The sequence below is a fragment of the Phaethon aethereus genome (genome assembly GCF_964289735.1).
Source record: "Phaethon aethereus genome assembly, chromosome: 18".
In the NCBI taxonomy this organism is placed as follows: domain Eukaryota; kingdom Metazoa; phylum Chordata; class Aves; order Phaethontiformes; family Phaethontidae; genus Phaethon; species Phaethon aethereus.
In genome coordinates this window covers 281731-425909 of record NC_138594.1, presented here as the reverse complement: position 1 = coordinate 425909, position 144179 = coordinate 281731, and positions in this window count along the sequence as shown.

The window sequence follows — 144179 nt, the reverse complement described above, 5'->3', positions numbered from 1 at the left end:
AGAAAATACTGAAAAGCAGAAATTAGGCAAAACAATTGCAATGGCTACCGTGGCAGCTTTGAACCATCAGACTCAGGGCAATCAAAGATTCACCGGAGGAAGGGGTCAAGGAAGATCTAGTAGAGGTCGAGTGGGAAATTTCCGGCAATCTTTAGGAAAGGATCAGTGTGCTTATTGCAAGGAACAGGGACATCGGAAAGGAGAGTGTCCCAAATTGCCGGGAAATAGGCTATCCACTACGATAGCAGAAATGGAGTGATGAGGACCTGGGGAATCTATCCTGGCAAATCCACTGGTTAGACTGAAGCTAGGGGAACAGAAAAAGGACGTAGAATTTTTAGTAGATACAGGAGCCTCGTATTCTGTTGTGAATCAGCAACTAATACCCATAGATGAGGAATTTGTAAATGTAGTAAGTGCCACAGGTCAGAAGGAAAAGGCTTTTTTCCTACAACCACTTAAGTATAAATTAGGAAAGCATATTGGAACACACAGATTTTTGTATATGCCTGGGTCTTCTAAGCCGCTTATACGAAGGGATTTACTGGAACAATTAGAAGCTAAGATTATTTTTGAGAAAGGAAAAATCAATTTTAAAATTAAAGAAGATCAATTGATAGACATTTTGAGCCTAGCTTTGATTCAAATAGAAGAAATAAATCAGATACCCCAAGAAGTTTTGGACCAGGTTTTCCCAGGGGTATGGGCATCTGGCATTCCCGGAAGGGCTAAAAATACCTTTCTGGTAGAAGTTAAATTAAAGCCCGAGGCCAGACCAGTTTGAATCAAAGACAGAGAAGGAATAAAAGGGGATAGTTAATGATTTTTTGCAATTCAGGTTATTGGTAGAGTGTGAATCTGAGTATAATACTCCTATCTTGCCAGTGAAAAAGCCAGACGGGAAGAACTACCGTTTAGTGCAAGATTTAAGAGCCATAAATAATATAGTTGGGGATTTACATCCTGTTGTGGCAAATCCATATAAGTTACTAACAAAGATAAAGGAAAATCAAAACTGGTTTACCATTTTGGATTTAAAGGATGCTTTTTTTTCTGTTTGCTCCTTGCCAAAGAGAGCCAGAAAATTTTTGCCTTTGAGTGGGAAAATCCCGATATCGGGAGAAAAACCCAGCTTGGGTTAACTTGGACAGTGTTACCACAAAGGTTCAAAAATAGCCCAACAATTTTTGGGAACCAGTTAGCTCGGGAACTTGAAGGATGGCATCTATCATCTCCAAATGGGACATTATTACAATATGTAGATGATTTATTGGTTGCTACGACAACTAAAGAAGAATGTATTCAATGGATTGTTAGGTTGCTGAATTTCCTGGAACTGAGCAGTTACAGAGTATCTCAGCAGAAAGCCCAGCTGATCCAGACACAGGTAACCTACCTTAGATACAGGATTTCGAAAGGACAAGAGCTGGGGACAGAATGAAAGGAAGCCATCTGCCGAACACCAAAGCCAACTACGGCAAAAGAATTGTGGAACTTTCTTGGAATGACAGGTTGGTGCAGATTATGGATTTATAATTATGGGATATTGGTGAAACCCTTGTATGATTTGTTAAAAGGAAGCCCTTCACTGTTAGTTTGGACTGGGGAAGCAGAAAGAGCCTTTAAATTGTTAAAAACTGAATTAATGAAATTAAAATTAAAATTAAATCGGACTTCCCAATGTGTCCAAACCGTTTTGGCTCTTTTCACGTGAAAAACAAGGCATTGCTTTGGGCATATTGGCACAGCGATTGGGACCATACAAGTAGGCAGTTGCATGCTTCTCTAAACAGTTAGATGAAGTAAGCAAAGGTTGGCCCAGCTGTTTGAGAGCCATAGCAACAGTAGTGCTTAACATTGAAGAAGCCTGCAAATTTACCATGGGCCAGAAGATAACTGTGTTGGTGTCAAACATGGTTTTAACAGTGCTGGAACAGAAGGGAGCACATTGGTTATCACCCTCTTGGTTCCTGAAGTATCAGGCCCTCTTAGCTGAACAGGACGATGTCAATATAGTAACAACTAACATTGTGAATCCAGCATCTTTTCTCAGTGGCAAGGTTACCAAACCAGTAGTCCATGACTGTCTGGAGACAATGGAAGCAGCTTACGCCAGTCGACCTGACTTAAAGGAAGAACTGCTGGAGGACACCGAAGAAAATCTGTTTACTGATGGAAGCAGTTTTGTGAAGCAAGGACTTCATAAGGCTGGTTATGTGGTAACCACTACTTGTAAGATAACTGAAGGTAATCCTTTACCTGCAGGAACATTGGCCCAAAAGGTAGAAATTATTGCCTTAATCCGAGCACCAGAAATTTCAAAAGGGTAGAGGGTCAATATATGGACAGACTCCAAATATGCCATTGGAGTGGTACATGCTCACAGAGCTATTTGGAAAGAAAGAGGGCTGCTGACTGCTCAAGGAAAGCAAGTGAAATATGCTAAAGAAATCTTACAATTGCTGGATGCTCTGCAACTACCGAAGGAAGTTGCAATTATGCACTGCAAAGGACACCAAAAGGGTAACACTGATCCAGAGGTTGGGAACAAATTGGCTGATTAAGAAGCTAAGGTGACAGCAGAACAGACAGAAATTGTAAAACTTTTTCTTTGATCCCAGACAGTAAACTCAATATAATAGAGAATAAGAAATTAGAATATTCTAAAGAAGATAATGTTATGATAAATGATCTAAGAGGGAAGAAAAACCAACATACAGGAATGTATTCAATGCTAGATGGTAGAATAAAAGTACCTTATAACATATTATGGAAACTCCTACGGGAAGAACATAATAAAACACATTGGGGAGCAGATGCATTGTATAAATATTTAAATCAAAAAATAGTGAGTCAAAATTTATATACTACAGTGAAGCAAGTCACCCAAAGATGTGAAACACGTTTGAAAAACAATCCAAATACAGAATCACAGAATCACAGAATCACCAAGGTTGGAAAGGACCTTCAAGATCATCAAGTCCAACCATTAATCCAGTGCCACCATGTCCCCTAAACCATGTCCTGAAGCGCCACATCCACACGTTTTTTGAACACTTCCGGAGACCACGCATAAGATACAAATTGAGAGTATTGGAAAGGGAAACATGCCTGGACAACACTGGCAAATAGATTTTTCTGAACTCCCAAGAAAAGGGGGGTTTTAGTATTAACAGACACCTTTTCAGGCTGGCCAGAAGCTTTCCCTTGTAAGACTAATAAGGTTAAGGAAGTGACGCGAGTACTTTTAAACAAGATAATTCCTAGATTTGGAGTACCAGCAGTAATATCTTCCGATAGGGGTACTCACTTTTGTGCGCAAATAGTGCAACAAGTTAGTAAATTTTTAGAGATTGACTGGCAACTACATACTCCATACCAACCTCAGGCAAGTGGGCAAGTGGAGAAAATGAATCACTTAATTAAACAACATCTAGCTAAAATCAATCAAGAAGGATATCTACATTGGTACCAAGCGCTCCCACTAGCCCTATTACGAATCAGAGTAAAACCAAGAATGAAAGAGAATTTAAGTCCATTTGAAATTTTGTTTGAGAGGCTGTACCAATCCCAATACCAAGGGGAAGATCTCACCCAATTAGGCAAGAATAATCTACAAAAAGATATGATAATATTAGGAAAACAACTTAATGAGGTAAACAAGAGAATTTTAGAAACCAGATCTAGAGGTCTGGATTCTCCTATTCATCCTTTTAAGCCAGGACACTGGGTTTATATTAAGGCTTTTACAGGCGAACCCTTGGAAGAGATGTGGAATGGACCCTTCCAGGTGCTGCTAACAACCTTCACTGCTATCAAGATTAAGGAACAATCAGCATGGATTCACTATTCAAGGATTAAGAAGGCTTCCTGTGCTGGTTTCAGCCAGAGTAGAGTTAATTTTCTTCATAGAAGCTAGTGTGAGGCTATGTTTTGGATTTGGGATTAGAAAATGTTGATAACGTGCTGATATTTTGAGTTGTTGCCAAGTAGTCAAAGACAGTCCAGCTTCTCATGCTGGCCTGCTAGCAAGAAGGCTGGGGGTGCATGGGAAGTTGGGAGGGGACACAGCCAGGACAGCTGACCCAGGCTGGCCAAAGAGATATTCCATACCATGTAACGTCATGCTCAGTATATAAAGCTGGGACAAAGAAGAAGGAAGGGGTGGAGGCACGTTCGGAGTGATGGCGTCTGTCTTCCCAAGAAACCATTACGTGTGACAGAGCCCTGCTTCCCTGGAGATGGCTGAACACCTGCCTGCCCATGGTGAGTGGTGAATGAATTCCTTGTTTTGCTTTGCTTGCGTGCGTGGCTTTTGCCTTATTTATTTAACTGTCTTTGACTCAACCCATAAGTTTCCTCACTTTTACTCTTCCAATTCTCTCCCCCGTCCCACCATGGGGGAGTGAGCAAGCAGCTGCGTGGTGCTTAGTTGCCGGCTGGGGCTAAACCACAACACTTCCCCTCCATGGGTGATAGAACAACAGGACTCTTTGAAGTTAAAGATAAAATGACAAAATGTATCAATACATTGTGTTTATTGTAAATTTGGTAACCATGAGTCCAATTTGTGAAATTATTTACTGGGATCAGAATACACAGCTAGCATTGACCCAGAGTGTTACTCAAATTCTAAACAAGAGTGATTGTTGGATGTGTACTGAAATGCCTAGAGATTCTAGACAGACACTACCTCTAGTAGGAGTTCCAGTTCCTGTTAACATCTCTCTATTTAATACCCCCACTATGGGATAGGACATGATAAGAGTACTTGGTGGCCAAATCTTTCAAAAAAAAAAAAAATGGGAACAGGTTGAATTATCGGTCTCTGTTATAAATCTTGATTCCAATTCTTCTATCAGGATACGATTCCATCTCCTCACATGATAGCATAGAGGACAAGATGAGTGTTCTGGAGAAGAAAGATGGAATCAAGTAAGATTTTTGGGAAGGGAGAAGGGTGCAAAGTGCACTCTAGAACCAAAAGAGGGTCGCAGGGAGTGTGTAGGGGCAAATGTAAAAAGCGACGGGGTACACGATAGCCAGGAAAATTAAAAAACAGTGATACACAGCCTGAAAAAGGAAACATAAAAGGAAAATTTAAGTGACTGGGTACAGGAAAGACAGGAAAAAATTAAAAAATAAGTGACAGTGAACTTGAACTGAGAAATAGAACTGAAACTTAGAAGCAGCAGCACACAGGACAGAGAATCACAGAATCACTAAGGTTGGAAAGGACCTTCAAGATCATCAAGGCCAACCATTAACCCAACGTCACCATGTCCCCTAAACCATGTCCTGAAGCGCCACATCCACACGTTTTTTGAACACTTCCAGAGATGGTGACTCCACCACCTCCCTGGGCAGCCTGTTCCAATGCTTGACCACCTTTTCTTCGGTGAAGAAATTTTTCCTAATACCCAATCTAAACCTCCCCTGGTGCAACTTGAGGCCATTTCCTCTCATCCTATCACTAGTTAGTTGGGAGAAGAGACCAACACCCTCGTCGCCACAACACCCTTTCAGGTACTTGTAGAGAGCGATAAGGTCTCCCCTCAGCCTCCTCTTCTCCAGACTGAACAAGCCCAGTTCCCTCAGCCACTCCTCATAAGACTTGTGCTCCAGACCCCTCACCAGCTTTGTTGCCCTTTCTGGACATGCTCAAGCACCTCAACGTCCTTCTTGTAGTGCAGGGCCCAAAACTGAACACAGTATTCAAGGTGCGGCCTCACCAGTGCCGAGTACAGGGGCACAATCACTTCCCTACTCCTGCTGGCCACACTATTTCTGATACAGGCCAGGACACTGTTGGCCTTTTTGGCCAGCTGCGCACACTGCTGGCTCATGTTCAGCTCGCTGTCAACCAGCACCCCCAGGTCCCTTTCTGCCGGGCAGCTCTTCAGCCACTCCTCCCCAAGCCTGTAGCGTTGCATGGGGTTGTTGTGGCCGAAGTGCAGGACCCTGCACTTCACCTTGTTAAACCTCATACAGTTGACCTTGGCCCATCAATCCAGCCTGTCCAGATCCTTCTGCAGAGCCCTCCTACCCTCCAGCAGATCAGTACTCCCACCCAACTTGGTGTCGTCTGCAAACTTACTGAGGGAGTACTCGATGCCCTCATCCAGGTCATCTGTAAAGATATTGAACAAGACCAGCCCCAGAACTGAGCCCTGGGGAACACCGCTTGTGACCGGCCACCAGCTGGATTTAACGACATTCACCACAACTCTCTGGGCTCGGCCGTCCAGCCAGTTCTTTACCCAGCAAAGAGTAAACCTGTCTAATCCAGGAGCCACCAGTTTCTCCAGGAGAATGCTGTGGGAGACGCTGTCAAAGGCTTTACTAAAGTCCAGGTAGACAACATCCATTTTAAAAGATAAAGACAGTGAACAGGATAAAAGTAGCCATAGAAATAAAAACTAACAGAGTATAGGAAACAAAATAAATGGAGACCCAGAGAGAAAATTATTAAAGTGACTGGGTACAGGACAGAAAGTGAAGAATTAAAAAGTAGGAATAGGGAGTCAAATAGAGGGAGACGTATAAAGAAATATTGTAAAGTGACAGGCTACAAGAAACACATGAAAGAATTAAAAAATAGGCACAGGGACGAGAATAGAATTAATTTTCTTTCAGAAAATTTTAAAAGCAACAGGGTATATGGAAGAAAGGGAGGAATTAAAATTTAGGGAAATGGAGACAGATAAAGGGAATTGTTGAAAGAGAGATTGAATATCAATTAATTACAAGAAATATAGAGAATTAAAAAAAATGAAGAAAGGTAGCCGAATAGAGGGAGATGTAGAAGGAACTTTAAAAAGCAACTGAGTACAAGGAACATAAACAAGAATTAAAACAGAGGGTCAGGGGGATGGACAGAAGACAACATAGAAAGAAAATTTAAATTGTGATCAGGGAGAAGAAAAACAGGAATATTAAAAAAAAACAAAACAGGGACAGGGAGATGGATATAAGGAAACACAGGAAGAAAATCTTTTAAGTGACGAGGTACAGGACAGATAGAGGAATTAAAAAGCAGAGACAGGGTCCTGGAGAGAGGGAACAGTAGAACAAGAAATTAAAATGCAACAGGGTACAAGAAACACAGTAAAACATTAAAAAGTAGGGAGAGGGAGCCACGGAGAGGGAACCATAGAAAAAATTAATAGGGGAAATGGTACAGGGCAGAGTCAGCAGAAGAGCAACAAGTTTCGGGGAGCCAGGCAGGTAGGTGGGCCAGCAGAGAGGGAGACGGAGGCAGGGACAGGCAGGGAGGCAGGCAGAGGGCTGGGGCAGGGTGGCGGAGGTGGACCGGGACGCATGCGAGTGTCCTGGTTTCAGCAGGGATAGAGTTAATTTTCTTCACAGAAGCCAGTGTGAGACGAGCTGTTGAGAGCAACAACTCAAAACATCAGCATGTTAAGTACTCAAGGACAGTCCAGCTTCTCATGCTGGCCGGACAGCAAGGAGGCTGCAGGTGCACGGGAAGCTGGCAGGGGACACAGCCAGGACAGCACACCCAAACTGGCCAAAGGGATATTCCATTCCATATGACGTCATGCTCGGTATATAAACTGGGGGGAGGAAGGATGAAGTGGGACACGTTCGGAGTTATGGCATCTTGTCTTCCCAAGCGACCATCACGTGCGATGGAGCCCCGCTGCCTGGAGATGGCTGAACACCCGCCTGCCGATGGGGAGCGGTGAATGAATTCCTCGTTTTGCTTTGCTTACATGTGCAGCTTTGCTTTACCTGTTAAACTGTCTTTATCTCCACCCACGAGGTTCCTCACTTTTACCCTTCCGATTCCCTTCCCTGTCCCATGGCAGGGGAGTGAGTGAGTGGCTGCGTGGGGCTTAGTTGGTGACCATGACACTTTGCTGGTATACTTGTGTCAATATCCAGATTTCTGGACAAGGAATGAAGGGACTAAGGAGGGTGATACTCCCCCCCTGTTGCTTGTGGATGAAGTTAAACAATGGGAAAGCAGGAAATCCATAGGAGAAGAATAAGCATTTTGAATTATTATAAAAAAACCTGTTCAGATTGCAAGTAAGTCAAGTTGCTGGGTTTGTACTAATTTTCCAGAATATTCAAACAAAGGGGTCCCACTAATCAGAATCCCGGTACCTCATCATGGTATCTCATCATGGAGTATTTTGTAGAAAAATGTAACTCAGAGTGCCAACAACACTGAAAATCAAGAATGGGAAATTGAAATTACAATTTCTACTAAAAATTATGCAAGTTGCCTAGTGATACATCCCAGAGGTAACCATTCGGTGGGGATGTGCATGTAAGGCCTCGCCACCAAGTTGGTTCAGAACTTGTGTTCTAGGAGCCTAGTTCCAAGAACTATGTTCCAAATAGCACAAGAATTGAGAAACTAGTATCTCAAGTGTGGCTAAGAACCTACCACGTGAGAAATAAACAGAAATAATCCACTGATTGACAGACCCACAAGATACCACTCCTTTGGTAGATGGTTTACTCCCTGGTTAGGAGGTGGACAATTAGAAAAAGGTATAATAAATATTTCAGCCGCAACCGAGAAAATCAGAAGCGAGACCTATGATGCTATAAAGGCCCTATATGATGATAACTTCCCAGGGAGGGATACGCACAATTTTAAATACTAGTTGCTGTGTACACGTGGATCAAAGTGGCAGAATCTCTCCAGACCTAGAAGAAATATGGAAACAGACTAAAATGCTCCATGAGATACAAAGGGATGACTCGTCTCATGGATTTGAGGAAACATATAAATGGTTAATTTACTGGTTCCCTAATCTCAGTAGATGGCTGAGATAACTGGCTAAAGAAGTTATTGAGCATTATAATAATCACCTTCTTAACTTTTATATGTATCTGTGTAATAATACAGGGAGGTAGGGTTCTGAGAAGATGAGACTCATACAAGAGAAACTACAGTGAAGTTCCTCTTCCACAGTCTCAAAGAGAGGAAACGTAGACTGACTAAAGCTGCGTGCAGGTTTGTGCCTGGGTGATAATGACACTGCTTAATTGAGGCCTGGCTGCTTCGTGTAAACTCGCCCGCCTCGCTCATCACCAGCCTCCGGAGGAAAACCAAAAAGAGGACTTCAAGGTCAGGTAAAGAGAAACATCTTGCTACAAGGCAGGTTAACAAGGACAGAAGAACATTGCTGGTATGAAGTCAGCAGAACCCACAGCAACCAGGACGAAGGTAAAGGTGGCAGGGGGAGATCGCGACCACCAACTCCATTGAGGGACTATGCAAATTGCCCCCCCCACCTGCCAAGAGCATGTGTGCTGACTGACATTGCAAGTGAAGCTCATTTCAATACACCTGAGCAGTAGCAAGTGACAGGGTAATCACTAGCCAGTGAATGTAAATTTGGGCGGGTTTTCCACTATCTTTCCTAAACACCTAACAAGAGACACACACGGTTGTTCCTCTGTGCGGTGTGCCAGCTTTGGGGAATTGCTACCTAGCACCCACCTTTGCACAAACATGAAATAAATAAATATCTTGGCTCTGTGTGCAAGACTGGCCGATTGCACACCAAGTACCGGGCCCGACTGTGGGACAACACAGGGAGCTGGAAAAAGAGAGCTGGAGAGCAAAAAGAACAGCAATGATCATGGAAAGAAGGAGGTGGGTGGTGGGAGTCCAAAATAGGGTCATCAGGGCACCAGAGACAGTGAGATGGAGAAAGCACAAAAGCAACAGGCTCTGCAGGGGGGAGAGGGAGGAATGAATGAGCAGGGATGGACAGCCAGCCAGCCAGCAACGGAGAAAGGCAAAAGACCGCCCGGGCAACAGTGCAGAGAGGGAGGAATTAGAAGTGAGGGACAGGCGGCTAGGAGAGCAGAGGTGGAGAAAGAAATGGAATCACAGTGTGCTATGGGGCCAAGAAGGAAGAAACAGGGACAGGGAGTCAGGGAAAGAAAAAGTACTGACAAGCTACAAGACAGGAAGAAATGAAAAAACAGCGTTTTGGAGCCAGGCAGAGAGAGAGATGGTGAAAGAAAACGATAGCAACGGGCTACAGGGAGGAGAGGAAGGAATGAAAAGATAGGGATGAGGAGCCAGATGCAGAGAGAACCATGCCTTGGTACTCTGAATGAGAGGCCTGCCTGGAAACGGAAAGTGCAGAGACTAAATTTAATAAAATAACAGGGACTATAATATAGATTAAACTTGACCAAGTGTAGTACAAAATGTAACATACATTACCCTGATCCATCAACTACTGTGGCCTAGCATCTAATGGCAGGCTTAGTTTCTATTTTCCAAGGAGAGTATCACAAAACTATAATTTTCAGATTATACCAATATTTTATCAGACTATACAAAAAAAGTAACCAAAATTGCGTTACAGATCTACGTGGACACATAACAATAGCAGAAAATTGCTAGACTGCAAAATACTCAGCCTTAGAAGTCCACTGAAAGACTTTAGGTCTTGTAAATAATCAAAGAGCCTGATGCTAACATGTCACTGCCACATACAACCCACAGCATATTTCTTTCTTTCCAGATTTAAGTAATTTATTCATTTTGAGGGTTTAGTTGTTGGGGGTTTGTGAAGAAGGAAGTTCTTTAGCTCTGTTTATGTCTTAAATCTGGTATATTAACTACTATGGCATACTGTAACGATCACAGATTTGATGTGTTTTTCTGGAAACAAAGTTGAATGCAGAAACAACGCAAAGACCCAAGCACAGAAAATGAGGTAGGATCCTGGCGTACAAGCTGGTGTAGACAAAAATCTTACAGAAGATTAACTGAGAAGTCCTCATTCTGCAAATGCTTATAAACTTCTCAATCCATTACTTGAATCTACTAGCTTCGTATACAGTAAAGCCTGTGAGAGTAAACATCGCGGTCTGCTTGGTAGATTCATCTGTGAATCCATTCATTGCATACTTAATATTTTCCCTTTCTGTCAAAAGGAATTGGTTTACCAAATGAAGTTAACATCATTCATGATCACTTTTATGGGAAATTGGCATAAAAAAGATTTTTCCTTAGGTGAAAGAGGGAAAATGTTATGTGGCCAAAAGAACAAATTCAGGATTCAAATGCAAGTCCACTCACACCCTAAGAAGTTAAGACCTCCTTTCCTATAACAATTCCCCACACAGAGCTCTAGAGAATGAGAACCTTATTTTGCTAGTTCTTTGATTTCACCCACAGTCAGGAACAACAAAATCTCTCCTCAAGGTTAACCTACAGAGACAGATCATTCTACAGCTGACAAGACACTAGGTATTTGAGGAGGTAGGGGGTGATTAGGAGTTTGGGTTTGGTTTGAATTTTTTTTACCCCCCAATTTCAGTTACAAATTAAGGAAAAAAAAAAATATAGGAACACACTCACATAAAAATTTCCTTAGGTTTGGTTCCTTCCACAGTATTCATTACGCATTCAAAATCAAGGTGCATTGCTGTACAAAGCAATGTATCACTTCTCTACATTATTCACAGGCAACACAGAAGTTCAAATTCAATGCATGGGTTCTGCAAGTACACAAAAGGGAAAAACACACACCATCTAGTTTCCTGCCTACCAAGAAATTGGAAAGCAGATTAAAAAAGGCAAGACATTCAAAAAAATATCCACAGCATTAAGAACTCTATTATCTTGGTAAATATTGGTAACTATTGCTTGGATTTCTTTGTAAAAAGAAACAAACAAATTAAGACTATAATCAATGAGAATTAAGCCAGCAGGGTAAAAACCCAAACACACCCAACACATAATCAACATTAAATCCTCAAAAGTAGCTTCCAGTCTTTTTTTTAGAAGAAAAGCAAGAAAAATGCAGTTACTGGAGACTTCGCTATTTATGTCTTCCTGTGACTCTCCCCACCTACATTTGGGGAGAAGACTATAAAACAAGCTCACAGTGCATGAGGTCTTTTAAACTAAATGTGGATTAAATTTATGAAAAGTATTTTACTTTCAGAGCGTCACTTGTTCTTTTTGCATTATCACAGGACCCACAGAAGCAAGTCTAAAAAAACTTGTAGAAAATTAATTACATAAATTATGAGAAGAGCCAAGAATCTCTCAATTTTAAACCTGCCTCAGGCAATGATTCTGCCAGCAACTTTTCCAGACTCTGGGATTTCCCTGCTTTCCATATTTCTCATGGTGGGGGAAGCTACCATGCTTGTATAACCTTTGAAGCTATTAGCATTTCTGCAAAACATGAAACATTCTTACAGACTAAGTATGCAACAGGGAAAATTTTACAGACGTCCCTTTGTGATACACACAATGCCATACTTCTCTCAAAACTGGTAACCAAGGAGGGAAGGTTTTGTACACTTTTACATTTACCTGAATTCTACTGCATAAGTGTGAGGTCTTTTTTAAGTGCTGCAAATTCCTCTTCATTTTCTGGGGTTGCTTCATATGAATATACACCATGTTTTAATCAGGCATTGCTACCTAACAATTCCAGATGCTTGCTAGCTCATTGCTTGAGAAATATACATACCCTGAATACTGCAGATGTCAAGTTTGGTGTGAAGAAGCTTGATTGCTAAAATGTGTCCGTTGTGATAGGCCACAATTTAAGTGTAACAGAAGATGTCCAAATCTGTTGAGAAAGTACTACAGTTTTTTACATTGCAAATCATAAAAGTTTTGGTATTTCCTTGAATGCTCAGCAATTTACAACTAATGATTATGGATAGACAAAAAAAAAAAAAATCAAAAAACCCAACCACAAAAATTCTTTCCTTAGCTTCTTGATTATAACAGAAATCAAAAAAATACAATGCACCTTAGCAAAGCCTGAACTCACAAAGAAAGCAACGAACAAGTATTATCTGCATTATAAAAATCTCAATTTTTATGCCAGTCTCATGATTACAGTAGGCACTATTCGGGATATAAAAACATTTGGAGTTTGCCTACTCATCAGTCTTCCATAGCTTTTAGGGAAACTTTCAAAGAGAAGCAAAAGTCTAACTCATCACCAAATAACCACTACTGTAGCAAGCAATCCTTTCTAAGTCTCTCACACAGAATGCATGATTTTACACCCAATACACATCTTCATAAACTCTACACACAACCCTCTTCTGTGGGAAGGACTAGATGTTTTCCAAACAGAAGCAGGAAAACAGGAACACAGAATTGCTACAACTGCTGAACTAAGTGAGAAACACCCTTGATAACCATTTCCCCCAGGTGGTTTGTGACTGACTGCAGCACCACTTGCGCTCACATCATCTAACGCGGTTCTGTAGCAAGTGTTGGGATTGGGTGGGGAAAGGAGAAATGGTGGTGAAGGGGAGCTGATGTAAAGATTGAGACTTTTGTCTTAGTATTACAAAAAAAAAACAAAAACAAAAGCATCAGAGTCTTTTTAAGCCTCCAAATAAGAAGGTAAGAAAGAAAGATTCTGTGAGCCTGGTTTGGACCTAGGTTACTGTTATTTCACCTGCGACCTTCCAACTGCCCCTTAGGAGACAGCAGGACCCCATCACCCAGCTAGGTTACACAAGTGAAATCCATGTCAGAGGTCCAAAACTCCTGCAAGGATTTAGACAATAAGGCACCTGGAGCCAGAACATTTCACAGTTGGTGAGACAACCTCCAAGTAACTAACTAATCCTTAATGCTTTCACAATACTGAAATTATTCCTACCACTGTATCCACTATGACATTTCACCAACCAAAAAAAAAGTGCAGGAGAGCACTTTCCAGATGTAATTACCTTCTAATGTAGCTTTTTCCAAAGCAGAAGTCTTGACCCTGACTGCAAGAAGCTTACCTGCTAAGTTAAAACTTTCCAATGCACACATATAAACAAGTGATGACTTTTTTTTTTAATTGTGGACATCAAATTGCAAAACTGAAAAAATGTGCCCTCCTGCTGTAGATCTATTTCAAAGAAAGTGAACATTAGATCTTCCAAAAAACAGGTGTACGACGATTTGAACATGAGCCAATAACATATTTCCTGTAATCTAGTTCTCAGAAACACCTCAAGCATTTCAGTTGAAACACAAAACTTCCAGGAACTTGCAAATTTTAGCCCCAAAAAATGGGTGACATTTAACAAAGTTTCAAGACAATGAAACCCCCCCTTTTTTTTTTTTTTTTTACTTGGAAAGGTTGGGCAAACTTAAACTAAGAGCGATGCATAGGTTGCTATCACAATATTTGCATGCCTACAGCAGAAGAGCTCATCCTTTTAGAAGAAAACATTGTTCTACAGAGTACATCATATAGGGCATAAAATTTAAATAAGCTTTAAATAGGAATTGGTCCTTTAAAAGAAAGAATGAAATGCATGGAGAGAAAAATACAACTTCACCTTCCCAGTCAAAATCTCATCTTACTTTTCTCCTTAGTATTATCTTTCTGATAGCACATTACTCCAACCCTTCAATGAAGAGAAATTAGATGTCATTCCACAAAGAAAACTACCCCCAAAAAAATAAAACACAAACCCCAAACTGTAAAGAATTCACATCCAACAGAGGAACAGGTGAACTGCCCACAATTTTTAAACTAAACTTCGGATTTGCAGAGCTGCCCATCTCTTCAGGATTTCAACTGACTTCAGTGGAACCTGCAGATGCTTAGAGCCCTAAAACAAACAAGCTCTTTTCTCCATGTTATGTTGGACTCGGAGATGCAGTATGGACTCCATAGTACCTGACTTTGCCTCTAAACCGAGAGACCTTAAAAGCAATCACTCAGAGATTACTAAATTTAAAATAGTCATAATACCAACTGGCTGCACTGAACAGTTCACAAATGGTATTTCAGTTCATACATTCAGGAAGACGACATCTGTTTGTCTTCAGCAGAGACACAATCTGTGTTTGAGAAGTGCATACCATAGACTGCTAACATTGCCAGAAACAAATCTAGAACAACAAGAGGTCTATGTTTTTGAAGTTCTCCAGGAACTAAAGAGATCAGGCACTTTTCTTTAAAATAAACATTCATTTCTGGAAAAGAGAATTATTAGCAATTATATAAAACTTGCAGGCAGATATTAAATGTGCCCCAGAGCATAACATTTCTGAATTATGTCTTTCCAAAGTTATTCTATGAGCTGAACTTCCCTACTTTCTTCTCCATCCTGACTTGAATAGCAAAGATTCAGGGAACTGGGGAAGAGCATTTATTAAGAAAAATAAAATATATGCTTGAGTCAGAATATTCTTTAACCTTCTAGCAGATACCCTGCAAGAAAACTGGGCATGTGAAGATCAGCATGTGAAAGATAGCATCCATTAAGGTTTACGCTGCAATGGCTTTAGGTTTCACGAAGAACAAAAAATGAGCTCAGTCAAGACAAGTGCTTTAATACAATGGTGAAGAAATAGAGTATCCACACAAGGCCTAAGCAGCCCACCTTCCTGTGAACTCAGTTCATGCTGTTTTCCTATTACAAATGTAAGAAATTACTGTTTAATTTTAAAGCAGGTAAGTGAGGAAAAATTAGTACAAAAGTAGCTTGAGGAAAACCTACATTTTCTAGACTACGATAGTCAGGTAATGAGTCTGTTCATACTGGGAAATGTGTTTGAGGCATGGAATGGAGTAAATGGGAGTTAAGGAGTGTCTTTAAGGAATTCTAGCTCAGTAAATGCACACATGTTGGTGGAGCTAAGAAATTTGTATTGCCAGAAAGGTATAGGAAGGAAAAACCTGCATTTTTTTACAGCCTATATAACCAAGTATTTCTTTTACATTCAGTAGACGAACCCCAACATCTAATCTAAACAGCGTAAATGTCCCCCTAAAAGCTGGCAAGTGTCTCCAGTGATAACATGCTTACCTCCTTTAACAACAGGAACCCAAAATAGCAAGTCTCATATATAGGCAATGAGTAGTATAACCCTTTCTGTCTCCCTGCTCAATTGCCTGCTTTAGGAATACTCTTGGATAAACAAAGATAGATGCTGGGTACATCTGCATACCCATGAAAAGTCTTCAGAGGCCCCAAACATCAAATCTACACTTGAACTCATAGAAGTTGGTAGGTGATTAATTGTTAGGTGTAGGTGACTGATTTCAAAACCCAGTTCTGAGGAGACCATCTGAATGAGAATTCACCTTGTATTACATAGGTTACGAATCACAAGCCTTTTAAAAAAAACAGATAGGCCTTTCTGATAACGTTATCCACTGAGCACCTATCACATTTACATAATTGTAAATAATCTTCCTTTTTAAGACTGAGGAAAAGGACTCCTCTTTACCAAAAAGACTGAACAAATATTGAATTTATTATTTTTCCAGTGTTCTCATCACTTTTGTTTGAACGTATACATTATACACTGAAGCTACGGCAATTATAAAGAATCTTGCAGTAAGGCTGTGACTGCAATTCTCCTGAATGAACAATCACAGTATCTTCATAATGCCAACCCAGGAAATCCCAGAATACCATGCTTGGAACCACAGAAGACCATTAATAACTATGTTATCTTTGTAGGTAAAAGGAAACATTTTCTGTAGCTCATGTGAAAGAGATTGATCCCACTCAGTATTTTGAGGGAATCCAGGGAAGAGGAGGAGGAACTAAAAAATTGGAATCCAGAGCTGGACAGACAGATGGAGAAAGAAGAAACTGAAAATCAGGGAGTGGGAGCCACCCAGAGAGAAACAGCGAAAGGAAAAACTGCAACGGGATCCAAGACAGAGAAGGAGGCATTTCCAAAAGGAAGGGACAGGGAGCCATACAGAGGGAGACAGGGACGACAGCAACAGGCCGCAGGGGCAGCAAGGAGACAATTAAAAATTAGGGACAGGGAGCCAGACAGAGAGCGAATGACAGAGAATGAAAAAAAAAAACACCACTGTGACAGGCTACAGGGCAGAGAGGGAGCGATTCAAGACACGGGACAGAGAATGGAAAAATAGCGATGGGCCACAGGGTAGAGAGGGAGGAATTTAAAAGAGTAAGTAAAGACAGAGACAGGGATCCGGACAGAGAGACAGAGAGAAAGAATAAAACAGTGATGGGCTTCAAGACAGATAGAGAGGTATTAGAAGATCCTGGCAGGGAGCCGGACAGAGCGAGATGGTGAAAGAAATGAAATTGCAGCATGGCTCTGGGCTGAGAAGGACAAAATTGCAAAACAGGGACAGGGAGCAGGATAAAGAGAGACAGCAGAAGAAACAGACTTGTGACATGCTACAGGACCGAGAAGGAAGACTTGAACATCAGGGACACAGAGCTGGGCAGAGAGAGCCAGAGACTAGAGGACAGAGGGGAGGAATGCAAAAATGATGGCTGGGAGCTGGAGAGAGAGAGAGAGACTGAAAGAAAAGAGCAGCAACACGCTATATGGCAGATGGAGGAATGAAAAAGCAGGGACAGGGAACCAGACTGAGAGAGGCAGGGGAAGGAAAAATAGCCACAGGCTTCATGGTAGGGACGGAGAGGACCTAAAAGATGGGGACAGGGAGCTGGTCCGAGTGAGATGGAGAAAGAAGGTACGGGGGAGGAAGGGGGAAACCAAAAATCGCATCAGCGTGGGAAAGAAGGGGGGCCAGGGGAGGGACAGCGAGGGCCCGGGATGCAGAATAGGGGCAACAGGGCCCCAGGGGCCTGGCACTCACCGCAGCTTTCACTCCCTGCACTGCTGGGAGAGTTTGCCAGTTCAGATGCTTCTTCCTCCTCCTCCTCCTCCTCCTCCTCCTCTCCTCCCTTCGCCTTCTGTAACTCCTGTCGCTTGGCTGTCCTCCACCTAAGAGAATACCGGGGTGTCTTACAGCTCTTACAAGACGAGGCTCCCTACACACGTAGCCTCGCTTGTGTGCTACACGGCCGCCTTTGGTGATGCGTACAGACCCTGCATGCCGATGGTCTGGCCTGCTGCAGACTATGAAGAGGGATCCTACCTCACCCCTCCAGGCTGGCTCTCTCTTCCCTGCAGTGGGAGGCAGCTGCCAGCTGGATGGCCTTCGGTTTCTTCTTCTTCTTTACCGTTCTCTGGCCTCTCCAGCTCTGGCCGCGGCAGCTCCCGCCCAGGGCCGGCAAGCGCTCCGCCTGTCCCTTCCTGCAGCCGTGCCATGAGGAGAGCGAGGCCGGGCAGAGACAACCCACACAAGAGTGAGACAGGTCAACGGCATCCCCAGGGGAGGAACAGACACGCGCAGCCTCAGCGCAGCCCCTGGCAGAGGGAAAGAAGCAGCAGCGACCGTTGTTACCATGGTTCAACCCTGGCCGAAGCCTCTCCTTCCGTGGGGTCTGCTGGAGACACCGCTCTGCCCCCGCACCGCTGTGAACGACACCCACTTTCATGGAGAACCCAGCGCATGTGAGGCCCAGCTTGCCACCTCAGCGACAGGGCTCGGGGGGGACCTGGGGCTACGGGATGGGCTTCAGGGGAGGGGCTGGAGCTGGGGGCAGCTGCGCGGGGCGAGCGGGGCCAGGAGAAGCGTGCAGAGGGGCTCTGGCGAGTTGGGAGGTGCCCAGAGTCTGTGCCTGGAGGTGTCCACCTCCTTCCCCCCTCCCTCCTCACAGCTCCCTGGTAGCTCCCTGGGGCTGCCCCGACCCAACTCGCCTCCAGCGGGCCGGCAGCTGGCCGCAGCGGCTTGAAGCTCCTTGCCCCACCACCCGTGGGCAGCAAGCAGGAAGGAGACACCCCTGTACCCACCCAAGGGGCTTGCTCGCTGCACCGGTGGCCCCAGCACTCACTCGCCACTGGGAAGAGTCCCTGGAAACAGCAGCACTGACTGCTCCCACAAGGAAGGTGCTAGAAGGGAATTCTCCTGCTGGTCCACTCTTCCCCATACAGTCATTTTAGATCAACACCAAGGCTGGGGCTCTGCTCTTCCCTAGCCTTGCAAACAGACACTCTGCTTTCTCTCATTCTCGCACTCCCAAGATGAAATATTGAAACCTTGCACAGACTGATCCCCCAAGAAGGTCCTAGGAAGGAATTGTGTTGCTGGTCCTCATAGTCCCTTGCATTCATTGCAGATAGATAAACAACAAAACAGGGGCTGTGCTCTTTCCTACCCTTGCAGAGAGTCAATCTGCTTTACCCCACTCTTGCAATCACAATCCTCAAACCAAACTACTCAATGCTCCCAGAAGTAAGGGGCTAAGAAGGCATTGTGTTGTGCTCAACACTTTCCCTTGCAGTCATTGCAGATAAACAGCAAGACTGGGGCTCCGCTCTTTCCTAGCCTTGCAAAGATCCAATGCAGTTCCTCTCCCTCGTGAGCGCCAAACTCCTAAATTGAAACGTTGCACTCTCTCTCCTCCAAGGAAGGTGCTAGGCAGGAATTGTCTTGCTGGTCCTGACTTGCCCTGGCAGTCATTGCAGATAAACACCTAGACTGGGGCTCTGCTCTATCCTAGTACTGGAAACAGCAACTATATTCTTATTCTTACTCTCACACTCACAGTCCTCAACACTGAAAAATGCCACTGACTGCTCCCAAAAGGAAGGGGATAGGAAAGAGTTTTGTGGCTAGTCCTCACTTTCCCTCGCAGTTATTCCAGATAGATAGATAAACATCAACGCCGGGGCCCTGCTCATTCCCACCCTTGCAAAGAGCCAATCTGCTTTCTCCCACTCTCGCAATCACAATCCGCAAAACAGAAACTTCTAATGACTGCTCTCGGAAGGAAGGGGCAAAAAAGGAATTGTGTTGCTGGACGTCACTTTCCCTTGCAGTCATTGCAGATAAACAGCAAGACTGGGGCTCTGCTCTTTCCTAGCCTGGCAGACGGCCACTCTGCTGTCTCTCATTCTTGCACTCGCAAGATGCTGTATTGAAAACGTGCACTGACTGCTGCCACAAGGAAAGGACAAGGCAGGAAATGTATTGCTGGTCCTCACTTTCCCTTGCAGCCATTGCACATACACACCAACACAGGGGCTCCGCTCCTTCCTAGCTTTGAAACAACACTCCACTTTCATTCTTACAGACCCAAGCTGCTATATTGAAAACTTACACTGACTGCTCCCAGGGGGAAGGTGCTAGGAAGGACCTGTGTTACTGGTCCTCACATTCCCATGCAGTAATTTCATATAAACACCTACACTTGGACTCTGCTCTTTCCTAGATTTGCAAACAACTACTCTGCTGTCTCTCATTCTCGCAATCACAATCATCAAAAAAGTAACATATACTGACTGCCTCTGGAAGGAAGGGGCTAGGAAGGCTAGAGACAGCAGAGTGGCTGTTTGCAAGGACAGGAAAGAGCAGAGCCTCAATCTTGCAAGGGCAAGTGAGGACCAGCATCACAATTCCATCAAAGCACCTTCCTTGTAGGACTAGACAGCGCAAGGTTGACACCAATATGGGTGGGAGTGTTGATCTGCTGGAGGGTAGGAGGGCTCTGCAGAGGGATCTGGACAGGCTGGATCGATGGGCCAAGGTCAACTGTATGAGGTTTAACAAGGCCAAGTGCTGGGTCCTGCACTTCGGCCACAACAACCCCATGCAACGCTACAGGCTTGGGGAGGAGTGGCTGGAGAGCTGCCCAGCGGAAAGGGACTGGGGGTGCTGGTTGACAGCCGGCTGAACATGAGCCGGCAGTGTGCCCAGGTGGCCAAGAAGGCCAACAGCGTCCTGGCCTGTATCAGGAATAGTGTGGCCAGCAGGAGTAGGGAAGTGATTGTGCCCCTGTACTCGGCACTGGTGAGGCCGCACCTTGAATACTGTGTTCAGTTTTGGGCCCCTCACTACAAGAAGGATGTTGAGGTGCTGGAGCGTGTCCAGAGAAGGGCAACAAAGCTGGTGAGGGGCCTGGAGCACAAGTCTTATGAGGAGCAGCTGAGGGAACTGGGGTTGTTTAGTCTGGAGAAGAGGAGGCTAAGAGGAGACCTTATCGCTCTCTACAACTACCTGAAAGGGGGTTGTGGCGACGAGGGTGTTGGTCTCTTCTCCCAAGTAACTAGTGATAGGACAAGAGGAAATGGCCTCAAGTTGCGCCAGGGGAGGTTTAGATTGGATATTAGGAAAAATTTCTTCACTGAGAGGGTGGTCAGGCATTGGAACAGGCTGCCCAGGGAGGTGGTGGAGTCGCCATCTCTGGAAGTGTTCAAAAAACGTGTGGATGTGGTGCTTCAGGACATGGTTTAGGGGACATGGTGGTGCTGGATTAATGGTTGGACTTGATGATCTTAAAGGTCCTTTCCAACCTAGTGATTCTGTGATTCTGTGATTCTGTGAAGGTTTCGATATAGCATGTTTGGACTGTGAGAGAGAAAGAAAGATAGCTAGGGTCTGGCGGCCGGAAGATATCGCGCTGTACGGAAAGTTAGGGCCCCTCTCCTGAAAGCCAATAGCGTTTAATTTATGATGCAAGCAGACGGAAGTGAGGTTATAAACCTAAGCTATATAACGCCGTGTCACAAACTAATAAACGCCATTTGCTGTCTACCACATTGGTGTCAGCGAGCTGATGGCCAGAGCGGCCTGGGGTTGGTCGCCGTGCCGTTCCTGAACCAGGTCGCCACGCCTGCGAAGGCAACAAGTGGTGCCGAAACCCGGGAATCGTCGCCTGGACGGGTGAACGGCGGCCGGAGCGGCAGGACCAGCCCGGCAGGGAGGACGCTCCCGGACCAACAAGGAGGATGGAAGCCCTTGTGAAGGTCGTATCACAATTACATAAGCAGTGGGGTATTGATTGTAAACCCAAAGATTTTACTCTCGCAGTTGCGAGACTTTTGCAAATTGGGGTCATTGGCCAGCCGGTGGATATTCTCCACCCCGAAGTGTGGGATAAATGCACTAAAGCATTAGCCGAAGAGACGATGTCCTCGGGTCGTGGGAAAAACCTTAAGTCGTGGGGGAAAGTCGTACAAGCCCTGCAGAAGGCTATACAAGAACAGGACACCTGGAGGGCGGCAAAGAACTGTTTGTTGGTCACCCCGAAATTGGGAGTCGGGGCAGCCACACAGACTTTGCACCCCCCAGATGATGACGATTCTAGTGAGCCTAAAGATCTGCAAAAGGGCGACAGGTCCCCTCAATTCCCGAACCCCGATCCGCTTACGGACGGACAGAAACGAGCTAAATTCTTCCGGGGTAAGCTAGCCGAGGAGGCCAGGGGCGCCGCCGAGAAATCAGAGTCTGAGGAAGTCTGGGCTGCACCACCGCCCTATACGCCCCAAGATGGCGCCGAGCAAGAAGGCAAAGGGCGCGGCGAGGATGCCCTTAGTGGGAACAGGGAGGAAGCGTTAGCGTTAACAAGCGCACACAAACGTGAAGGGGACGAGAACGTGAAAAAGAAAGGTGATGAGAGTGACCGGGAAGGGGAGGAGAACGAGAAAAAGAGAGGTGATGAGGGTGACCGGGAAGGTGAGGAGAGCGCGAGCGAAGGGCGGAAAGCCAATCAGAGCGGCCATCCGAAAAAATGCGCTGATAAGACAAACACCCCGCCGAGCAGAGGGCGGGACGAATCGAGAGGGCCAGAACGGCCCGCCCACAAGGGAAGCGGGCGGGACGAGCCAAGAGGGCGGGAACGGCCCGCCCGCAAGGGAAGCGGGCGGGGCGAGCCAAGAGGGCGGGAACGGCCCGCCCGCAAGGGAAGCGGGCGGGACTAGCCAGGAGGGCGAGAACGGCCCGCCCGCAAGGGAAGCGGGCGGGGCGAGCCAAGAGGGCGGGAACGGCCCGCCCGCAAGGGAAGCGGGCGGGGCCGGAGCCCAACAAAGAGGTACTGCAAACCGGAAGTAACCAGTCAGTCGAGTTCCGACTCTGGATCAGACACTAGCTGGGACGAGTGGCTCACAACCGATTCAAACTCAGAGAAGGAGGAAACAGAGATAAATAAAATCAAGAGCCAAAATATTCCCATCCAAATTAAAGCGGAACCGCGAAGGGGAGAAATCCCTCTCACGGACTGGAGGAAAATAAAGATTGCGTGTGCCGACTGGGCCCCATCGGCCGCGCTAGCGTTCCCGGTCCGGGTGACAGATGGGGGACAGAGGGTCCACTCACCAATAAACCCTAAAGATATACAAGCGATTGTTAAGGCAATTGCGGATAAAGGGCTTAATTCTGCCATGGTCTCTACCCTCATAGATGGTGTCTTTGGGGGAGACAATATGCTCCCGTTCGATATAAAACAAACTTGTAGAATGATCTTCGACGGGGCAGGGATGATTGTTTTTAAACAAGAATGGGAGGACAACTGTGCGAAACAACTAGCCCGAATAACCGGGGCGGATCACCCGCTACATGGCTCCAGCCTGCAGCGGCTGATGGGCACAGATCCAACAATGATTACCCCCAGGCGCAGGCCCAGGGCCTGCGGGCTCATGAAGTAATGACAACTACTCGTGCAGCCAGAGAAGCTATTCGCACAGCCTCTAGAGTTATTGTCAAGCCATCGCCATGGTCCACAATAAAACAAAATGAAAATGAGAGCTTTACGCAATTCGTGGATCGCCTCCAGGCAGCGGTCGACTCCTCGACCCTGCCCGCGGATGCGAAGGGCCCGGTTGTTGCAGATTGCTTACGTCAGCAGTGCAATTCGACAACCAAGGAAATCCTACGGTCACTGCCAGTGGGGTCGAGCATTGCGGACATGATTAAGCATGTCACGAAGGAAGAGCATCTAGCCCCGATCCAGGTGGCTGTTCGTGCCGCAATAGCTAACGTGATGACATGTTTTAAATGTGGCCAAGCGGGCCACGTTGTAGCAAACTGCTCTCGGTCGGGGGTTGCACCAACAGCGCTTCCCCCGTGCCAGAACCGACCCAGTGGACCGTGTTGGGCCTGCGGAAAGAAAGGACATTTTGCTAAAGAATGTAGATCTAAAACTCAGGGAAACGGGAAGGGGAGAGGACGCCCGGGCCGCGCACAGCCCTCTCCCACTTGGGACACCAGGCGGCCCAATTACGCCAACCCCAAGTGGGGCGAAGCGCTCCCGAACCCGCTACCCCCTCGAGAAGCGACCAACTTTACGGTTCAACCGACGATCCAGTCAAACCTGTCCCTACCTCAGGGACAGCAAGGACCACCCTCTGCGGGCGAGACCCCAGGGTGGCCCTGGCAGTAAAGTGTGATAACCCGCCAGTGGTGTGGGGGACCTGTTCCCTCTATAATACCTTAAATGACACCACCATTAGTGTCCCCTTTTTAATCGATACTGGAGCAGATGTTACAGTTATCCCTGAGACGAACTGGCCCCCACATTGGAAATTGGAAGACGCCCCCATGGTAGGCGGAGTCGGGGGATTAACCTGAGCTCGAAAGAGTGTTCAATTAGTAGCAATTATGCTTCACACTGAAAAAGGGCCAGAGAAAACCATTGCCCTCTTCCCATATGTCATGTCAGGAGTCCCACCCCTGTTGGGAAGGGACGCCCTAACCCTATTAAAAGCCAGGGTGACAAATTTACTGTAAGGGCCACTGCCGCATACCCACTCCCACCAATTAGACTGACGTGGAAATCGTCCGACCCAGTGTGGGTCGAGCAGTGGCCCCTGTCAAAGCCTCGAATGGACGCTCTTCTTGAGCTAGTCAACCGCGAACTACAACGAGGTCATATAGAGCCTTCCACTAGCCCATGGAACACCCCAGTTTTTGTAATACCCAAACGAACGGGCGAGGGGTTTTGCCTCCTCCATGACCTGCGTGAAGTAAATGAAAGAATCCAACCAATGGGCCCCGTCCAAACACTGTTACCCATGAACTCTATGATACCGAAAGGACAACCTTGTGCCGTCCTTGATATTAAAGACTGTTTCTTTTCGATACCCCTACATGAAGAAGACAAAGAGCGGTTTGCTTTTTCTGTCGTGTTCCCAAACAGCCACCGCCCCAACCTACGCTTCCAGTGGAAAGTGCTGCCTCAGGGAATGATCAACTCGCCTACCATCTGCCAAATTACAGTGGATCGGGCGTTGACACCGATTCGGCGTAGTGACCCGACCGCGACTATCATCCAATATATGGACGATATCTTGATCGCCGCACCGTCAGGAAGTCAGGTGGACCAGCTAGTATCAAAAGTTTCGGAAACCTTAAAAACAAATGGGTTCGAGATCGCGAGTGCGAAAGTTAAAAGAGGACCATGTGTGAGATTTTTGGGAGTGGAGATCACAAGTTCCTACGTAACCCCACCCCAAATAAAGATCCGTTGGAACATCAAAACGCTCCATGATATGCAGCAGTTAGTGGGGTCCTTACAATGGCTCCGCAACATTGTCCTGATCCCTCCCAAGATCATGGCCCCCCGTATGACCTTCTGAACGGAAAGAACCCGTGGAAACAAAAAACTCTGACGATGGAAGCGATAGACTCTCTTGACTTTATCGAGCAACAGGTATCGTCAAGCGCGCTCACCAGGTGGGACCCAGATATACCACTCGATCTGTATGTACATTTCACGGAGGGAGAGGGAGTAGGGGCACTAGCCCAGGGACCTCCTGAAAAAGCTCAACCAATACAATGGATAGTCCTGGGAAAACCGTCACGTGCATTCTCTCCGGGAGTCGAGTGCCTCGGTAGCCTCATTATGAAAGGCAGAAAACTCGCCCTAAGACACCTAGGCATCGAACCCGCCAGGATATACCTACCCTTCCGCAAACAGCTCCCAACGCTATCAGTGGCGATGTCAGAGTATCTAGCTATAGCTCTCGTCGGATTTGGCGGAGAAGTCCGGTATGCTACAAAACCCCCCTGGGCTCAAATGCTGGCAATTGTCAACATCGACCTCCCAAGGAAGATCATGGATCGGCCCCAACAGGGACCAACGGTCTTCACAGACGCATCCTCAGCGACCTCAACCGCAGCGGCAGTATGGCAATCAGGAGGAGAATGGCACTGCATTAAAACGACCGATCGTGCGCTTTCAGTCCAGCAGCTAGAAGCGATGGCTGTAGTACTAGCGTGCGGACTGTTCCCAATGGAACACCTCAACATAGTGACCGATTCGATGTTCGTGGCTAAGCTTTGCCTAGCCATGTCAGGACCCAGCGTGTCAACATCCACAACAGCTATCATGCTGGAAGAAGCACTTTTTTCCAGAAAGGGCACCATATCGGTCATCCACGTCAACAGCCATGACCCAATCAAAGGGTTTTTCCAAACCGGCAACGACAAAGCAGACGCTGCTGCAAAAGGGGTGTGGACGCTAAGAGATGCCCGCCAGCTACACGAGTCTCTCCACATCGGAGCTAAAGCGCTAGCAAAGAAATGCGGGATCTCGGTCACTGATGCAAAACACATAGTAGCCACGTGTCCCCATTGCCAGAAAGCACCACTGTGGTCCAGTGGAGTCAACCCCAGAGGCCTTAAGGCCTCCGAAGTGTGGCAGACGGATTTTACGCTCTGTCAGTTGCTGAAACCTCGAGCGTGGCTAGCAGTAACCGTAGATACATATAGCGGAATGATCGTAGCCACACAACACCTCAAAACCGACTCCAAAGCGACCATCCAACATTGGTTGACAGTCATGGCGTGGCTTGGCATCCCTAATCAGATCAAAACAGACAACGGCCCGAACTTCGCCTCCAAATCAGTCCAGGCATTTGCTTTGAAATGGGGTATCACCTTAACACACGGTATTCCATATAACAGCACAGGTCAAGCTATAGTCGAACGAGCAAATCAAGCTCTGAAATCTAAATTAGAGGTGTTGGCAAAAACAGAAGGTTTTGCCAACGCCGTTCCCCCGGGAGACCAAGCACGCCTGCTAGCGACCGCTCTTTTAGCACTAAATCAATTCCCCAGGGGAGGAGAGGTGAATAGCTCCACCCAAAAACATTGGGCCACTCAAGCGCTAGAAGAAGGCCCGTTAGTTATAATCAAAAATGAGCTGAGAGAATGGGAACAAGGGTGGAGGCTAGTCCTTACAGGGCAAGGGTATGCCGCAGTTAAAAAAGATGGAAAAGTTAAGTAGTGTCCGCTTAAGTCTATTAAACCGGACCTTCAGAATAAAGCTAATGAAAACTGTGAGTTTTTGTCCACAGGATCGGATTATCGGACGTCCTTGTAACCCGTACACCCCGGTGGCGAGAGAGGACGACAAGCCGACAAGCATCCTGTCCGCACCTGGGAGCTCCACTCTGGTGGAATCCAAACAGCAGCGACCTAACCTCCAAAGGGGGAGGTTACGATGTCTTTGTGTGATCTTGATTTTAGGGCTCATCACTATAGGGCAAGCAGTATCAGAACACCATCCCCATCGGCCATTTAAATGGTCCCTCCTTCGATTCGATGATCAACAAGTTATCGCAACCCAAATTACATCAGATGCGCCAAGTTTTAATGCCTCTCTGTGTCAGCTTGTCCCGAGAGACCGATGCTGGAGGTACCTAGGATTTTATATGTGTCCCAGCTCGAACCCGGGGAAGAGTTATTGCAACTACCCTAACCAATATTACTGTAGCTACTGGGGATGTGAGACCATAGCCCCTGCTTGGATACCGGGTAGTGGTAGAGACAAATACCTAAAAGTCCAGTGGGGTCCATATAAGTGCATTCCACCACAAGCATGGCGAGGACGCGGAAATTGTCAGTATCTCTTCTTAAATGTTACTGAGCCCCAAGAAGACAGTTGGTTACTTGGGAAAATGTCGGGGATAAGGTACACAGAACCAGGGACAGACAAAGGTGGTTTAATCCTCATAAAAAAGGAGATTATCCCGAATGATCCACTGCCAGTAGGCCCCAACCAAGCAGTCGGGCCTAACCCGGTTCTTATCCCAAAAATCACACCATCACCACATAATATTGTAGCTAGTACCAAAGTTACCGCACCCAGAGCAACACACACCACCGAAACTCCCAATCAAAATTCTCTCTGGAAAATGATGCAAGCTAGCTATCAACTACTGAACAAAACTAACCCAAATCTTACGGAGCATTGTTGGCTGTGCTACGGAATAAGACCACCCTTTTATGAGGCTGTAGGAGTAAGTGACATACCCAGACGAGTAAATGGCTCAAATCCGGCCCAGTGTATATGGGACACAGAAAAGCAAGGAATTACATTAGCGCGGGTGGTGGGAAGTGGCGTGTGCGTAGGTAAAGTCCCAAAGCACAAAAAACAACTATGTGCTAGCAAGACACAAGATAAAACCCCTGCAAAATGGTTAATACCGGCCAGCAATACCAAGTGGGTTTGTTCCACTATGGGAGTTACACCTTGTCTATCGCTGGAAAAATTTGATAAATCCTCAGAATATTGTGTCCAGGTAACTATAGTCCCCAAAATCTTTTACCATACCGAAGACTTTGTCTACGACTCACAGATTACCCCGGAACATCACCTGTCAAAACGAGAACCCCTTACAGCACTAACAATAGCTACTCTAATGATTGTAGGAGGTGCGGGAATAGGTACAGGAGCAGCATCCTTGGTGCAACAGAACAAAGAACTTAGCGCCCTGAGGGTGGCAGTAGATGAGGACCTGGCTAGAATCGAACAATCAATAAGTGCATTAGAACAATCAATTAGATCACTATCTGAGGTAGTGTTGCAAAATCGAAGAGGGTTAGACTTGATGTTCTTGCAACAAGGGGGAGTGTGCGCTGCACTAAGGGAAGAATGTTGTGTATATGCGGACCACACCGGAATAGTGAGGGACACTATGACCAAATTACGAGAGGGATTAGAGAAACGAAAAAGGGAACGAGAGGCACAACAAGATTGGCTCACATCGTGGTTTAACCATTCACCATGGCTGACCACTCTGATATCTACCTTGACAGGGCCGATCGTAATTATCATGATAGCATTGGTCTTTGGACCCTGTATATTGAACAGACTCGCATCGTTTGTTAAGAGCCGACTAGAGAAGGTCAACATCATGTTGACAGAACGCCAACAGCTGCTTTAAGAATGTTCCTGTTCAAAATTTCCTTTAACTATCCCCAGTTATACCCTGTTGCTCCCAGGTGCCCCCAGTCACATCTCGACGTGCCTTGTGTTTTCTATTCAAGTTCGTAATATGTATATATTTTTTAACATTATTATAACGCACTGACTAAGAGTAGGATGCATTTAGTATGTTTCCTATCCAAGGTTACGAGATATATATTCTTTAAGATTGCTATATTTTAACCAATTTAATTTATTAATTAAATAGTAATTTAATTACTGTTAACATTAATATTAATTGATAATTTATTTATTATTATAAATTAATAAATTAATTTAATTAATTTAATTACGCATAGGGAGGGGGGAAATGTAGATAGCTAGGGTCTGGCGGCCGGAAGATATCGCGCTGTACGGAAAGTTAGGGCCCCTCTCCTGAAAGCCAATAGCGTTTAATTTATGATGCAAGCAGACGGAAGTGAGGTTATAAACCTAAGCTATATAACGCCGTGTCACAAACTAATAAATGCCATTTGCCGTCTACCACATTGGTGTCAGCGAGCTGATGGCCCGAGCGGCCTGGGGTTGGTCGCCGTGCCGTTCCTGAACCAGGTCGCCACGCCTGCGAAGGCAACAGAGTGGGGTTTGAAAGCCTAGGAAATATCACAGCCCGAATCTTGCTGCTTATCTGCTATGACCTCAAGGCAAAGTGAGAATCACCAAAACAATTCCTTCTTAGCCTGTTTCTTATAAGACTAGACAGAGCAAGGTTTCAATCTCGCAGTTGGGAGCGCGAGAATGAGAGAAAACAAGATGGATGTTTGCAAAGCGAGGAAAGAGCAGAGTGCCTGTCTTTCAGTTATTCTGCAATGACTGCAAGGGCAAGTGAGGACCAGCAAGACAATTCCCTGCTACACGTTCTTTCTTAAATTAGACACCAGAAGTTCTCAACCTCGCAGTTGGGAGTAAGAGAGTGAGAAAAAGAAGAGTGCCTGTTTGTAAGGCTAGGAAAGAGCAGAGCCCCAGTCTTGCTGTTTATCTGCAATGACTACAAGGGCAAGTGAAGACCAGGAAGACAATTCCTTCCTAGCACCTTCCTTGAAGGAGAGAGTGCAACATTTCAATCTCGCACCTGGGAGTAAGAAAGTGAGAAAAAGCTGAGCACCTGTTTGCAAGGCTAGGACAGAGCAGAGCCCCAGTCTTGCTGTTTCTCTGCAATGACTGCCAGGGCAAGTAGGACCAGCAAGACAATTCCTGCCTAGCACCTTCCCTGGAGGAGCGAGAGTGCAACGTTTCAATCTATGAGTTCGGCGTTCGAGAATGCGAGAAACTGCATTGGCTGTTTGCAAGGCTAGGAAAGAGCAGAGACCGAGTCTTGCTGTTTATCTGCAATGACTGCAAGAGCAAGTGAGGACCAGCAAGACAATTCCTGCCTAGCACCTTCCTTGGAGGAGAGGGATTGCAACGTTTCAATCTCGCAGTTGGGAGTATGAGAGTGAGAAAAAGTACCGTGCCTATTTGCAAGGCTTGGAAAGAGCAGAGACTGAGTCTTGCTGTTTATCTGCAATGATGCAAGGGCAAGTGAGGACCAGCAAGACAATTCCTTCCTAGCACCTTCCTTGGAGGAGAGAGAGTGCAACGTTTCAATCCAGGAGATTGAAATCCTCTTGCCTCATAGTGTCGCAGCCTTCTCTTACCTCCTCTTGCTTCCTCCTCCTCCACTTCCTCCTGCTCTTCCTCCTCCTCTTGCCTCCTCTTGCCTCTCGTTGCCTCCTCTGGCATCCTGGTCCACACACTCCTCTTGGCTCTTCTTGCCTCCGGTGGCATCCTCCTCCTCTTGCCTCCCCTCTCCTCCTCCTCGTCTGCCTTCTCTTGCCTCCCGTGACCTTCCTTAGCCAGCTGTTCCCTCCTGCTGCTGCTGCTCTTCCTGCTGCCTGCTGGAGGAGAGGGGAATATGAGGAGGAGGAGGAGGAGGCCAGAGGAAAAAACAGGGAGTAAGAGGAGACAACAGCAGGAAAGAGGAAGAGGGGAAGGAGGAGGAGGACCTAACAAGGGCCAGGAGGAGGCAGGCGAAGGAGGAGTAGGGGGAGAAGGCACAGGAGACAAGAGAAGGATGAGCAAGAGGAGGCAACAGGAAGCAGCAGAAGGCAAGAGTTGATGAGAGGAGGCCTGCGAGCTGCAGAAGAGGAGGCGACCGGAGGGAACGGGAGCCAACAGGAGGCAAGAGAGGGTTTAGGAAGTTAGGGAGGATGAACAGACAAAAGACAACAGCAGGTAGGAGGAGGAGAGCAGGAGGAGGAGAGGCCACAGAAGGAAAGCGGAGGCCAGAAGAGGAGTAACAGATGGAGAAGGAGGCGGAGAAGGAGGCAAGAGGAGGCAGGAGGCGGAGGTCAAAGAGGACGCAAGAGGAGGACAGAGCAGGACAGAACACGTAAAGAAAGACTAGTCACAAGGAGGCAACCGGAAGAGAAAGAGGATGAGGCCACAAGATGCCCGGGGAGAGAACAGGAGGCAAAAGCAGGAGGAGGAGAAGGCAACAGGGTAACAGGAGGAGGAGGAGATGCCAGACACATTAGGCAATAGGATTCAAGAAGAGGTGACAGAAGAGAAGGAGGAGAAGCATGAGTAGGAGTCGGTGGAGGAGCCATAGAGAACAAGGGGCCGAAGGAGGCAATGGAAGGAGTAGAAGGAATTAGCAGGAGGAAGCAATGGGAGGCCATAGGCTCCAGAAGGAAGAGGAGGGGGAGAGGCGGTTAGGGAGAAGAAGAGGTGTAAGTGGAGGAGGATGGAGAGGAGGAGAATCTGCAGGAGGAGGGAGCAGTCAAAAAGGAACAGGAAAAGGAGCAAGGGGACGAGGAGGAATGGAAAGAGAAGGAGGATGACAAAGAGCAGGAGGCTACGCCATACAAAGATGTGCAGGAACAAAAAGGGAGAAAAAGCAGAAAACGGGGAGGATGAGCAGGAGGCGGTGGAGTCAACGGGAGGAAGCAGGAGGCGACAGGATGAGGGAGGAGGCAAGTGGAGGCAAGAGCAGGCAAGAGCAGGCCAAAGGAAAAGAAAGAGGCATCCTCCTCCTTCCCGGGCCTCTTGGTGACTGCTCTTGCCTCCTCCTCCACTTGCTACAGTCCTCTTGCCTCCTCTTGCTGTCTTTTCCTCTTTCTCTTCATTCCTCCCGCTGGTGGCCCTTCCTTCCTCCTTCTCATTTGCGTCCTTTTGCCTGTTTTTACTCTTACTGACTCCTGCTCCTCTTCCTCTAGCACCTGCTTCCTCTTTTTCCTCTTGCCCCACCCTCCTCTCTCCTCCTGTGGAAGACCACCCTCTGGTTTTATCTGCATGACCACAGAGAGGACAGCAGGAAGTCGGATGGAAAAGCTACCTCGTCCTCAGAGGCACACGTACATGAGTTGTAAGGAAAAACAATCACAAAAGGCTCTTCCTCCAGCAGAACTGCTGCTCCAGTCTCCAGTGGGCAGTTCCCCAGACAGAATGGATGGGCTGATCTTACTCCTGATCTTAATGAATGGATTTCTGGTTCATACTTACAAGAAGTGAGTAGCGAATACTGTGACCAGGACTAGAGAGGCCCTGCCTCCAGCCAGGTGCTGCAGAGGGATAACAGAATTTATTGCACTGTGTGGATTTCTTGGACTGTGCACATCAGACCCACAGGAGTATAAGGCTCTAATGGACACCGGTGCAAAGTGTACCCTAATGCCATCAAGCTATAAAGGGGCAGAACCATCTGTATTTCTGGAGTGACAGGGGGATCCCGGCAGCTGACTGTATTGGATGCCAAAGTAAGCCTAACTGGGAATGAGTGGCAAAAGCAGCCCAGTGTGACTGGCCCAGAGGCTCCGTGCATCCTGAGCATATCCTGCCTCAGGAGAGGGTATTTCAAGGATCAAAAAGGTACCGGTGGGCTTTTGGTATAGCTGCCTTGGAGATGGAGGAAATTAAACAGCTGTCCACCTTGCCTGGTTTTTTGGAGGACCCTTCTGTTGTGGGCTTGCTGAGGGCCGAAGAACAACAGGTGCCGATCGGTACCACAACAGTACACCAGCGGCAATATCGCACCAACAGAGACTCCCTGTTCCCCATCCATAAGCTGATTCGTCTACGGGAGAGCCAAGGAGTGCTCAGCAATCTCGCTCACCCTTTAACAGCCCCATATGGCCAGTGCAAAAGTCTAATGGCAAGTGGAGACTAACAGTAGACTATTGTGGCCTGAACGAAGTCACGCCACCACTGAATGCTGCTGTGCCAGACGTCCTAGATCTTCAATATGAACTGGAGTTAAAGGCAGCCAAGTGGTATGCCACAACTGATATTGCTAATGCGTGTTTCGCAATCCCCTTGGTGGCAGTGTGCAGGCCACACTTTGCTTGCACTTGGAGGGGCGTCCGGTACACCTGGAACCGAACTGCCCCGGGGGTGGAAACACAGCCCTACCATTGGCCATGGGCTGATCCAGGCTGCACTGGAACAGGGTGGAGCTCCGGAACACCTGCAATACATTAATAAACTAATAATATCGATAATAATAAATAAAATAAATTATAATCGATAAAATAAATGAAAACAATAAACTATGTTATATATAATATAATTATATTATATATAATATAATTATTTTTATATATATAAATACATATAAATTAAATGGGAGATAGTTCTTACCATAGCCCTTGGGCCAGTCCGGGCAGGATAAGACGTTGAAAACATGCTCTACACCGCAGCCAGGGAGAATGGCCCTACCTGGAGCCTCTGGCAGAAAGAACCACGGGACACCCAAGGTTGACCCCTAGGGTTTTGGAGTCAGGGATACAGAGGATCCGAGGACCGCTATACTCCCACTGAAGAAGAGATATTGGCAGCATATGAAGGAGCTCAAGCTGCTTTCAGAAGTGGTTGGTCCTGAAGCACAGCTCCTCCTGGCATCCCGACTACCAGTGCTGGGCTGGATGTTCAAAGCAAGGGTCCCCTCTACACATCATGCAACTGATGCTACGTGGAGTAAGCACTCATCACACAGCGGGCTTGAATGCAAAAACCCCAGTCACCCAGGAAGTATGGAATTGATCATGGGCTGGCCAGAAGGCAAAGATGTCGGAATATCGCCAGAGGAGGAGGAGGTGACGCATGCTGAAGAGGCCCCACTGTTTAATAAAATGCCAGAAAAAGCACAGAAATATGCCCTGGTCACTGATGGGCCGTGTCATATTCTGGGAAAGCATCAGAGGTGGAAGGCTCTGCATGAGTCCTGCATGACGAGTTGCAGAAGCTGCTGAAGGAGAAGGTGAATTGAGTCAGTTTGCAGAGGTGAAAGCCATCCGGCTGGCTTTAGATATTGCTGAGCAAGAAAAACGGCCAGTACTTTATCTCCATACTGACTCATGGATGGTGGCAAATGCCCTGTGGGGGTGGTTACAGCAGTGGAAACAGAGCAAGGTTTGCTAAGCAGTGCTTACACTAGGCAAGGACTTTTCAGCTACTCATGCCCCGCCAGCGAGAAGCTGGGAGGGGACACAGCCACGACAGCCAGCCCAAACTGGCCAAAGGGATATTCCAGACGACATGACATCATGCTTAATATATAAGCTGGGAGTAGTTGGCCAGGGGCGCTGTGTTGGGATCACCCTGCACGGCTCGACCTTAAGGAGAAGGAGCTGTGGCATTGAGAAGCTGGTAAACAGCTGGATATCTGCACGGCTCGGCCTTGAGGAGAAGGAGCTGTGGTAAAAAACTAAGAAGCAGCAAAGGAGCACAGGAACACCTGCAGGCAGCGAATCCTGACTGTGTGAGAGGCACGTGGACAGCACGTGATATTTTGTATATAGCCAATTGTAATAATGTGTGTAACAAGCTGTAACCAATCATGAGTGTGTGTGTGCAGTGGCTAAGCAAAAATTACGATATATATATTGGAGTCAGACAAGACAATAAACGGCTTCGGAATATAACTCTCATAGAGTTGTGAAGTCCATCCTTCTCCCACAACTGGTGACCCCGACGTGATAAGATTTCTGGGATCTCATTGTTGAACACCGGTCGAGCGCAGAGGACGCCATGGGAGAAGCCCGATTGGAAGAATTGCAGTCAGCGGGACTGACGCAAGGAAAAAGGAATACGTTGCAACGGAAAAGCACCCAGCGAGGTGAGGTGAGCAACCGGGGTGGCATGGGGCAGAACACATCGCATGAAGAAGGGGCGATAGTCAGACTCCTGCTGCATATGCTCTCTAAGAGAGGACTGAAATATGATGAATATACACTTAGAAGGCTTCTAATTTGGAGCCGAAAAAAGGGTACCCCCCCGATACATCTGTGGCCTTTAAGGCAGAGACGTGGGAGGAGATAGGAAAAATGTTATGGGAACATATTGAGAAAACCGCCGCAGAGTTAGTGACGGCGTGGAAGTTGATATTAACCACATTAAAATCCTTAAAGACAGAGAGAAAAGCTGCAGCTGATATGGAGGAGGCTGTTAAATCACCTTCAACCAATCCCTTTTCAACCAAGTCAGAGGGTCCAGGACCTTCAGCAACTCCGACTGCACGTCCTGAGGTGCCAGATGCACTGGGTGAACTGCCCGCATTAGATAAGTCAGAGAAACAGATCTACGATGATATATGTGAGAGCAAGACGGGACAAAGCTACCCAGAACAATGTACTCAATGTTCCCCTGTGTGCCCGTGTGAAAGATTGATGGGGCAGGCTTCACCACCCCCAAAACCACCCAGACTTAACTGATCGAAAGCCGTAGTTTTGAAGCCCTCAGCCGAGCCCCTGCCACCTTTACGGCCCCCGTTGCCTGATAGCAGCGACAAAGAAGAAGAGCCTGTTGTAGAGACTATAGGGAGGCAAGAGCCTAGGATGAAAGGCGACCCTAGGGAGCGGTGGAAAGATGTTTTTTTAGGAGCAATGAAAGATGAGGAAACGGAGTTACCGATGGCATTTCCCGTTAGTGTACAGCCTCACGGGCCAAATCGCTGGGACCCATTTCATTGGGACTTGATTAAGAAAGTGCGGAAGGCAGTGCAAAATTATGGCTTGCAATCACCTTTCACGCAAGCTTTATTAGATAACATATTCATGGGAATGGTTCTTACACCATGGGATTGTCGGCATATGATAGATATGTTGTTGACACCAACCCAAAGGTTATTGTGGGCAGACAGATGGTATAAACTCTGTATGCAAGAAGCTCTGAGAAACCTGGAGTATCAAGACGGCGATCCGCTTCAGAACATTACCATGGAACAAATGACAGGTCAGGGACCATTTGTGCATGTTAGATTGCAAGCTCGGCTGCCTTTGGAAGCCTTGCAATTAGTTGGGCGACTAGCGTTGAATGCATTGCGAACAGTCCCTGAGGAAGGAAAGAGGCAACCATCTTATACTCAAATTAGACAAGGGAGAGATGAACCATATATGTCTTTTGTTGATCGTCTGAGAGACGCTTTGAACAAGGTGTATACCAATGAAGATGCAAAACTAGCAGTGTTGTTGAATTTAGCGGTAGAAAATGCCAATGTAGATTGTAAAAGAATTTTGTTAGCTATGCCAAAAGAAGCAACGTTAGTACAAATGGTAGAAGCCTGCAACAGAGTAGGCTCTGCCACACATCAGGCAGAAACACTCGCAAGTGCCTTTGCAGCAGCAATTAAGCCATTTATAAATGGAAAAGGGAAGAAAAAATGTTTTAATTGTGGAAAAACAGGCCATTTTAGAGCTCAGCGCAAGGCCACAAGGAAAGGACCTAGGCAGATTGAGACAGGTCATAAATCCTTCCAACAAGGACCCTTTCAGCAAGGAATAGGCCCAGCAGGAGCACCATGTGGTCGATGTCAAAAATTTTGTCATCAAACCTCAGAATGTTGTTCAAAGTATCTTCGGGATGCTATGAAATTGGGAAACGGGCGACCAAGCACGAAGGCACCCTGCACAACGACACAAATGGGGAAGCACCACCAGGCTGCTTGGCAAGCCTCAGCGCCCAAACCAGAGGGAGCACCAGAATGGACATGGAAACAACAGTAGAAGTTACCTTATGGGACATGTTGGTTTATGATGTCCTGACTAACGCGAATGGACCATTAGGATCAGAAGAAAACCGACTTTGAAAATGAAGTTTAGGCATCCTGACCCCACCATGCAACCGCAACAATGGACCATCAATATGTTAGTGGATACAGGAGCTGATGTGACCATAATCAGTCAGCGAGAGTGGCTGCCAGGCTGGCTGGCTCAGTCTCCAGCTCACGGACTTGTAGGGGTTGGTGGGTTTTCTGCAACACAACAGAGCGTAACAACTCTAACCTGTGAAAATCCAGATGGGCTGGTGTGTTCAGTACAACCCTATGTAGCCGTATTACCATTAAGTCTGCTTGGGCGGGATGTACTGAGTCAAATTAATATATCACTCTCTAGCGATCCGCAGGGTTTTCGGTAACGGCCATTGAAACGTGACCTGTGCTCAAACTGGAATGGAAAACCAATGATCCAGTGTGGGTAAATCAATGGCCGCTGACTGCAGAAAAGGTTGCCCACCTGGAAGATTCGGCAAGAGAACAGCTAGAAAAAGGCCATATTGTGCCAACCACTAGTCCTTGGAACACACCTGTTTTTGTGATTCCAAAGAAAAGTGGAAAATGGAGACTATTACATGACTTGCAAGAAGTCAATAAGGTATAGTGGACATGGGAGCCTTGCAACCAGGGCTACCATCTCCCTGTATGATACTGAAGTATTGGAAGCTTTTGATTATAGATCTCAAAGATCGCTTTTTTACAATTCCTCTGCATGAAGACGATGCCAAACGTTTTGCATTCTCAGTCCCAAGGACAAACAAGGCACAACCCATGCAAAGATATCATTGGACAGTATTGCCACAAGGCATGAAAAATTCACCCATAACGTGTCAAATTTATGTAAATTGGGCTTTACAGCCAATCAGAAAAAGGTGGCCTCAATATCTCATCTATCATTATATGGATGACATATTGTTGGCCGGTGATCAATTAAATCTGGAAGAAATGATCGGGGAGCTCATTGAGCTTTTAAGACAAAGTGGGCTGCAAGTGGCACCGGAAAAGATACAAACTGAAGCACCTTGGAGGTACTTGGGGTGGATGATCACTGAAACGTCAGTGACTCCCCAAAAAGTTGAATTAAGAATTCAGATTAAAACATTAAATGATGTACAAAAATTGGTAGGAGACGTTAATTGGATTTGACCTATTTGTGGGATCACAAACCAAGATATGGAGCCCTTGGTTCAGCTCTTGCAAAGGGATAGCAGGTTAAATTCTCCTTGACAATTGATCAAGGAAGCCTGGGAAGCAGTAGCAAACATTTCTGAAAAGGTAACTCAAGCATTTAGTTCTAGGATAGACCCCTCGATAGGGATCACTTTGGCAGTAATCAATCACGAGCGACATCCCTATGCACTTATAATACAGTAGATAACAAAGCCAGAATCAAAAGCGGACCCATTGAGAATTTTAGAGTGGGTCTTTTTGCCTCAGCAGCAGAGAAAAACCATCACCATGAAAGCAGAGTGTTTTGCAAATTTGATTATAAAAGGGCACAACAGAATTATTGATATATCGGCAAAGGACCCGAAAACGATTTTAATACCATTACAACAAGAATATTTGACTTGGGCTTTGCAGCACTCTGTTCCCTTCCAAACTGCATTAGCAGGATTTGAAGGTGACATTCAGATTAATTATCCATCACACAAAATGTTCACCTTTTTTAAAAACCATGAAGTAGAAGAAAAATCAAAGTGTAGTCAATATCCAGTTGAAGGTGCTACAGTATTTACGGATGGTGGTGGGAAAACAGGCAAGGCAGCAATAGTATGGCGAGAGCACGAGAATGGAAAGAACGGGTACTTGTCGTGCCAGGATCAATTCAAAAGGTAGAACTACAGGCAGTAATTGAAGCCTTTAAATTATGGTCTGAAGAACCTGTGAATATAATTACTGATTCTTTATATGTAGTTGGAGTGCTCCAAAGATTGGAAGGTTCCATCCTCAGACAAGTACAGCAGGAACAGCTATATTAACAATTTAGAACGCTTTGGGTTTTATTGCAGAAAAGACGACATCCTTATTACGTTATGCATATACGCAGCCATACCAACCTTCCAGGGGAATTGGTGGAAGGAAATGCAAGAGCTGATCGGCTGACTGCCGCAGTATGGGCTGGACCTGCTCCAGACCGTTTAGGTCAAGCACAAGCCTCTCATGCCTTTTTCCATCAATCTGCCAAAGTTTTAGCGAGACAATTTAATCTAAGTGCAGGTGACGCTAGAGCTATTATACAGACTTGTGCTGATTGTCAACAAATAGGCCCAGGAATCCCGATTACATTAAGTCCCCGAGGACTGCATTCGCTACAACTATGGCAGATGGATGTGACACATGTCGCTGACTTTGGAAGATTTAAATATGTTCATGTTTCAATTGATTGCTATTCTGCAGTAGTTTGGGCCACTGCACAAACAGGAGAAACTAGTAGGCATGTACAAAAGCATTTGCGAGCTGCATTCGCAGCACATGGTATACCCCTACAAATTAAAACTGATAATGGTCCTTGTTATGTAGCCCAGTCAACCCAACGATTTTTTGCTCAATGGGGAGTGACGCATGTTACTAGAATACCGCATCCCCCAACTGGACAAGCTATTGTTGAATGAATGCATCATTCCTTGAAGTGTTTATTGCAAAAACAAAAAGGGGGAGAGGCTACCACACCACCCCAAGAATGTTTGAATAAAGCCCTATATGTGTTAAATTATTTGTGTCTAGCAGGAGGAGAAACATGTAAAAGGAATGACAGGAAGTCTGTTTGAGTTAACACAAAATGTGAAAGTAAAAGTTAAAAATTTGGAAAAGAATATGTGGGAAGGACCTTTTCAACTGCTAACCTGGGGACGAGGTTATGCTTGTGTCATTACAGATTCTGGAACTCATTGGGTACCAGCAAACTGGGTAAAACCATGGGTGAAACAGTCACCATCGTCGTCGTCGGACACATCTTGACACTATCAGGTGTCATCGCAATCTGGATGCCACCTCAGCCAAAAGAAAATGTATGGGTAAATCACACTGAAATTAGCAGTATCATGAGAGGAACATGGAAAGCTTTTAGGGCAAAGCGCTCTATAACTACAAATCCTTTGGTAAGATATAATATTGGTTTTCATAGCTTTATACAAGCACTTTTTCCATCGCTAGAAGTAGTTTCCATCGCTAGGAGTAGTACAGCTAGAATTGTTTGCCTTGTAACATTCTGCTATTGGCTTAAGCACAGTTGATCTGTGACTGCCGGATTATGGTAAGATGCCGTGTGAACAAAGCCTATGAACTAATAGACGGGATGGCTGTGGCACGTGCAGCACGTCTGGCCAGCGGGTGCATATGCCATAGGCTCCCTGTGTTAAAAGGTGACAACTGAGGTGAGTTCCGACACTCACTGGCCACGTGTGTCGAAACTCGTTCCTCTGCAAATGTGTAAATACCTGGATTTCCCGAAGGGCAGTGGGCCGGTGTACGGCAAGGCCACCGTTGCCTCCGTGGGGACGCCCACGTAAAGCTGGCACCTACCAACTGCTGGGCTGAGTTCGCGGCACAGGACAATACAAGAATGTACAGATGGTCCATCTTCCTCACAATCCTCGAGTTACGAATGATCCATCAGGTTTTGTTTATAGATAAACAAAAAGGGGGAGATGTTGGGATCACCCTGCAAGGGCTCGACCTTAAGGAGAAGGAGCTGTGGTGTTGATCTGCATGGCTCGGCCTTAAGGAGAAGGAGCTGTGGCACTGAGAAGCTGGTAGACAGCTGGATATCTGCACAGCTCGGCCTTGAGGAGAAGGAGCTGTGGCATTGAGAAGCTGGTAAACAGCTGGACACCTGCAGGGCTCAGCCTTGAGGAGGAGCTGTGGTAAACAACTAAGAGGAAGTAAAGGAGCGCGTGGACACCTGCAGGCAGCGAATCCTGACTGTGGAGAAGTGCATGGACTGTGTGTGGTAACCAACCAGGACGTATTTTGTGGCGCGTGAAAGAGCTGTAACTGCATAAAAAGCGGACACTTGTAGCAATAAAGGTCTTTGGCCTGAAACCCCGCCAGAGTCTGTACCCTGTTACTCCACAATTCACAGTTCTGGCTGGAGTTTCAGACATACGCTAGTAACGTTTCTAGCATAACTTTCCTAAGAAAAATAAGGTCATGATAATCTTTTGTCCCATTACTTACTTATCTGTGTTCAGAAAAGCAACGGCTAGAAATGGCACAGTACTACAAGATTTGCTACACAACAGCTGACCCATTCAGGACGATGCTCTGTCCTTGAACGTGAGGAACATAAGCACATCAGTAAATTAATATCAAGAATGCCACAGAGCAGAGGTGCTCTCCTGCAGCCTCTGTCATAGAGTCGTAGTAGTACGAGACTCTAAAGAGGCTTAAACAGCTCATCAAACAGAGATGAGAGAACAAAACATTGGCTACACAGAAAACTGCAAATTACGGACAAATACGTTTGTTTACTTTTAACTAACGTGTTCCATCTCAGCCGCATCAATGTTTCAGTACAGGAGGAGGCTCTGTACCCGATTCTCATCGCAAAAGACGCAGTACAACATCTTTTCTGTCACTTTCATATATAGAGAGAGTGAAGTTATAAACACTTTACAAACCTTTTTAACTGAAAAGCTGTGGTATGGAAGGCATACCTGAAAAACAGGGAAAAATAAGATGGCCGTATGTGAAAGGAAAGGCTACTTTCCCTGAATGCTGAAAAGCAGCTAGCAACATGGGCAAAGCATTTCCAGTAATACAATTTGAGCGGAACTGAGATTTTGTAGATTAAATAGCTGAAAAAAAGTTAAGTTTTCCATTTATAACTAACCTGTAACCTTTTGAAATCCAAGGATCCACTTAACTTCTTTCTCAAAAAACCTCATCCAACTTAGATGAGACCTGGTTAGTTCAGTGCCACTGTGTAGCTTCAACAAGAACAACAGCAAAACCTCTTCAGTAGAACAGAATCAACTCTCAACTACTACAGAGAAGTATCTGAAAATCAGCTGGCTTGTCCTTCTCACCACCCCTGCCCAGAGGCTGCAGCTGCCTGTGATCCAAGGCCGAGCTCTGACACAGGACAGCTGCGCATCCTTGGCTCAGACATCCAGGGAAATTGCCAAGTGGTGAGGAAAAACCTTGCAAGGTGAGAAAGCTGAAATGCAGAGAGAGGCTGGGCTGTTGTAAGCGGGACAGTTAGGGTATCCAGAGAGGAAAATCAACATGAAAAGATGAAAAATGCTAATGGAAAACAACAAGGAGTTGGAAGACAGGAGCTCAGCAAGACTTCAGATCAGCCCAGTCCATGCAGCAGCGGACCCCCACCCTTGCCCTCCTGGCTGAAGGCTGCCCAGCCAGCAAAGTCCCTGAATTTATCTCCTTTGGGGTGCATGTTAGCACCTTGCACAATGTCTTGCTACTCTGTGCCATCTTTTGTTTTTACTGAAAGTGTAAAGCAGGGGGTTTTGTTAAGTGGCGTGGCTCCTGCTTGCAAAGCCTCTGCACATGAAAAAGGATGCAGTAAAGGGACCTGCTAAGGGAACATGACAGCAGGTACCTAAAGTGATTCCTTTCGGAGAAGGTGAAACAACCATTCAGCGTTTCCATATTCAGCTGACTCTCCCTGCTCTTGCAGAGTTTTCCCTTGGATTCTGTTCAGCCCAAGCTCATGGCAAGTTCACTCTTTCCAGTCTAATCACCATTTGCTTGGTGGAATTCTTACAGGCAATAGCAATGGACTGACTACACTGTTTCTGGATTTTCTATATGAAACTGGACTGTCATCTGATACTGTACACTACCAGAGACTAAAAACAGTTGCTGCAATCAACGTTGTTACCATCATCGAAACAGCAATTTAAATTGTTTGGGTTTTTATTTATTAAAATAATATGCAAACTATTTTTTCTGCTATAGTGAGAAAGGCAGAAGTTTCAAGTTCCGCCTCTTTTCCAAGCCACATTTCCATAGACATTGCTCTACGGTTGACTCACATGCTAAGCTTGGTGGGCGTATATTCCCACTGCAAGACACACACACCCCCCTGCAGACCCCTGGGCCAGGCTTCCATTTTCCACCCCAGACAGCGCAACGCGCGCGCTCCTTCCCGTTTTGAGTTCCCTGCTTTTCATTACCCTAACCCTTGACGTCCTCCTGATCATGTGCTGAAATCTGTGGTGAAATCATTTTGCTGAAAGGCCAACAGAAGATCTGCCCATGCCGCTCCTCAGCTTTCCACTCTGGCTTGCGCAACACGCCTCACTCCTTCCCATGCTGAGCTCCTTATTCGTCATAATCCAAACGTCAGTCCTAATCCCCAGGCACATTCAAAGCCTGGTAGATGTATGTGGGAGATACGACTGAGAGACAAACAGCAGGTCTGCCATTTCCCGTGCCAGCCCTCATCTTCCCACTGTGGCTCGTACGACACAGACCACTCCCCCATCTTCTGAGCCTCTTATGTCTTATAACCCTCCCCCTCCCCTGAGGCTTTCAGCAGTCCGGATGGATTATGGAATATTTCTCATACTATGTCGCTGTGCTATATCCTCAGACGAAAAAGAGAGGGTCCTGTGAAATTTACCCTGCTGTCCTTGGGGATGAAAACAAAAAACCACCAGGGAACAACATTGTGTGGAAAATATTCTGTAAGGCCTTCGACGTAGCACATACCAATAGGTGGTGCAGGCATAAAGAGAACAGAAGTGAAGAGGGACAAGAGAGAACATGCACACCAACCTACCGTGATCTCAGTCCCTCAGTCCCAGCACAGGGCTTTCGGGGCTTTAATTTTCCCATCGCTGTAAGCAGCTCCCATCAGAAAATAAAAGCAGAATCGTGTCAGACATCTAGGTTGGTCAGGAGGGGAAAAAGTCTAGAAAAGAAACCCTGTTGTTGTCCGACTCTTCACTGGGTAGAACCTGCAACACTGACAACGAGCTGCAGCCTCCCCCCCGCTCCCTTTCTGCTGGAGGAAAACTGTCTTCATTGACCTTAGAAGCAGGGGGGCAGGGGGGCAGTGAACATAACAGGAGATGGGTTTCGAAACTGTATGACTGAGACTCTTCCTATGTCAGCAACGCTAATGTATTTTATCTTTCTTTACTAACTAGGCATGGGCTAATAGTAATCCTTCCATTAGACTTCACATTTCAGACATACTGAAAGAAATTCTGCACTTTACCTGGAACATCTCTTTCCTTTTGGCCTTTAACAGGATTCTGAGCAGAAACGATTTGCAACCCACGTAGCCCTTCCAGCAAGTTACGCAGATGCACCATTTCACAGGGCATGCTGCTTTTGTCCTCCCTCATACCCCACACACTGAACGCAAGAAAGACTGTAGCCACACCTTCTTCTCTTTTTTGCCACCTTCTAAAAAGAGTTGAGAAGTTACTGGAAAGGTTTTCACTTATATTTAAAGTTTCCAGGAGAATATTCAAAATGTCTTCTGGATATGATTAGACACCCAACATACAAAACTCAACTAAACTGCCAGTTCCTGTGTTCAGCGACTTACAGTATTTGCAAGGCATGCTTGACCGTGTACAGACATATTTTTACCCTGAAAGTGAGAAAAAGGGAATGTTTCTCCGACGCCGGCTGTCCAAGTAGAATTTCTTCTAAGCTGTTCTTCTCCTCTTTTGAAATATATTCCTTTAGGTAAAGCTTACCTTTACAGGCAGGGATAAATGTCAAGCAAACTATGTTTTCTCACATTCTGGGCCTTTTTTTGTAGCTGCCATAGAAGCTACATCCATAGAAAGAAGGCAGAAGTCCTTCCTTTCCCGCTCTTAATAAGAGCACTGGAAAGAGAACAAAATGCGTCTGCTCATTATTACATGCAAGAGCAGTGACTTGGACAATTAGCAAGAAGCCTACCGGTATGCACACTTTGCATCAGCTGTTTTAGTTGTCACACGGGCAACACGGCTTGTGCGAGCCAATGACTGGAGAGAGAAAAAGCATCTTTGCAAACCTTGCTCTGGAGACCACTGATGGCTGAACGAGCGTCCACACTTCAAAGAGCATCACTAAATTTTGATATACCCTTTGCAAGTAATTAATAAAAAACACTTATAAGGCAATTGCAGGTTAGTAATGCTTTGGTGAATTTCACGGCCTAGCACATTCATTTTTATCCAGGACCACCTCTGGCTTTTCTAACATGTCATTATCTCTGACAATGTCAGTGGCTAACCACGTAGCAGAACTAAAGGAAACTGGCAAGGTCATTACAGTTGTGCCCTTTTCTTTATTTCATGTTACGAAAAAGCAGATGGAAGGTTTTAGCCTTTACTTCCTCATCCCTTCCCAGTGCTTCGTCTGATATACTGATTCTGAATACTGATTTCATTACTTCCTTGGAGACTGATATTTTCAAAGGACTGGGGTGATCAATAACTCAGGAAGAATTAAAACCAAGGTCAAGGTTAACAGTATGGCGATGTAAAGAGAAAGCCTGGCGGACTGTCAACAAAGGGGAGGAACACCTTTGGAAAATCTCTACATTCATTCTGGCTGGATATAGCAGGTCCTACTAAGGCAAATGTGGAGTCTGACTCCCGAGGATCTTCTCAGAGCACGTCAGATGACACAAAGGACAGACCACAAAGCCATTCTTAGCACAACCCTGCTCCGCAGCAGCACCTGAAGGGTACAGGAGCCAGGCAGGAAAGGCTTTCCCTACCATCACAGGCTGCCTTGCTGGCCTTTTCGGGCAGCTCCTCCCAGCACTCCTCCTCCTGGGCCGAGCACCCCGTATCACCCTGTCTGCCCTGAGCGCCTGTGCACTCCCATAGGCAGTGCTGCCTCCCAAAATAGGTCCACCCTTTTCCACTTGTGCACCCTCCACACTGATGTAGAAGGAGCAAATGCAGTACTTTGCAAACTCAGTCATTCATTGGCAATGGCTGTTTGTGGCAGGGATGCAGCTTCCACAGGTATTTTGCTCTGCGCGAGAGGAAACTGCCTCAATGCACGCTGGCAAAAGGCTGACAATCTCAGTAAAGCTGCGCTGATTTTTGATTTAAAGTTTTGTTTTCTGTCTTGTGACTGATTCGACAAAACAGACCCAAGACTTGGAAAGAGATGCAGCGAAGGCTCTTGGCTGTGGGCGTGTTTCGGCCAGAATCCCTTCCGAGCCCAAGAGCAGAGTTTTCAACTTACTGCATCAGGAAGAGCCTGGCGTGGTCAGTTTTGCTGCACTCTGACTCGGAGGGTGTCACAGTCACTCCTCACACCCCGCGTGGGAGTCCCTGGGTGCAGCTCACCGCCGCGGCGCTCCCGTGCCAGGACGGAGCCCAAGAGAAGTCCAGCGGTGCGGGACCAGCGATCCCCATGCCAGCGTCACCTGGCCTTGGCACGTGCCTGTGCCGGAAACATGGAAACGGCGTCAGAGAGGGCTGCTCCCAGGCGAGTCGCCCAGCTCAGGGCTGAGGAGAGCTGGCCATGACAGCTGGAACAGGGCCTGTGAGGGGAGGGGCCTCCGCTGCGCACGGCCCCATGGGAGGGAGAGGCTCTCTGCTGCATGCAGCCACGGGAGGGGGAGGGGCGCTCTGCTGCACATGGCCCTGCCGGGGCGGGGGGGGGCCTTTCTGTTACACACCACCTCACAAGACGGAGTGTCTCTCTGCTGCACAGGGCCCCATGAGGGGGGCAGGAAGGGGCACTGTCAGTCTCCCTCCCCTCGCGGCGCCCCGCCCTCCATAGGTGACATGCGGGGCTGGGGCGTGCCAGGGGGCGGTGCTTGGGGGAGGGGCAGCACCCCGGGGGCGTGGCTGCAGTGGGGAGGCTGGGCTGTGAGGTCACAGAGCCCCGCTGTGCCACGCGTGATGTGCTGTGCCGTGCGCGGGCACTGCTTCAGCAGTGCCAGCAGCGGTGACGACAGCAGCAGCACCAGCGGCAGCACCAGTGACCGCGGCATGGTGCAGGCGCGGGGGCCCATGGCCCCCACCTGCCTGCTTATTCTCCTCCTCCTGGTGGCCCTGCAAGCCCGGCATGCCCGGCCTGCTCCGTGGCGAGAAAGGGGATTAGGTAGGCAGGCAGGCAAGGGCCAGCACCAAGATGCTGGGGTGGCAGTGGGGCTGGGGTCATGGTGGGGCAGGGCCGGGAGAGCAGCAGGGCCAGGCTGGGCCGCGGGAGTAGTGGCCAGCTCCACGGGCAAGTGGCAGGTAGACGCCCTGCGGAGAGGCACAGGGAGCTGCAGCCACTGCAGGGGCCTTTTCCAGGTGAACAGTGGGGCCGGGAGCAGTGCTGCGGGGTGAGAAACCGTCCCTAGACTAGGCCTTGCTCCAGCCTGCCCTGGGGCAGCCTTCCCGCGGCCTGCGTATCGGGGCCAGAGCTGCACGGCAGGCCTAGGCAATAGCCGGTGGGAGCGCTTCTCCCGCAGGCTGGTCACAGCTGTGCCTGGGGCTGCGGCTCTGCTGCTCCCTGGCCGGGTCCCAGCTTTCAGCCTCCAGGACATCCATCCTTGAGAGATGTCCGCTCAGGAAAACCGGAGCACTCCTGTTCCAGCCACGCAGTGCTCTGCTCGGGCAAACCTGGGTCCCCAACACACAGCCCCAGCCCGCAGCCTGGGGGAAGAGACAGGGCAGCGCTGGTGCAGCCTCTCACTGGCCAGCAGAGTCTTCTCCCTGAGACGTGTGAATGATCTTTTTTTTCCTCCAGCACTTTCATGTGGGCTTCTTCTATGCACAGTAGCGTCGTCCCAACAAGAAATCCGAGAGGGGCCGTATGTTTGTCCATCTGGTCCTTGAGGGGTGTTGCACATGGCCTGGAAATAACATTTGGAGAGCTTCCAAGTGCCAGCCAACAGGTCACTGAAGCCCCTCTGCAGCTTTGGAAACTTCCACCCACATCTCGGTCACACGTCATTACTTGACTCCCTTGCAGTCGCTGAGGTCACTGAGAAAGTAGATCACAACCTCTAACGGAAACGTATTTGATTACAGCTGTGCCTGTAGGTGATGGCCACCTGACTCCTAGGACAGATCTTGTCCCGGATCCTCAGGGTGATCCCACAGGTATGTCACCTGAATGAATGAGCATTTAGGTTTTAATAGTCTGTTCATATGAAATTTAACTTAGTATTTTCTTGGTCAGTGCTCAGACATGCAGAAGAGCAGAGGGGGAATGGGTCGGGCTCAGTGATGGGCCCTAGGGCGCTCTGCCTCGTGCAGCTGTCTTGCCCAGCCCCTCCAACCCTGCGCTGCTTCCAGTGCGTGCTGCAAAGCCAGCAAGCTTGTTGGGGTTGAGTTTAGAGCTGGTGTCAGCTCCAGGGAGTCCTTTCTCCCAACAGCTCCGTGCATGGTTTGCTTGGGATCAGCATGGCCCAGCCACCCAGTAACTGCACGGTGCTCCTGAGTGGAAGGGAGAGACGAGTGCCATGGAGCAATCCCACATTTGAACTGCATTCACTGCTGTTCAGATCTGCACAAGTATATTGAAATATTTCCCGGGAGCTGCTCTGTTCTGTTTACAGGCATGGCTGGAGATGGTGGATCTGCAGCTTCCTGGCTGGGTTCCAGGGCTGTTGCACAGGGAGATCACACGGGTATGTCATGGCTTTTAACCTCCTTTGAGAGCTGCCCGCTCAAAGCCCAAATGTAAGCGAGGCATCTGTTGCAGGCGTGAGACTATAGAGTGCCTGGTGCGTGCCATGTCATTACGTGATCCCCTCGTACATTCTGCTATTCAGTTATGACGGTGTATATCACAATGTGTGGTGAAAACTTCTCATGGGTGTGCGGTTGCAGATGTGGCTCCGGCTCCAGGTCCTCGGCTGGATCCTGCGCTGGAGCTCCCCTGGCAGCCCAGGGGTGAGTAGTCAGTCTCGACTGACTTGACAGACTAAGCACTCCATTTCAGTATCTTGCTAGTGAGAAACTTAACTTAATACGTTCTGTTAAGGTCCTCAAAGAGCAAAGTATGAAGCCAAAATAGGGGAATCTTCCCAGCGGTCACCAGAAGTCCTGAAGGAAATCCTTAAAGAACTGGAGAAAACAGCACATGGTGGGTATATATCCCCCCTTAACCACTTAAGACTTGGGAAGCTGAGGTTTTAGACACATGTATGGAGAAGCCATAGCCAACACAAGCAGAAAGGAATCGATCAGAGCCTCGCTGCACTGGCACTCGATTTCACAACTTGCAGGCCATGACGAGCCACAGAGATGGTCCAGAGTCTCTGCTGCCAGCTGTGGTTCAAGCTGAGTCCCAGGGACAGCTAGCTGTTGCCCCAGTTTTACCGTTACTGGCCAGGGTGGTTCTGGGCAGGTGTTGATATCCAGCCGGCAGGGAGTGGTGTCACTCACGCCTTGCAAAGAGCTTGGGGTTCAGTCTACTCTGTGTGCGTGTCCGTTACCCTTACTGTGTGATGGACTTGGCATGATGGGACATGCTTCTCCAAAGGGCCCTTTTCCCCAGCTGAACTGGCTCCAGCATCTTCCTGTCCTCTCTGAAGGAAGTCATTTACCATCATGTTGCAGTTTGCCAAAAAGGCATGCACTAAGAGCGAGCGAGAAGATCACATGCCATCTCCTCGTCTCTCGGCAGGTCAAGTTTTGCTACCTGCTGGTACACTGGAAAGTGCCTAGCCCTTTAATTTTTCTCTGTGAATGACACATTGTTTGGACTAGTGATGAGGTGCACCCCCCAAATGCCCAGGCTTCGTTTCTAAGCATTATTAACGGATTTTGCCCCCTGAAGATACCGTGTTCCTTCTAATGCAAGTGACCCCATTTCTTTTGTAAAGAGATGGACCGTCAGACTGTGGAGAAGGAGGCGCTTCAGCAAGGAGGCAGTCACGCAGTGCCAGTCTCTGATGAAAACACAGGGGCAATTCAATCAACAGGTAATTGCTGTCCCTCGGTCATCCCGTGCCATAAATCCAAATCAGTGTGCCTGCAGGCTCTTCCCCTGGTGCCCGCTACTGCACACCGTGTCAGCAGGCAAACTGTTAGTACAGAGCAAGTGTTCTAAAAGAAGCTAGGAACGGCTCTCTGAGGAGGACTGTCATCTCTGGCATGTGGAGGTTGTTGCCATCAGCATGCCAGAGAGATGCTGGCAACTCTCTCGGGATGCAGAGAGATGCTCACCTCCCACTGCACCCGGTTCACAGGAATTTCAGAACTCTGCCATTTTGGGAACAAGGCCATCTGAACCATGCTCAGTAGATGATGGGAAATGTGACTCTTAATCGAATGTACCTCCCTCGGTACCTGCGTCCCAGAGCTTGCCGTGAGTCCCTAGAGGCCCAGGGACTCTGTAGGCACAACAGCGGGTGATCTCTCCTGCGAACTGAGGTCCAAGGAGAGTCACTGATGAATCAGCCATGAGCTTAGAGGGAACGTGCACTGTCCTTCTCTATCCTCTGTGCCTGAGCCATGCTAAAGCTTTCCCTTTTTTGATTCTTGGCAGTGCTGTCCAACCCCGGGGAAGCCCACCGTGCCAGGATATATGAATTCTTTCACGAGAATCCAGGTAATGAGCAGTCTTGCAGGGGGCCATAAGTGGGAGACAAGTCCTGAAATCTGGGGGCATGCGAGCACTGCCTGTACTAGAGAAGAGGCAAAGGGGGAGAGTGAGGTTCAGGTCTATCCTGAGACGGCCTGACTCCGTCCCCTCGGGGTTTGGGTGCTGGACTGGGGAGGGAGAGCTGGGGGTGGCGCTCCCTGATGCAGGGGTGGTTCTGTCCATGTCACTCCAAGGGGCGACTGGTCAAACAGCTGTGCTCCCCCACATGCTCTCCATCAGGCCTCGTGAGTTCTGTTCAGTGGGACAACTTGTCCCAAAGGGTCAGAGAGAGCCTTGGAGAGTGAAGGTGGGCAAGTACAAAAGAAATCATGTGCAAATGTGAAGGGTGGCCAAGAGGAGAGATCAAACCCATGACACTGGGTAAACTGGATTACGGTCATCCCAGGGTGTAAGCAGAGCTGAGAGGACAAAGAGAGGCTCCAGAGTGCATTGATTTGCAACAGCTTTGGGAGTTCCCTTTGTTTCTGCTGAAACCAAGGAAATGTGGCAGTGCCAGGATGGTCTCTGGTTCAGAGGGGCAAACAAAGTGAGAAAGAGAATTTCCTGGCAATGTCAGACCTCCTGTGAGATTACCAGTAGTGCACAGGGGACACTAACGTGCAGAACTGTTCCTCCAGGCATGGATGGCAAGAGAAGCTCAAATGCTGCAGATCCTAAAGATTTCCAGAAGTACTGCACAGAAGGCGCCATGGCGGTCTTGGGCTCCATGCTGCTTGGGATGGTATTTTGTTGTGCTATCCATCTGTGGAGGAAGAGAAAACAGTGAGTTGTTGGGAGGTGTTTTTGCACAACTTCTGTATTGGATCGCTGCTACTAGCCATGCAGCATTTTGAGGCAGGGTACTCTGGAGTGCCGAGTTAGCTACCGATGAGACTCGACTGAGATTTCTGCTGTAAGATGTTTTAACTGGCCTCTCAATTCATGGGCACTGTTTTCTGAAACCCTCCTTACTGTGGCAAGTGTCAGTTAAAAGTGACCCTGCCCCAACAAGAGCAGACCCAGCGACAGATGTAGGCAGAGCAAAGTCAGAAAGCAAAAACAACAAGGGATGACACGGCCATAGGAACTGAGAACTGCAAGAACGACATCTCCCTACCAGTGAGCCTTCTAGCGAGCCTTCCATCACAAATCACCCTGTTAGGTGATGCCGTAAATCCCAGATGTTCACCTCGGCCAAGGTGCCCCAGCACCTGAGACCGTGGTGAGGAACCTTCCTGGCTATCTGCCTTGCTTTGGAGAAAGAGAGTCAGTCTGTCCCATCTGCACCTGAACACTGCCAGCGTGTGCATTCTCAGCACAGCCAGGAATTCTGTCAGTGCAGGGGTACGTATTGAGAGCACCTCACCGAAGAGAGAGCCCAGGCTGTCACCTTGTCTGGTCAGGGATGGGCAGGGGAGCCGAGTGCTGGTCTCTGCCAGGCACACAGAGAAAGGAGAACCAGAGGCTCTCCTGGCCCTGCAGTGCCGCGCCTGGCTTTGGTCCCCCTCGTCTGTGGGGGTCAGGTCTCCTTTGCGGCACATGCAGAGCAGGCAGGTCGGGATGGTCAGGGCTAAGAGGAGGCGAGCCATGGGCAGGTGGGCAGAGCCCCAGCCGAGGAGTGTGGGGTGCCCTGTTTTCTGCACAAAGCTCTCCGTTCCTACAGGTCCCATGTGCAGCCAAGTGCCCGCACCCCATGGTGCACCCAGTGCTGCCCTGCACCCACCCAGCACCGCAGCTGTGGCGGGGCCTCAGCAGCCTCCTCTCTCCGCAGGCGCCTCTCTGCAGCTTCAGGAGCCCAGCCTGACACCAGCAGCTGCACCTCACACCCAGCACCCCTGCGAGCCGGACCTGATATCAGCAGCCACCGCTTGTGCCTGGAAAACTGTCCCACCTGCCACGGAGCCCCGGGGGGAGCAGCCCCTGCCAGCCCCAACAGCAGCCTGGCTCGCCCACCCCCACCCCAGCCCCCATGGCTTTCCAGCTCAGCCAGATGACTCTTGCAGGACTGGCCCAGTGCCCTCCAGCCCCCGGAGGAACTGAAATCACCCCCCACGCCCCAAGCTATAAGGTGTCTAATAAAAGACAGGCTTGGAGCCTAAAAATGAGGATTTGGGTGCTCAAAATGTGGCTTTGGACCCTGAAAATGAGGGGAACTTTTTGGTTCCCATATGGACCTCAGAAATGAAGCTTTGGTCCTTACTGTAGATGAAACCAGGATCTAAAACGATTACAAGGTTTTAGCATGTGTCACTAATCAACTCTAAGTTTTGCAAGTTTCTTAATATATGGAAGGTTATTGATTACATGGTTAGTATGACATTAGTATAGAATTCTTTAGCCTAATAACTGTGTGATTTTGTTTAACGGGCTACTCTCGTAGTCCTTAGGCTGTATTTCCTCAATGCTAACATTTCAGCTATGTGTAAACAGTTAATCACGAGGAAAGCAGGCCTCTTGAAAATTAAAACCAAGAAGAGTTAAGAGCAAGGACCGAGAGATTAAAGAGAACAGAGAAGATATCTTAACCTTGAGCGTAGAGACAGATTGGCAGGAGTGCTCTAACAAGGATGATAAGAAGGAACCGCTTGGCTGGACAACAGAAAGGACAAACATCCAAGGAGAAGAAATTATCCTCAAGAGACCCGTGACCATAAAAGGGAAAAAGGAGTAGGGGGCTGACTCCCGAAAAGACCACCGACAACCACCTGAGACCCCCGCGCATGCATAGTGGAGTTTTGGAACGCCAGCATTTTGTAAACGTAATAGATAAGCAAGGAGGCGGTGATTTCTTGGAAAATGTGTGACTATTCATGTCTTTAAGGTATATAAAGGATGAACTTTTGTTTCAGTGCACGCATGTTAGGAAGAGCTATCCCCCATGCATCCGGCCCTGTAATAAACATACCTGCTTTATAACTCATTTTGAGTTGTGAAGTTTGTTTCCGCACGTCATAGAATCATAGAATCATAAAATTGTTGGGATTGGAAGGGACCTTTAAAGGTCATCTAGTCCAATCACCCTGCAATGACCAGGGACTTCTTCAACTGGACCAGGTTCTTCAGAGCCCCGTCCAACCTGCCCTTGACTATTTCCATGGATGGGGCATCTACAACCTCTCTGGGAAACTTCTTCCTGTGTTTCACCACGTGCACGGTAAAAAATTTCTTCCATCCCTCTGATCATTTTTGTGGCCCTCCTCTGGACCCACTCCAGCATGTCCATGTCTTTCCTGTGCTGAGGGGCTCCAGAGCCGGCCACAGTACTCCAGGTAGGGTCTCACCAGAGCGGAGTTAGAGGGGCAGAATCACTTCCCTCGACCTGCTGGCCGCGCTGCTTTTGATGCAGCCCAGGATACAGTTGGCCTTCTGGCCTGTGAGCGCACATCGCCAGCTCATGTCCGGGTTTTCATCCAGCAGTACCCCCAAGTCCATCTCAGCATGGCTGCTCTCAATCCCTTCATCCCCCAGCCCGTACTGATACTGGTCTTTGAGCATTCCAGTGGAGGCTTAGACCTGTAAAAGAGGGATTTGGACCCTATAAATGAGAGTCTGGACCCTTAAAACAGGAGTTTGGAAGTTAAAAATGGGGCTTTGGGCCCTAAAGATAGGGCTGTGGAAATGAAATTGAGGCTTTTAACCCTCAATTAGGGGGTTTTAGGATTAATTAAATTAATTGATTAAATTAGGATTTGTGCCCTCAAATGATGCTTTGGTAGCAAAAACTAAGGCTTTTCACCCTACAAGTGGGTCTTTGGAGGCTCAAAATGAGGCTTTGGACATTAAAGAAATGAGGCTATGTACCCTAAATGAGGAGTTGGGCCCTTAAAATGAGGCTTTGGGCCCTCCAAATGAGTATTTGGAGCCTCAGAATGACGCTTTGGGCTCTCCAAATTGCAGACGGGATCCTAAAACTTAGACTTTAGTTCCTGAAAATGAGGCTTTGGTAGCTGAACGTGAGGCTTTGGAAGCTAAAAATAAGGGTTTGGGCCTGAAAATGAGCCAAAGGCCATATGGCTTTGGACTCTAAAACTCAGGCTTTGGAACGTCAAAATCAGACGTCAGGCCTTAAAAATGCTGCTCTGGGCCCTTAAAATGAGTCTTTGAAACTTCAAAGCGGAGCTTGGTACCTATAAAGTAGGCTTTGGACACTAAAAATGCATTTTTGGACTTTAAAAATGAGACCTTGCAAACTAAAATGGAGCCTTTGGACCATTAAAATGAAGCTGCTCTCTAGAAAGAGGCTTTCTGCAGCTTAAAATGGGGGTTTCAATCAAAAAATGAAACTGTGGGCCCTAAAAAAAGGCTATGGGTAATACCAGACAAGTTTGGACCCTAAAAATGAAGCTTTGGGCACTATAAATGAATCACTGAATACTAAAAGAGAGGTTGGACCATAAAAACGAGGGTTTGGAAACGCAGGATGTGGCTTGGACCCTAAAAATGACTAGCTGAATCCTAAAACTGAGCCTTTGGAGCCTGAAAATCACAGAATCACAGGATCATTAAGGTTGGAAAAGACCTTTAAGATCGTCAAGTCCAACCATCCACCCAACACCACCATGCCCACTAAACCATGTCGCAAAGTGCCACGTCCACGTGTTTTTTCAATATTTCCAGTGATAGCGACTCCACTACTTCCCTGGGCAGCCCGTTCCAATGTTTCACCACTCTCTCAGTGAAGAATTTTTTCCTAATATCCAGTCTATACCTCCCCTGGCGCAACTTGAGGCCATTTCCTCTCATTCTGTCGCTTGTTACTTGGGAGAAAAGACCAACACCCACCTCACCACAACCCCCTTTCTGGTAGTAGTGAAGAGCGACAAGGTCTCCCCTGAGCCTCCTCTTGTCCAGGCTAAAGAACCTGAGTTGCCTCAGCTGCTCTTCATAAGACTTGTGCTCTGGACCCTTCACCAGCTTCATTGCCCTTCCCTGGACACACTCCAGCAATTCAGTTTCTTTCTCGTAGTGAGGGGCCTGATGCTCTCTCACTCCAAACACATAGAGAGACCCTCACCACCTTGGTGTCATGTACATATCCACACTGAAAACTCACTGCTCTTCCAGGATACTACTGTATAACCACGTGGTTATAAAAGTCTCTCCACTGCTCTGTGCACAGGCAGAGCCTGAATCCCAGGTTACATTTGATGGCCCCGTGTTATGCAGAAGGTGTTTGCTTCTGCCCACCAGAGCTGTGAAGCTCTCAATAGACCAAGCTTTCTCATGCTTGCTGTCATTTTCATGCCTCCCTTTGTGAATGGGCAGGTGGAATGTCAGAAGATTTTTAGGACAGGAATTGGGGATGAAACTCAACTGTCTGCAATTTGGATCTGCAGTATTGTCATCTCTGGAGCTCTGCACAGCTCTCTGGTCTTTCCATCTGTAAGAAAAGGGACAGGAAAGGGCCACAAAATATTTGAGGCCATGCAGTGGTGGCTCCATCCTCATATACCAGCAGTTGGGTGAGGGACCTGTGAGAACACACACGCTACCAAATCCAAACACAAGGCTTGAACAACGCAGTTACTGCAAATATATATGACCTTGGACTGATAGGATGAGAGGAGACTGTTTGGTTAGCTCAGTGGCATATTTTCTAAGCTGTCAGTAAATAAATGTTTACCTGGAATTATGACCTTGAGTGGAGAGACAGACTGGCAGGAGTGCTCTAACAAGGATGATAAGAAGAAACCGCTTGGCTGAACAACAGAAAGGGCAAACATCCAAGGCTCAAGAGACCCGTGACCATAAAAGGGAAAAAGGAGTAGGGGACTAACTCCCCAAAAGACCACCGACGACCACCCCAGACCTCCGCGCATGTGTAGTGGAGTTTTGGAACGCCAGCATTTTGTAAACGTAATAGATAAGCAAGGAGGCGGTGATTTCTTGGAAAATGTGTGCATATTCACGTCTTTCAGTTATATAAAGGATGAACTTTTGTTTCAGCGCACGCATGTTAGGAGGAGATATCCCCCATGCGTCCAGCGCTGTAATAAACATACATGCTTTATAACTCTTTTGAGTTGTGAAGTTTGTTTCCGCACATCAAGAGGGACTCCATTTTAGGTGACGTTTTAGCTCTAGAAACTACTGAAATTGGTGTTTAGAAGCCAGGATGGAGTGTTTGTGCTGGAGCCACTGCAGAGCCCGAAGCATGACCCCAGCACAGAGGCAGCAGCGAGCGTCAGAAGTACTCACAGCATTGGATGTGTGCAGGTAACAGGACACCATCTCCCTCTTGACCCTAGTGTCCTCCGTCAGAGGCTGCTGCTTCTCTTGCTTAGGTTCATATTCTGCTGTTGAAGAAAAGGGTACAAGCTTTCACTGAGTTCATCTGTTCCTCCATATTATAGGGAGTTACAGTTAGAAAGGATGGGACAGGAAATGGGACAGAGAGGGAAAGACAGAAGATAGGGACATGAAGAGGGACCCTTTTCCCTAAGCCTAACCCTAGGCAAGTGGTTCCTTCTTATCATCCTTGTTAGAGCACTCCTGCCAATCTGTCTCTACGCTCAAGGTTAAGATATCTTCTCTGTTCTCTTTAATCTCTCAGTCCTTGCTCTTAACTCTTCTTGGTTTTAATTTTCATGAGGCCTGCTTTCCTCGTGATTAACTGTTTACACATAGCTGAAATGTTAGCATTGAGGCAAATAGAGCCTAAGGACTATGAGAGTAGGCCGTTTAACATAATCACACAGTTATTAGGCTAAAGAATTCTATACTAATGTCAAACTAACCATGTAATCAATAACCTTCCATGTATTAAGAAATTTCCAAAACTTGGAGTTGATTAGTGACACATGCTAAAACCTTGTAATTGTTTTAGATCCTTGTTTCATTCCCCCCTTTTCTATTATCCTTGCGAATTCTTTCGCAATCCCTCATAACATACCATTATAATTTGTCCACTGATTAAAATACCTCCCTCTTGCTACTTCATGTTTGATCTTATTCTTTTTCCACATAACATAATCATCCACACTCTTGAACATTGAATCATACAACAAGTACATAAAACAAATAAGTAATTTGGTTAATTTGTTAATTTGTTCCAAACTTCTTCAAATCCCCAAGAGGTGTCATCTAAAGATATTCTTATCATGACCTACTCCGTAGTGGGGGTTATTAAATAGAGAGATGTTAACCGGAACTGGAAATCCTATTAGAGATAATGTTTGGCTAGAATCTCCTAATATTATTATGTATTTCTGTACATTTTTTTCGCCTAACTGGGCGAGATCTTCCCCTTGGTATTGGGATTGGTACAGCCTCCCAAGCAAAATTCCAAATGGACTTAAATTCTCTTTAGTTCTTGGTTTTACCCTGATTTGTAATAGAGCTAGTGGGAGCGCTTGGTACAAATGTAGATTTGCTTCTTGACTGATTTTATCTAGCTGTTGTTTAAGTAAATGATTCTTTTTCTCAACTTGTCCACTTGCCTGTGGCCGATATGAGGTCTGTAGTTGCCAGTTTGTTCCTAAAATTTTAGTAACTTGTTGCACTATTTGCACACAAAAATGAGTACCCTTATCTGAGGACATCACAGTTGGTACCCCGAACCTAGGGATAATTTCATTTAAAAGTACTCGTGTCACTTCCCTAGCACTATTAGTTCTGCAAGGGAAAGCTTCTGGCCAGCACGAAAAGGTATCTATTAATACTAACAAATACCGAACCCTCCCTTTTCTTGGGATTTCAGAAAAGTTTATTTGCCAATTTTGACATGGAACTTTCCCTTTATCAATACTTCCATGTTTTACACGATTTTCTACCTTTGGATGATTCTTTAAGCATATTTCATGTTTATTAACCATGGTTTTTACAGTTTAAAACAAATTCCTGGCTACTATTTGCTTCCTAAGGGAATTATACAAGGCTTCAGTTCCCCAATGAGTCTCGTCGTGTTCTGCTTTTACCAGTTTCCATAATATTCTAGAGGGAACTATTATTCTGTTACCTTTTAATTTTGCCCAACCTGATGATTCAACTTCTGCTTCCAAATCTTTAATTAATCTAAGATCCTTCTCATCATAATCAACCAAGTCTGGTAGCAGCAAAGCTTTTTCAGGAATCAAACTTAATACCTCACCTTGCTCCGCAGCTCTTTTTGCCTCATGATCTGCCTATTCAAAGGCAAATAAATTGCAGCTTTCAGGGGCCAAGATGAGGCAAAAGAATGCCTCTTTCAGATCCAATACTGTGAACGATTCATGGGTTTCTTTTAAATTAGTCAATAAGGTGTATGGGTTTGCCACTACCAGGTGTAAATCTTCAGCTATCTTATTTATTGCCTGCGGGTCTTGTGCCAGTCTGTAGGCCTTGCCATGGGGTTTTTTTTTTTTTTTTAACAGGTGATGGAGTGCGCCCCAGGCCCAGCTGGCTGGACAGGCCGTGAAGCAGCCTGGGGCTGTGGGACAGGCCTCAGGTGAGGTGCCGGGGCGGGGGCAGCTGCAGGGGGCAAGCAGGGCTGGGGGAGTCAGGGTGCATGGTGCCCAGGGGGGTCTGCCTCCATCTCCTCCCCCTCCCCAGCTCTTGGGTCACCCCTGGGGCTGCCGCTGACGTGCGGAAAACAGACTCCACCATCTGTAAGATTGTAAAGTAGGTATGTTTATTCAGTGCTGGGCAGCACGGGGGGGTAGTCCCACCAAAAACCGTGCGCGCTCAACGCGCCACTTACTTCGAATATATACAGCAAAGTGTTGCATATACATAAAGTTTAGCAATATACCTATACATATGCATGATCTGTCCCCGCTTCGTATTAAAATGAGTTCTCCTCCCATTTGCGCTTGCGTGTTGCCTCCTGGTGGTGGTCGTCGGGGGTTGTGGGGATGAAGGCCGGTGGTTCCTCTTCATCACCGCTAGTAACCTTTTGCCTTTGCGCACGCTCCGTTGTTTTTTGGCTTCTATCCAAACTGCAGGGTCAATTTTAGTTAGTTTCTTGAGGTAAGTTCTTAATTCTTATCAGGAACCGTCCTTGTGAGGAGCCACAAATCTTCTTGCTCCTTTCAGTTTTTCAGGACCTGTCTTTGGGAGGAACTACAGTTCTCCTGCTTTAAGTACTTCACACAATAGCTAACAAGATTGCAAGCCTTATCTACTAATTAACTGCTAAGACTCCCTTAACCCCTTCTCTCAGTCCCCCCTTTTCTAAAAAGTTAGTAAATTCTTTTACTAGATTTATTTCTGATACTATTTCTAATACAGTGTTTCTTTATCTAACATTTTCAAAGTACTTGTTAGATTCCAATTTGCGTCGTAATTGGTTTTTTTTCCATTCACTATAAGAGTCTCCTGTGTTCTGAAAACACCAGAGACCACATCGAACTGTAATACAAAGAGTTATAACCAAAAAGATAATCGCAATTATCAGAACAAATAATTGTCTTAACCAAGTCAAGTTTGGGAGTCAAGAAGTCAACTTGTTCCAAAGATCAGAGAAACCCAGTGAAGTGTCATCTAGTGTTACTAGGTGTAATATTTTTGACTGTTTCCAAATTTGGTTGATGTCTGCGGCAATTCTTTTACTCTGATCAATATAAGAACAACAACTACTATTAATCACTGCACATGTTCCTCCCTGATTAGCAAATAAATTATCTAAGGCCAATATTCTGTGCCGCAAACCGTCGCAAACTCTATTTCTTTTTGCTGAGACAACAGGGCATCTCCTGTTGCATTTAAAGACAATTCCATTGTTGCTGATATGTTTAGGATAGCTTTTTCAAGTTCGCTTACTCCTAACCAAGGGAGAAACCATCGAGCGAAACTGTGAAAACTAGTAGGTCTATCTATCAATGGGTTATTCCGTTTTACTCGTACCCAGGGACTCCTCAGGACTCCTGAAGGTACCTCAGTTTGATTAACGATTCTATATTGTGTTGTGAGATACTCAAGAGTACAGGTCCCTTGCCAAGCTCTAGGTAATACCTTTCATGCACGTCCATCTCCACATAACCACCAAGTCCCTTGAGAGGTTGGACATATAGGTACTGGGCTTGCCGCGTTACTCCTTCTTTGGGCAGTTATATTAAGATAGATTCCATTCAGAGTCACCTGTAGGTCGTCATTAACCAGGTTACTTAAGGTTCCAATTGATATCCTGTTCTGTAAATCAATGATAGTACAGTTTATGGTGCTCAAATTAAAGCTTCTAAATTGAGGGGCGCTAATACATGCTTTGGAGCTCTTGTTCTTACATCCCTCAAAAATATTCCTCCCTCCAAGACCTGAAGTTTAGATTTAGGTCCTCTTTCTCTGGTTGTCACCTTAGTTTGACACTCTAGTTTGGAGTGTTTCCTGACTTCCACATGTCCATGTGAAGTCACCCTAGTGACTTCATTAATTATAGACCAATTAGAAGACATAACTCCAAAAGTGGCTATCTCCATCTGACCTCTGGGAAGAGCTATGCACACCCAACAGCTAGACAAGTTCATGTTATCTACTATTGATTTAGTCATTTGTACATACATATTTTGGTCCCATGTACACACAACTTTTGCCCATAGTCCCATTATACAAACGATCAAGGTTCGTCTTTTCGTTGGAGGTGTAATTTCAAAGGTCCAGTTAATGTTGACTTCCATGGTAGTCGAGGAGCTTTCTTGACTCTGGTATGATGAATCCAAGCGTTTTGTTCTTTAATTTTAATCGCTGTAAAAGAGGTAAGGAGCACTTGGAAAGGTCCTTTCCATTGTGGCTCCAGAGTCTTTTCTGCAAGAGATTTTACATATACGTAGTCTCCTGGTTGTATATTATGTACAGGTCCATCCAAACCTCTCCCCCTAGTCCCAATTACGTGTTTTCTAATATTATTGAGTTGTTTTCCTAGGGCAACCATGTAAGAGGTCATGATTTCGTTTCCAGCTTGTATGGATATTCCTCTCTGTATTCCATATGGTTGTCCATATAAGATTTCAGATGGGCTCAGTCCCTCCTTCGCCCTTGGCCTAGTTTGTATACACAAGAGGGCTAAAGGAAGAGACTGAGGCCAGGCTAGATTTGCTTCCTGTCCTAGTTTCACATTCTGTTGCTTGATTAGGTGGTTCATTTTTTCTACTTAGCCACTCGACTGGGGACGGTATGGGGTATGAAGTTGCCAATCTATGTCTAAATGGTGGCTAACTTGTTGTACTATTTTTGAAACAAAATGTGGTCCCCTATCAGAGGACATTATCATTGGGACCCCAAAACGTGGTATTATCTCTTGTATTAATGCTTTAACTACTTCTCAAGCCTTAGCAGTTCTAGTTGGAAATGCTTCTGGCCAACCTGAAAAGGTATCAGTTAATACCAATAAATATCGATACCCCCCTTTTCTTGGAAGTTCTGTAAAATCAATCTGCCATTGTTGCCCAGGCCCATTGCGTTTCCCAATTTGGCCCATTTCTAGCCTGGGAATATCCTTGGGATTAATCTGGAGGTAAAGATCACATTGCTAAGTAACCTGTCTCACCGTAGTATATAAATTTCTGGCCACAATTTCTCCAATTAAATGTTTATATAGAGCCTCTATTCCCCAATGCCTCTTCCTATGTTCCTCTCTTACCAAATGCCATATTAGGCAAGAAGGAATAACTAGTTTTCCTTGTGGGGTATAAGCCCACCCCTCTTCATTGTATAATCCTTCCAGATCTGTAATAAGTTTTTGATCTTCCTTGGTATATTTTGGCTTACCTTCTAAAGAGATTCGTCCATTGGGGACTAAAGCTCCTTCTGTTTTTACCTCTGCTTTGGCTACCTGTTTTGCCTCTCTATCTGCCAGCTCATTTCCTCTTTCCAATTCTGAGCTTACTGGTGTGCCTTAATATGCATAATCGCCATTTTCTCAGGCAGTTGGATTGCTTCCAACAGTCTCAAAATTTCTTCTGCATGCTTAATATTTTTCCCTTGAGAGCTCAATAACCCTCTTTCTTTCCAAATTGCTCCATGAGCATGTACAACTCCAAAAGCATATCTTGAATCTGTATAGATATTCACAACTTTGCCTCGGGCCAACTCCAAGGCACAGGTCAGAGCAATTATTTCTGCCTTTTGTGCAGAAGTATTTATGGGTAAAGGTCTTGACTCTATTATTTCTTGACTAGTGGTAATGACATATCCCGCTTGTCTTTTACCACTTAGGACATAGCTGCTTCCATCTGTGAACCAGTTTTCTCTGCTTTCCATAGGGCTGTCTTTCAGATCTGGGGCGGCTTGCATATGTTGCTTCAATAGTCTCCAAGCAGTCATGATGCACTGGTTCTCCCGTGTTTCCACTGAGGAAAGAGGCTGGGTTGACAATGTTAGTAACTACGATCTCCACATCATCCTGTTCTACCAGTATAGCTTGATATCTCAGGAATCTTTGTGGGGAAAGCCAATGCCCACCCTTCACTTCCAACACTGCGGATACAGTGTGAGACACTAAGACAGTCATTTTCTGGCCCAGAGTAAATTTTCAGGCTTCTTGTATATTCAATATTATAGCTGCAGCTGCTCGCAGGCATCCAGGCCAACCTTTCGCAGTTGCGTCTAACTGTTTGGAAAAGTATGCAACCGCTTGTCAATAGGGGCCCAGATCTTGTGCTAATACTCCCAGAGCGATTCCCTGTTTCTCGTAGGAAAAAAGAAAAAATGGTTTACTCATGTCTGGGAGCCCTAGGGCCAGAGCCGACATCAAAGCTTTCTTTAGTAGCTCAAAGGCTCGTGCGGTCTCCTTGTTCCATTCAAGGTGTTTCTGTTCAGTGGTTGTTAATGCATACAATGGTTTAACAAGCAGTCCATAGTTACATATCCACAGTTGGCACCACCCAGTCATTCCCAGGAAAGTTCGTAATTCTTTTACTGTCTGAGGTCTCGGGGTTTGGCATATTGCTTCTTTGCGGGCTTGTCCCAAAGTTCTCTGTCCCGCACTAATTTCGTAGCCCAAATAAATCACTTTCTGCTGTATTACTTGGGCCTTCTTCTTAGATACCCAATACCCTTTGTGAAATATGTTTATCTGATTCATGTGATGAAGTGTAATCTTCTGTACTTTCATGGATTTCTCCTGCACCATAAAAAGGGGTATTTTACAGGAGAAAGTTAAACTACTTTGCTGGTATATCAGCTCAAACCAGTTTGACCACTGACCGCATAGTATTGTGTAAAGAAAGTGCATGCATAAGGTTTGGGGTCATCCTGGGGGCACGCTGAGGAAGATTCGAGAAGACTCTAGCAGGAGAAGAGGGCATGCACTGAAGAAGACACGCCTGTTCATTAATATGTATTAGAAGACACACCTTCTCATTAATATGTATTAGAAGACACATGAATATGTATTAGCTGGATCACGCTGAGGAAGATTCTAGAAGGAGAAGAGGGCATGCGCCGAAGAAGACACGCCTATTCATGAATATGTATTAACGGACAGGATATAAACCAGGAACAGGAACTGTACCGCGTGCGTCTTGGTGGAGCAGAGACTCCCGGCGCACCCAGCGCTGTTTGCTTGCCTCTATTCGCTTAATAAATTGTAAATTTGAATTGGAATCCTGTTTGGGACTAAATCATTTATAACACCTTGAAGACCCCAAAAATTTAGTAGACTCACCATCCAGGTCATACAATCGTCCTCTGTTTTGGTGGCGATCAGGATATCATCCACATATTGTAACAGTTTCCCTTTTTCAGACAGGATTTCCCAAAATTCCAAGTCTTTTGCGAGCTGGTTGCCAAAGATGGTAGGACTGTTTTTAAATCCTTGTGGCAACACCGTCCAAGTGAGCTGAGTTTTGCGACCAGTGTTGGGGTTTTCCCATTCAAATGCAAATAATTTTTGGCTGGCTTCATGGAGAGGGAGGCAAAAGAAGGCATCCTTTAGATCTAACACAGTAAACCAAGTTAGCTCAGGTGTCAATACAGTCAACAGGGTATATGGATTCGCCACTACGGGGTAAAGGTCCTCAGTTATTTTATTTACAGCCCGTAGATCCTGGACCACGCGGTATGACCCATCAGGCTTACGGACAGGTAATATAGGTGTGTTAAAATCAGACTCACATTCTTTTAATAATCCTAGTTGTAAAAATTTTTCAATGACTGGTCGTATCCCTTCCCTATCTTCCTTCCTCAAGGGGTACTGTTTAACCCTTATGGGTTGCCGACCTTCTTTGAGTTTAACTTCAACAGGTGGGGCATTCTTCGCCCTTCCAGGTACATCAGTAGCCCATACCCCAGGATATACTTGATTTAGGATCTTTTCACTAATCTCTCCTTCTCCAGGAAGACTGGTTAGGAATAGGCTCAATACTTGAATATAATCGTGGTCTTTTATCTCCAGAATAATCTCTCTCTTTTTAAATGTAATTTTTGCACCCAATCGTTCTAACAAATCTCTTCCCAAAAGGGCCTTTGGGGAGTTAGGCATATATAGGAATTTATGGATCCCCCATTGTTTTCCAAATTTATACTTCAAAGGTTTGCAAAAATATGCCTTTTCGCTTTGGCCAGTCGCCCCTTTTCCCATGATGCAATCATTCCCCGGGGCTATCAAGGCTTGATTCAAAACTGAGTAGGTTGCCCCTGTATCAACTAAGAACTCTACTTGCTGTTGTTCTTCCCCTAGCCTCACTAGAACCAGCGGATCCGCTAGGGTAGATTCCCTGGGTCCCCGTCAATCTTCTTTTACATGGGCTACCATCTTCCTAATCTGGTAGCCCCGTCTCTTTTCCTTGTTTGGACATTCTCTTTTCCAATGACCAAATTTCCTGCATAGTGCACATTGGTCTTTGCCTAACTGAGATGGTTCTTGTTTGTACCTTTTTCCTTCCTCTTCTCTGAGAGCCGCTATTACTTTCCGCTGTCCTTGTCTATATCCTTCTTCTCTATTGCTGAACACTCTCCATGCCTCATCTAACAATATTTCCAGATTCCTTCCTTCTGTAGTGCGTAGCTTCTGAAGCTTACGCCTGATGTCCCCTGTAGATTGACCCAGGAACAGAGAGACTAATTGTTGTATCCCAATCTCTGACCCAGGATCTAGCAGTGTGTTACGGCACATTACATCTCTCAACCGATCCAGGAATTCAGATGGGGAGTCGGAGGGGCCCTGTTTGACTGCATACAAAGCTGACCAATTTATTGTTTTGGGGATAGCTCTTTCTATTCCTCTCGAAATCCGTTCCTGATACCCCTGCAATTTTTCTGCGTTGGTCGCACATGCTGGCATTATTGATGTTATCTTCCCTCTGCCATTTCTGTGCAGGAATCTCATTTTAAGCTACTTTGCCATTTTGTGAGGGGTAGTGGACTCAAGGGGAGACCATTTGTTCCTCATTAGTGCCTCAGGGGTTTACCTGCCATTTTGGTTTGTTTGTTTTGTATTTGCTGTGCTTAATTTAAGAAACTTACTTTATCTCTTTGGATTTCTGTCCTTCAAGGAAGCGTCTAGGATTCCTACCCAGGAGTGGTGTGTCCAGAAAGGACTGTCCTGGTACACTGCTGTCAGTCTTCAGTGTGGTGAAATAGTGTAATGGTGCATGTTTAACAGTCATGTAACTCAAGTGCATTTTAAATATACGAGCTTTGCCCTTGTTCCTGATGTGTCTGGGAGATAATTCTCAGCAGGTCATAAACAGTCTTCTGTGCTTTACCAGTTTAAATTAGTCTGCCTCCAGAAATGTCTTCCTTGGTGCCTGCACAGAGCAAGAACCTCCAGTAGCAAGGGCATGCGGACCCTTGGGCAGCTTCAAAGCATTGGATACTTGTAAATAGATTAAAAAAAGAGCCGCCAGGTAGCAGTGTGTCTAAGTCCACCTGACTCTCCACACTTACTCAGCATGTCAAAAGTGTTTGTGGGTAAGGGCAGATGAAGTCAGTATAGTCTATAGGCAGGTGTTATAGCTGGCCAATAGGCAGTTTATCTAAAGAAATCAAAATTTACCTTTGAATGGAGTTGCATGCCTTTAGATGTTGGGCGGTGTATTACTTTCTCCTTCCTTGGTCTGAGCACAGAGCAGGGAGAGATGTTTCCGTCTGGGGGAGACTCACCCCACAACCATCATCAGCCTCAGGGCTTGTGTTCCTTGATGGAGGAGTAACTGCTTGGGATAGTTTCGCTTGTGTGGTGCTTCTCATTCTGCTCCCAGGTTTTCTCATTCATGCTTTCTCTTTGGTTAATTTGTTTTTACAGTATTTTGTGAAGGTTCTCCATTCATAGCTCTGAGTACCTCTTTTTTAGTTTAATTTAGTATTGTTTTTTAAATGGCAGGTAAGTGACATGATCGTTTCTTTGAAAACCCATAATAGCTCTGGACTTTACTTTGGGAGCCGAGAAAATGGGGACCCTTTAGAGGAGAGAAGAGAATTTAATACGAGAAACACTTCAGCAGTATGCATCTTGTGAGAATGAAAGTACTTGCTTTAACATTTTTTTGGTTGCTTCTGCATTGTAACTACTTTAAAGGGTGATTACTTCAGCAAAAGAAGAAGAGAGCACTTCCGATTTCTGTGTCTGACTAAAAGAACTAGCCGGAACATACAGAAAACTGAGGTGCAGAGCCATTTTTTTGTCATTATTGTGTACCACGCCTGACTTGTAGAGTTTTCCTGTGCACAGTGTGGTGGTTTGTGCATAGCGTTGTCCAGTCTTCTTTTTGAACTGAGCAAGTTCCTCTTTCACAGCTTTTTTAGTAATTTTTCACTTGACATGCAACTTCTTGCTCTTCACGTGTCAGCTAAGGCTTCCAAAAAGACAGGAAGATGGCTCAGCGAGGAGGTGGGGCGTTCCTGCGTTCATTTCTGGCATCTGGTGTGTGATGCTGGGTCCACACCCCTGTCAGTTGCCAGATGCGAGGCAAAAGGTTTATCCTCATAAAAATTACTTGTCTAACTTCAGAAACCATCCACATAGACTTCAAATTTCTTTTCATAATCTGTTTGTGCACTAGTAGAGAAACTGAGTTTTTTTCAGGGCTGTGGCTGTGCAAGAGATTTTAGGAGATTGTGATCTGTCCCTCAACTCTCAGTTGGGGCAATGAAGAGTTTGAGAGTCATGGATGTTTTTTACATTCTCCAAAGTAGTTTGTTCTTATGCAGCTTCTAGCCAGAGGTTCAATATTTTCAGTCAGCCTTTGTACAGTGCCTATAACCTTTTTTTTTTCTTGCATGATCTTTGTGCACAGGAGTTCACAGAATCATAGAATCACTAAGGTTGGAAAAGACCTTTAAGATCATCAAGTCCAACCATCAACCCACCACCACCACACCACCATGCCCACTAAACCATATCCTGAAGTGCCACGCCTACACGTTGTCTCTTACATTGAAATGGTCATCTCTGTAGGTAAATGCTGCACGTCTTTGTATAGATGCTGGACAGACTAGAAGCTGGAATGCCAAGGTAGGAGGGCAGCTTGATGCTAGGATCATGCTATAGCTCTCACAACCAAGGAGACTGGGGGGAAAAGAGACAAACGGAGGGAGCAAGGAAGGGCTCAGAGGATTAATGCAACACCTTGTGCTGCATTAATCCATTCAGCAAGAGACCATCCCCACTGCTCCCAGGGTGTTAATGTGCCACTCCTCTAGTGTCAGAAGAGGTGACATGTGAGAGACACAGCTTGTCATTCCTTGATTCTGACTTTATAACTCCCTTGAACCACTTACCTTGAAAACCAGGGATAGAGCCTTTCTCTTAAGAACGTATGTTAGAGGTACAAGTGCACAGGGGCAGCAATGTGAACAGTGGGCAGTGAGAATAGGCAATGTCTCCCTCCAGGGAGAGGGAGCTTGCTAGTCCCATCTTCTGATGGTGGGATGTCGCGGGCTTTAGCATCTTGCAGAATGATATTCTTGAGAGGATGAGAAACAGGGAACTGCTCATCTGTCTTCCTAAGAGCCAGCAACTGGAGGTACACTTGGGCTCCAAGTGTATGGCAAAATCTGTTTTCCTACTAATTAGCTGGCATGTAGTAAAATGAATTTGTCCTATCTTCATTTGCCCGTGGCAAATCAAAGTGGGCTGGTCCCCACGTGGAGCTGCTCCAGGCAATGTTGTGGTAGCCTGGTGACTTCATCAATGAGGCTTTTCCTTATTTAGCTTTTTGGTTCAGACTTCCCACCTTGTTTCCTGACGTTTAAGACCCATCCCAAGTCTGTGTTGCCATACCTGTGGTTTGTAGAATACCCACTGTTCTTGCAAGTGGTTGAAGAAATTGCTGAAGCAATGTCAAGCTTCCTCATCCAGAGCTGTTCTGGTTGGAGTAAAAGAGAAAAATGAAGAATCCTGTCCTGGAATTTTCCTGGGGGAAATTTTCAAGACACCCTACCCCCCCCCTCTGCCATGTTAAGGTTGTAAATAGTTTTCACAGTGGAAGTTCATTTACAAATAATCCAGTGTTGCTGAAACGAAAGCTGTTTGTGTTACTCCTCCATGGTGATATCTTTCAACAATGCTGAGTCACTGCAGTGTTAAGTATTTTGGTTTGTGGCACATTTGCTGCCTTCTCACGCTTTCCCCTCCTGACCCCAGGCTGTGCTTTCTTCCTTGTTACCACCTGCGTGAGGGTCCCTGCAGCAATGTCAGAGGGAAACGGTGTGTGGGTTTATGTCTTGCAAGCCCTCTGACCGGCCCGGCCTGCAGTGGTGGGTGCGAGTCAAAACTATAATTTTCGTAAAGCAATAGAGGTGATTTGGGAAAAAACCTCCAGTTTTTCATGAAACTGGATATGAAATTTTCCAAGCTGTCTCCGGAAAAGAAATCATGCGAGTTGGAGCTACTGTGTATTTCTGATTGTTGAGCATCTAATGATTTTGTCTCAAATTTAAAACTTTCCCACAAAAAGCTTAAGATTTGCAGAAACTAAATTGTGTCTCGGGAAGATATTACCAGTTGGTAATCTGCTGCTGTGTGGTGTTGTCACGAATTAGTGGTTTAGGCTACTTAAAGAATCACCGCCACAGACATTAGAAAGCAAATTATTTTAATATAAATTTGTGAAAAGTGTGACTTAAGAGAATTTGACAGCATGATCCCCTCTATTACTTATTCAACATGGAAAAAGCATACAACGAGAAATCAAATTAGAACTGAGTTGGAATGATATACACATGGATAGGAGGAAATGGTTTTTACAGACTCGGGGAAGTCGAATCAGGTTAGTATGACTTATATGTGGATTAAGGAAAGAAAATGAGGGAGACCCTGCTGTTGAATCATGAGGTTCAGAGTGGACTGGAATCCACTTGGTCAATGGTTTATGTCTAGAGATTGTGTATAGGGAAAGATGAGGGATGCCCTCCCATTGAATCACGAGGTTCAGAGCAGACCCCCTTGCTTTCTAAAGTCCTTCTCAGAGAAAAGTCTAGGTGTGGCTGAATCCATTCCTAGTCCCAGATTTGGTCAATGGTTTATGACTAAAGGAATGAAGTGCTGGAGATTTTGGTGTGATGATGTAGCCTATGATTTTGTGCTTTGTGTAACTTTAGGATGTCAACAATCTAATATAAAATAGCAGCAATGAAATTTCACTAACACTATTAAGGTAAATCACAGTATTAAATCATATAATTTCCTCATAAAGCTTAACAACACAACAACGTAAAACTTAATAAGATTCTCTAATTACACATGCACGTACATAGACGTGGATACAGAGATAGAAAAGATATGAATATGTGGGAGGAGAGAGAGAGAGATATATACACCAAGGTATCTATTAAAAGTTTCCCCTAGAATTCCATGAAATACTCAACGTCAAATGCTTTTGCATTTTCTCAACAGGCGAAGAGTTGAGCTTCGAACAGGGGTTTCAGCCCAGGTTCGTGCCAGTGCTCCAAACTGATCACGAACTTGAGAGCTCATGAGATCCGAGAGGCGTCCCCCTCGGAGGAGAGTCAGGTTGCAGCCTGCTGCGGTCCAGGAGAGCTCAAAGGGTCTCACCTGGAACCGCTGTTTAGAGGGTCAGGAGATGATTGACTTTCGGCATCAGTGAACTTCCATGCTGGCCGCAACCCGGACAGTTAATTTCGCAAGTCTCTGGTAGCACTGGTACCAGTTGTTCCAGGGTTGTCAGGAGATGGTTAGGTACTCCTGTTCTTGTTCCACACCCTGGTCAGGCAACCACATTCCTGGTGCAATCAGTGCCATCCCCCACCTCAGCTATGCAAGAGTGCTTGGTATGGTCGAGGGGCTCTCAACCACCAACCTCTTTGTTCAAAGGCCAAGGCTTGCCAGGCAACTGTATTCCTCAGGTTGTAGAGTGGCCTAGGTGCAAGGCCAGGAAGGGGGCATATATAAACTCGTAGCACAAATTAGTTTATTCTATCAGTCTGCATCCACTAGTTGAGGATTATAATCTCTTGTCAAGAGTAATTGAGCATATGTTTAGAAGAGAAGTGACAGTATCTTGTTTCTGACAGCAACTAACCTCGTCCTGGCCCTCCCTATTGCTTGGAGATGGGCCTATTTGCAGAGGGATGTAATTTTAAATGGTAGCCATCCTGCTTCAAGACAGGAGCGGGCACTTGGTGCATGGCAGAAATGGTGGCAAGCTGTGTTTACTTCTTCATTTCTGAGACCTGCAGTTGAGTTCCTCCTTAGCAGTGGCAATTTCAGTCACAGCAATAAATGCAGAGTAAGGTTCTTGTTCTGGAGGTGCAGCAAATTCAGTAAGGCACCCAGCTGAGGAGTCTGTCTGTCCGTCTGGGCTGTCCTTCCCCAGCTGACAGCAGGGTAGTGACCTTTGACAGATCTGGAGTTGTGTTTGCTGGAAATAAATACCTATTCTGCTCAAATTTCGAGGAGCGGCCAGCCTGCCTCTGTTACGATCCCAGGTAGAGCAGGTCTTTGCAGCCAAGCACCAGTGCTGTAAATCCAGCTCCACCTCCTGCCCAGTCTGTCTGGCCGCGGTCAGGTCTGGGACAGGAGCCTCAGTTCACATTTGGGGGTTTGGGCAGCTGGGTACAGGCTTTCTGTCCTGGCTTTGGGCGAGACATGACATGCAGGAGGTTTCAGCAACTTTGTTTTAATGTCTTGGTGACTGTGGCCCGTGGACCAGCCCTGCTGGAGAGCAAATGTGTGCAGGTCCATGCATCCGGACTCTGCTCTCATCACCTGTGCTCTTGCATCGTGGAGGAAGGTTACTGTAATAAAGTGAGAGCTGAAATTCTGCATTTTCTTTGATCAAGAAAAGGAAAATTCTGTAATTACAGGATTTTTGAGTATTTCAGATCCTCGAGATATAAACACGGATCACCCCATTAGAGGATTTGTGCCTCTGTTCTGTGGATCATACAGCCTTAAGATAGCCCTTTTATATTTTAATTTTTCCAAGTTATTTCCAAGTCTCGTGTAGGACATGTGATGCAATCCTCTAACAGGCAGCTGGGTGCTATTTGTGTGCTCTGTGTGCCGTTTGGCTGCGGGTCCTTTCCTGCCTGCACTGTTGTGGGATGTTTCAGCAAAGGCAGGTCTGTGGCTGCCGGCCCTGCAGTGGTCCTGCAGCGGGGCTGCATCCTGCCCTTGGCTGCAGCCCTGACCCTGTGGAGAACTGGGCCCCATGAGTGGTGGGATGGCCATCACGCGCATCCTGCGAGTCGACAGCACAACCAGGGGACCACAGTTTGGGCTCCCGCACTTTGGGCACCGCTGTGGTGGTGGGGATGCACCGAGTCAGGCTGGGGAGGGGGTTGTGTCACTGGGGACCTACTTCCCAGAAGTGCATTGCCTGCTGCACTGCTTTTCTGTCATTCAGCCCTGTTGAGCAGGAAGACCTAGAAACTGGGGAGTTGCTTTTTACCTTTTTGCATCTCTGGTGGATGAGGGGGTGGGCAAAACTGTGTGATGGTTCACTTTGTACTTCTGCCTCCTGTGGAAGGGAGCGAAGGCATCGCGTAGGAAAAGCAGCAGCACCCTCCCGGCTGCAGGGTACGTGTCACGGTGGGATTGTCTTTTTTCTCCAGAGCTTGCCGGTACATGGCGTTAGACAGTGCTTTAGTGTGGGACACCTTCCTGTGCTGAGGAGAGAGGGAAGGGGAAGTTAATCCATGCCTGGGATTGCTCTGACCTGCCCTGGTGCTCAGAGATGTTGATATTGGAGGAACTTGCACCAGACACAACAAGCAGGATGCAGAAACTACCTCCTTTTTCTTTATTCCCCTTGTCCTCTTTTGCCTCAAGCATTTATTGTCACTGATTTGTCTTCTCCTTGCCTTCTCTCACAGGCCTTGAAGTGACGTCATGGCAGATCACAGAATCACAGAATCATTAAAATTGGAAAAGAGCTTTAAGATCATCAAGTCCAACCATCAACCCAACACCACTATGCCCACTAAACCATGTCTTGAAGTGCCAGGTGATGGTGACTCCACCACCTCCCTGGGCAGCCTGTTGCAATGTTTAACCACGCTCTCAGTAAAGAAATTTTTCCTGATTTCTAGTCTAAATCCCCTTGCACAACTTGAGGCCATTTCCTCTCGTCCTATCGCTAGTTACCTGGGAGAAGAAACCAACACCCACCTCACTACAACCTCCTTTCAGGAATGGCATGCACATGCCATTTCAGATGCAGATGCCATTGCAGATGCCACTGCAGATGCAAATACAATTTCAGATGCAGTTGCCCGTGGACATGTTTCTGAAGACGCAGGTGCCATTGCCGACACCATTGCAGATGCAGAGAGCATTACAGACAGCTCTGGAGAAATGACATCTGAAACGGTATCTACATCTACAAGGGTAGTTGCAATGGTATCTGCATCTGCGTCTTGCTACAGGTTACAAAATCTTGGAATAGAAGCTGTTCTGCATAATATCCTTGGCTTCTTTTTCTTTTTTCTTTTTTATTCCACCCCATGTGAACAAAGCAAAGCCGGACAGGGTCTTTGTGCTTTAGGACAGGAGGTGTCATTTTAACTAGAACTTCAGATTGCCCAAGCTTTTTTCCTTTTCGCTTTGCCTTTTTTCAATCAGATACACCCATATGTGGTATATAATGGCTGCTGCATTTCCTATAGGGCCTGCAGGAGGACAGAGGCAGGCGAGGGGGTGCTGGGGTGGAAGGTGACATCGCTGGGGTGTGGTGAGGTCACTAGTGTGGGAGGAAGCTGATTGGTCAGGAGCATCAGGTGGCACTGAGTTGCTCAGTGCCTGCCAGCGCAGAGAGCAGAGAGCTGGCGGGGGGGGCAGAGGAGAGGTGGGCTGGGGGGATGGCAAGGCGCCAGCAGCGAGGTGACACCTGGGGTGGGGGCTGCTGCGGTCACTTCTGCCGGAGATGCTGATAGGGTAGGAGCAGGCACGTGGCTTGGCTGTTCCTTGTGAGGTCACCCCTGTCTCTGCAGGTGATAGGCCAGCAGCGTGCAAATGGCTTGGAAGTCCCTTGTGAGGTCACTTCTTCCCGAGACCCTGATAGGCTAGGAGCAGGCTGATGGCTGGGTGGGTGTTGGTGAGGTCCCTTCGGCTGGAGCTGCTGCCAGGCCAGCAGCAGGCTGGAGGGGCATTGTTAGGTCTCTCCTCTCCACTGTGGGCCCTGCCTTGCTCCTTCTTCCGCCAGCTTTTATTGCTGAGCACGACATCATATGGTGTGGAATATGTCTTTGGTCTGGTGGGGTCAGCTGTCCCGGCTTGTCCCCTCACAACTTCTTGCCCACCCCCAGCCTACTCGCTGGTGGGTCAGAGCGAGGAACAGAGAAGCCCTTGACGCTGTGCAGGCACTGCTCAGTGACAGCTGACACAGCCATGTTTTATCCGGAGGCTTTTGGTCACAAATCCAAAACACAGCACCATACGGGCTGCTGCTGAAGAAAATTAACTCCATCCCAGCCAAAACCAATGCCGTGAAGCACATCCTACTCCTACCACGAGAGCAACACAAAAATGAGAGTGTTCGGTCACACGGGAGGGCCTGTTTTACCCCAAAGACTTTCCATCCCACCTCTTGAAACAGCCTGACCACAGCCAACCCCTAAACCCTGCCTGCCCAGACGGGCTCCCAGTAGCAGAGACATGCGGGTGCAGGGGGCAGACGCAATTATTTGGAAAAGGACCGGGGAGAAAGGGGGTGACTGTTTCTCAGGACAAGAGGGAAAATCTCTTGCCTCTCTCCCCAGCTGTGCCATCTCCTTGCTGGTGTCATAATGGGCCTCCAAATGACGTGGACTGATGTCACAGGGTGGTGCCCTGCATCACAGGGAGGCTTCCCCAGCGCCGCGGCAGTGCTGGCACTTCCTGGCGAGGCCTGGGCACTGCTCAGGGGCTCCCCACTGCTGCCCTTTGGAGCTGCTCCACAGCCGGGAGCAGGGCCGGGAGGCAGCAGGGCTGTACTGGGGGACCCTTGACTGACAAGCAGGACCCTTGCTGACAGTCAGAGCAGGGGCACATCGGAGATGTTGCGTTTTGGGCAAGGAGCCGCACAGAGCATCCCCTTCCCCAAGATGAGGGCAAGTGGTAAGCGTGATGGTGGGCTGCTGCACCGTGGCTGTCAGCTTGGAGCTGAGCTACTTGTTCGCCACACTCCTGCAGCTCTGCACCAAGGCTGAGGGGTTTGGGAGCTCCTTCCTGAGGGGTTGCACTAGGGCTGTCCACTGCCCAAAGCTGCAGCTGCTGTGCTGCGGGGGTGGCTGGACAGGGCTGGGGGCTGTTGTGTGAGAGGGCTGCCTGAGGGTCCCTCTGGGCTCGGGGGACTGTGTGGCTGCCAGAATTGCCAGGTGCTGGTACGGGGCTCCTGTGGGCATGGCTTGGTCCCCTTAAAAGGGGAAACCGTTCAGGGCCAGCTGTCTCTGGGAGTTGGCAGTCTGAAATGGGGGCACAGTCCACCTCCACAGCCATGGCAGTGTTCTTCTGGGATGTCTGTGTACTTCAGCATCAGTCATGCCCTGGGCAGGGAGCTTGCCGAGCGTCTGTGAGCTGTCTGGTCTGGAGCCTGAAACCTCTTTCCCTTGCTTTCCAGCAGTCGTGGCTATCTGGGGAGCTGTGTCTGATTACATCCTGGGACAGCTGAAGGTAGACAAGGTGGGCTGGCGTCCTGGTCCCCCTCACCATGCCGAGGTTCAGTCCTCCTGAGAGGCCTGGGCCCTGAGGAGCGATCCCCCCCTGAGCACCACAGCAGCACACCGAGACCACCCTGTGTGCCCAGAACAGCTTCTGAGAGCCAGTCTGAGAAAGCATCCAGCACGCCGTAGGGCTTCACTCTTCCCTGTGGTCAGAGTGGAGAGACCAAGCAGAGGGACTGGGCATGATGCTGGGTCTGTGCCAAGGACTAAGTCCCAGGGGTATTCCCTGTGCTGGAAATGGCTGGGATCTTCTCTAGCCAAGAGATGTTCGCAAACATTTTGAGGAGGGGAAGTGAAAAAATGGAGAACATTTTTTTTTTCCCAAAGCTTTCACTTTTCCTATCTCTAAGGTACTAATTTATCAGCCAGCCGTTTTGTCTTTTCCCTGGGCAGGGTGTCCTGGTTGCAGGACTTGGGACCTTCGCTACCATCCAAGAGCGATTCCACGGCAAGTAAGTGGTGTTTGTGGTTTACAGACCCACCTTCCAGCTGGGCATTGATGAGTTATGGCTGTGGGAGCTTGCGCTCCCCACAGCGATTATCCCTGCTGAGAAGGCCACCCTAAGCTTTCCCCCTCCAGGTCTAGGGGGTCATGGGTTGCGTGCTCCCTGTTCCTTGGAAGGGGCTGGGAGAAGTAGCCAATTGCCACCAAAGGCCAGGGGACAGCTTGAGCTCCCCCAGAACAAATGGCTCCCCAAGACCTATTTCTACAAATAACCTTTTCTCTAGAATTTTGTTATGGAACTTGCATGGAAATTGGGCCTGCTGTGGCAGTGACAATGTTGCTCCTCCTTGCAGCCAATGTCAAGATCGAGCTGCAGAACTACAAGAAGCTGTCATGAGCTGGCACCTCCTAACTGTGGCATGTTGTGGAGAATCGCGTGCAAGAGTGTCACCCGAGAGTAAGAAGACAGACAGGTTGAAGCATGATGAGGAGGTTAAAGAGGAGGAGGAGGAGGAAACATGAGAAGCAGGCAACAGGAGGCAACATGCATAGGATTTAGCAATAAGAGGCAAGAAGAAGAAAAAAGGAGCAGGAGGAGGCAACAGGAAGAAACATGAGGCAACAGGATGACAAGGCAACAGGAGGCCACAAGTAGAGGAAGAGGAGAAAGAGGCGGCAAAAAGAGGCAAGAGGAGGACACAGTAAGAGAAGAGTAGCATGCAGGTTAGGACATGGAGGACATAAAGGAAAAAGGGAAGGAGAAGGAAGAGGAGGAGGGCAAGGAGAAGGAGGACAATGATGACAACAACAACAACAACGATGAAGACGAGCAAGACAAGGACAAGGAAGAAGAGGACAAGGAGGAGGCAAAAGGAGAAAAGAGGAGCCAAAAGGAAGAAGAGGCGTAGGATGAAACAAATGGCAACAGCAGGTGACAGGGACAGGAGGAGAAACAGAAGGCGATAGGAGTCAAGAGAAGGCAACCAGAGAAGGAGGAGGGGGAGCAGGAGGAAGCAACGGGAAGTAAGAGACAGAGGAGACAATATGACGCAAGAGGAAGAGGAGAACCCGAGAGGAAGCAGAAGAGGACAAGAGGACAAGAGGTGGAAAGAGAAAGAGGCAAAATGAGGAAGAGCAGGAGACAGGAAGAGGAGGCAATGGGAAGAGGAGAAGGAGACAAGAGGAGGCCAAAGCAGAAAACTGGAGGAGATGGAGAAGGAGGCAAGAGGAGGCAATAAGAGGCAACAGGATGCAAAAGGAGGAGGAAGATGAGGAAGAAAGAACATGATGCAACAGTGAGAGAAGAAGGGAAGAGGAAGGAGAGGCAACAGGAAAAACAGAGCAACAGGAGGCAACAGGGGGCAAGAAAAGGAGGAGAAGGTGGAGGGCACGAAGTAGGAAGAGAAGGAGGAGGTAACAGGAGGCAAGAAGAGGAAGAGCAGGAAGACAAGGAGAAGGAAGAGGAGGCAAGAGGAGGAAACCAAAAGGAACAGGAAGAGCAGGCAACAAGAGGAGGAGGAGGCAATAGGATAAGGCGGCAAAATGAGTTAACATGACGAGCGTATGGAAAGAGGAAACAACAGGAGGAAAATTTGAAAGAAAGCAAAAGGAGGAGAAGAAGAAAAGGGAGGCAATAAGAGGCAAAAAGAGGAAACAGACGGCACCAGCAGAAAAGAGAAGGCATACAAGGTGGAGAAATAGACAAAGGCAACAAGAAGAACCAGGAGGTCAGACAAAGCCGAGGAAGAGAAAACAGGTGGAAACAGGAGGCAAGAGGAGGGAGAGGAGGCAACCGGAGACAACAACAGCAGGAGGAGGAGGAGGTAACAGCAGGACGCAGTAAGTGGAGAAGGGAACAGGAAGTAAAAGGACGCAAAAGGAGGTAGCAGGAGAAGAAGAAAGAGGCACCAGGAGACGGGGGAAAAAAATATAAAAGGACACATAAGGACACAAGGGGTAAAGAAGAAAGAAGAGCAAGGAAGCAAAAGGAGGAAACAGGAACAGGAGGGATACGGAGGCAACAGGAGCAGAAGGACACAGGAGGTAAGAGAAGATAGAGGCAGCAGGAGGCAAAGATGGAAGAAAAACAGGAGGCAAAACCACAACACAGCAGAACACAGGAGATAAAGGAGGAGGAGGCAACAGCATGCCACACAGGGCAACAGGAGGGACTAGGAGGAAAAGGAGGAAAAGGCAACAAGAGGTAAGAGGAGGCAATAAGAGGGAACTGGACAAAAAGAAGTACGAGACAAAAGGAGGCAAAAGCGCCTAAGAGGCGCGGGAGGATGATGAAAACGAGACAATAGGAGAAAACAGGTGACGTCAAGATGAGGAGGAGAAAGCAACAGGATAATAAGAAAAGGAGGAGGAGGAGGACAAGGAACAGGAGGAGATGCCAGGCACTTTAGTCTTAGAGTTCAATAACAGGTGACAAAAGAGAAGGAAGAGAAGCAGGGGTAGGAGAAAGTGTAGGAGGCATAGGGAACAAGGGCCAAAAGGAGAAAACAGAAGGAATAAAAGGAGTTGGCAAGAGGAAGCAACAGGAGGCACCACGAGGCAACAGGCTATGGCAGAAATAGAAGGAGAACAGGCGAGTAGGAAGAAGAGGTGTAAGAGGATTACGATGCAGAGGAGGAGAAACTGCACGAGGACAGGATGTCAACACATAAACACTAGGAGGAGCAAGGGGAGGTGGAGGACAGAAAATAGAAGGACAATGCAGAAGAACTTTTTCCAGTATTCTGCTATTCCTCTTGTTGCCTCCTCTGGCGTCCTGGTCCGCACCCTCCTCTTGGCTCTTCTTGCCTCCGGTGGCATCCTCCTCCTCTTGCCTCCCCTCTCCTCCTCCTCATCTGCCTTCTCTTGCCTCCTGTGACCTTCCTTAGCCAGCTGTTCCATCATGCTGCTGCTGCTCTTCTTGCTGCCTGCTGGAGGAGAGGGGAATATGAGGAGGAGGAGGAGGAGGACGAGGAGGCAAGAGGAAAAGACAGGTAGTAAGAGGAGAAAACAGCAGGAAAGAGGAAGAGGGGAAGGAGGAGGAGGACCTAACAAGGGCCAGGAGGAGGCAGGCGAAGGAGGAGCAGGGGGAGAAGGCACAGGAGACAAGAGAAGGCTGAGCAAGAGGAGGCAACAGGAGGCAGCAGAAGGCAAGAGTTGAAGAGAGGAGGCCTGCGGGCTGCAGAAGAGGAGGCGACCAGTGGGAACGGGAGCCAGCAGGAGGCAAGAGAAGGTTTAGGAAGTTAGGGAGGATGAACAGACAAAAGACAACAGCAGGTAGGAGGAGGAGAGCAGGAGGAGGAGAGGCCACAGAAGGAAACCGGAGGCCAGAAGAGGCGTAACAGATGGAGAAGGAGGCGGAGAAGGAGGCAAGAGGAGACAGGAGGGGGAAGTCAAAGAGCACGCAAGAGGAGGACAGAGCAGGACAGAACACGTAAAGAAAGACTAGTCACAAGGAGGCAACCGGAAGAGAAAGAGGATGAGGCCACAAGATGCCCGGGGAGACAACAGGAGGCAAAAGCAGGAGGAGGAGAAGGCAACAGGGTAACAGGAGAAGGAGGAGGTGCCAGACACATAAGGCAAGGGGGTTCAAGAAGAGGTGACAGAAGAGAAGGAGGGGAATCATGAGTAGGAGTCGGTGGAGGAGCCATAGGGAACAAGGGGCCGAAGGAGGCAACGGAAGGAGTAGAAGGAATTAGCAGGAGGAAGCAATGGGAGGCCATAGGCTCCAGAAGGAAGAGGAGGGGGAGAGGTTGTTAGGGAGAAGAAGAGGTGTAAGTGGAGGAGGATGGAGAGGAGGAGAATCTGCAGGAGGAGGGAGCAGCCAAAGAGGAACTGGAGAAGGAGCAAGGGGACGAGGAATGGGAAGAGAAGGAGGATGATGAAGAGCAGGAGGCTATGCCGTACAAAGATGTGCAGGAACAAAAAGGGAGAAAAATCAGAAAAAGGGGAGGATGAGCAGGAGGCGGTGGAGTCAACGGGAGGAAGCAGGAGGCGACAGGATGAGGGAGGAGGCAAGTGGAGGCAAGAGCAGGAAAGAGCAGGCCAAAGGAAAAGAAAGAGGCATCATCCTCCTTCCCGGGGCTCTTGGTGACAGCTCTTGCCTCCTCCTCCACTTGCTCCAGTGCTCTTGTCTCCTCTTGCTGTCTTTTCCTCGTTCTCTTCATTCCTCCTGCTGGTGGCCCTTCCTTCCTCCTCCTTCTCATTTGCGTCCTTTTGCCTGTTTTTACTCTTACTGACTCCTGCTCCTCTTCCTCTAGCACCTGCTTCCTCTTTTTCCTCTTGCCCCACCCTCCTCTCTCCTCCTGTGGAAGACCACCCTCTGGTTTTATCTGCATGACCACAGAGAGGACAGCAGGAAGTCGGATGGAAAAGCTACCTCGTCCTCAGAGGCACACGTACATGAGTTGTAAGGAAAAACAATCACAAAAGGCTCTTCCTCCAGCAGAACTGCTGCTCCAGTCTCCAGTGGGCAGTTCCCCAGACAGAATGGATGGGCTGATCTTACTCCTGATCTTAATGAATGGATTTCTGGTTCATACTTACAAGAAGTGAGTAGCGAATACTGTGACCAGGACCAGAGAGGCCCTGCCTCCAGCCAGGTGCTGCAGAGGGATAACAGAATTTATTGCACTGTGTGGATTTCTTGGACTGTGCACATCAGACCCACAGGAGTATAAGGCTCTAATGGACACAGGTGCAAAGTGTACCCTAATGCCATCAAGCTATAAAGGGGCAGAACCATCTGTATTTCTGGAGTGACAGGGGGATCCCGGCAGCTGACTGTATTGGATGCCAAAGTAAGCCTAACTGGGAATGAGTGGCAAAAGCAGCCCAGTGTGACTGGCCCAGAGGCTCCGTGCATCCTGGGCATATCCTGCCTCAGGAGAGGGTATTTCAAGGACCCAAAAAGGTACCGGTGGGCTTTTGGTATAGCTGCCTTGGAGATGGAGGAAATTAAACAGCTGTCCACCTTGCCTGGTTTCTCAGAGGACCCTTCTGTTGTGGGGTTGCTGAGGGCTGAAGAACAACAGGTGCCAATTGCTACCACAACAGTACACCAGCGGCAATATCGCACCAACAGAGACTCCCTGTTCCCCATCCATAAGCTGATTCGTCGACGGGAGAGCCAAGGAGTGATCAGCAATCTCGCTCACCCTTTAACAGCCCCATATGGCCAGTGCAAAAGTCTAATGGCAAGCAGAGACTAACAGTAGACTATTGTGGCCTGAACAAAGTCATGCCACCACTGCATGCTGCTGTGCCAGATATCCTAGATCTTCAATATGAACTGGAGTCAAAGGCAGCCAAGTGGTATGCCGCAACTGATATTGCTAATGCGTGTTTCGCAATCCCCTTGGTGGCAATGTGCAGGCCACACTTTGCTTGCACTTGGAGGGGCGTCCGGTACACCTGGAATCAAACTGCCCCGGGGGTGGAAACACAGCCCTACCATTGGCCATGGGCTGATCCAGGCTGCACTGGAACAGGGTGGAGCTCCGGAACACCTGCAATACATTAATAAACTAATAATATCGATAATAATAAATAAAATAAATTATAATTGATAAAATATATGAAAACAATAAACTATGTTATATATAATATATTATATATAATATATATTTATATATATATAAATATATATAAATTAAATGCGAGATAGTTCTTACCGTAGCCCTTGGGCCAGTCCGGGCAGGACAAGACGTTGAAAACATGCTCTACACCGCAGCCAGGGAGAATGGCCCTACCTGGAGCCTCTGGCAGAAAGAACCACGGGACACCCAAGGTTGACCCCTAGGGTTTTGGAGTCAGGGATACAGAGGATCCGAGGACTGCTATACTCCAACTGAAGAAGAGATATTGGCAGCATATGAAGGAGCTCAAGCTGCTTTCAGAAGTGGTTGGTTCTGCAGCACAGCTCCTCCTGGCATCCCGACTACCAGTGCTGGGCTGGATGTTCAAAGCAAGGATCAGGGTCCCCTCTACACATCATGCAACTGATGCTACGTGGAGTAAGCACTCATCACACAGCGGGCTTGAATGCAAAAACCCCAGTCACCCAGGAAGTATGGAATTGATCATGGGCTGGCCAGAAGGCAAAGATGTCAGAATATCGCCAGAGGAGGAGGAGGTGACGCATACTGAAGAGGCCCCACTGTATAATAAAATGCCAGAAAAAGCACAGAAATATGCCCTGGTCACTGATGGGCCGTGTCATATTCTGGGAAAGCATCAGAGGTGGAAGGCTCTGCATGAGTCCTGCATGACGAGTTGCAGAAGCTACTGAAGGAGAAGGTGAATCAAGTCAGTTTGCAGAGGTGAAAGCCATCCGGCTGGCTTTAGATATTGCTGAGCAAGAAAAACGGCCAGTACTTTATCTCCATACTGACTCATGGATGGTGGCAAATGCCCTGTGGGGGTGGTTACAGCAGTGGAAACAGAGCAAGGTTTGCTAAGCAGTGCTTACACTAGGCAAGGACTTTTCAGCTACTCATGCCCCGCCAGCGAGAAGCTGGGAGGGGACACAGCCACGACAGCCAGCCCAAACTGGCCAAAGGGATATTCCAGACGACATGACATCATGCTTAATATATAAGCTGGGAGTAGTTGGCCAGGGACGCTGCAGCTTGGGAACTGGTTGAGCCTTGGTCAGTGGGCGGTGAGCAATTGTATTGTGCGTCACTTATTTTGTATATTCTTTTCTCATTGCTGTTGCTGTTGTTGTTATTATTATTTCCTCTTTCTTTGCTGCTCTATTAAACTGTCTTTATCTCAACCCATGAGTTTTACCTTTTTTTCGATTCTCCTCCCCATTCCACTGGTTAAACCACAACAGATGTAAAAGACTTGCACTGACTAACTACAGTGAGGTTTCTAAGAACACACTGTGGTGCAAGGCAGGAGCACAGGAGGCAATGAGCTGAAACAAGAGGGTCAGGCTCAACGTAGGGAGAAACTTTTGCAACATGAGAAGAGTCAGACATGGGAAGCCCTTTCCTGGAGATCGTGTGCTGCCTCCATTCCTGCAAGTTTCCAGACCCCTCTGGATAAAACCATGAGCAACCTGGGGTGACCCTGCTTTGTTTACGATGTTGTTCTACAACGACATTCCATGGTTCCTTCCAGCCTGAATGACACTTTTCTTCCTCCCCCTTCATATTCTCGATGTCAGGGAAAGTACTTGGGTTCCCTCTGTCTGTGGAAATAATCCACATCCCAGAATCACAGAATCATTAAGGTTGGAAAAGACTTTTAAGATCATCAAGTCCAACCATCAACCCAAGCACCACCATGCCTGCTAAACCATGTGCTGAAGTGCCACGTCCACAGGATTTTGAACACTGCCAGTGATGGTGACTCCACCACCTTCATCATAGGCACCCCAAACAGACCCAATGACATCCTTGGCCTCATGACCTTTCATTTCCTCGTTCCGTTTTTCCTGGCTCCATTTTTCCCGGCTCCATTTTTCCCCCTCAGAAAGTCTTCTCTATTAACACATTATTTGCGACAGCCAGCATGGCTTCGTCAAGAGAAAGTCCTGCCTGACCAACCTAGTGGCCTCCTATGATGGAGTGACCACATCAGTGGACAAGGGAAGAGCTGCTGCTGTCATCTCTGTGGGCTTCTGTAAGGCCTTTGACACGGTCCCCCACAACATCCCTCTCTCTAAATTGGAGAGAGATGGATTTGATGGGTGGTCTGTTGAGTGGATGAGGAATTGGTTGGATGGTCACATCCAGAGGGCACTGCTCAATGGTTCAATGTCCAGATGGAGATCAGTGATGAGCAGTGTCCCTCAGGGGAAACATTGTATTGGGACCAGTACTCTTTAATGTCTTCATCAGTGACGTAGACAGTGGGATCGAGTGCACCCTCAGCAAGATTGCAGACAGCACCAAGCTGAGTGGTGCAGTTGACACGCCTGAGGGACAGGATGCCATCCAGAGGGAGCTGGACAAGCTCGAGGAAGGGGCCCGTGTGAACCTCACAAGGTTCAACAAGGCCAAGTGCCCCTGGGTCAGGGCAACCCCTGATACCAATACAGGCTGGGGGATGAAGGGATGTTGCCCAGAGATGCCTCATCCCTGGAAACATTCAAGGTCAGGCTGGATGGGGCTCGGTGCAACCTGGACTAGTTGAGGATGTCCCTGCTCATTGCCGGGGGGTTCGACTAGATGACCGTTAAAGTAATCATCATCATACGCCAACTCATTAGCAGTAATGGCCTGGAAAGACGGAGAGAAACCAACGGTGGATGAATTGGCTGGCCAACTCCGGCAATATGAAGAAAGTCTCTCTCCCTCCCTACGGGCCTGCGTGTCTGCTGTAGAGAAACTGTCCCGGGAGTTCCGGCAATTCAAAGAGGATATGCCCTACCCTCCACCCGTACGAACCAGTGTTTCAGCCATTAGGAGTAAGCGCTCTTCTGTTCAAGAGAGAAGATATAGAGGATACACACCGTGAGCCACCCTGTGGTTTCAATTGTGTGACTATGGAGAGGACATGAGGGGGTGGGATGGAAAACCTACCTCGACCCTAGAGGCACGAGTACGCAAGCTGCAAGGAAAAACAATTACAAAAGGGGGTTCAGGTTCCTCCAGAAAAATCGTCGCTCCACTTTCCAGTGGGCAGTTTCCCAGAAAGAATAGAAGAGCTGATCTCACCTCTGATCCTCTTGAAGGGACTTCTGATTCATATTTACAAGAAGTGGGTAACGAGTACTATGACCAGGACTAGAGCAGCCCTGCCTCCAGCCAGGCAGAGGAGACGGACAACCAAGTTTATTGGACTGTGTGGATTAGATGGCCTGGCACATCAGACCCACCGGAATATAAGGCTTTAGTGGACGCTGGTGCACAATGTACCCTAATGCCCTCAAGCCATATAGGGGCAGAACCCATCTGTATTTCCGGAGTGACAGGGGGATCCCAACAGCTGACTGTACTGGAGGCTGAAGTGAGCCTAACTGGGAATGAGCGGCAGAAGCAGCCCAGTGTGACTGGCCCAGAGGCTCCGTGCATCCTGGGCATATCCTGCCTCAGGAGAGGATATTTCAAGGACCCAAAAGGGTACCGGTGGGCTTTTGGTATAGCTGCCTTGGAGACGGAAGAAATTAAACAGCTGTCCACCTTGCCTGGTTTCTTGGAGGACCCTTCTGTTGTGGGGTTGCTGAGGGCCGAAGAACAACAGGTGCCGATCGCTACCACAACAGTGCACCAGCGGCAATATCGCACCAGCAGAGACTCCCTGATCCCTATCCATGAGCTGATTCGTCGGCTGGAGACCCAAGGAGTGATCAGCAAGACTCGCTCACCCTTTAAGAACCCCATATGGCCAGTGCGAAAGTCTAATGGAGAGTGGAGACTGACAGTAGACTATCGTGGCCTGAATGAAGTCATGCCGCCATTGAGCGCTGCCGTGCCGGACATGCTAGAACTTCAATATGAACTGGAGTCAAAGGCAGCCAAGTGGTACGCCACCACTGATATTGCTAACGCGTTTTTCTCAATCCCTTTGGTGGCAGAGTGCAGGCCACAGTTTGCTTTCAGTTGGAGGGGTGTCCAATACACCTGAAATCAACTTCCCCAGGGGTGGAAACACAGCCCTACCATTTGCCATGGGCTGATACAAACTGCACTGGAACAGGGTGAAGCTCCAGAGCATCTGCAATACATTGATGACAGCATCCTATGGGGCAACACAGCGGAAGAAGTTTTTGAGAAAGGGAAGAAAATAATTCAAATCCTTCTGAAAGCTGGTTTTGCTATAAAACAAAGTAAGGACAAAGGACCTGCACAAGAGATCCAGTTTTTAGGAATAAAATGGTAAGATGGACGTCGACAGATCCCAACGGATGTGATCAACAAAATAACAGCTATGTCTCCACCAACTAGCAAAAAAGAAACACAAGCATTTTTGGGCGTTGTGGGTTTCTGGAGAATGCATATTCCAAATTACAGTCTGATTGTAAGCCCTCTTTATCAAGTGACCCGGAAGAAGAACGATTTTAAATGGGGCCCTGAGCAACGACAAGCCTTTGAACAAATCAAACAGGAGATAGTTCATGCCGTAGCCCTCGGGCCAGTCCGTGCGGGACAAGATGTTAAAAATGTGCTCTACACGGCAGCCGGGGAGAATGGCCCTACCTGGAGTCTCTGGCAGAAGGCACCAGGAGAGACTCGAGGTCGACCTCTAGGGTTTTGGAGTTGAGGATATAGGGGATCTGAGTCCCGCTATATTCCAACTGAAAAGGAGATATTGGCAGCATATGAAGGAGTTCGAGCTGCCTCAGAAGTGGCTGGTACTGAAGCACAGCTCCTCCTGTGCTTCAGGCCCAGGACCCGACCCGGCCCAAAGGGAGGGTCCCCTCTACACATCATGCGACTGATGCTACGTGGAGTAAGTGGGTCGCGCTTATTACACAGCGGGCTCGAATAGGAAACCTTAAGCACCCGGGAATCTTGGAAGTGATCATGGACTGGCCAGAAGGCAAAGATTTTGGAATATCACCAGCAGAGGAGGTGGCGCGTGCTGAAGAGGCTCCACCATATAATAAACTGCCAGAGAACGAAAGGCAATATGCCCTGCTTACTGATGGGTCCTGTCGTATTGTAGGCAAACATCGAAGGTGGAAAGCTGCTGTATGGAGCCCTATATGACGAGTCGCAGAAGCTGCCGAAGGACAAGGCGAATCAAGTCAGTTTGCAGAGGTGAAAGCCATCCAGCTGGCTTTAGATATTGCTGAATGAGAAAAATGGCCAATACTCTATCTTTATACTGACTCATGGATGGTAGCAAATGCTCTATGGGGGTGGCTACAGCAATGGAAGCAGAGCAACTGGCAACGCAGAGGCAAGCCCATCTGGGCTGCTGAATTGTGGCAAGATATTGCTGCCCGACTAGAGAATCTAGTCATAAAAGTACGTCATGTAGACGCTCACGTACGCAAGAGTCGGGCCACCGAAGAACATCAAAACAACCATCAGGTGGATCAGGCTGCTAAGATTGAAGTGGCTCAGGTGGATCTGGACTGGCAACATAAGGGTGAATTATTTATAGCTCGGTGGGCCCATGACACCTCAGGCCATCAGGGAAGAGATGCAACATATAGATGGGCTCGGGATCAAGGGCTGGACCTGACCATGGACGCTATTGCACAGGTTATCCATGAATGTGAAACGTGCGCTGCGATCAAACAAGCCAAGCGGTTAAAGCCCCTCTGGTATGAAGGACGATGGTTGAAATATAAATATGGGGAGGCCTGGCAGATTGACTATCTCACACTTCCACAATCTCGCCAAGGCAAGCGCTATGTGCTTACCATGGTGGAAGCAACCACCGGATGGCTGGAAACATATGCTGTGCCCCATGCCACCGCCCGGAACACTATCCTGGGCCTTGAAAAGCAAGTCTTATGGCGACATGGCACCCCTGAAAGCATTGGGTCAGGCAATGGGACTCATTTCCGAAACAACCTCATAGACACCTGGGCCAAAGAGCACGGCATTGAGTGGGTGTATCACATCCCCTATCGTGCACCAGCTTCCGGAAAAATTGAACCATACAACGGACTGTTAAAGGCTACACTGAGAGCAATGGGTGACGGAACATTCAAACATTGGGATAAACATTTAGCCAAAGCCACCTGGTTAGTCAACACTAGGGGATCTACTAATAGAGCCGGCCCTGCCCAATCAAAACTTTTATGTACTGTAGAAGGGGATAAAGTCCCTGTGGTGCATGTGAGAAATACGCTGGGGAAGACAGTCTGGGTTACTCCTGCCTCAGGCAAAGGCAAACCCGTTTGTGGGATTGCCTTTGCCCAGGGACCTGGGTGCACTTGGTGGGTAATGCGGAAGGATGGGCAAGTCCGATGTGTACCTCAAGGAGACTTGATGTTGGGTGAAAACAGGCAATGATTTGAATTGTATTATGTTAATTGTTACACAATACAGTATGTCATTACTATTATGGTTGCTATCTACCATATCAATGGTATTACAGTAAGAATCACCCAGACTGATGACGAATGAGCTTCACTGAAACCAAGCAACGTGCAGCAGTGATGGAACCAGAACTGGCTTCAGCAGCTTGCGCCCAACAATTCCCTCGAGATCGACATCTTCGACCTGCAGATCATGGACATGGACCGTGCCAGATGACAATCCAACACCGCATACCATCTCCCCTGCCCTGAGAGACTGCTATGATGGATGAAGCCCAGAGTCATGGACTGAATGAACTCCACAGACATTTTAAAGTGGTGGCCCATGGACTAAGAAAGTGATATCTGTGTGTATATATTAGAAGACAGGAAGAGTAATAATGAATAATTGGAATGTATTGAAAAGTATAGGACCCGGGCATGACGTAAATGGTATGGAATAAGGGGTGGATACTGTCCTGGTTTCAGCCAGGATAGAGCTGGTTTTCTTCACAGAAGCTAGTGTGAGACTGTGTTTTGGATTTGGGGTGAGAAACTGTTGATAATGTGCTGATGTTTTGGGTTGTTGCTAAGCAGGCAAGGACAGTCGAGCTTCTTGTGCTGACCTGCTAGCAAGGAGGCTGGGGGTGCATGGGGAGCTGGGAGGGGACACAGCCGGGACAGCTGACCCAGACAGGCCAAAGAGAGATTCCCTACCACCCGACGTCATGCCCAGTACATAAACTGGAGTTAGCCGGGGGGCGGAAATCGCTGCTCGGGGATGGGCTATCGATCACTGGGTGGTGAGCAATTGCTGTATTGGGCATCACTTGTTCTTGTACATTCCTTTGTTGGTATTATCATTGTTGTTTCCTTCTCTCTTTCTGTCCTATTAAACTGTGTTTATCTCAACCCAGGAGGTTTTTTTCCTAATTCTCTCCCCCGTCCCACTGTGGGAGGGGGAGTGAGTGAGCGGCTGCGTGGTGCTTAGTTGCTGGCTGGGGCTAAACCACGACACCTGGTCAGCGTCTTTGGTAATACTTCAAGGGAAGAACAATTCCCCCTCCCCCCCCGCCCCTTACATCTTCTCACTTCACCGTGAAAGATCTGTCATATAAATGTTGTGTGCAAAACAAACATTCCAGCGAAGTTCCAAAATGCCAGTGCTGAATGCCTCGCCTCCTGTTAGTTCTTTCTGCCCAGAAGAGATCTGGAGTGCCATATGTTGATGTAACAAAGGGAAGATACGAATCTAGAAGTGGTCTTGAGGCTAGCAAATGACCAATGACCTGAGGACTGCATTTAGGAGAAGGCTCTGAGCTCTAGATAAATGTGTGCGCACTGTAAGCACAAAAGATAAGGCAAACAGGAAACAAGGGGTCCTGTGATTTTGAATGTTTTTTTTTTCCCCCCCAGGGGCTTGAACAATAGGAAAAACAGTGAGGTGGTTTAGAAAACAAGCAAGCATGAGTAAATGGGTTCTCGTTTATGTTCAATGCGTAAATCAAAAGTTTAAAGTTGGTACGTTAACGAGCACATCAGATTTTCAGCTTTCCTCTAGCTTTTTTTTCCACACATCTCAAATTTTGCCCATAATGAATATGATAAAAACATGTTTTATTAGGCAGTTAAGCTGATCCAGTAGTACAAATGCAGCCTCTAGTTTGCTCCGGCTACTTTTAATTTTGCTAAGACAAGCTTTCCCCTGTATGGGGGTTAAGCTGATTTAATGCTCTAATATGCTGAAGGATTCCTAATGTTTAGGAAGGCATATTTTAGTTACAGGTAATACGGAATAGGAGTCTGTATGTGTACGTTTGTTCTTGGGTCTTTATTCTAAAGCTTTTGGACAGTATTGCTTTGTAAGAAAAAAGAATGCTCTGAAATAACACATAACAAAGTCTTCTGTTGGAGAAGTTTGTTAATATGAAGCATCAAAAACATCAACTTTGGTCTGCTGGAAACGTTGTGAGACTAAGCCTGCTTGTTTACAGCAAAAGAAATATGCTTCTCAGTCTGTCTTAGTATTTGCTTTAGTACAAGCCCATCAAGTAGTCTTTCTGCATCAATGGGATAGCTATGTTAGATTAAAGCAAGTCATTGCAGTTACCCATATTTTTAACAGGACGTGTACGTAAGTGAGATGTGAATGGGTGCTTTGAAGGAACACATTGATAGTGTCTTCAGTTTTTCATTGTGTAGCGTTTTCCTTGAGCAAAAACTAGTTTTTAGAGTTGCCGAGGAAGAGGAGCTGCTTTGAGTGCTCTTTTGAGTACAATGGGTGTAGTTGGTTTCCCTCTCCTTCATTACTTTAACCTTACGAAAGGTGTCTTTTAACCAGATGTGCCGTAGGCATCAACATCTTAAATGCTTTGGTAACCGTAACATTTCCTTAAAAATTTTTCTGGGTAAGGTTTTTTATTCATAAAATGTCATTTATTCCATAACTAAATGCTCTTCAAAGTTCTAGTTTTTATTTTTGTAAGCTCCTATTAAGAGATACTTGACTTCTGGATATGACTTAGGCACCTTTGGTAGGTGCCTAGTAAAATAGCACAAATGTAAAACATTGAAAACTAGTTCTGTTGATTTTATTAGATTCTCTAAGGTGTATCTTAAACATTTAGGAAATAATTTTGTAGCCCATGGTTCGGTTTCTTCATTTAGGCATTTGAAAACACTGTTTTTGAAAGAATCAAGCTTGATGCATGCCTCTCACTCCAGGGATTCTTCTTGTTATCGTCCATCAGTGTCAGATTCTCTTTCTGAGGTAGTCCAAAGCTTCAAGAAGCTGAAAGAAACTGCTATTACCACTAGGAGGCGAAGTGCTCTATGTTATGTCTGAGCATGTTTGTTGTCCAGGAACTTACTCTTTGAATACTGTCTTGTGTTTGTTTTCTTGTCAGCTATTGTTTTTTCCAAAGTTAGAAGAATAGGGAATTAAAATTAACCCAAACCCCACCCTTCTTCTCAAGGGCTGAGGGGTGTGGTAGACCTGAACTCTCATCTCTAAAACTGGAACGCACATTTCTTTTGTCCACAAGTCTGTCCTTTTGCTAGCCTGAGATAGAGTGCTCTGCTGACTGGGTGTGTGTCAATCTTTCCCACAGCTGTCAAAGCAGGGCACACTCAACCAGTCTTTGGATTTGTATGTGCATTCTTTTAAATACTTCGCTCTTTGTTTATGAAAGTATTGTTCCTTTCACCTTAAGCTTGTAAATCTGGCAGCTGAAGACCTGCATCTGTCTTTTTTTGAGTCCTGTCTTCTAATAAGACTTACAGTTTAGAACTTATGAACATCTCAGGCGCATTTGTGGCATAACTTCAGTCTTGAATTCTGTGGCGTTGTAACGGCTGCTGGTAATTCATTACATCTTCGCTGCCAATGTCTTTAGTGGCTGGGAAAATAAGCCCTTGAAATGGCAGGGGTCTTCTGTGTGTGGTTGTGAAGAGCCAGGGGTTTTGACCTAATCAGTTAAACTTGCTGTAGAAAAAGCTTTTAAGCTGCATTTGGTAGCTGCACAGACAAAAAACTGTCTTAAATATTTCACTAAGCAATACTCAACTTCTGCTTGAGATGACGGCATTGATTCTGAAGAACTTTATCACTTTAATTTGCGTAATTTTTATTTGCGTAGTTTCCTGCATCATGAAGTGTGAGTATACAAATTCAGAGTTTCTGTGAAAGCAAAGCTGCAGCGACTGTGTGAGTATGATTATGAGAAAGCAAATCTTCTATAAAACTTTATTCTTAAAATAAGCTTTTAATTGGTTAATTTTTGTGTGAGTAAAGCTTAATGATTTTGTTTTGATCAAATGAATCACATATTCCTGTGCAGTGAGGTTTTGTTGTGAAACTATTTAATCAACTGTGGACTGCAACTCATGGCATTAGAGATGTTGTGCTCTTACACCTCAAATCTCTTGTGTCTAAAAAAACCCAAAAACCTAACCCCCAGCCCCCTAAACAAACCAAACCCCTAATGAAAGGAAGAAGCTTTAGAAGCTTTTTGCAAGAAGGGAACATGTTTGCTTGATATAAGCTATGCACTTCTCTGCTGCTCTTTATTTTGCTGGATATCGTTTCAAAACACACAGAAGTGGAGTAAGTACAAATTACCCAGGTAAAGGTAAGGTAAAATACGATATTTCTACTAGTTCTGAGCACCTGAAGTAGGATGTGTTTAATGTGCTTCATAGGTAATATTCACCACTCCCCACGGGCAGGCAGGTGTTCAGCCATCTCCAGGGAAGCAGGGCTCCATCAGGCATAACGGTTTCTTGGGAAGACAGATGCCATAACTCTGAACGTCCCTCCACCCCTTCCTCCTTCTTTGTCCCAGCTTTATATACTGAGCATGATGTCATATGGTATGGAATATGTCTTTGGCCAGCCTGGGTCAGCTGTCCTGGCTGTGTCCCCTCCCAGCTTCCCGTGCACCCCCAGCCTTCTCGCTGGCAGGCCAGCATGAGAAGCTGGACTGTCCTTGACTACTTAGCAACAACTCAAAACATCAGCATGTTATCAACATTTTCTCATCCCAAATCCAAAACATAGACTCACACTAGCTTCTGTGAAGAAAATTAACTCTACCCTGGCTGAAACCAGGACAGATGTGTTTAAGGTGCTTCACAGGTAATATATAATTTCAGGAGCATCATCCACCGGCACAAAGCATCCTGAAGGCTAGCGATAGGGAGCATACATAAAGACCCTTTCGTTTCTCTTTCTCCTTCCTTCCACGCTACTTTCTTTTTCTCCTTCCTCCAATAAGGGCTGTTTGGTGTTGTCCAAGTAGGTTTCAAAGTAGATTTTTGAAAGGAAATGGATATCTCCTAAAATGCAATAGGTTGGCTAATCAATAGCTATTAGGCTTTCTTGCCTTGGTGACTATGATGCTACATGTATCTTATTGTAGGAATAAACATTAAAATTATTTCACAGAACGTTAGTTGCTTCTGTATCCCTTTAAGAAGATGAACTGTGTTTCAAGTGACTGAAAATTCTTGCTAAGATTGCTAGGAAGTTAGCGCTATGCATTTAGAAAACAAAGCAAGTAGCCTCTAAAATGACTTTATTTAATTTATTTTTAAATGGGAAAAGAACTCGGCAGACAGTCTGAATTTGATGTAAGAAGTGATGTTTCCTGGGAACTTGTCATAGAATAAAAGACTGGTAAATGCAACCTTGCAATGATTTCTAGTGAAACAGGATTTACTTACCCTGCAGTTTGCAGAAATTAATGGAAAAGACCAGGACAAGAAGTCTGTCACCTCATAGGTAGATTCAAGGGACACTGGATCAGTGGTAAGTTGCTTATTGGAGAGTTTATCTGTAGCTTGCTTGTTGAGTCTCCTGAATGAAAGATACCAGACAAATGGAGGTTTAAAGTATTCATGCTAAATACCTAATCTTTTTCAAATGCCTAAAGGGAGGCCTGAATGGCTAGTAGAGCTCATGACACTTAAGTAATCGTTTTGCAACAGCTGTAACAAGCTTTTTTTTCTTTTGATGGTAGTTGAAATGCTGACATTAATATTGACTGTTCCCTGTAAAGGTCATAAGAGGGACGTGTGAATTTAAAGGAAAGAGTGTCTGTGATGGAGGAGGAAGCTGTTGAGTGTCTGGCTAGCTACATACATGTTTCTGGCATTGTGTTTCTAAATGCAGCTGTAATAAGTGTAAATTAAACCAGTAGTTTAAAGTTGTCATTTCTCTTGCTTGAGGCAAGCAGTGCACCCTTATAATTTGCGCAAATACATTGAAGATTTGTACTCTGGGAATTAGGGTGGTAAATCACTGAAGTATTTTGTGGATGTCTTTGGGAAAATCATTTATTAAAATATGCCGCATTTCTTGCTTTTAAATATTATGCTTGAAAAAAAAGGATCCCTAAAAGAAATCATAGGGAAGAAGTAGATTTGCTTTGGGTGCTGGTATAATCACTTTGACATAATTTTTTGTCACATGTGTTGATCTGTCACATGAATTTCTCCTGAAGTCATAACATGTTGTTCTGTGTTCTTTTTAACATCACTTACAGAAGTTTTATAAAGCAAACTCTTCTCTAAATTATGTTGTTTATAGCTGCCTTGTCTTGTATGGTGTATATGCAAACACAAAGGAATACCCTTAGAAGTAGCAGAAATGTTCCTTCAGTGATGCATATATTTCTGTCTGCTACTTGCTCAGCTTGGGTTCAGCTGTGTAAGTGTTGTAGCGCAAAAAGTTGTGGATGCTAGCAACGTGCTCTCCTCACTAACATTGGTTTGACTCAACTACGTACAGAGTTGTTACGTCTTATGGTACAACTTCATGTCATCATTGTGATTTGATATTTCAAATAAAATGTCATGGTAGCCAAGGCAAACTTGACAGCATAATCAATGTAACGTCCAGTAGACTGCTCCACCTGGAATAATATGCTGGCGTTTGAAGTATTCAAGTGGGCAGTAACTTGCATACAGAACAGAAATAATAATTGAGACGTACTGCCTGAAGCTAATAGGTGACCACCCGAGGGCGTAGGGAGTCTTTAACACTGCAGTTGTTTGGCTGCAATGCACTGGCCTTCAAGTCGAGCTAAGACTTTGGTAGTGGTTTCTGTAGCACTTCAGTAGCTCCAGAGGGAGTCATAACAGAGCAAGTTGGCCACATGCTATGTGACTGCATCAGTAGCTTGTGTACGTGCTGGAGGTCTGGCTCTTAAAGCTGATGGCAAATAAGAAAATTCCTGGTTTAACCTCTTTTGCAGTATGTGCCGAGATAAAACTTTTCTTCTGTTATCCTGAAAGTAGGTCTTACATTCTGCATAAAGTTAAACATGAAAAGCTCCTCTTTGTGTAGTCACAGAAAAATGAGTTGTCACTGATTCAGTAACACCTTTCGTATCTCCCCTTCCCATGTTTAAATGGAACGGTCAGTTCTCAATATAGATTTATCTTTTGCAGGAAGAATCGCATTCACTTTCAGCAGTTCAGTCACCCTAACCATGATGACTATCATGAAACGGAGATAGTAACTCAGGACTGAGAGAAGGGGTTAAGGGAATCTTAGCAGTTAATTAGTAGATAAAGTTTGAAATCTTGTTAGCTATTGCGTAAAGTAACTGAAACAAGAGATCTGTAGTTCCTTACAAAGACAGTTCCTGATAAACTGACAGGAGTGAGAAGACTTGTGGCTCCTCACAAGGACAGTCCCTGATAAGAACCAGGAGAGTGCCTCAAGAACCGGCTGAAACTGACCTTGTGGTTTGGACGAAAACCAAAGAGCAATTGGGTCTGCGTAAGAACAAGGGGTTACTAGTGGTGACGAAGAGGAGCCACCGGCCTTCATCCTCACGACCCTCAGCGACCACCACCAGAAGGCACTGCGCAAGCGCAGATGGGAGGAGTTCATGGAAATAACAACTTGGAACTCATGTCTATACGAAGTGGGGACAGATCATGCATATGTATAGGCATATTGCGAAACTTTATGTATATGCAACACTTTGCTGTATATATTTGAAGTAAGTGCCGCGTTGGGGTGCACATGGTTTTTGGTGGGACTACCCCCCCCGTGCTGCCCAGCGCTGAATAAACATACCTCCTTTACAATCTTGCAGATTGTGGAGTCTGTTTTCCGCACATCAAGACAACAATGATGATTGGCCTGAATGTCCGTATGGAACGGCGTGTTAGAAGTAAGAAGCACTGTACAAAATGGCTTTTCTTCTTTTACAGGTTAAGAATGTTCTCCCACGGAATTGCAAAATGACATTAGGAAAATGAGTAATTCTAGATGTTAAATCTTGACTGCAGCCTTCTGAAATTTACTGTGGGCAGACTGCTACTGTAACCAAGGTGGTAGGGAATTTAAATAAAACAGGGTTAGAAAATAGGTTTGTGAATCTGTAGCAAGTTGTAACTATAAGAACATTATGCACCAGCAGTGCTGCTCGAGAACCCACCTAACCTTTCCCATCTTGATTTAATTATCAAGGAGTTAAGTGTAACATTGTGATCATGGTATTATGTTTTGTTCTATTAACAAGTAGCTAGAAAGAAGGAACACCTTGGTCAGTTCTGCGGTCCGGTGGATAAGTAATTATTCATTCTATAGTCTTGTCTTAAAACAAAGGACTGTGGGGTGAATGATTGCATATTGGACCGACAGCCCGTGAAGGCCTATTTAGTGTTGCCAAGCTTAAGTGAACTTTGTAGGAAAGGTAATTCCGGCAGGGGGAGATCGCGACCACCGACTCAGAGACCACCCACTCAAGAAACCCTCCGACTCAAAAGATTAAGGAAGTAAAATCTCAAGAAATTATAGTGAGCATGCGTGGTCATTTACATGTGAGGCAAGGAATATTTAACCAATCATTGTATGGAAACTTGGTGAATATGTATTAATCTTGCCGATAAATGTTTGATTTTTGAACTGATCGAGTCAACACGATTTAGGAGGAGCTATCCCCCATGTTCCCGGCGCCGTGAATAAAGAATGCCTGCCTTTTAACACTACATTAGTGTTACGAGGTTTATTCCCGATTTCGGTGACAGTTTTGGCGACCCAGATGGGACACTGCTTGTGAATCTCAACGGATCCGTGGGATCACAGGACCTCCAGCCGGCACCGAGGGATTCTCGGGGAAAACCTCTGATCCCCGGACCGAAGAATTCTGAGCAAGTCCCCTGGAAAGGTAATGAGGCATTCTTTAAAGGATTGAAGTAACGTGGGTTCGAGTCCCACTAGCTTGCTCATAAGGCACGGCGAAAGCTATGCAGAGTAGGGCTGAAAGGTACCTCTGGAAAGGGTGAGGGTACGAGACCCTCACAAGGAATGCCTGCCTATAAGTCGCGGTGAAAGCCTTGCAGGGTTGGGCTAGGGGCCCAGGTAAGGAGGTTGGGGGATTTCTAGCAGGGGGCTAGAAGATCCGGAGGGACCCTCGAGGAGAGTAGGGGTCCCTCCGACTAGTGCCTGTGATAGTGCACAATCACACCCACTAGTCTTGGGAAGATGGGAACATTTCCGAGTAAAAGATCTATCCCACAAAAAAAACCTTTGGGATGTATTTTGAGGCATTGGAAAGATCTGGGAGGTGATCCTCTGACTCGGCAGCAATTAATTGAATATTGCAATCATTGGTGGCCAATGTATAGGTTGGACAGTGGGGAGAAATGGCCAGATAAATGGGACATGGCAATATAACACCATTTTACAATTAATGTTGTTTTGTAAAAAGGAGGGTAAATGGGAAGAAATGGCTTATGTTGATTTGTTCTTTACACTACAAAATCATCCAGAATGGCAGAGACAGTGTGGAATACATCTGTATGATCCCATGGTAAAGATTGTGAAAAAGGGAAAATGTGATGAGAACTCGAAAAGGGGTTGTTCTACTTATAATACTAAAGAAAATTGTTGGAAAAATGGAACTGAGGAGGAAGATATTGAATTAATGGTTGCTCCTCACCGAAGGTGGGAAAGGGGAAGAGAGGTCCAAAAATTTGGAGGATGATAGTCCTCCTACTTCTCCCAAGGAAGGGGAAGCAGTGGGATTTAGCCCAATTTCAGGGAGAAGGAGGGGGGAAGTAAGACTAACTTCCCTCCAAGCCCCTCTCCGAGAAGCAGCCGGGAATGATGGTCCAGTGGTGGTGAAAGTTCCTTTTTCAGTTACTGATTTAACATCATGGAAAGAGACTGCAGGTACCTATCGGGAGGATCCCGAAAGGGTGGCTAAGGTAAAATGCTTGAAATTGCTTGGGCTGTATATAACAATAGAGAAAAAGAAAAAGAGGTGAGGCAAGCCTGAAGGGATGGAAAGCTACTAGCAGTTTTGGCAGGGAATAACAGGATAGGCAGAGGGAGAGGACGAGGAATGAATATCGGAGAGAGAAGGAAAATAAGCCCCAATTAGCAGAAGATCAATGTGCTGTTTGCAAGGAGCATGGGCACTGGAAAAGAGAATGTCCCAAGGCAGAACAATTAGATCCGGCTCTCCGGGCAATTAAATTCATGACTCTGGATGAAGAACTATGAAGGGGACCGGGGGAATCAACCCTAGCTGAACGTCTGGTTACATTGAAGCTAGGGAATGAAGAAATAGAGTTTCTGGAGCTACTTACTCAGTATTGAATACATGTAAAGGGAGATTTAGTCACAAGATCAGTAGATGTTGTTGGTGCGACAGGGCAGAAGGAAAATTGACCATTTTTAGAGCCATTAAAGTTTAAATTGGGAAAACAATGGGTAACTCACCAGTTTCTGTATATGCCTGAATGTCCACTGCCTGTGTTGGGACGAGATCTATTGAGTAAATTAGATGCACAAATAACTTTCAAAGACGGAGAGATTAAATTGTTAATACCAGAATCAAAAGCCATAGAGGCAAGAGTGTTTATGTTACAGGATTCCTACAGGGAAGAACAGATTCCAGAAGAAGTGGAAAATGCAGTTATTCCTTTGGTCTGGGCAAGTGGAATTCTGGGACGATCTAAATTGGCAGAGCTGGTAAAGGTGGTTTTAAAACCTGGAGCCAAACCGGTAAGACAAAAACAATATCCTATTAAGTGGGAGGCTCGAAAAGGATTAGAGGGGTTGATTACAAAATTTTTAGAATATGGACTATTGGTAGAGTGTGAATCAGAATATAACACTCCCATATTACCAGTAAGGAAATCCGGAGGCAAGGAATACCGATTGGTTCAGGATTTAAGAGTTATAAATTAGATAGTCCAAGATATACACCCAGTAGTGGCTAATCCATATATTTTACTGACTTCTTTGAAAGAGGAACATAAATGGTTTACTGTACTAGATTTAAAGGATGCCGCCTTCTGCATACCTCTAGATATAGGCAGCCAAAACATATTTGCTTTTGAGTGGGAAAGTCCGGCCACAGGACGAAAGACCCAATTGACATGGACTGTACTTCCACAAGGATTCAAAAACAGCCCTACGATATTTGGGAATCAATTGGCCAAGGAATTAGAGATATGGAAGAGACAGGACCAAAAGGGAAGTGTTCTGCTACCAGTTTACTAAATTTCCGAGGCCAAGGAGGATATAGAGTCTCCAGAAATAAGGCCCAAATAGGAAAAGAAGCAGTAATTAATTTGGCATTTGAAATATCCCAAGGACAGAGACAATTGGGAAATGAAAGAAAAGAAGCTCTCTGTCAAATTCCTGAACCAAGTAGCCCGAAAGAATTGAGAACTTTTCTGGGAATGATTGGGTAGTGTCGACTTTGGATTTTGAATTATGGACTTTATGTAAAACCATTATACAAAGCTTTAAAGGAATCCAAGGATCAGTATCTGACTTGGACACCTCAGTGTCAGAAATCATTCAAAGAACTGAAAAAGGCATTAATGATGGCACCTGCTCTGGGATTACATGATGTGACCAAACCTTTTGAGTTGTTTGCACATGAAAGGCAACATCTGGCTCTTGGAGTGCTGACGCAATGGCTGGTATCCTGGAAATGACCAGTGGGGTACTTGTCTAAACAACTTGACAAGGTGAGTAAAGGATGGCCAGGATGTTTACGTGCTGTAGCGGCAACAGTATTGCTGATCCAAGAAGCTTGAAAATTGACCATGGGTCAAGAGATGGTGGTGCACGTGCCACATATGGTAATAGCTGTTCTAGAGCAAAAGGGGGGTCACTGGCTATCCCCCAGCAGAATGCTGAAGTATCAGGTTGTCCTATTGGAACAAGATGATGTGGAATTGAAAACCGCACCGATTGTTAATCCAGCAATATTTTTGTCAACAGAGAATCCAACAGGAAATTTAGAACATGATTGTTTGTTAACTATTGAACAAGTTTATTCCAGTAGACCAGACCTGAGAGATGAACCTCTGGAAAACCCTGATCTGCAGTTATACACAGATGGAAGCAGTTTTGTACGAGAAGGAAAAGGAATGGCTGGATATGCTGTCGTCACCACCTCTGAGGTATTGGAATCAAGGACACTACCTGTAAGTACCTCAGCACAGAAAGCAGAATTGGTGGCATTAAGGCGGGCTCTGCAAATAGCAGAAGGAAAAAGGGTAAATATTTGGACTGATTCTAAATATGCATTTGGTGTGATCCATGCTCATGGAGCCCTCTGGAAAGAAAGGGGATTGCTGTCAGCCCAAGGAACATCAATAAAGTATAAAGAAGAAATTCTGCAACTCCTGGAAGATGTGCAGAGACCGAAAGAAGTGGCAGTAATGCATTGTAAAGCTCATCAATTTGGTCAGACGGCTGTAAATATAGGTAATCGATTGGCAGACAAAGCTGCAAAAGAGGCAGCAGAACGAAGTATCCTTGCACTAGTACGAGTAAAACAAACAAAATGATTAGATTTGAAACCGAAGTACAAAAAATTGGATGAGCAATTAGCAAAACAATTAGAAGCATCACAAAATGCAGAGGGATGGTGGGTGACATCAGAAAAACAGGTGATAGTAACCCCACAAATTATGACAGAACTCGCAAAGGAAAAACATGAACAAACACATTGGGGAATAGATGCTATGGTTTCAAGTTTAAAAGCATCTGTAGTATGTGTAGGAATGACAGGAATAGTTAAATCAATAATAGCTAAATGTCCAATCTGCCTTAAAAATAACCCCATGAACCAAAAGAGGCCACCTCTAGGAATGATAAAACAAGGACATTCTTCAGGAGATTATTGGCAAATTGATTTCTCTGAGTTACCCAGTCAGAATGGATACAGGTATTTATTAGTACTAATTGATACATTTTCTGGATGGCCGGAGGCCTTCCCTTGCCGCACCAACAAAGCTAGAGAGGTAGTTAAAGTGTTGTTGAAGGAAATAATACCGAGATTTGGAGTGCCATTGGGAATGTCTTCTGATAGGGGACCACACTTTGTGGCAGTTGTAGTTCAACAGATCAGTAAAATTTTGGGTATAAAATGGGACTTATATATACCCCTTGGAGGCCACAATCGAGTAGAAAAATTGAGAGATTGAATCAAATGTTGAAAAGACAAATAAGTAAAATTTGTCAGGAAACGTCTTTGAAGTGGTCACAGGCTTTACCACTAGCTCTCTTGAGAATCAGGATCCAATCAAGATCAAGAGACGGTATAAGTCCGTATGAAGTCCTGTATGGTAAACCGTACCAGACTCCTTTAATCCCAGGGGATATGAAGGTAGCTGGGGAAACTGATTTGAAGGTGTATCGAATTTCTTTAGGAAAAGTTCTTGGAGCACTTCGGAGATATATTGTGCTGACTAGGTCACTTGCCTTGGATACGCCTGTACATCAGTATCAGCCAGGTGATCTTTCAACTTGGAACTCTGAACCACTGCAGGAAAAGTGGAGGGGACCATTCTAGGTACTGTTAACAACTTATGCTGCAATCAAGGTTGGAGGAGTGGAATTGGGTATACACTACACCCGAGTGAAGAAAGCCCCATCATGGAAGGTCATCAATAGGGATTCAGAGACTGTAAAGTTGACTTTAAAACATGTTTCAGAAATTATCATTGGAAAATATGGAAAAATGGGTTTTGATTGGAAACTGATGATGTTGGGAGCATTGTTTGGGATGATAATAGAGCAATTGGAAGGGAGAGTGAAGCAGAGCAGCTAATATACATTCCAAGGAGAACTCCAGAAGAAAATTTAATGGTAGGATTGATAAAAGAATTTGCAAATTTACAAAATGTAACCTAAATAACCGCATGTCTTCCAATTCCAAGAGCAGTAGGTGAATCAATTCCATGGGGAATCTTAACAACAAATTTGAGCGCAGTAAGCACAAGGGATGAGCAATTATGCAAAGAAATAAGTAGAGGCCCCCCTGTACATGATCCCGAGGAAGCTGGACATGTAGTTCGTAATTGTGAAAATCAAACTAAGCGAGAGGCAGAGGTTGCATGGGATTCAGTGTGGTCTATGGCTATTTTATCTCAATTTCAACATATGGCTAATACTTCATGGTGTTTTGCCTGGGACGGAACAGTCTTTACAGTTTTCCCATCAGTTAATGACAGGGGAACCACATCCAGGGAAAAGGAAGACGTAGTACCCTGGTGGAATTGTAAAAAGATATGTAATTGCAGTGCAGTTGATAGAGCAGTCCAAGAAGTCTCTCCCTTAGCAGCTGCATTGAAATATGGGTGTTGGTGCAGAGGACTCAAGAACGATTTAAATTTGACTAGTGTATATAAAATTAGAAGGGGATCAATATTTAGTTGTAGAAGGTGTACAGTTCAGAGCCCAGGACATTTAGTTTGGGCAATGAGTGATTTACCGATGGACGGGAAAGTAAAACAAATTACTTTAGGAATGCCGACATTATGTCCAATCTGAAAGAAAGCTCCCTTTAGGGGAGATTCTGAAAATTTAAGTTAATATGGATAAAAAGATCACAACTTGATGATGACGTTTGGAATGAACCCTCGACAGGAGTGAAACTTGGATGAGCCTTAGAATCCTTATTGACTCCCTTGGCAACTTACAGGAATAGGGATTGGTTATATAAGTTGACAGGTCAAGTGAAAAGATTAGCCAAAATAACAAGGAAAGGATTTAAACAACTAAATTTACAGTTACAAGCCACTTCGAAGATGACCCTACAAAATTGGATGGCTCTAGATATGCTCTTACTAAAAGAACATCGAGTTTGTGGATACCTGAGGGATAGGATAGATCATTGTTGCATACATATCCCAAATGTTGCCCAGGATGTTGAATATGATTTGGACTTATTGAGAAAAATAGAAAAGGATACTCAGGAAATGCAACAAGACATGCAAGAAAATTGGTTTGAGAAAATTTTCAGTGGATTGGGATGGAACTCGAGTTCTTGGGTGAAGTCCTTAATTGGTACTGTGTTATTATTATTAATAATATCTTTGGGAATATTATTCATTTATCATTGTTTGAAAAAGGAATTTACAAAAAGAGCTACCATTGATCGCAGACTTACACTTGCATTGACTACAAAACGCCAAAATTTAAATGGACTAACTAGTAATGCTCCTACCATCATACAATAAAGTGATTGAATGTTAATAAGGAAATTAATTTGTAATGGAAGTATTGAAAAGAAATTATTTCAAAACTTCCAAAGGGGGGAAATGTAACCAAGGTGGTAGGGAATTTAAATAAAACAGGGTTAGAAAATAGGTTTGTGAATTTGTAGCAAGTTGTAACTATAAGAACATTATGCACCAGCAATGCTGCTCGAGAACCACCTTCCCATCTTGATTTAATTATCAAGGAGTTAAGTGTAACATTGTGATCATGGTATTATGTTTTGTTCTATTAACAAGTAGCTAGAAAGAAGGAACACCTTGGTCAGTTCTGCGGTCCGGTGGATAAGTAATTATTCATTCTGTAGTCCTGTCTTAAAACAAAGGACTGTGGGGTGAATGATTGCATATTGGACCGACAGCCCGTGAAGGCCTATTTAGTGTTGCCAAGCTTAAGTGAACTTTGTAGGAAAGGTAATTCCGGCAGGGGGAGATCGCGACCACCGACTCAGAGACCACCCACTGAAGAAACCCTCCGACTCAAAAGATTAAGGAAGTAAAATCTCAAGAAATTATCGTGAGCATGTGTGGTCATTTACATGGTAGGCGAGGAATACTTAACCAATCATTGTATGGACACTTGATGAATATGTATTAATCTTGCTGATAAATGTTTGTTTTTTGAACTGATCAAGCGAACACGGTTTAGGAGGAGCTATCCCCCGTGTTCCCGGTGCCATGAATAAAGAATGTCTGCCTTTTAACACTACATGGCTGTTACGAGGTTTATTCCCAATTTCGGTGACACTACCACTAAAGCACTAAAGTCTGTGCAAAATATTTGTTAGTGGTTTCAGCTGGCAAACATGGAAACTTGACTTTTGGAACCTATTCAATGACCTAGAAATCAACGCCTTTTCACTTGTCAACATGCAGTAAACTGTTCTTCTTTTATATATGTGTATATGTATATGTATAGGTATAGGTATAGGTATAGGTATAGGTATAGGTATAGGTATAGGTATATGTATACACACAGAATCACTAGGTTGGAAAGGACCTTCAAGATCATCAAGTCCAACCTTAATCCAGCACCACCATGTCCCCTAAACCATGTCCTGAAGTGCCACATCCACACCCACACGTTTTTTGGAGATGGCAACTCCACCACCTCCCTGGGCAGCCTGTTCCAATGCCTGACCACCCTCTCAGTGAAGAAATTTTTCCTAATATCCCATCTAAACCTCCCCGGGCACAACTTGAGGCCATTTCCTCTTGTCCTATCACTAGTTACTTGGGAGAAGAGACCAACACCCTCGTCGCCACAACCCCCTTTCAGGTAGTTGTAGAGAGCGATAAGGTCTCCTCTCAACCTCCTCTTCTCCAGACTAAACAACCCCAGTTCCCTCAGCCGCTCCTCATCAGACTTGTGCTCCAGACCCCTCACCAGCTTTGTTGCCCTTCTCTGGACATGCTCCAGCACCTCAACGTCCTTCTTGTAGTGAGGGGCCCAAAACTGAACACAGGATTCAAGGTGCGGCCTCACCAGTGCCGAGTACAGGGGCACGATCACTTCCCTACTCCTGCTGGCCACACTAGTGCTGATACAGGCCAGGACGCTGTTGGCCTTCTTGGCTACCTGGGCACACTGCCGGCTCATGTTCAGCCGGCTGTCAACCAGCACCCCCAGGTCCCTTTCCGCCGGGCTGCTCTCCAGCCACTCCTCCCCAAGCCTGTAGCGTTGCATGGGGTTGTTGTGGCCGAAGTGCAGGACCCTGCACTTGGCCTTATTAAACCTCATACAGTTGGCCTCTGCCCATCGATCCAGCCTGTCCAGATCCCTCTGCAGAGCCCTCCTACCCTCCAGCAGATCAACACTCCCACCCAACTTGGTGTCATCTGCAAACTTACTGAGGGAGCACTCAATTCCCTCATCCAGATCATCTATAAAGATATTGAACAAGACCAGCCCCAGAACCGAGCCCTGGGGAACACCGCTTGTGACCAGCCGCCAGCCGGATTTAACGCCGTTCACCACAACTCTCTGGGCTCGGCTATCCAGCCAGTTCCTCACCCAGCGAAGAGTAAACCTGTCTAAGTCACGAGCCGCCAGTTTCTCCAGGAGAATGCTGTGGGAGACGCTGTCAAAGGCTTTACTAAAGTCCAGGTAGACAACGTTCACAGCCTTTCCCTCATCCACTAGGCGGGTCACCTGGTCATAGAAGGAGATCAGGTTGGTCAAGCAGGACCTGCCTTTCATGAACCCATGCTGGCTGGGCCTGATCGCTTGGTTGTCCTGCAGATGCCCTGTGAGCACTCTCAAGACCAACCGCTCCATAATCTTCCCCGGTACAGAGGTCAGGCTGACAGGCCTGTAGTTCCCAGGATCCTCCTTCTGGCCTTTCTTGTAGATGGGCGTCACATTGGCAAGCCTCCAGTCTTCTGGGACCTCCCTGGTTAACCAGTTAACCAGGACTGCTGATAAATGATGGAGAGTGGCTTGGCAAGCTCCTTCGCCAGCTCTCTCAGTACTCTCGGGTGGATCCCATCAGGCCCCATAGACTTATGGGTGTCCAGGTGGTTTAGCATGTCCTGGACTGCTTCCTCCTGGATTATGAGGAGTACATTGTGCTCTCCATCCCCATCTTCCAGCTCAGGGGGCAGAATACCCTGTGGATACCTGGACTGGCTATTAAAGACTGAGGCAAAGAAGGCATTAAGTACCTCAGCCTTGTCCTCGTCCTTGGAGACAATGTTCCCCACCATATCCAGTAGGGGATGGAGATTCTCCTTGCCTCTCTTTTTGTTGTTAATATATTTGTAAAAACATTTTTTATCATCCTTTACGACTGTAGCCAGACTGAGCTCTAGCTGGGCTTTTGCCTTTCTAATTTTGTCCCTGCTTGACCTAGTGAGATCCTTGTACTCTTCGTGAGTTGCCTGCCCCTTCTTCCAGAGGTGATAAACTCTCCTCTTTTCCCTGAGTCCCAGCAAAATCTCCCTGTTCAGCCAGGCCGGTCGCCTTCCCCGCCAGCTCTTCTTACGGCACATGGAGACGGCCTGCTCCTGTGCCTTTAAGATTTCCTTCCTGAAGACTGTCCAGCCTTCCTGGACCCCTTTGTCCTTCAGGACTGTCTCCCAAGGGACTCTCTCAACCAGTGACCTGAACAGGCCAAAGTCTGCCCTCCGGAAGTCCATGGTAGCAGTTTTGCTGACCCCTCTCCTTACTTCACTCACAACTGAGAATTCTATCATGTCGTGGTCGCTAAGCCCAAGACGGCCTCTGACCACCACATCTCCCACCAGTCCTTCTCTGTTTGTAAACAGCAGGTCCAGCAAGGCATCTCCCCTGGTGGGCTCACTCACGAGCTGCGTCAGGAAGTTATCCTCCACACACTCCAGGAACCTCCCGGATTGTTTCCTCTCTGCCGTGTTATACTTCCAGCAGATGTCCGGTAGGTTGAAGTCCCCCACAAGAACAAGGGCCAGCGAATGCGAGACTTCTGCCAGTCGCTTACAGAATGTCTCATCTGTTTCTTCATCCTGGTTGGGTGGTCTGTAACAGACTCCCAGCAGGATATCTGCCTCATTGGCCTTCCCCCTCATCCTTACCCACAAGCACTCTACTTGGTCTTCACAATCTTTTATTTCTATGCAATCAAAACACTCCCTAACATACAGAGCCACCCCACCGCCTCTCCTTCCCTGCCTATCCCTTCGGAAGAGCTTATAGCCATCCATTGCAGCACTCCCGTCATGAGAAGCATCCCACCATGTTTCTGTGATGGCAACTACGTCATAGCTGTCCCACTGCACAATGGCTTCCAGCTCCTCCTGTTTGGTGCCCATGCTGCGTGCATTGGGGTAGATGCACCTGAGCTGGGCTATCGATTTCAACTCTAGCACGTTGAACCTACCCCTAGGTTCAACTCTAGTGAGCCCGGTTTTATCTCCTCCCCACTCCAAATCTAGTTTAAAGCCCTCTTGGTGAGGCCTGCCAGCTCATGAGCAAGAATCCTTTTGCCCCTTGGCGTCAGTTGCACTCCATCAGCTGCGAGCAGGCCTGGTGCTGTGTAAACCGCCCCGTGGTCAAAAAAATCCAAAATTCTGACGACGGCACCAGCCCCTGAGCCACGTACACACATACACAAAATTTATTATTACATGTCGTTCCCGTTATGTAACTCTTAGTTTAAATTTATAGGAAGTTTTTGTTGAGATTTTGTACAAAAACTCTATTTTAATCAGTATTTGATTTGTTAAAAAGCATAATTTAAGTTACAGCAATAAAATCCAGTTTATGGCTGACTGGTACAGCTTCTTTCTAAAAACTGTTGTTTTTCTTCAAAAAATTGTTTTATTCCATTTTGTTTCTCAATGTCTGGGTCTTACACTTTTATTTAGCAGAGTTTAATGACTGCTTTGTAACTGACACAACGGACAAAGGATGTACTTTGAGGCAACAGCACTTCTGTGTGGGCATATGGAAACTTAACAGCTGCTGTATTGAAGATTGTGCCTGAGCAGAAACATTTTCTCCCCTCTCTCCAAGAAAGTGTGGTGATCCTGAAGAGCGTGTTCTCTATGGACTGCAACAAAATGAGGGCAGCTTTTAAGAAAAAGCCATGTTATATTTAGCTAATGCATAAAAATTTTCTCTTCTGAGAAACATCTATGAGAGAAATTTCTCATCTCGGGATGAGAAATCCGGGTTTATACTGGTCACAAAATTGCCAGTGTACTTTTCAGGAGTACAGTGGATACTTTATCCAACACTGTCTCTTCTTCCAGATGAGACAACCTCTCTGCTGTATTAGTTGAGCATTTCTTAGTTTGTGTTTCATTCTTTGGAGTTAGAGGAAAGGACACACCCATGAAGCAATGATAATTCTTTCAACAAAGCAACAAATGTAATTTGAAGGGTTTTTGTGTTTTGGGTTTTTTTTTAATTGTCTTTATCTGTTGGCTCCTACTTGAAGGGAGCACAATTGAATGATCTAGAGGCTACGCCTTGAGTCAGGATCAAATGGTCTGATGCTGACAATAGTCGCAGAACACTGAAATAGGCAATTCTTTTTGTTTCAGTACAGTGTATTTAATAGGAAGCTGTACTTCCTTTTTCATTCAGATAACTGTCACTTCTAATGCACACGTAATGTACTTTGGCAGTAACTATGGAACTGTAAATCAACTTGAAGTGTGTAAATTTGTCACAAGTTATTTGACATAAAAATAAGATTTTTCTGATGCAGACTGTTACTCTGTTCTTTGAAGAATAAGAAAACATAAATAAGCAACTGATTTTACAAGGCAGCCTTCACAGCAAGGGTATCTTGTAAAATATACAGGAAATTCTGCTGTTGCAGAAATGAATCTCCAGTTTCAAGTGATGTCACATGGTATGTCATTCTTAAATAGTGGGCTTTAATTGTTGCTTATTTTCAGACGCAAAAATTAGGACAACTGAACAGGTTTTCTGCCAAAGTTAGAATTTTTAAAAATTTTCTTCAGAAATATAAATCGAGTTGAAACTATTTTAACATGCAGCCCTGCGAAAAGCCTCTGATATGCTAACATGACAGATTAGCACAATGTAAGTTGGACCAAGTTAGAACAATAGAGCAGCATTGGATAACTGTTTGGGAGGGGATAAATCTGTGTGTTACTGGCCTGGATCACAGCCTGAATGAGGGGAACATTTATTGTTGTATTGATTTTATTGTATTGATCCAAGAGTGTGTTGACTTTAAATTTTCTTTTGATGCTATTTTTTTATGGAAGACATACAAACTTGTAAACTGAGTTTGATGGATTGCAGCAGCATACTGCAGAAGTGAGTAATCTTGCTGAAGAATCCTTCTGTGGCCTCTCCCCGTGATCCTGAGAGACAAGCAGTTCTTTCCAAATTCTTTGATTTTACCAAACTATTTAATTTGTAGCCCTACGTTGCAGAATGTGGAAGCTACGCCTGGATGCCCAAGACCTGGGATGCACTGTGCACGCATTGTACTTTATGCACCAGAAGTTATGTTCTGGTTTCATTTTTAGTGAGAGTAAATAATTGGATCAATTCTTGTTATATGCTGGATAAATGCGTCTCATCCTACAACTTTGGAAACTATCTCATCTCTTGGTTTTGATCAACCATCTTTTTCTTTTTTTATTTGATGCTGAAACAAGAGGTACTCTTATTTAACCTGATTTTTTTTTTTCTACCCTCCATTCTTTACGCTGAGACACTGCAGTAAAGCACTCGTCACAGAATTTTCTTTTAAAAAGAAACTAAAATTATCCATAAAACACCAAAGAGCTCTGGGGCTTGTTAAGTGTGGAACAAGATGGCGAATCAAGCTTTTACTGTTTTCTTTTTCGCAGGAAGACTCCACAGCACAAGCTAGAATACAGGCACAGTGTACCTCCAGGTAAGCCAAGTTCTTCAGTATAGCTCAAAGTGGGGGGAGGAACCGCCAAACCCAGTAATAGATACCAAAATTTTGGAATAAAATGCTTTCATGTACTGTACGTGAATAACGCTGCATTTGCAGCTTACTCTGTGTTGCCCTGCACCCTCGCTCTTCTCAGGCATGAGGTTTTGCCCTTGTCTGTTGTAAGGAAGGTTGCTTGGCCGCTGCAAACCTGCACTCACTTTTTCAAATGTTTTCCAGCTGCAGGGAGATGGGCTGGGTCAGACACAATTGACACAGTTTGGATGCCTTGTGTCTTGTGAATTGACAGAAATGCTGTGTGGCAAGTGGCTATTTTCATGAGTTTCATAACTTTTGTTGAAAATGAAACATGGAATAGTGTGATATTACCTGACATCTGTATTCTACTTCCTCCATTCAGAGCTGGAGTATTACAATGAAAACAGGGAATATATTTAGGTGTTACTAAAGTATTTATCCACATTTCAAATAGCTGCTGCAGTAAATTATTTCTATAGGTTTTCTTCCATCCCCATCGAAAAAAGTGTACACAGAGCTGTACAGATGTACAGAAATCTTAAGATTTCATGCTTACTTTTTATTCTTATTTTTCTTTTGATAGGAAATCCTTAGGTAACACACAGCTTTAAAGTCTTGTGATGCTTTAAAATAAACATTGCAAGCATGTCTGTCGTCTTTTTTATTTTAAATTTTTTTTTGACCAGTCATTTTCTTACTGAGAGAACAAATTTTTGCATGTATGTTCTCTTGAGGCATAGAGGGAATAGAATTAAAACTGAATCTGAGTTTCTATTCTAACATTTTCTAGTCTTTTATCTTCCAGTAAACAGATTTGTTGAAAAACACAGGGGCGTGCACTGTTTATCTTTTGTCTGCTCTTAAAGAATTCAAAGAGATACTTTGCATTTTTTGTGCCTTCTCTGATGCAAGTCCAATGACTTGGAGATTTTTTTCCACTTGAAATCCCAATGCAATAAATAATACTTCAGAGGAGAACAGTTATGGAAATGTAATGATAAATGTATTTTACTTTAAAGAATCAGGATTATGACATTATTAAGGAGAAACTGCATGTATGGAAACCATGGTGTAAAATATTTAAATGCTTTGAAATACCCCAATTTTCTGCTTTAAAAAAAATCCCCCAAAACAACCAGTATTGATGATATTTGTCTACAGACGGCATGGTTCACAACTGTAAGAACAGTTCATCTGGGTAATCTCTCAGGAATCATTCAGTACAAAAAAGAGGGGGGGTGGGGGTTGGGCAACGGGGTAGTTTTTATACTTGTAAATACAGCGCAACCATTGCAGCATTTATTTTAATAGGTCAGTCTTCTATTGTAGCAACATCTATGAATAACCCTTATGCTAGGTTACTGTACTCTGTGCTGACTAGTAACTTTCCTTTCTTTAGTAACTGAAAGAGGAACCCGACAACAAACTTCAAAAAATGGTGAGTATATTCTGTTACGAATGGGCACATCAGCATAGGAGGCAACCGATCTCCTTTGGGTTTTGGGGGGTATTTGATAGTGCTGGAGAGGCTTGATAATACTTACCCGAGGAGAAAGCAGTTGTCATTTTGGTAAAACCCTGCTTGCTTTTTTACAAGGAACAGTGCTGAAATTGAATTTGTGCCACGCTTCCTGGATGAGTCTACCTGTACTGCCCTGGAAGCAGACAAGAAAACAAATGTTTTAAGGAGACACGCATGTGGCTCAATTGATTCTTCCTTCCTTACACAGGGGTCATAATAGGATGAAAGGAATCCAGTATTTCATCCACAACTAGTTAAGGTTGCCCTGTAAAGATTGATTGCTCTTGAAACATAGAGAGATTCCTTCTGCATTGCATTGACCTTGAAATAACTTTCAAGTGATATCTGTGCATGTGTTCATGAGCTTTTTTTATACTTACTATGAGGTATCGCTGTTTCAGGTAAGTTGCTGGCTTGGTAGGACACTGAAGTGTAGAAGAAGGTTACTGCCTTTGAGTTGGGGGCAGCTTTCACTGTAAACTACGTATATGTCCTTCTCACTTCAGTTTCTAGTCGTCAGTGAGGGTTATGTAGTAGCACAGGCAAGCTGTAGTCTCTCTTGATAATGTAAATTGTAATATTGTGTATACCTCCTCCATGTACCAGTGGCGCACCTAGCTGGCTTTGCTGCCGCCGACAATGTTCACTCCAGGTTTAGATATCCTTTAAGTCTGTTTCCAGGTTTCTTTTGTGTCTCAGCTTCTGCATGTGAAGCTTCCTGTTCTTTCTGAAAGAATTTAAAAGGGAGCTTTAAGGAGCAGTCTGAAAGTCTAACGATACACAGTCTTCATTTTCACTGGCCTGAACACAGCACAAGGATGTGGAGCTGCTGCATCTCAAGTGAAAGTGGAAACTGGCTTGTCTTCCTTGACGGTCAAGGTGTGGCTGGGCATTTCCTAAAACATTTTCCTCAAAACAGAGAGATCTGCTTTCTAGAGAAAAATAAATAAAAGTGCAAATAGGTGTAGTGTTTTGGCCTCCGTTTCTGTCATGGGTGGATGCAAGAGGTTGCTTTTATATTTTCCACTGAGAAATTTCTTTCCCATCCCATTTGCTTCTCAGGTACGTGTGCACTTTTGCAATCACTGAATGCTTGATATTGTTGTATCAGTGCAATAGCATATTCTGAAGCCCCATCTTGATCGCTGCTCCCTTGTAGAAATGTGTGTTACGGCATGCTGAGAATTGTTAGCAGCACTGTAAGAGCAGTGAGCGATTAAGATTTTATAATGAAGGAAGGTGGACTGTGTGCATTATCTAAAGTCTAAATCTAATCTTGAAGGCTTTAAACAGTAGCTGTGCCTTTCATAAGAACACCTTCCTTACCCAAACCCTGTGTGTACAGCTCATGGCAGGTGGTCAGCCAAGTGTGACTATGGAAGGAAAAGTGCTTCTGTTGTAAACGTGTAAAACTTTAACTCGGAAGTGAAATTCAATCTGTGAAATTCAGCTCCTTTTACTAAGTAAGAACCAGGGAAGATTTGATATTCTGTGTGCAGGACAAAGAAGGGAGTTAATCAATTAAAGTGCTGTTCATATTTGCTGATTTTTTTTTTTTTCCCCCGATGTCTTCTTGATGGGCTTGCTTAGCTCTCTTGAGGGCAAAGCTTGTAAAAGGTTGGGCTCAGCAAGTTCACATCTGAGGCAGTTGTACCGAGCCGTGCAAAGTCAGACATGCAGTCAGGGCTCCATCAACCTGTATTTTGTGCTGTTTGGCACAACTGCATTGTTAAGCACAGCAGGATTAATTTCTATGCAAGTGTATTTAAACTCCACCAGCCAAGAAAAAGGTATCATCCACATGACATTTGACATGTTTAATTTTTAACATTTTTTTCGTCTAATTTCTACCAGAGAGATTGTAAATTTCCTGTAAAGAATGTGGTCTATCTTCTGAGAAACAATCCAAGGCTCATTACTGGGGGAATGGTTGTAAGGGAGGAAGCAGGGAAAAAAAAGTGAGAGTTATGCTGTCATTAAATTGTCACTACTGAATGACGTCACTACATTTTTGCTCCTTAGATGAATGACCTGCTGTGGCTGTGGACTGTGCGGGATTCTCCTACACACTTCTTTGTAGGTTTTCTAGCAAGCTAATCAAGCTCACTTCCAAATTGAACTCTTTGAAAGAGGTGGTCAGCAAGCTTTTTCTCCCCACATGAAGCAGATACCTTCAGAGAAAGTTTCAAGGATTTCTTGATAAATATAGTACTAGGGAACAGGCAGAACTGTGCTTAATGAGCAGCGTTAGGGGCTGTGGGGCTGAATTAAACTGTAGCTGAAAGAGGTGGAATAGGAAGACGTGGAAGGAGGTGCATCGTTCACTGCTGAAATCTAAAAGCGTTGATTGAGGGAAAACATAGTATGCGCCTCCTGCATTTGTAGGAAAAAAAAAATAGTTTGATGGAAGTAATCAGTATTTTGCCAGAATTCCTACTTCTGTTGCAAAATACCTCCCAGAGTGCTGTGAAGGTGAAGAAGAGCTTTTATTTGCTGAGCGGGTTTGGGCTTTATTATTCTTGTAAGCTGACAAGAGGGATTTTGTTCTTACTGTATTTAGCATCTTTGTTTTGACCTCTCCCGTCCAAGACATAATTCATTCTGCAGGACCATAGTCTGGGATTCTTATAAGAAATTCTGATGGTAAACATGGACACGATTAAGTTCCTCTGAAGGCTGATAAACAATAAACTAGCAAGCATAATAGTGGATTACAACTCAAATTGGCAGTTGGCATTTTCTGGATTTTCTGCTGGGTGGTGCACAGTGGGTCCTTCCAAGAATACCAATTGCCAGCCGTAGGATTTTTCTCAGTTATATTATTGGCTGCGTCACACATGGCTGGCGTTCTAGGAGGTCATTCAGTGCCTCTGTAGCACAACTCACCTATAAAATTGTGTATCTTTGAGAAATTTGACTAATGCCGTAACATGCTTTTGAAAACCTTGGGTGAGAGTTGCTATAGAGTATAAACTGTTCATCAGACTATAAGATAATTCTGGAATAGTAATGTTCCCACTAGTAGAAAAACATAACTAATAGAGGATGTGATCTGACTAGATAAGATACCAATGTTCTCATTTGTTCGCCACATGCGTAGCTTGAGTGCCTGGGGCTCTGACCCGAGACTGCAAGAGGTAGCTAAGAAATGCTTACGGTTAAGATAAATGTTGATGGTTTGAGCTGGGGTCTGTAGCTGAGGAAAAAAGCCCCCACGTTTATAGTTTCACATGAAAGATGATGATAAGTATTGCTCAACAGATAAATTATCTGTACAAGACCATTGACAGGCTATCTCTAGATGAGCTAAGAACGCAAAAATTGGAGGCTGGGAAGAAGAGGAATGAACATGGTTTTACTCAGAGGTATGACTTAAGGGCAGAGTAACATGACTGGGATATTAACAGACTGTGGCTAGTTAGGAATTGCGGACACGTGAGAAAAACGGGGAGACAATGTAGGCTTGTAGAGCAAGGGTTACGCACATCTGCCAAAATGAGGAAGCAGTGGAAATAAACTTGATGAAGGTTCACAGCTGCTGATAAATAAAAGAAGGCAGTGCTGCCCTGGCAGCAGCTTTGTACAGACACTGACAAGTCAGATGGATAAGGCTTCTTCAAATACCAGAATTATCCTGCCTCTGGGACACTTAAACATGTGCCAACATATTCGAGCAATTAAAAGAATACTGCAAAACAAGCTGTGTAAAAATGTTTAGGAACGTGCTGCAAACAGCATCTGTCTCTTGTAAATAGAGGTTTCTGAGTCTTTGATTTCTGCTGATACAAAGTATTGTGAAGTTACTACGAAGGCAGAAGGCAATTTCATCACAAAATGTAAGTTGTGAACAGGATGGATGGACAGCAGATTAGAAGGCAGCGTGATAGAATAGACCGAACTGGGAAACAGGTAGGCTGCACCCAGCTCGGGAAGGTGGCATTCAGCATTTGTTGTTTCCTTAACCCCTGTTTGGAAAAGAAGCACAGACTATTCCGCGTGGATCCCAGTTGAGAATGTGGGAGGTGAGTGAGGTAGCAGGTTCCCTTCTCTCTCCTGAAGCTCATGAAAGAAGTGAATGGAAGTTAAAAGCAGAGTCAGATTCCAGAGGGTATGAATATAAAATAGCCCTAAGTAAGTATGGATGAAGGCAGAAAGTCTAGGGTCAAAATAGCTGCCTAGCAATAGCTAGAGGCTGAGTGGCAAGAGAGATGTATTGTTTAGACACAGAAGTAGCAGGAAGATGACTAGGGAAATTGTGTGCGCCACTCCTTAAGGAAAGGAGAGTTATCAGAAGACATTATCTGATATTGTCATCTTCTGATATCAGAAGACATTATCAGAAGAGGCCTGATACTTTTTTCCAAGTGCTGGAAGAAAAGCCTGTAAGGAAAACTTTCTAAGTGATCAGACTGGTAAGTGCTGTGGTAGGTGTCAGAGAGAGATGGTACAGCTGTTCATGAGTCTTGAAAATCAAAATAGTAAGCATTGGGTAGAGTGCGTTAGTTGATTCTCTCTCTCCTCTTGAGGAGGGAGACTAACTAGATGGTCTCTGGAAGGTCTCTTTCTTTCTGTGTTGATGATTCATGAATATATGACATTTTTGTCCCTACAGGAAAAAGGGCTGTGGAGAAAGAAGGTGATGATGATGAACCAAATGAATATGACCTTAATGACAGCTTTATAGATGATGAGGAAGAGGAGTGTGAACCTACTGATGAAGACTCTGACTGGGAACCAAGTTCAGAAGACAAGGATAATGAAGATGTTGAAACGCTTTTGCAGGAAGCACATAGATTTGTTAAGACCAAGAAGTAGCTGCGCAGAACAACATTACAAATGTCTGATCTGACTTAAAACATGGATGTGCAAGGAGAGGAATTGTGAGGAATGAGTGATTCGTGTAAAGAAAATCTAGTGAATATATGCTTGAAGCAAATGTCATTTATATTGAAATAAAGGAATGTATGTAGGGCATGACCATAAACAAGGGAGTGGTGTTAAATAGAAGAAACCATAATCTTTATGTAACTTCCTGATGTATATAGCTTATGTAGCTTCTTGATATGTGTAGCTTATGTAACTTCCTGATATGTGTATGTTAGCTCCTGATATACTAGCGCAAACCCGTGTTGTAGATAACCGCAGAAATGTCAAGAAGGTGTATAGCCAAATAAGGTAGCATTATATAAGTAGAATAACAGAGCGCATGTGCAAGCACAAAGGTCATGTAGAGTGCACTGACGAAGAGGAGCATCTTCCTCCCAACGACCACCGGACGACCACCTAGAAAAGGATGAAGCATGCGCAGACCGGGGAAGTGGTGACACACTTAGAGGAGGAGTCATCTTCCGAGAAAAAGGCGGAGAAAGGCGAGAAAGGAAGCCTAGAAAAGTATAAAGGAGGGGATTGTAAGAAGTGAAGGTGTGCGTCTTGGTGGAGCGGAGACTCCCAGCGCACCCAGCGCTGTTTGCTTGCCTCTATTCGTTTAATAAATTGTAAACTTAAATTGGAATCCTGTTTGGGACTAAATCATGTATCACAGAGAGATGTTTCTGTCTGGGGGAGACTCACCCCACAACCATCATCAGCCTCAGGGCTTGTGTTCCTTGATGGAGGAGTAACTGCTTGGGATAGTTTCGCTTGTGTGGTGCTTCTCATTCTGCTCCCAGGTTTTCTCATTCATGCTTTCTCTTTGGTTAATTTGTTTTTACAGTATTTTGTGAAGGTTCTCCATTCATAGCTCTGAGTACCTCTTTTTTAGTTTAGTTTAGTATTGTTTTGTAAATGGCAGGTAAGTGACATAATCCTTTCTTTGAAAACCCATAATAGCTCTGGAGTTTACCTTGGGAGCAGAGAAAATGGGGACCCTTTAGAGGAGAGAAGAGAATTTAATACGAGAAACACTTCAGCAGTATGCATCTTGTGAGAATGAAAGTACTTGCTTTACCTTTTTTTTGGTTGCTTCTGCATTGTAACTACTTTAAAGGGTGATTACTTCAGCAAAAGAAGAAGAGAGCACTTCCGATTTCTGTGTCTGACTAAAAGAACTAGCCGGAACATACAGAAAACTGAGGTGCAGAGCCATTTTTTTGTCATTATTGTGTACCACGCCTGACTTGTAGAGTTTTCCTGTGCACAGTGTGGTGGTTTGTGCATAGCGTTGTCCAGTCTTCTTTTTGAACTGAGCAAGTTCCTCTTTCACAGCTTTTTTAGTAATTTTTCACTTGACATGCAACTTCTTGCTCTTCACGTGTCAGCTAAGGCTTCCAAAAAGACAGGAAGATGGCTCAGCGAGGAGGTGGGGCGTTCCTGCGTTCATTTCTGGCATCTGGTGTGTGATGCTGGGTCCACACCCCTGTCAGTTGCCAGATGCGAGGCAAAAGGTTTATCCTCATAAAAATTACTTGTCTAACTTCAGAAACCATCCACATAGACTTCAAATTTCTTTTCATAATCTGTTTGTGCACTAGTAGAGAAACTGAGTTTTTTTCAGGGCTGTGGCTGTGCAAGAGATTTTAGGAGATTGTGATCTGTCCCTCAACTCTCAGTTGGGGCAATGAAGAGTTTGAGAAAGTCATGGATGTTTTTTACATTCTCCAAAGTAGTTTGTTCTTATGCAGCTTCTAGCCAGAGGTTCAATATTTGCAGTCAGCCTTTGTACAGTGCCTATAACCTTTTTTTTTTCTTGCATGATCTTTGTGCACAGGAGTTCACAGAATCACAGAATCACTAAGGTTGGAAAAGACCTTTAAGATCATCAAGTCCAACCATCAACCCACCACCACCACACCACCATGCCCACTAAACCATATCCTGAAGTGCCACGCCTACACGTTGTCTCTTACATTGAAATGGTCATCTCTGTAGGTAAATGCTGCACGTCTTTGTATAGATGCTGGACAGACTAGAAGCTGGAATGCCAATGTAGGAGGGCAGCTTGATGCTAGGATCATGCTGTAGCTCTCACAACCAGGGAGACTGGGGGGAAAAGAGACAAACGGAGGGAGCAAGGAAGGGCTCAGAGGATTAATGCAACATCTTGTGCTGCATTAATCCATTCAGCAAGAGACCGTCCCCACTGCTCCCAGGGTGTTAATGTGCCACTCCTCTAGTGTCAGAAGAGGTGACATGCGAGAGACACAGCTTGTCATTCCTTGATCCTGACTTTATAACTCCCTTGAACCACTTACCTTGAAAACCAGGGATAGAGCCTTTCTCTTAAGAACGTATGTTAGAGGTACAAGTGCACAGGGGCAGCAATGTGAACAGTGGGCAGTGAGAATAGGCAATGTCTCCCTCCAGGGAGAGGGAGCTTGCTAGTCCCATCTTCTGATGGTGGGATGTCGCGGGCTTTAGCATCTTGCAGAATGATATTCTTGAGAGGATGAGAAACAGGGAACTGCTCGTCTGTCTTCCTAAGAGCCAGCAACTGGAGGTACACTTGGGCTCCAAGTGTGTGGCAAAATCTGTTTTCCTACTAATTAGCTGGCATGTAGTAAAATGAATTTGTCCTATCTTCATTTGCCCGTGGCAAATCAAAGTGGGCTGGTCCCCACGTGGAGCTGCTCCAGGCAATGTTGTGGTAGCCTGGTGACTTCATCACCGAGGCTTTTCCTTATTTAGCTTTTTGGTTCAGACTTCCCACCTTGTTTCCTGACGTTTAAGACCCATCCCAAGTCTGTGTTGCCATACCTGTGGTTTGTAGAATACCCACTGTTCTTGCAAGTGGTTGAAGAAATTGTTGAAGCAATGTCAAGCTTCCTCATCCAGAGCTGTTCTGGTTCGAGTAAAAGAGAAAAATGAAGATTCCTGTCCTGGAATTTTCCTGGGGGAAATTTTCAAGGCACCCTACCCCCCCCTCTGCCATGTTAAGGTTGTAAATAGTTTTCACAGTGGAAGTTCATTTCCAAATAATCCATGTTGCTGAAACGAAAGCCGTTTGTGTTACTCCTCCATTGTGATGTCTTTCAACAATGCTGAGTCACTGCAGTGTTAAATATTTTGGTTTGTGGCACATTTGCTGCCTTCTCACGCTTTCCCCTCCTGACCCCAGGCTGTGCTTTCTTCCTTGTTACCACCTGCGTGAGGGTCCCTGCAGCAATGTCAGAGGGAAACGGTGTGTGGGTTTATGTCTTGCAAGCCCTCTGACCAGCCTGGCCTGCGGTGGTGGGTGTGAGTCAAAACTATAATTTTCGTAAAGCAATAGAGGTGATTTGGGAAAAAACCTCCCATTTTTCATGAAACTGGATATGAAATTTTCCAAGCTGTTTCCAGAAAAGAAACCATGCGAGTTGGAGCTACTGTGTATTTCTGATTGGTGAGCATCTAATGATTTTGTCTCAAATTTAAAACTTTCCCACAAAAAGCTTAAGCTTTGCAGAAACTAAAATGTGTCTCGGGAAGATCTTACCAGATGGTAATCTGCTGCTGTGTGGTGTTGTCACAAATGAGTGGTTTCGGCCGCTTAAAGAATCACCGCCACAGACCTTAGAAAGCAAATTATTTTAATGTAAATTTGTGAAAAGTGTGACTTAAGAGAATTTGATGGCAAGGTCCCCTCTACTACTTATTCAACATGGAAAAAGCATACAACGAGAAATCAAATTAGAACTGAGTTGGAATGATATACACATGGATAGGAGGAAATGGTTTTTACAGACTCGGGGAAGTCGAATCGGGTTAGTATGACTTATATGTGGATTAAGGAAAGAAAATGAGGGAGACCCTGCTGTTGAATCATGAGGTTCAGAGTGGACTGGAATCCACTTGGTCAATGGTTTATGTCTAGAGATAGTGTATAGGGAAAGATGAGGGATGCCCTGCCATTGAATCACGAGGTTCAGAGCAGACCCCCTTGCTTTCTAAAGTCCTTCTCAGAGAAAAGTCTAGGTGTGGCTGAATCCACTCCTACTCCCAGATTTGGTCAATGGTTTATGACTAAAGGAATCAAGTGCTGGAGATTTTGGTGTGGTGATGTAGCCTATGATTTTGTGCTTTGTGTAACTTTAGGATGTCAACAATCTAATATAAAATAGCAGCAATGAAATTTCACTAACACTATTAAGGTAAATCACAGTATTAAATCATATAATTTCCTCATAAAGCTTAACAACACAACAACGTAAAACTTAATAAGATTCTCTAATTACGCATGCACGTACATAGACGTGGATACAGAGATAGAAAAGATATGTATATGTGGGAGGAGAGAGAGAGAGATATATACACCAAGGTATCTATGAAAAGTTTCCCCTAGAATTCCGTGAAATACTCAACGTCAAATGCTTTTGCATTTTCTCAACAGGCGAAGAGTTGAGCTTCAAACAGGGGTTTCAGACCAGGTTCGTGCCAGTGCTCCAAACTGATCACGAACTTGAGAGCTCATGAGCTCCGAGAGGCGTCCCCCTCAGAGGGGAGTCAAGTTGCAGCCTGCTGCGGTCCAGGAGAGCTCAAAGGGTCTCACCTGGAACCGCTGTTTAGAGGGTCGGGAGATGATTGACTTTTGGCATCAGTGAACTTCCATGCTGGCCACAACCCAGACAGTTAATTTCTCAAGTCTCTGGTTGTTGGGATCACCCTGCATGGCTCGACCTTAAGGAGAAGGAGCTGTGGCGTTGATCTGCATGGCTCGACCTTAAGGAGAAGGAGCTGTGGCACTGAGAAGCTGGTAAACAGCTGGATATCTGCACGGCTCGGCCTTGAGGAGAAGGAGCTGTGATAAACAACTAAGAAGAAGCGAGGAAAACAGGAACACCTGCAAGCAACAATCCTGACTGTGTGAGGGGCGCGTGGACAGCGCGTGATATTTTGTATATAGCCAATTGCAATAGTGTGTGTAACAAGTTGTAACCAATCATGAGTGTGTGCGCAGTGACTAAGCGAAAATTATGATATATATTGGAGTCAGACAAGACAATAAACGGCTTCGGAATATAACTCTCATAGAGTTGTGAAGTCCATCCTTCTCCCGCAACTGGTGACCCCGACATGATACGATCTCTGGGATCTCATCGTTGAACACCGGTCGAGCGCAGAGGACGCCGCAGGAGAAGCCCGGTTGGAAGAATTGCAGTCAGCGGGACTGACGCAAGGAAAAAGAAAAAGGAATACATTGCAACAGAGAAGCACCCAGCGAGGTGAGGTGAGCAACTGGGGCGGCATGGGGCAGAACACATCGCATGAAGAAGGGGCGATAGTCAGACTCCTGCTGCACATGCTCTCTAAGAGAGGACTGAAATATGATGAATATACACTTAGAAGGCTTCTAATTTGGAGCCGAAAGAAAGGGTACCCCCCCGATCCGTCTGTGGCGTTTAAGGCAGAGACGTGGGAGGAGATAGGAAAAATGTTATGGGAGCGTATTGAGAAAACCGCCGCAGAGTTAGTGACGGCGTGGAAGTTGATATTAACCACATTAAAAGCCTTAAAGGCAGAGAGAAAAGCTGCAGCTGGTACGGAGGAGGCTGTTAAACTGCCTTCAACCAATCCCTTCTTAACCGAGTCAGAGGGTTCAGGACCTTCAGCGACTCCCACTGCACCTCCCGAGGGTGAATTGGCTGCATCAGATAAGTCAGAGAAGCAGGTCTACAATGATATATGTGAGAGCAAGACGGGACAAAGTTGCCCAGAACAACGTACTCAATGCTCCCCTGTGTGCCCATGTGAAAGATTGATGGGGCAGGCTTCACCACCCCCGAAACCACCCAGACTTAACAGATCAAAAGCCGTAGTTTTGAAGCCCTCAGCCGAGCCCCTGCCACCTTTACGGCCCCCGTTGCCTGATAGCAGTGATGAAGGAGAAGAGCCTGTGGTAGAGACTATAGGGAGGCAAGAGCCTAGAATGAAAGGCGACCCTAGGGAGCGGTGGAAAGACGTTTTTTTAGGAGCAATGAAAGACGAGGAAACAGAGTTACCGATGGCATTTCCTGTTAGTGTACAGCCTCACGGGCCCAATCGCTGGGACCCATTTCATTGGGACTTGATTAAGGAAGTGCGGAAGGCAGTGCAAAATTATGGCTTGCAATCACCTTTCACGCAAGCTTTATTAGATAACATATTCATGGGAATGATTCTTACACCATGGGATTGTCGGCAGATAGATATGTTACTGACACCAACCCAAAGGTTACTGTGGGCAGACAGATGGTATAAACTCTGTATGCAAGAAGCCCTGAAAAACCTGGAGCGTCAAGACGGCGATCCACTCCAGAACATTACTATGGAACAAATGACAGGCCAGGGACCATTTGTGGATGTTAGACTGCAAGCTCAGCTGCCTTTAGAGGCCTTGTAATTAGTTGGGCGACTAGCGTTGAATGCGTTGCGAACAGTCCCTGAGGAGGGAAAGAGGCAACCATCTTACACTCAAATTAGACAAGGGAGAGATGAACCATATATGTCTTTTGTTGATCGTCTGAGAGATGCTTTGAATAAAGTGTATACCAATGAAGACACAAAACTAGCAGTGTTGTTGAATTTAGCGGTAGAAAATGCCAATGTAGATTGTAAAAGAATTTTGTTAACCTTGCCAAAAGAAGCAACGTTAGTACAAATGGTAGAAGCCTGCAACAGAGTAGGCTCTGCCACACATCAGGCAGAAACACTCGCAAGTGCCTTTGCAGCAGCAATTAAGCCATTTATAAATGAGAAAGGGGAGAAAAAATGTTTTAATTGTGGAAAAAGAGGCCATTTTAGGGCTCAGTGCAAGGCCACAAGGAAAGGACCTAGGCAGATTGAGACAGGTCATAAATCCTTCCAACAAGGACCCTTTCAGCAAGGAATAGGCCCAGCAGCAGCACCATGTAGTCGATGTCAAAAATTTGGTCATCAAGCCTCAGAATGCTGTTCAAAGTATCATCGGGATGGTATGAAATGGGGAAACGGGCGACCGAGCGCGAAGGCACCCCGCGCGATGACACAAATGGGGAAGCACCACCAGGCTGCTTGGCAAGCCTCAGCGCCCAAACCAGAGGGAGCGCCGGAATGGACGTGGAAACAACAGTAGAAGTTACCTTATGGGACATGTCGGTTTATGATGTCCCGACTAACGCAAATGGACCATTAGGATACGGATTGAGTGCTTTGTTATTAGGACGATCTTCAGCAACAAAGTAGGGACTTTTTGTTCTCCCTGGAGTCATTGACGAAAAAGGCCATATTGTGCCAACCACTAGTCCTTGGAACACACCTCTTTTTGTGATTCCAAAGAAAAGTGGAAAATGGAGACTATTACATGACTTGGGAGAAGTCAATAAGGTATAGTGGACATGGGAGCCTTGCAACCAGGGCTACCATCTCCCTGTATGATACTGAAGTATTGGAAGCTTTTGATTATAGATCTCAAAGATTGCTTTTTGACAATCCCTCTGCATGAAGATGATGTCAAACATTTTGCATTCTCAGTCCCAAGGACAAACAAGGCGCAACCCATGCAAAGATATCATTGGACAGTATTGCCACAAGGCATGAAAAATTCACCCACGATGTGTCAAATTTATGTCAATTGGGCTTTACAGCCAATCAGAAAAAGGTGGCCTCAATATCTCATCTATCATTATAAGGATGACATATTGTTGGCTGGTGTTCAATTAAATCCAGAAGAAATGTTCGGGGAGCTCGTTGAGCTTTTGAGGCAAAGTGGGCTGCAAGTGGCACCGGAAAAGATACAAACTGAAGCGCCTTGGAGGTACTTGGGGTGCATGATCACTGAAACGCCGGTGACCCCCCAAAAGGTTGAATTAAGAATTCAGATTAAAACATTAAATGATGTACAAAAATTGGTAGGAGACGTTAACTGGATTCGGCCTATTTGTGGGATCACAAACCAAGATATGGAGCCTTTGGTTCAGCTCTTGCGAGGGGATAGCAGGTTAAACTCTCCTCGGCAATTGATCAAGGAAGCCTGGGAAGCAGTAGCAAACATTTCTGAAAAGGTAACTCAAGCATTTAGTTCTAGGATAGACCCCTCGATAGGGATCACTTTGGCAGTAATCAATCATGAGCGACATCCCTATGCGCTTATAATACAGTAGATAACAAAGCTAGAATCAAAAGCGGACCCATTGAGAATTTTATAGAGTGTGTCTTTTTACCTCAGCAGCACAGAAAAACCATCACCACGAAAGTAGAGTGTTTTGCAAATTTGATTATGAAAGGGCGCAACAGAATTATTGATATATCGGCAAAGGACCTGAAAACGATTTTAATAGCATTACAACAAGAATATTTGACTTGGGCTTTGCAGCACTCGGTTCCCTTCCAAACTGCATTAGCAGAATTTGAGGGTGACATTTAGATTCATTATCCATCACACAAAATGTTTACCTTTAAAAAAACCAAAAAAACTCCCCAAAAAACCCCCAAAAAACAACCCAAACATGAAGTAGAAGAAAAATCAAAGTGCAGTCAATATCCAGCTCAAGGTGCTACAGTATTTATGGATGGTGGTGGGAAAACAGGCAGGGCAGCAATAGTATGGCGAGAGCATGGAGAATGGAAAGAACGGGTACTTGTCGTGCCAGGATCAGTTCAAAAGGTAGAACTACAGGCAGTAATTGAAACCTTTAAATTATGGTCTGAAGAACCTGTGAATATAATTACTGATTCTTTATATGTAGTTGGAGTGCTCCAAAGATTGGAAGGTTCCATCCTCAGACAAGTACAGCAGGAACAGCTATATCAACAATTTAGAACACTTTGGTTTTTATTGCAGAAAAGACGACATCCTTATTACGTTATGCATATATGCAGCCATACCAACCTTCCAGGGGAATTGGTGGAAGGAAATGCAAGAGCTGATCGGCTGACTGCCGCAGCATGGGCTGGACCTGTCCCAGATCGTTTAGGTCAAGCACAAGCCTCTCATGCCTTTTTCCATCAATCTGCCAAAGTTTTAGCAAGACAATTTAATCTAAGTGCAGGTGACGCTAGAGCTATTATACAGACTTGTGCTGATTGTCAACAAATAGGCCCAGGAATCGCAATTACGGTTAGTCCCCGACGATTGCATTCGCTACAACTATGGCAGATGGATGTGACACGTCGCTGACTTTGGAAGATTTAAATATGTTCATGTTTCAATTGATTGCTATTCTGGAGTAGTTTGGGCCACTGCACAAACAGGAGAAACTAGTAGGCATGTACAAAAGCATTTGCGAGCTGCATTCGCAGCCCATGGTATACCCCTACAAATTAAAACCGATAATGGTCCTTGTTATGTAGCCCAGTCAACCCAAAGATTTTTTGCTCAATGGGGAGTGACGCATGTTACTGGAATACCGCATTCCCCAACTGGACAAGCTATTGTTGAACGAATGAATAATTTCCTGAAGTGTTTATTGCAAAAACAAAAAGGGGGAGAGGCTACCATACCACCTCAAGAACATTTGAATAAAGCCTTATATGTGTTAAATTATTTCCGTCTAGCAGAAGGAGAAACATGTAAAAGGAATGACAGGAAGTCTGTTTGAGTTAACACAAAATGTGCAAGTAAAAGTTAAAAATTTGGAAAAGAATATGTGGGAAGGACCTTTTCAATTGCTAACCTGGGGACGAGGTTATGCTTGTGTCATTTCAGATTCTGGAACTCGTTGGGTGCCCGCAAAATGGGTAAAACCATGGGTGGAACAGTCACCATCGTCATCGTCAGACACATCTTGATACTGTTAGGTGTCATCGCAACCTGGATGCCACCTCAGCCAAAAGAAAATGTGTGGGTAACATTAGCAAATCAAACAGGACAAGACACCTTCTGTCTGTCTCTTTCCTCCCCGGGCAATCCCTTTTCAATCTGCCAGAAGGGTCATGATGGCTGTGTGGAGATCAATGGGCTGGGAAACAGCTGCCCGGGAACTGGTCAGGGGACTGTGCTATGGGCGTCCTAGTTCCTAATTTGAGAATTATCATTAGACAAACATGGAAGGCTTTTAAGGCAAAGTGCTCTATAACTACAAATCCTTTGGTAAGATATACTATTGGTTTTCATAGCTTTATAGCTTCTATCGCTAGGAGTAGTACAACTAGAAATGTTTGCCTTGTAATATTCTGCTATTAATTTAAGCATAGTTGATATGTGACTGCTGGATTATAGTAAGATGCCATGTGAACAAAGCCTACGAACCAATAGACAGGGTGGCTGTGGCGCGTGCAGCACGTCTGGCCAGCGGGCACATGCGCCATAGGCTCCCTGTGTTGAGAGGTGGCAACCGAGGCGTGTTCCGACACTCACTGGCCACGTGTGTCGAAACTCGTTCCTTGGTAAATGTATAAATACCGGGATTTCCCGAAGAGCAGGGGGATCGGTGTACAGCAAGGCCACCGTTGCCTCCGTGGGGACGCCCACGTAAAGCTGGCACCTACCGGCTGCAGGGCTGAGTTCGTGGCACAGGATGATACAAGAATGTACAGATAGTCCATCTTCCTCACAGTCCTTAGGTTACAAATGATCCATCAGGTTTTGTTTTTAGATAAACAAAAAGGGGGAGATGTTGGGATCACCCTGCATGGCTCGACCTTAAGGAGAAGGAGCTGTGGCATTGATCTGCATGGCTCGGCCTTAAGGAGAAGGAGCTGTGGCACTGAGAAGCTGGTAAACAGCTGGATATCTGCACGGCTCGGCCTTGAGGAGAAGGAGCTCTGATAAACAACTAAGAAGAAGCGAGGAAAACAGGAACACCTGCAAGCAACAATCCTGACTGTGTGAGGGGCGCGTGGACAGCGCGTGATATTTTGTATATAGCCAATTGCAATAGTGTGTGTAACAAGTTGTAACCAATCATGAGTGTGTGCGCAGTGACTAAGCGAAAATTATGATATATATTGGAGTCAGACAAGACAATAAACGGCTTCAGAATATAACTCTCATAGAGTTGTGAAGTCCATCCTTCTCCCGCATCTGGTAGCACTGGTACCAGTTGTTCCAGGGTTGTCAGGAGATGGTTAGTTACTCCTGTTCTTGTTCCGCACCCTGGTCAGGCAACCGCATTCCTGGTGCAATCAGTGCCATCCCCCACCTCAGCTATGCAAGAGTGCTTGGTATGGTCAAGGGGCTCTCAACCACCAACCTCTTTGTTCAAAGGCCAAGGCTTGCCAGGCAACTGTATTCCTCAGGTTGTAGAGTGGCCTAGGTGCAAGGCAAGGAAGGGGGCATATATAAACTCGTAGCACAAATTAGTTTATTCTATCAGTCTGCATCCACTAGTTGAGGATTATAATCTCTTGTCAAGAGTAATTGAGCATATGTTTAGAAGAGAAGTGACAGTATCTCGTTTCTGACAGCAACTAACCTCGTCCTGGCCCTCCCTATTGCTTGGAGATGGGCCTATTTGCAGAGGGATGTAATTTTAAATGGTAGCCATCCTGCTTCAAGACAGGAGCGGGCACTTGGTGCATGGCAGAAATGGTGGCAAGCTGTGTTTACTTCTTCATTTCTGAGACCTGCAGTTGAGTTCCTCCTTAGCAGTGGCAATTTCAGTCACAGCAATAAATGCAGAGTAAGGTTCTTGTTCTGGAGGTGCAGCAAATTCAGTAAGGCACCCAGCTGAGGAGTCTGTCTGTCCGTCTGGGCTGTCCTTCCCCAGCTGACAGCAGGGTAGTGACTTTTGACAGATCTGGAGTTGTGTTTGCTGGAAATAAATACCTATTCTGCTCAAATTTCGAGGAGCGGCCAGCCTGCCTCTGTTACGATCCCAGGTAGAGCAGGTCTTTGCAGCCAAGCACCAGTGCTGTAAATCCAGCTCCACCTCCTGCCCAGTCTGTCTGGCCGCGGTCAGGTCTGGGACAGGAGCCTCAGTTCACATTTGGGGGTTTGGGCAGCTGGGTACAGGCTTTCTGTCCTGGCTTTGGGCGAGACATGACATGCAGGAGGTTTTAGCAACTTTGTTTTAATGTCTTGGTGACTGTGGCCCGTGGACCAGCCCTGCTGGAGAGCAAATGTGTGCAGGTCCATGCATCCGGACTCTGCTCTCATCACCTGTGCTCTTGCATCGTGGAGGAAGGTTACTGTAATAAAGTGAGAGCTGAAATTCTGCATTTTCTTTGATCAAGAAAAGGAAAATTCTGTAATTACAGGATTTTTGAGTATTTCAGATCCTCAAGATATAAACATGGATCACCCCATTAGAGGATTTGTGCCTCTGTTCTGTGGATCATACAGCCTTAAGATAGCCCTTTTATATTTTAATTTTTCCAAGTTATTTCCAAGTCTCGTGTAGGACATGTGATGCAATCCTCTAACAGGCAGCTGGGTGCTATTTGTGTGCTCTGTGTGCCGTTTGGCTGCGGGTCCCTTCCTGCCTGCACTGTTGTGGGATGTTTCAGCAGAGGCAGTTCTGTGGCTGCCGGCCCTGCAGTGGTCCTGCAGCGGGGCTGCGTCCTGCCCTTGGCTGCAGCCCTGACTCTGTGGAGAACTGGGCCCCGTGAGTGGTGGGGATGGCCATCACGTGCATCCTGCGAGTTGACAGCACAACCAGGGGACCACAGTTTGGGCTCCCACACTTTGGGCACCGCTGTGGTGGTGGGGATGCACCGAGTCAGGCTGGGGAGGGGGTTGTGTCACTGGGGACCTGCTTCCCAGAAGTGCATTGCCTGCTGCACTGCTTTTCTGTCATTCAGCCCTGTTGAGCAGGAAGACCTAGAAACTGGGGAGTTGCTTTTTACCTTTTTGCATCTCTGGTGGATGAGGGGGTGGGCATAACTGTGTGATGGTTCGCTTTGTGCTTCTGCCTCCTGTGGAAGGGAGCGAAGGCATCGCGTAGGAAAAGCAGCAGCACCCTCCTGGCTGCAGGGTATGTGTCACGATGGGATTGTCTTTTTTCTCCAGAGCTTGCCGGTACATGGCGTTAGACAGCGCTTTAGTGTGGGACACCTTCCCGTGCTGAGGAGAGAGGGAAGGGGAAGTTAATCCATGCCTGGGATTGCTCTGACCTGCCCTGGTGCTCAGAGATGTTGATATTGGAGGAACTTGCACCAGACACAACAAGCAGGATGCAGAAACTACCTCCTTTTTCTTTATTCCCCTTGTCCTCTTTTGCCTCAAGCATTTATTGTCACTGATTTGTCTTCTCCTTGCCTTCTCTCACAGGCCTTGAAGTGACGTCATGGCAGATCACAGAATCACAGAATCATTAAAATTGGAAAAGAGCTTTAAGATCATCAAGTCCAACCATCAACCCAACACCACTATGCCCACTAAACCATGTCCTGAAGTGCCACGTCAACATGTTTTCTGAACACTTCCAGTGATGGTGACTCCACCACCTCCCTGGGCAGCCTGTTGCAATGTTTAACCACGCTCTCAGTAAAGAAATTTTTCCTGATTTCTAGTCTAAATCCCCTTGCACAACTTGAGGCCATTTCCTCTCGTCCTATCGCTAGTTACCTGGGAGAAGAAACCAACACCCACCTCACTACAACCTCCTTTCAGGAATGGCATGCACATGCCACTTCAGATGCAGATGCCATTGCAGATGCCACTGCAGATGCAAATACAATTTCAGATGCAGTTGCCCGTGGACATGTTTCTGAAGACGGAGGTGCCATTGCCGACACCATTGCAGATGCAGAGAGCATTACAGACAGCTCTGGAGAAATGACATCTGAAACGGTATCTACATCTACAAGGGTAGTTGCAATGGTATCTGCATCTGCGTCTTGCTACAGGTTACAAAATCTTGGAATAGAAGCTGTTCTGCATAATATCCTTGGCTTCTTTTTCTTTTTTCTTTTTTATTCCACCCCATGTGAACAAAGCAAAGCCGGACAGGGTCTTTGTGCTTTAGGACAGGAGGTGTCATTTTAACTAGAACTTCAGATTGCCCAAGCTTTTTTCCTTTTCGCTTTGCCTTTTTTCAATCAGATACACCCATATGTGGTATATAAAGGCTGCAGGCGAGGGGGTGCTGGGGTGGAAGGTGACATCGCTGGGGTGTGGTGAGGTCACTAGTGTGGGAGGAAGCTGATTGGTCAGGAGCATCAGGTGGCACTGAGTTGCTCAGTGCCTGCCAGCGCAGAGAGCAGAGAGCTGGCGGGGGGGGGCAGAGGAGAGGTGGGCTGGGGGGATGGCAAGGCGCCAGCAGTGAGGTGACACCTGGGGTGGGGGCTGCTGAGGTCACTTCTGCCGGAGATGCTGATAGGGTAGGAGCAGGCATGTGGCTTGGCTGTTCCTTGTGAGGTCACCCCTGTCTCTGCAGGTGATAGGCCAGCAGCGTGCAAATGGCTTGGAAGTCCCTTGTGAGGTCACTTCTTCCCGAGACCCTGATAGGCTAGGAGGAGGCTGATGGCTGGGTGGGTGTTGGTGAGGTCCCTTTGGCTGGAGCTGCTGCCAGGCCAGCAGCAGGCTGGAGGGGCATTGTTGGGTCTCTCCTCTCCACTGTGGGCCCTGCCTTGCTCCTTCTTCCGCCAGCTTTTATTGCTGAGCACGACATCATATGGTGTGGAATATGTCTTTGGTCTGGTGGGGTCAGCTGTCCCGGCTTGTCCCCTCACAACTTCTTGCCCACCCCCAGCCTACTCGCTGGTGGGTCAGAGCGAGGAACAGAGAAGCCCTTGACGCTGTGCAGGCACTGCTCAGTGACAGCTGACACAGCCATGTTTTATCCGGAGGCTTTTGGTCACAAATCCAAAACACAGCACCATACGGGCTGCTGCTGAAGAAAATTAACTCCATCCCAGCCAAAACCAATGCCGTGAAGCACATCCTACTCCTACCACGAGAGCAACACAAAGCCGAGAGTGTTCGGTCACACGGGAGGGGCTGTTTTACCCCAAAGGCTTTCCATCCCACCTCTTGAAACAGCCTGACCACAGCCAACCCCTAAACCCTGCCTGCCCAGACGGGCTCCCAGTAGCAGAGACATGCGGGTGCAGGGGGCAGACGCAATTATTTGGAAAAGGACCGGGGAGAAAGGGGGTGACTGTTTCTCAGGACAAGAGGGAAAATCTCTCGCCTCTCTCCCCAGCTGTGCCATCTCCTTGCTGGTGTCATAATGGGCCTCCAAATGACGTGGACTGATGTCACAGGGTGGTGCCCTGCATCACAGGGAGGCTTCCCCAGCGCCGCGGCAGTGCTGGCACTTCCTGGCGAGGCCTGGGCACTACTCAGGGGCTCCCCACTGCTGCCCTTTGGAGCTGCTCCACAGCCGGGAGCGGGGCCGGGAGGCAGCAGGGCTGTACTGCGGGACCCTCGACTGACAAGCAGGACCCTTGCTGACAGTCAGAGCAGGGGCACATCGGAGATGTTGCGTTTTGGGCAAGGAGCCGCACAGAGCATCCCCTTCCCCAAGATGAGGGCAAGTGGTAAGCGTGATGGTGGGCTGCTGCACCATGGCTGTCAGCTTGGAGCTGAGCTACTTGTTCGCCACACTCCTGCAGCTCTGCACCAAGGCTGAGGGGTTTGGGAGCTTCTTCCTGAGGGGTTGCACTAGGGCTGTCCACTGCCCAAAGCTGCAGCTGCTGTGCTGCGGGGGTGGCTGGACAGGGCTGGGGGCTGTTGTGTGAGAGGGCTGCCTGAGGGTCCCTCTAGGCTTGGGGGACTGTGTCCTGCCAGAACTGCCAGGTGCTGGTACGGGGCTCCTGTGGGCATGGCTTGGTCCCCTTAAAAGGGGAAACCGTTCAGGGCCAGCTGTCTCTGGGAGTTGGCAGTCTGAAATGGGGGCACAGTCCAGCTCCACAGCCATGGCAGTGTTCTTCTGGGATGTCTGTGTACTTCAGCATCAGTCATGCCCTGGGCAGGGAGCTTGCCGAGCGTCTGTGAGCTGTCTGGTCTGGAGCCTGAGACCTCTTTCCCTTGCTTTCCAGCAGTCGTGGCTATCTGGGGAGCTGTGTCTGATTACATCCTGGGACAGCTGAAGGTGGACAAGGTGGGCTGGCGTCCTGGTCCCCCTCACCATGCCGGGGTTCAGTCCTCCTGAGAGGCCTGGGCCCTGAGGAGCGATCCCCCCCTGAGCACCACAGCAGCATGCCGAGACCACCCTGTGTGCCCAGAACAGCTTCTGAGAGCCAGTCTGAGAAAGCATCCAGCACGCCGTAGGGCTTCACTCTTCCCTGTGGTCAGAGTGAAGAGGCCAAGCAGAGGGACTGGGCATGATGCTGGGTCTGTGCCAAGGATTAAGTCCCAGGGGTATTCCCTGTGCTGGAAATGGCTGGGATCTTCTCTAGCCAAGAGATGTTCGCAAACATTTTGAGGAGGGGAAGTGAAAAAATGGAGAACATGGGTTTTTTCCAAAGCTTTCACTTTTCCTATCTCTAAGGTTCTCATTTATCAGCCAGCCGTTTTGTCTTTTCCCTGGGCAGGGTGTCCTGGTTGCAGGACTTGGGACCTTCGCTACCATCCAAGAGCGATTCCACGGCAAGTAAGTGGTGTTTGTGGTTTACAGACCCACCTTCCAGCTGCGCATTGATGAGTTATGGCTGTGGGAGCTTGCGCTCCCCACAGCGATTATCCCTGCTGAGAAGGCCACCCTAAGCTTTCCCCCTCCAGGTCTAGGGGGTCATGGGTTGCGTGCTCCCTGTTCCTTGGAAGGGGCTGGGAGAAGTAACCAATTGCCACCAAAGGCCAGGGGACAGCTTGAGCTCCCCCAGAACAAATGGCTCCCCAAGACCTGCTTCTACAAATAACCTTTTCTCTAGAATTCTGTTATGGAACTTGCATGGAATTTGGGCCTGCTGTGGCAGTGACAATGTTCCTCCTCCTTGCAGCCAATGTCAAGATCAAGCTGCAGAACTACAAGCAGCTGTCACGAGCTGGCACCTCCTAACCGTGGCATATTGTGGAGAATCGTGTGCAAGAGTGTCACCCGAGACTAAGGGGACAGACAGGTTGAAGCATGATGAGGAGGTTAAGGAGGAGGAGGAGGAGGAAACATGAGAAGCAGGCAACAGGAGGCAACATGCATAGGATTTAGCAATAGGAGGCAAGAAGAAGAAAAAAGGAGCAGGAGGAGGCAACAGGAAGCAAGAAAAGAAGGACAAGGCGGAGGGCACGAAGGAGGAAGAGAAGAAGGAGGTAACAGGAGGCAAGAAGAGGAAGAGCAGAAAGACAAGGAGAAGGAAGAGGAGGCAAGAGGAGGAAACCAAAAGGAACAGGAAGAGCAGGCAACAAGAGGAGGAGGAGGCAATAGGATAAGGCGGCAAAATGAGTTAACATGACGAGCGTACGGAAACAGGAAACCACAGGAGGAAAATTCGAAAGAAAGCAGGAGGAGAAGAAGAAAAGGGAGGCAATAAGAGGCAACAAGAGGAAACAGGCGGCACCAGCAGAAGAGAGAAGGCATAGAAGGTGGAGAAATAGACAAAGGCAACGAGAAGAACCAGGAGGTCAGACAAAGCCGAGGAAGAGAAAACAGGTGGAAACAGGAGGCAAGAGGAGGGAGAGGAGGCAACCGGAGACAACAACAACAGCAGGGGGAGGAGAGGTAACACCAGGACGCAGTAAGTGGAGAAGGGAACAGGAAGTAAAAGGACGCAAAAGGAGGTAGCAGGAGAAGAAGAAAGAGGCACCAGGAGATGGGGGAAAAAATATAAAAGGACACATAAGGACACAAGGGGTAAAGAAGAAAGAAGAGCAAGGAAGCAACAGGAGGAAACAGGAACAGGAGGGATACGGAGGCAACAGGAGCAGAAGGACACAGGAGGTAAGAGAAGATAGAGGCAGCAGGAGGCAAAGATGGAAGAAAAACAGGAGGCAAAACCACAACACAACAGGAGGCAAAGATGGAAGAAAAACAGGAGGCAAAACCACAACACAGAAGGACACAGGAGATAAAAGAGGAGGAGGCAACAGCATGCCACACAGGGCAACAGGAGGGACTAGGAGGAAGAGGAGGAAAAGGCAACAAGAGGTAAGAGGAGGCAATAAGAGGGAACTGGACAAAAAGAAGTACGAGACAAAAGGAGGCAAAAGTGCGTAAGAGGCGCGGGAGGATGATGAAAACGAGACAATAGGAGAAAACAGGTGACGTCAAGATGAGGAGGAGAAAGCAACAGGATAATAAGAAAAGGAGGAGGAGGAGGACAAGGAACAGGAGGAGATGCCAGGCACTTTAGTCTTAGAGTTCAATAACAGGTGACAAAAGAGTAGGAAGAGAAGCAGGGGTAGGAGAAAGTGTAGGAGGCATAGGGAACAAGGGCCAAAAGGAGAAAACAGAAGGAATAAAAGGAGTTGGCAAGAGGAAGCAACAGGGGGCACCACGAGGCAAAAGGCTATGGAAGAAATAGGAGGAGAACAAGCAAGTAGGAAGAAGAGGTGTAAGAGGACTACGATGCAGAGGAGGAGAAACTGCATGAGGACAGGATGTCAACACATACACACTAGGAGGAGCAGGGGGAGGTGGAGGACAGAAAATAGAAGGACAATGCAGAAGAACTTTTTCCAGTATTCTGCTATTCCTCTCTTGTGCCTCCTGTGGTGTTCTGGTCCGCACATGCCTCTTGGCTCTTCTAGCCTCCGGTGTCATCCTCCTCCTCTTGCCTCCCCTCTCCTCCTCCTCGTCCGCCTTCTCTTGCCTCCTGTGACCTTCCTTAGCCAGCTGTTCCCTCCTGCTGCTGCTACTCTTCTTGCTGCCTGCTGGAGGAGAGGGGAATATGAGGAAGAGGAGGAGGAGGAAGAGGGGGAAGCAAGAGGAAAAAACAGGGAGTAAGAGGAGAGAACAGCAGGAAAGAGGAAGAGGGGAAGGAGGAGGAGGACCTAACAAGGGCCAGGAGGAGGCAGGCGAAGGAGGAGCAGGGGGAGAAGGCACAGGAGACAAGAGAAGGCTGAGCAAGAGGAGGCAACAGGAGGCAGCAGAAGGCAACAGTTGATGAGAGGAGGCCTGCGGGCTGCAGAAGAGGAGGCGACCACAGGGAACGGGAATCAACAGGAGGCAAGAGAAGGGTTAGGAAGTATAGGGAGGAAGAGGAGGCAAAAGATCACAGCAGGTAGGAGGAAGAGAGCAGGAGGAGGAGAGGCCACAGAAGGAAAGCGGATGCAAGAAGAGGAGTTAGAGATGGAGAAGGAGGCGGAGCAGGAGGCAAGAGGAGGCAGGAGGCGCAGGTCAAAGAGGACGCTAGACGAGGACAGAGCAGGACAGAACACGTGAAGAAAGACTAGTCACAAGGAGGCAACCGGAGAAGAAAGAGGATGAGGCCACAAGATGCCCGGGGAGACAACAGGAGGCAAAAGCAGGAGGAGGAGAAGGCAACAGGGTAACAGGAGAAGGAAGAGGTGCCAGACACATAAGGCAATAGGGTTCAAGAAGAGGTGACAGAAGAGAAGGAGGGGAATCATGAGTAGGAGTTGGTGGAGGAGCCATAGAGAACAAGGGGCCGAAGGAGGCAACGGAAGGAGTAGAAGGAATTAGCAGGAGGAAGCAATGGGAGGCCATAGGCTCCAGAAGGAAGAGGAGGGGGAGAAGCGGTTAGGGAGAAGAAGAGGTGTAAGTGGAGGAAGATGGAAAGGAGGAGAATCTGCAGGAGGAGGGAGCAGCCAAAAAGGAACAGGAGAAGGAGCAAGGGGAGGAGGAGGAATGGAAAGAGAAGGAGGATGATGAAGATCAGGAGCCTACGCCATACAAAGATGTGCAGGAACAAAAAGGGAGAAAAAGCAGGAAACGGGGAGGATGAGCAGGAGGCGGTGGAGTCAACGGGAGGAAGCAGGAGGCGACAAGATGAGGGAGGAGGCAAGTGGAGGCAAGAGCAGGCGAAAGGAAAAGAAAGAGGCATCCTCCTCCTTCCCGGGCCTCTTGGTGACAGCTCTTGCCTCCTCCTCCACTTGCTCCAGTGCTCTGCTCTTGCCTCCTCAGGCCTCCTCCTTCCTTCTCCTTTTCCCCTTGCTCCTCTGCTGCTTGACATTGCTTCCTTTCTTCTCCTCTTCCACCCGCCTCCTTTTTTCTTCTGTCTCCTCCTCCTCTTGCCACCTCTTGCCTCCTCCTTCTCTGCTTGACCGCTTTGCCTCCTCCTCCTTTCACGTCTTCCTCCTGTCACCACTTGTTGCTTTGGCCTCTGTTGTCCTCCTCTGGCCTCCTCATCCTCTTGCCTCATAGTGTCGCAGCCTTCTCTTACCTCCTCTTGCTTCCTCCTCCTCCACTTCATCCTGCTCTTCCTCCTCCTCTTGCCTCCTCTTGCCTCTTGTTGCCTCCTCTGGCATCCTGGTCCGCACCCTCTTCTTGGCTATTCTTGCCTCCAGTGGCATCCTCCTCCTCGTCCGCCTTATCTTGCCTCCCGTGACCTTCCTCAGCGAGCTGTTCCCTCCTGCTGCTGCTGCTCTTCCTGCTGCCTGCTGGAGGAGAGGGCAATATGAGGAGGAGGAGGAGGACGAGGAGGGAAGAGGAAAAAACAGGGAGTAAGAGGAGACAACAGCAGGAAAGAGGAAGAGGGGAAGGAGGTGGAGGACCTAACAAGGGCCAGGAGGAGGCAGGCGAAGGAGGAGCAGGGGGAGAAGGCACAGGAGACAAGAGAAGGCTCTGCATGAGTCCTGCATGACGAGTTGCAGAAGCTGCTGAAGGAGAAGGTGAATTGAGTCAGTTTGCAGAGATGAAAGCCATCCGGCTGGCTTTAGATATTGCTGAGCAAGAAAAACGGCCAGTACTTTATCTCCATACTGACTCATGGATGGTGGCAAATGCCCTGTGGGGGTGGTTACAGCAGTAGAAACAGAGCAAGGTTTGCTAAGCAGTGCTTACACTAGGCAAGGACTTTTCAGCTACTCATGCCCCGCCAGCGAGAAGCTGGGAGGGGACACAGCCACGACAGCCAGCCCAAACTGGCCAAAGGGATATTCCAGATGACATGACATCATGCTTAATATATAAGCTGGGAGTAGTTGGCCAGGGGCGCTGCAGCTTGGGAACTGGTTGGGCCTTGGTCTGTGGGCGGTGAGCAATTGTATTGTGCGTCACTTATTTTGTATATTCTTTTCTCATTGCTGTTGCTGTTGTTGTTATTATTATTTCCTCTTTCTTTGCTGCTCTATTAAACTGTCTTTATCTCAACCCATGAGTTTTACCTTTTTTTCGATTCTCCTCCCCATTCCACTGGTTAAACCACAACAGATGTAAAAGACTTGCACTGACTACAGTGAGGTTTCTAAGAACACACTGTGGCGCAAGGCAGGAGCACAGGAGGCAATGAGCTGAAACAAGAGGGTCAGGCTCAACGTAGGGAGAAACTTTTGCAACATGAGAAGAGTCAGACATGGGAAGCCCTTTCCTGGAGAGCGTGTGCTGCCTCCATTCCTGCAAGTTTCCAGACCCCTCTGGATAAAACCATGAGCAACCTGGGGTGACCCTGCTTTGTTTACGATGTTGTTCTACAATGACATTCCATGGTTCCTTCCAGCCTTGAATGACACTTTTCTTCCTCCCCCTTCATATTCTCAATGTCAGGGAAAGTACTTGGGTTCCCTCTGTCTGTGGAAATAATCCACATCCCAGAATCACAGAATCATTAAGGTTGGAAAAGACTTTTAAGATCATCAAGTCCAACCATCAACCCAGCACCACCATGCCTGCTAAACCATGTGCTGAAGTGCCACGTCCACAGGATTTTGAACACTGCCAGTGATGGTGACTCCACCACCTTCATCATAGGCACCCCAAACAGACCCAATGACAACCTTGGCCTCATGACCTTTCATTTCCTTGTTCCATTTTTCCCGGCTCCATTTTTCCCCCTCAGAAAGTCTTCTCTATTAACACATTATTTGCGACAGTCAGCATAGCTTCATCAAGAGAAAGTCCTGCCTGACCAACCTAGTGGCCTCCTATGATGGAGTGACCACATCAGTGGACAAGGGAAGAGCTGCTGCTGTCATCTCTGTGGGCTTCTGTAAGGCCTTTGACACGGTCCCCCACAACATCCCTCTCTCTAAATTGGAGAGAGATGGATTTGATGGGTGGTCTGTTGAGTGGATGAGGAATTGGTTGGATGGTCACATCCAGAGGGCACTGCTCAATGGCTCAATGTCCAGATGGAGATCAGTGACGAGCAGTGTCCCTCAGGGGAAACATTGTATTGGGACCAGTACTCTTTAATGTCTTCATCAGTGACGTAGACAGTGGGATCAAGTGCACCCTCAGCAAGATTGCAGACAGCACCAAGCTGAGTGGTGCGGTTGACATGCCTGAGGGACAGGATGCCATCCAGAGGGAGCTGGACAAGCTCGAGGAAGGGGCCCGTGTGAACCTCATGAGGTTCAACAAGGCCAAGTGCCCCTGGGTCAGGGCAACCCCTGATACCAATACAGGCTGGGGGATGAAGGGATGTTGCCCAGAGATGCCTTATCCCTGGAAACATTCAAGGTCAGGCTGGATGGGGCTCGGTGCAACCTGGACTAGTTGAGGATGTCCCTGCTCATTGCCGGGGGGTTCGACTAGATGACCGTTAAAGGTCCCTTCCAAGCCAAAGAGCCTATGATTCTGTGATGACCCACAAGTAGAGATATACTGTTCTACATTCTCCTTAGGTCATACTTAAGGAAAACATTAGAACTGTTTTGGACCTCAGACAGGTTTTGCCGAGCCGTAAAACTCATTGACCCACACAACTCATAAAACGCAAACTCCAGAGTATCTTTTTCATACCTGAATATATCACAGTATCCACAATATTACAACCGTCTAGTGAGAATTCTAACATGTATTTCACTGCTCAAATGGCTGGCAATGACAGAAAAGGACACTTCCAAATTGTTAGCTGCCAGGGAAGGACACTGCTTTTCTTAAACTGCCCTGTCCGCTTTTACCACTCTAGTACGTATCGGTGGGCTGTTAAGAAGTCGTGTGAACGTAAATATTTTTTCTTCCCAACACATACGGATCCTAACATTAACAATTTTCACAATGCTTTCTGTAGGTTTCATGATGCATTAGTTAGGGAAATGCAATTCCACTTGCGCAGTTTGTGAATACAGCTCTCTAGCGATGCAGCATGGCAGCTTCTACAGATAACACAGCAGCAGCTTATGGGCTACTTATTTCCAAGTCGACCTCAATATATTCTGAGTGCCATTTGGGTTTGCGTTCAATATCTAAGTCGATGTCATAAGCTAGATTAAAAAACACCTGAAATAGGGTATAATAAATGTTTCACTTAAATCTTTTGGCCAAGTCTTTTCAAGTCAAAATGGACAATTTATTCAGAACTGTGCAGAGGAAAACGTGTCAAACAAGCAACAGTAGTAGACAAAAACAAATGCAGAGCAAGGAAATATGAACAACGCTGCACAACGCCTATTTTGCTGCATTTCCTCAAGGTGGTTGCATGTATTAGAAATTAAATTCCTTCCATGTGAATTGTCACGTAGCAAGTGAAGCAAAGTGGCACCTAGTTTTTTGTGGAACACTGCTGAGAAATTCATTCCACAGCTCTCTGCTATGAATACTTCACAGCTGAACATTTTAGAAAGAGAGAATTCTTCCCAAAGCGGCAGGTACATTGTTCAAAAGGTGACTGGTTTTATTTGTTTTCAGCTTTTCTGGATGGTTTACTTAGCTTCAGCTAACGTACCTTTTGTCAAAATATTTAAAGAGAAGATCTCAGAAAAACAAATTCCAGAAGACTTAGACATTCGTCAAATAGCAGACGGAAGAAGACGCAGTAAGAAGTGGTAAGACTCTCATAGGAGACTGTGTATGCTCTCACTCATTCTCTCAGACAAGGGAGACCTCTTTATTACTGCAATTATTAAAAGAGCTCTTGATTACGGTATGTTACTCCTTTATTACTACCTCTTCTTTGTACATCTTTGTACGTCACCCTGAAGGAAAGACATGAAAAGGTAGCACAGCCTCTGTTCTTGACAAGAGAAGGGGGAGAGAGATTTGCTAGAAAACACCATGTCAAAACGATGGCAGTCAACATCCTTTTAACAGCATTACCAAAGACAGACCTAACATCGCCCCGCGCTGAGATACCTGAGAAGGTTCTAACACCTGGCGTGGTATCACCTTGCTGAAGAGAGCAGAAATGAGTATCAAGCAATTCACAGTTCTGGCTGGAGTTTCAGACATACGCTAGTAACGTTTCTAGCATAACTTTCCTAAGAAAAATAAGGTCATGATAATCTTTTGTCTCATTACTTATTTATCTGTGTTCAGAAAAGCAACGGCTAGAAATGGCACAGCACTACAAGATTTGCTAGACAACAGCAGACCCATTCAGGACGATGCTCTGTCCTTGAATGTGAGGAACATAAGCACATCAGTAAATTAATATCAAGAATGCCACAGAGCAGAGGTGCTCTCCTGCAGCCTCTGTCATAGAGTCGTAGTAGTACGAGACTCTAAAAGAGGCTTAAACAGCTCATTAAGCTAAGAGAACAAAACATTAGCTACACAGAAAACTGCAAATTACGGACAAATATGTCAAATATGTTTGTTTACTTTTAACTAACGTGTTCCATCTCAGCCGCATCAAAGTACACGTCAATGTTTCAGTACAAGAGGAGGCTCTGTACCCGATTCTCATCACAAAAGACGCAGTACAACACCTTTTCCGTCACTTTCATATATAGAGAGAGTGAAGTTATAAACACTTTACAAACCTTTTTATCTGAAAAGCTGTGGTATGGAAGGCATACCTGAAAAACAGGGAAAAATAAGATGGCCGTATGTGAAAGGAAAGGCTACTTTCCCTGAATGCTGAAAAGCAGCTAGCAACATGGGCAAAGCATTTCCAGTAATACAATTTGAGCGGAACTGAGATTTTGTAGATTAAATAGCTGAAAAAAAAGTTAAGTTTTCCATTTATAACTAACCTGTAACCTTTTGAAATCCAAGGATCCACTTAGCTTCTTTCTCAAAAAACCTCATCCAACTTAGATGAGACCTGGTTAGTTCAGTGCCACTGTGTAGCTTCAACAAGAACAACAGCAAAACCTCTTCAGTAGAACAGAATCAACTCTCAACTACTACAGAGAAGTATCTGAAAATCAGCTGGCTTGTCCTTCTCACCACCCCTGCCCAGAGGCTGCAGCTGCCTGTGATCCAAGGCCGAGCTCTGACACAGGACAGCTGCGCATCCTTGGCTCAGACATCCAGGGAAATTGCCAAGTGGTGAGGAAAAACCTTGCAAGGTGAGAAAGCTGAAATGCAGAGAGAGGCTGGGCTGTTGTAAGCGGGACAGTTAGGGTATCCAGAGAGGAAAATCAACATGAAAAGATGGAAAATGCTAATGGAAAACAACAAGGAGTTGGAAGACAGGAGCTCAGCAAGACTTCAGATCAGCCCAGTCCATGCAGCAGCGGACCCCCACCCTTGCCCTCCTGGCTGAAGGCTGCCCAGCCAGCAAAGTCCCTGAATTTATCTCCTTTGGGGTGCATGTTAGCACCTTGCACAATGTCTTGCTACTCTGTGCCATCTTTTGTTTTTACTGAAAGTGTAAAGCAGGGGGTTTTGTTAAGTGGCGTGGCTCCTGCTTGCAAAGCCTCTGCACATGAAAAAGGATGCAGTAAAGGGACCTGCTAAGGGAACATGACAGCAGGTACCTAAAGTGATTCCTTTCGGAGAAGGTGAAACAACCATTCAGCGTTTCCATATTCAGCTGACTCTCCCTGCTCTTGCAGAGTTTTCCCTTGGATTCCGTTCAGCCCAAGCTCATGGCAAGTTCACTCTTTCCAGTCTAATCACCATTTGCTTGGTGGAATTCTTACAGGCAATAGCAATGGACTGACTACACTGTTTCTGGATTTTCTATATGAAACTGGACTGTCATCTGATACTGTACACTACCAGAGACTAAAAACAGTTGCTGCAATCAACGTTGTTACCATCATCGAAACAGCAATTTAAATTGTTTGGGTTTTTATTTATTAAAATAATATGCAAACTATTTTTTCTGCTATAGTGAGAAAGGCAGAAGTTTCAAGTTCCGCCTCTTTTCCAAGCCACATTTCCATAGACATTGCTCTACGGTTGACTCACATGCTAAGCTTGGTGGGCGTATATTCCCACTGCAAGACACACACACCCCCCTGCAGACCCCTGGGCCAGGCTTCCATTTTCCACCCCAGACAGCGCAACGCGCGCGCTCCTTCCCGTTTTGAGTTCCCTGCTTTTCATTACCCTAACCCTTGACGTCCTCCTGATCACGTGCTGAAATCTGTGGCGAAATCATTTCGCTGAAAGGCCAACAGATCTGCCCATGCCGCTCCTCAGCTTTCCACTCTGGCTTGCGCAACACGCCTCACTCCTTCCCATGCTGAGCTCCTTATTCGTCATAATCCAAACGTCAGTCCTAATCCCCAGGCACATTCAAAGCCTGGTAGATGTATGTGGGAGATACGACTGAGAGACAAACAGCAGGTCTGCCGTTTCCCGTGCCAGCCCTCATCTTCCCACTGTGGCTCGTACGACACAGACCACTCCCCCATCTTCTGAGCCTCTTATGTCTTATAACCCTCCCCCTCCCCTGAGGCTTTCAGCAGTCCGGATGGATTATGGAACAGTTCTCATACTATGTCGCTGTGCTATATGCTCAGACGAAAAAGAGAGAGTCCTGTGAAATTTACCCTGCTGTCCTTGGGGATGAAAACAAAAAACCACCAGGGAACAACATTGTGTGGAAAATATTCTGTAAGGCCTTGCGACGTAGCACATACCAATAGGTGGTGCAGGCATAAAGAGAACAGAAGTGAAGAGGGACAAGAGAGAACATGCACACCAACCTACCGTGATCTCAGTCCCTCAGTCCCAGCACAGGGCTTTCGGGGGCTTTAATTTTCCCATCGCTGTAAGCAGCTCCCATCAGAAAATAAAAGCAGAATCGTGTCAGACATCTAGGTTGGTCAGGAGGGGAAAAAGTCTAGAAAAGAAACCCCGTTGTTGTCCGACTCTTCACTTGGGAAGAACCTGCGACACTGACAACGAGCTGCAGCCTCCCCCCCGCCCCCTTTCTGCTGGACGAAAACTGTCTTCATTGACCTTAGAAGCAGGGGGGCAGGGGGGCAGTGAACATAACAGGAGATGGGTTTCGAAACTGTATGACTGAGACTCTTCCTATGTCAGCAACGCTAATGTATTTTATCTTTCTTTACTAACTAGGCATGGGCTAATAGTAATCCTTCCATTAGACTTCACATTTCAGACATACTGAAAGAAATTCTGCACTTTACCTGGAACATCTCTTTCCTTTTGGCCTTTAACAGGATTCTGAGCAGAAACGATTTGCAACCCACGAAGCCCTTCCAGCAAGTTACGCAGATGCACCATTTCACAGGGCATGCTGCTTTTGTCCTCCCTCATACCCCACACACTGAACGCAAGAAAGACTGTAGCCACACCTTCTTCTCTTTTTTGCCACCTTCTAAAAAGAGTTGAGAAGTTACTGGAAAGGTTTTCACTTATATTTAAAGTTTCCAGGAGAATATTCAAAATGTCTTCTGGATATGATTAGACACCCAACATACAAAACTCAACTAAACTGCCAGTTCCTGTGTTCAGCGACTTACAGTATTTGCAAGGCATGCTTGACCGTGTACAGACATATTTTTACCCTGAAAGTGAGAAAAAGGGAATGTTTCTCCGACGCCGGCTGTCCAAGTAGAATTTCTTCTAAGCTGTTCTTTTCCTCTTTTGAAATATATTCCTTTAGGTAAAGCTTACCTTTACAGGCAGGGATAAATGTCAAGCAACACATTCTGGGCCTTTTTTTGTAGCTGCCATAGAAGTTACATCCATAGAAAGAAGGCAGAAGTCTTTCCTTCCCCCCTCTTAATAAGAGCACTGGAAAGAGAACAAAATGCGTCTGCTCATTATTACATGCAAGAGCAGTGACTTGGACAATTCGCAAGAAGCCTACCGGTATGCACACTTTGCATCAGCTGTTTTAGTTGTCACACGGGGAACATGGCTTGCGTGAGCCAATGCCTGGAGAGAGAAAAAGCATCTTTGCAAACCTTGCTCTGGAGACCACTGATGGCTGAACGAGCGTCCACACTTCAAAGAGCATCACTAAATTTTGATATACCCCTTGCAAGTAATTAATAAAAACCACTTATAAGGCAATTGCAGGTTAGTAATGCTTTGGTGAATTTCACGGCCTAGCACATTCATTTTTATCCAGGACCACCTCTGGCTTTTCTAACATGTCATTATCTCTGACAATGTCAGTGGCTAACCACGTAGCAGAACTAAAGGAAACTGGCAAGGTCATTACAGTTGTGCCCTTTTCTTTATTTCATGTTACGAAAAAGCAGATGGAAGGTTTTAGCCTTTACTTCCTCATCCCTTCCCAGTGCTTCGTCTGATATACTGATTCTGAATACTGATTTCATTACTTTCTTGGAGAGTGATATTTTCAAAGGACTGGGGTGATCAATAACTCAGGAAGAATTAAAACCAAGGTCAAGGTTAACAGTATGGCGATGTAAAGAGAAAGCCTGGCGGACTGTCAACAAAGGGGAGGAACACCTTTGGAAAATCTCTACATTCATTCTGGCTGGATATAGCAGGTCCTACTAAGGCAAATGTGGAGTCTGA